The following is a 112,546-nucleotide window of genomic DNA, read 5'->3' on the forward strand; positions in this document are numbered from 1 at the left end:
TAATAGTGGCCCACAAAGCCCCCTAATAACATTTTATAGACAGGACCACACACACACACACATACACTCCTGAACTACACGTGCACAAACACAAACACACAAATTCTCTCCCAGACTCACACACACAAACACAAAGACATTTCAAAGGTTAATAGTGTGTTCAAATACCTTATGTTCCCAGTCATTTGTCAACATTAGCTTCCTAAAAGGGACAGTTCACTGATATGCAAGGGACTGGCATTTACACAGTCAGAGCCATTCATTATTAATAGCTGTCATGGAAATATGGACGGAGGGAGGGAAGGAATAACGAGAGAGGAGGGAGATAAAGAGAGAGCATGACTTGATCAGGAACTCTAATATATATATATATATATATATATATATATATATACATACATACATATATACATACATATAATACTGTCATAGCTGTTCAAAAACATTTTCAGCCATCAGGAGGTGCTGTAGGAGCAAATCAGCAACCTGCTGATTGATACACATTTTCTTGGCATATTCAGACCTATTTTGAGTCAGTATGCCACTCATTTCATTCAGCACTCATGTCAAGGTCTACCGTTTCTTTTTAATGTAATGTATGTGCCCGGGAAATTAGTTATATCTGGTTTAAAGAGCAAAAACATTAAAAAAAAGTGACAAATGATAAGTTCAAGCCAAACCCAAAGAAGCTCTGTTTACTACAAACGTAGGACAAGAAAAAGCAGCATCTTTGCCTTTGAGATGCTGGAACCAATAAAATTTCTTGGCAATTCTGCTTAAAAATTGACTTAGAGTCATTAATCGATTGTCAAAATAGTTGCTAAATTAACTTTCTATCAATCGACTAATCAATTATTCAACTAATTGCTTCAACTCAAACCTACAACTGCATCTGCTGATGATCATGTGCTGTGAACAAAAGCTCCAGAAAACCTACTAAATGGGATTTTTGTCAACTGCCGTTTCAAGAATGAACTCTGAACTTGAGATAGAGGAACGTGAGAAACACAGAGAAATCACCTGAAATGAGGAGGGAGTTAAAGTGGAAAGCGGCAGGAGCAGTGTGAGCAGTGGGAGTATGCAGAATAAATGAGTGTGAACCTGACTACATGGATTGCCTAGCTATGAGATGGACATATAGTTAATGGCTGGACAGTATAAGGAATACGTGACAATAAAACGACTGTCATGCCTGCCTGAACTACCCCAATGCTCCATATCGCTGCAGCACCAGAGCGGGGTGGACGGGTGACGGGTTCAGGACGGAAACCACTGTGTGTGTCGGCTCTGATGTCCTCGTGTTGGTCAATTAGGTTTCTCTCCTCTCTTCTCTAATGGGTCTGTGTGTCCTTCCTGTTGGGTAGCTGATGGAAGACACACCTAGCAGCTGGTCTCACAAGATCAACACACAAACACACACACACACACACACACATTTACAAACATCGACAGGAAACAATTTGGCAGCTCACTGAGCAAACTGGTGGTTATTGCACAATATACTGTAATGGTCATCTAACATCGCCCTCAGCTACCACAAACACCACCCTTTTCCACATCACATCTAATGTATAATTACAACCATTAAGAAACAATACACAGCGGAAACAGCGCTTTCTGATGTCTGGGCTGCCAGGTGTCAAGTTAAATTGTGACACCTGAGCTCCGGTGGAAAGTTTGATCATCATTGTAAATCAGTGCACATGGTATAATAAACTGCAGGCAACCGTACTAGCAACATTACTACAGCTTTGCACGACACCAGGTACAACTGTGTCCGATAAAATGGCTATGCATGAATCGAACAAACTTAACAACATACAGTATGACATCTTGCAGATTGATTTGTTGTATGTGGCTGTGTGGTATAAGCACAGAGGCCAAAATTACACTCGTCTGTAAAACTGTTTTTTTTTTGTTTTCTGTTTTGTTGTTGTATTTTCTCATTTGTTAAGGTGTTTTTTACTGAAATATCGTTGTGCTTTAGGTTTTTTTGTTTGTTGGGGTTTCCAGTAATGATGCGTTTTGTACAATGTTGTTGTGTTTTGCACCTCAGGGCCACCGTACAAAGTAACATAGTAACTCAGAGAAAACAACACTTCACACTTTCGCGCTCCTGAACCTTCACTTCTCTTCTCAGTCTGGACTTTTGGAATTGATCAGTTTTATCTTTGACAGTTATATGGTGCCTTTATAGTCAGATGGGATTTTTTCTTTGTTATTGGTTCTACTATTCGTAAAACTATGTACCTTTCTGTTATGACTGTACACGGTACAGAAATCAATAAAGCGTTGAAATAGATTTTTGTGTATCAGGACACCACAGAGCTTGGTATCAATTAAGGAAAAATCTCTTTCTCATCTCTATTTTAACAAAGCTATATTTAAATAAAATCCATTTTTATTTAATGTTTAATTTTATGGGGACATAAATGAGCCAGTATCACAGCTTGAGCTAGTTTGCAGAACCCTTCTCCTCCATAGGCCTTTATATGGAAATACACACAACTCTAAAGAGCATAAACAATACCATAAAAAAATACTATAAAAACTTAATGAAAAGCAGCTCATAACAACATCTCTGATGTCTCATAGAAGCTCTACATATTAATGCCCTGAGCAGAGAAAAAACTCTGTCCAAACAAGGTTTTACAAAAGAGGCACCATAAAATTCATTACAAGTACCCATAAATGAATCCTGAGTTATGTTTGTTCATGTTTTAACCTTTGAATACAGAGCACAGATATTCATTATTCCCCTGTCTCCTTTTATCCCCAGCCAAATCTTGAACCAGTCTAACACCCTTAATATTTAGAAGGTTTTTTGCAGGTATCATAGATGAGGACAATGACTCAAACAGATGCTGAAAAGAACACCAGAAGCGCATTCTCTCTCAAATACAGGAACCACAAAGACAATAGTTTAAAAATCCCAACCATGCACAAAATACTCTGCTGGGAATAATCACTTTTGGTACTTGTAGTATTTAAGCACATGTCTTAAAGTCAGATTTAAGGTGAGCACAGAGTACTTACCCCTTCAGCAGAGGAAGGTGAAAACAGTTTTCTAGTGTTTTCTCTAGTCTCTACACATACAGTACATCACTCTGCACAGTGAAGGTCAAACACCCAGGTGAAATAACAAAACACATTTCTGGGTAGAGAAGAATTTTAAAGGATAAGGGCAATAAAAACACAAAGATATCCCATGGAAAGAGAAAACACAGTGTGCAGGCACATAGAGGTGTAAATTAAAGAAAAAGTATTCTGTAATATTTCACAGAGCAAAGCCAGAATATATCATCCCAACACTCAAATCTCTCAGACAGTTTGGTTGACATTTAATTCTAAGCACATTCCGACTTCTGAGATTTGAATAAAAATGTAATTTTGTAGACGCTTCCTCTGTGGCTTGGGGAATCAGGCAAACAACATTCAGTAATAGGTGTGATTTCTTTTTGAAGACAGGCCAAGGCCCAAAAAGATCAAATCTGAAGTGCCTGTCATCTTTCACATTGTTCTCCTTACTTTCTCTACCTTATCTTATCCCACATCTCTTGGCAGCTCTCTGTTGTCCACCATCTGTCCTTCCATTTTGGGAAAGGCCAGCCAGTGTATCTCTATGAATAAATTACTGTTGGGACCTAACAATACAGTAGCCCGTAAAATGATGGAGAGAGAAAGATGGTGAGAGACAGGGGCTGAAGGGGGAGGATGAGAGAATAGCATCATCGCTGGGAGTAGAAGTAGGTGAGGGAGAAAGAGGAGAAAGTAAGATGAGGAGGAGAGTGAGACAGAGAGAGCGAGAGAAAGAGATAGAGAGGTAGGGAAGGAGGGAGGGAGGAGGCTCACTTGGTCTCAGTTGTAATGTATTATGTATCAGAATGGGCAGAACAGCAGGAGAAAGCATATGACAAAGTGTATTCTCACATGCTCCTGTGTGTGTGTGTGTGTGTGTGTGTGTGTGTGTGTGTGTGTGTGTGTGTGTGTGTGTGTCTAAAAAAAAAGAAAAGGTTAACAGGACATACATAAAAAAACCTTCAAAGAAATTCAGAACTACCAATAATTAATGAAACAGTAACACATACATCAGAGACATTTCTGTCACTCTATTTTTTGAAGCCTGACTTTTGAATGTGATCATTGTACTGCCAGTTACAGTGATTTGTTGTTTAATTTACAAGCTAACGGGTTGGCTGTTCATAGTAAATTACATTTGATAAATGTGCCAGCTCGGATTTTTGCAAGTGTTTCACAAACCAGACGCCGTGTTTGGCCGAGAAGTCAACAAATTAGGCTGACGTCTTTCTCACAACGAGGGATGCAGTCTGATTGTGCTCCCTATGGCATAATCGTCTGCATACAGAGGAGCGTGAAGTAAGAAATGTACAAAGTGGAACATCTCAAACAGAAAATCAAACAGCTGGAGGTGCACGTGTGGTGTGTTCCCTTTTCGGCTTTGTTTCAGTTAGCGCAGATGTTCTTGAAATGTTTTCAAACAGAGGATAGTATGAGGTTTTACTGAAGCAAATGTCTTGTCAGTTTCTTAATTCTGCTACAGCCAGGAAATCCCAATCCTTTTTGACAGCCAGCCGATCAGTCAGATCAAGCAAGTGGAATGATTAACTGGGTGGTAGAAAAGAAGAAGTCAACACAGCACAAACACATTCAACACACGAGGCGGACCTATGTTTCAAAGAAGGCCGGCTCCAATCAGGACTAAAACCACCTCCTCATTACTGGCTTCAAATTGTTGGTGACATCAAAGTAGCTTCCCAGACTGCCTAGTTAGGGACCAGGCGAGTTCTGCCGCGATGCAATCACACTACAGAGAAAACAGGCGACGGTGCGCCACACAACCTCTTGTCCTTATCAAAAGGTAAAAGACGAGGATGAAAGAGACGGAGAATCGAGAAGAGGGGGATAAACAGGCTCATGTAGATGCAAACAGGGCGGCAAAAAAAAAAAAAAAACAGGTTATGGCACAGACAGTTTTAAGAGACATGGAAAAAGACAAAAGAGATGAAAGCAAGTGTGCCCTCTCTTAGACATCAGTCCACTCCACCAGGAGGAAGCTTCTCAATGTAGACTTTAAAAAGGTGTAATGGGCTCATCAAAGACTTAAACTCTCCATCCTCTCCTAAGAACGGAGGTTAGTGCTATCAAAGATACACAAACTGTCTCCATGTTGACTTTGATGTTGAGAAGGAGGCTGCACCTGGATACACCAACTAAACTATGATACACATGTACACCAGTGTGGATGGAAACAAGGTAGACCGCGAGCAGAAATACACATCTGGAGACAACGCAGCATCCCCAGTAATAACACAGTCTGACTGCACACAGGCGTCTTCCATACAATGTATGGTGTTTTTTTTGTACAGCTGCGTGCACATGGATTTACATTTGCCGTATGTTTGTGCAGACATGCATAAATACACGCATGTACAAACAGCACATACATCCCTGTTAGACCACTTGCTGGCAGCAAAAATTGCTCGAGTGGACGTGAAAGGGACATTTTTTAAAAAGTAAAGAAATAGAAAAAAAAAAGATTTGAGAGGGAACGGGAGACAGAATGAGAGAGACAGAGAGGAGAAGTGCCTCTGGGCAATTACGACTGTCTATGTATGTGTGTGTATGCGTGTGTGTGTGTGTGTGTGTGTGTGTGGGCTAAAGGCATGAAGGGACAAGTGTGAAAGGTGACCAGTTGGGGTCATTGATGACACAGAGAAGAAAATGGGTAGAGACATACTGACAGATGTATGTAGAATGAAAATGAATCTGCCAGACAGACACACACAGACACACACCAAACACACATAGCAGAACTGAGGAAACACACACACACACACACCAAGACTCTTATTTGTCTTGACAGCAGGGCAGCAAAATGAGCATAAACTCTCATTAAGAACTTCAGATTCACGCTGCAGAATAGCGTTTGTATCTGTGTCTATCTCTCTATGTGTGTGTGTGTGTGTGTGTGTGTGTGTGTGTGTGTTTACTGGTGTCAGACAATCAAACTGAGGAAAAAATACAGTCTGAATGCAAATGACTTCCACTAGACTGTTTTTCAGCACTTCTGCAAGACTTGAAAATAATTAGAAGTGTGCATGTGTGTGTGTGTGTGTGTGTGTGTGTGTGTGTGTGTGTGCGTGTAAGCCTGCTTTGTGTGTGTTTGTGGTGTGTAATTAGCAAATACATGTGGCCCAGGGCAGAGTGTGATCCTACTGCAAGACAAGTAAGTATCAAGGACAACATTGTGTGTTTGTCTGGGTGCAGTTTATGGTCTCCTTTGTTACATGCATGTGTACTACAATGTGACATAATAGGTCAAACAAACAAAGGCATTCTCCTACAATTCCTACCGACAGCAAAAAGCCATCTGGATTAAATTTTTCTAAATATGATTTCCAAACTGTGAAGAAGCCCATAATCTGAAGACAGATTGGTCACCCTAAATATTTCAGTTGAAGCTCACTCCAAGACATTCTGGATGTGATGCTCACAAACACATCCTGTCTGACAGCGGTGCTGGTTAACAGGAAGAGCGGCTCTGTGAAGCTGTACCGAGGCAAAGCAGTGCTTTGAGCTAATATTAACGTCAGCATGCTAACATTGACTATGGCAATGGTAACATGTTGATGTTTAGCAGGTATAATGTTTTCCACGTTCACTATCTTAATTTAGTGTGCAAGCAGGTTAACTTTAGCCAATTAGGACCAAACAAAGTACAGAGGTTGATGGGAAAGTTACTACTTTTACATTGGTCAGGGGATGATCGGTGTCATTAGGATTCATTCTCTCGGGACCATGAATGTGTGTTGATGGAAATATATCCAGTAGTTGTTCAGATATATTTCAGTTTGGGCCAAAGTGGTGGACCAACTGACCAACATTGCCATGCATGCTCTGCTAAAATGATGCCATGATTAGTTTTTACTTATTAATTTACTTCATTCAAAGTGCAGTTAACAAAACAAAAAAAAAACCTTTATCAAATCAATATTTGATGTGACCACCCTTTGCTTTTAAAAGACAGTTCTTCAATGGATTTAGGCTGTCTCAGTGTCTTCTCCATGATGCTGGGACCAGGGCTCTGTGAGGGCCATCTACCATCTGTTGGAGGACTCCTTGATCTTGTTGTCACTGAAGATAGTTCTTTACGACGCTGGTTCTATGTTTGGACCCTGGTGGTATTGCGTGACAGATAGGAACCTAAAGTGCCTAGAGTTTTTACACATTGCTGTATGACAAAAAAAAAACATGGTGCACCTTCTTGGTGTTCGTAGTTGCACTGGTTGTCTGAGAAGTTGAAGGAGGTAGGATTGAAATTACAAGGGAAAAAAAAGGAAACAAGTGTTGCATTATTTGGATTACCAGCGAGGCAAAGTAGGCAACTGCCCCAGGGGCTCAAAGGCTCCAGGATTACTATCTCTTATTAGTTTGTTTTTGTACTTTTTTGTTAATTGAAACAACTGAATCCTGCCCTGGTTGTACATTTATTAATAGATCATTAAACATTTAATTCAAATTAAGCTTACATAGTGTCACTTGTTTAAGTTTTGTAGCAGAGATCTGTATTTGATGTTTTGCCTCCATTCAAAAAACTTTATAACTGTCCAGAATGTAACATATTTAGGTCTATTCTTGGTTTATTTTGGTACCTGTGTGTCACAGGAAATATTTTGTCTCCAATTCCTATTAAAATCACAATGTACTGTAAGTGTAAAAGTTTATATTTTCAAAAATTCTCTACTTCAGGTAAACGCATCCGGCCTCTCGCACAGGTCAATTAATGCCACTTGAGTTACACTATTCTAATGTGTAATTTAAAAGCCATAAAGCACTTCACATTTCTGTCCATCCGTCTGAGGACCTTGTTGTGGAAATTACTACACAACTCAAGAGCACTCTGTGACAGTATAGTATACATAGTTGGATAAGAGTTTAATTTCCATCCCGTGTTTTCAGAACCAGCAGTTTCCTCTGAGATTACGTCCTGACATCTCTGGTCTCCCACCGTTTTGTGACTCACTCATGTGCAGACTGTATAATTCCAGCTCTGTGGGTCTGTCTGCAGGACGTCACCTCAGCTCCAGTTATCCATTAAATACTGTGCAAGTTTTCACATGTTGCTCTTCTCTATATTAGCAGCTGCTGTTTTACTGCGTGTAAATGTTTCTTTCCTTTTCTATCATTATTTATCTTGTCAGGGCTCCGCTTTTACTTGTGGTATTCCTCGGGGATCATTAATAGGCCTAATTTTACATTTTTTTCCCCTTGTTTGACAATTATTTTTGATCACATAGCTTTGATACAAATTCCTACATAAGATCTTTGGTTTTCTACAGTTGAAGTGGTCTGTCCTGGTTGTGAGTGTGTCTCGTATCACTGAGTTCTAAAAACTGCAGAATGGCTGCACACTGGTGTTTGGCAGGTACTGCTCTCTGATCAGTAGAACGAGCAATGGGGAGCACAGTCGTCCTGCTGGTTTTCTATTTGAGCGGTGGTTAAGTGCAATCACCTGGTGTCCCAGATGAAAATTTGTATTAAATGGTGAGAATGAAAGCCAGCAGGACTCTGAGAGCTGAGGAAGAGGACTGGGAACCACGGGTCTAGAAGGCTAGTAATGGTAGGAAGGATTTAGGAACTCAAAAATCATCGAAATATTCCCATATTACAATTACTTAATTACAAGAAAAATGTTAAGTGTAACTGTTAATTGAGAGGTCTCAGGGAAATGAAACATGTACCTTAAAGCCAGCACAGCATTACAGTGTGTCAAATCAGGGCGACATTTACTTTAGCTTAATCTTCAGAACTGGGGCTTCAACTAATTTTTATTTTCATCATGATTTAATCTGTCAATCGTTTTCCAGATTAATCAATTTATTGTTTGGTCTATAAAACATAAAATTGTGAAAAACCAGGATGAGCAGCAAGTCCCTGGTTCAAGTCCCGACCAGCTGCGACGTTTGCTGCGTATCATTCCCCCGCTCTCACATGTCCAATGTAGTTATCAAAAAAAGGCAGAAAAAAGGTGAAAAATGTCCGTTACAATATCCTAAAGCATGAGATGAGATCTGCCTAAATGTCTTGTTTTATCCGACCAACAGTCCAAAATCCCAAACTGTTCAGTTTACTCTTATGTAAAACCAATAAAAGCACAAAACTCTTACATTTGAGAACCTGGTACCAAACAACACTCAGCATTTGTGCTTGAAAAATTCAAATATCTGCCAATTAATTAATCGAATAATCAATGAATTGATTTCTCATTGCAATTTATTCAAAACATAAGCATCATAATTTATACTAAAGGTTCTGCAATACTCTTAAAGATCCAGTGAGTATTTTTGCCACATTAAATTCTATTCATAAAATTTGCATTCAATGTGCATTTTTCAATATATTTATGTTTTCCAAACATTACCGATATAAAATACCACAACAGTTTTTACTCTGCTTATTTTGGGGTTGAGTATAACCTTTTTGTTTACATCTGCTTCACAGACTGCGTCTTTACAAATTGTATCTACATTTTTAAAAAGTAATTTAAGTGAAGTATGACATGAGTTTGGATTAATGTGGTTGACAACTAAACACTCAGCTGTCATCGGTTCAATGCGCAGCCACGTCCTCAGGAGAGAAAGAGAAGTAAAAAACCTCCAGCAAAAAATGTGCAGCAGCGTTGTCACATTTGTCACACACTTGTCACAAAGCCTTTGAGATATGCAACTTTATATACACACATACACAGGTTCAGTCACATGAATAACATATTGATTCAATCGTTCAAAAACTGTAAAAAAAGATGTATATACAGTCAGATCAAAAGAGGTAAACACCACATCTAGGACTGATATAATACCCTACATGTAGGGTAACCTGTGACACCATTAGTTGCCAGGCAACCTGGACAACTCTTTGGATGAAGCACCAGGCCCTTCATCTATCATACCATCTCAACAGCCTCTCCCTCTCTCTGTCACACCTGTCTCCCTCCCTCTGTCTCTGACTGGCAGGTGAAGAGAGAGAAGTAAGGAAATAAAAAAGAGGAATAAGCAGGTAGGTGGAGACAATGACACACAAATGAGGTGATGAAGAGAATGGAGAATTGGTCTGTCGGAAATAATAACAAAGTAAAAGTGAGCAAATCACAACACTCAACAGCAGGAGCGGTATATAGACTGTGAGAACAGACAGATACTCAAACAGTCAGTGCTTTATCTGCCCATGTGATCAGAATAATCATCACCATGTTTTCATTTGGCAATCAGCATCAAAACAGCTGCTAAGTGCTAATGGAGTTTATGTCAAAATACTAGATGAATGGTAGCCTGCAGACAGAAAAACAATCAGCTTTTTGTGAAACTATTACAGTCTGTTCATGTGCAAGCAGTATGTGTTCATATGCTGTAGAACAAGTCATTTCATTCAGCCCAACAAGCATCGCAAAACCCCTGAATGTCCCAAATGCGACACTTAAAGCCCGTCAGTGGCTTTATCTCTGTGTGAGTCAATCAATATGGGCCGATCAATAAGAAAAAGCCCTGTAGTCAGGGCAAAGGGAACCGAAGCGCAGGAACGCATTGTGCTCTTCTACTGTACAGACAGAATACAATATACAGACAATAACACACAGATAATAATACACAATAATAACTACTAATTAGCAGATCAACAAACTGCTAAATCTATAGCAGCAAAAACTATGATATCAATAACAGAGAGGGATGCGTGTTCAGAAGAGTGACAAAACGTCTGTAGAAAGAGCAACATAAAACTACTGGTCAAACATTTGCTATATCAGCAGGAACAACAGAAGCAACTGTGGATTTACAACAACAACAACACAAGATGAATATCGGTAACGTCAGCAATAAAAACAATACACACTAATGACGCACACTGCAACCGTCATCAAAATGAAATCAGTTCAGCTAAACAAAGTCATGGGATGCACAGGATTGACCACAGCACCACTTTAGTCCCCTTACCTGCTTAAAATGAACACAAAAAAACATTGTTTGGAATGAAAACCAGGATCTGAGAGAAGTAATCTCTGCTCACTAAACTGAATTTCTGACTTGTGGAGAAGGGGTTTTTATGTCTTTGACTTTGAGATGCATAAATAATTTATAACAGTCATCTTGTATCATTTTAATCTCCCACGTCTTTTCAGCAGCTGCTTCAAATAGTCACTTTTATTCCACATACAGTATGCCACTGGAGGATTTACTCACACTACTACCATGTTTGACAGTGCAAAAAATTTAGAAGAACACCAGATGCTGAGTAATTCTCATACCCATACATAAATTCCATAGTAGCTATAATAGATATTACAGCACATGACAAACTGTAAGATCCTAAAAACCTCTGTTTTTCATAAGTGTAACAATGGCCCTGTGTCTGTGACCCCTGCAACTTCGAACCAGTCTAAAGAAAGACACACACAGGCTGCCTGCAAAAACAAATGAGTAAGCCTACACTTACAAACTAAAATAGATGTAGCTGTTCATGTTGAAATAGCACTGACCTTCAGACTAAAGTCTGTGCATTCAGGCGTTGTAGTACCACACATGAAGAACAAATCTTAAACACAAACTTCACAAAGACTCAAAGTCCTAAAGCCGGATGTCAAACCTAATTAGCTGTATGCTATCTCTTTGGCAGTTTATGACACATTTATTTAAGGTTCTTTGCTCCTCAGGCTATAAGTAAAGTCGACACAAACACACACACACACACACACACACACGCGCACACACCTCTGCTGCCTATCAATGAGGTCTCACCACACACACAAATGGGTACTTGATACTGTTTTCTAATTAAACCAAAGCTCTGTGCCCCAAACACAGCTGCATCACCTCCCACCTTAATCTCTCAAGGGACCACACACACACACACACACACACACACACACACACACACAGCTTCTGACAAAAACTTCTTCAAAAAACACTCACACACAGAGTTGTTGCTGTTCATTGGGTTACTGACAGAAACACAACCGTACCCATACATAAAAAACAGCCTTGTAACTTGTATACAATGACACACATGTAAACACATACACAGCCTTATACACAAACGTCTGCACACACAAACAAGCAAACGCACACACAAACACACACACACACAGAAACACCTGTCTGTGGCAACAGTCCATAGAGATAAGACGGCTGACAGGAGCTGCTGGAGCCAAAGCTGGGAACCATGAGAGCTGTCAGGCTCATTTCCCCGTGACACCTCCAGGCTCTCTCTCACACACACACACACACACACACACACACACACACACACACACACACACACACACACACACAATGACACTGCATTGACTTCAATACATTCCCTGGAGCTGTGTTCTTACCATAGCCGTTTTAAACCATACTTAAGCAAACTTTAATATTGAACCTTCAACATATGAAACCGTAACTTTAACCTAACTGTAATTCTAGCCACAGTCTTTAAAATAACTCTTCCTAATAAGCTACCAAATGCAGTCAGAGCAGGGGCGTCCCTCTCTATCTTGAATCTCTTGAAGATTCATTTTTCTGAGAGTACCTCCTCTCTAACCTGCACCTTTAATACCCTAACTAGCACTTACTCTGCACTTCCGGCTTCTTTACTTCTTGCACTTCTTTACCTGATCTCCTTGCACTTATTGAGTAGATGTATTACTTTGTACTTGCGCCAAGATCCCCTAATGCACTGAAGTTTTAGTGTTGTCTCTCACTTGTGAATCGCTTTGGATCTACCAAACGAGTAAATGTAATGTGATGTGTGAGAATCAGTCGTCACCAGTGAGCAGCTGGCCAGGATTTCTATTCTTGTGAGGAACAAGAAACAACAGAGATGACATGCAAACTTGCTCAGTTTATACGTGAACACTGTAAAAGCACACAATCACCCCTCACATGTATAAAAAAAAAGGACAATGACAAAACAGAATTAGCTTTCAGCTTTGTCCAGTAATGATGCAAAGTTAAGACATTTCCTGCAGAAGCAAGCTAAACTCTTGGTATACAGTATGTATGCACTAAGGTTGCTCATGCCAGAGTTAAATATAATAAACTGCTGCAGGGCAGGTTTACAAGTATGAGTTACATGTTAAATCTAACAGGACTAAAAACTCTGTCAACAATCTGACTGAAACTAAGTGTGTGTGTGCTTGGTCTATGTCTTTGTTTAGATGTGTGTTGAAAAGTTTATTTTCTAATTCATGGTCAAATTTGAGCATCTGAAACCTGTACAGGGCAGATAACACATCAAACGTAAGAACTCTTTCCCGCTACACAGTATGACGCCTTCTGCTCGGCTCAGCCTCTTTGACTCTACATTTGGTCCATTTACAGCTCAGTCAGGGGGCACAGTATTTGCTAGGGACATTCACAGATCCCATTTTTCACGATAAATAGCTATTAGTATGAGGCATCAATTTAGAAGAAACTTACTGGAGACACTGGACAACTACAGTGATTAATGCTGTCTACGGGAAATCACTGGTAAATTACAAGAGAAACCAAGGAGAACCAAACAACACTTAACTTATGCTAAAATGGATTTCCACACTGTTTGTATTACAACCAATTACACAGATTACTCTCTAATGTTAAACAACTTGTTTGCATGGCTGAATTAATGTATCCATCTCCTTCCCTCTGGTTTAAACACACACACACGCAGACCGTGTTATGGCATCTGTTGAGTGGATTTAGTTGAAATCAGTTCGGTCCAGTGATGTAGCTAAAGTCCCCGTACCACTCTGAGCCAGGTAGACATGTTTTAGCGAAAGATCTTTAGCTCTTCTGAATTATTTACACTACTCTCTTGGATTTATGGACTTCCACCAGAAAGCAAACAGAAAACTTAGACATTTTACTATATGTACTGTATCTATGTAACCTGGTCACATGAACATCTTTAAATGTTGGTTTGTAAGTGTGTGTTTAAATAAGATAAGGATGGCACTTTGGGGACAGCAGTTCTATGTATACTGGTTGCACATTTTGTGCAGTGTACACTAAACTCAAGAGGAGTAGAAAAACAAGTGGGGCAGGGTTATGAAGGTCTGAAAAGCTTTGTTTCCCACAGTATTAGTAAGGATTCTAGGTTATCTTTAAATGTTAACCTCAGTGTTACTCAAATCCAGGAGAGTCTCCCGGATAATATGACGATAATATGTTTTTGTCTGATGTTAATAATCTTAGCTTTGTTGCCTAAGTTTACTTCATTAGTTTGGTATAGCTAGAGGCACAAATCACAGCACTAGCAAATTTATAAGACTTCATCTTTGCAATCAGGAACAAAAACTTCACTAGTTATTGAATTCAATCAAGACCCAGACCCACAATCCCAAAGCTAACTGATTAAATCTGCTGAACGTATTAAAGTCCTACAAAACACAATCTCTATCATTATCCCCCCAATAGCTGCTCTGCTAATATAATTTCAAGCTTGGTGCTTGGATATTTGTTTCCTCAAAACTCCTTAGAGGTCATAGTTGACTTCTCTCTTCTCTCAAACTGTTGGCCTTTGACTTTTTATCATAGAGACAGATTTTTTTTTTTTTTTTTTTTTTTACACAGTTGCTCATCTTTTGTACTGATGATTCAGCTGTAAGAGTTTCCCAGCATCCATACTGTGCCAGTCATCTCATGATATCCATGCCAAAAAAATTAAGGGACCAACGAAATATTCATTCAGTTCAGCATTTCAAACATAACTACATATATAATTTACATCTCAACTGTGGGGGACAAGATTTTTATGCACAGTTAATTATCTTGTTTATAAAAATCAAATCAAATATCTACTATCATCTGCTGGCCCCAAAGTAAACATATGCATCATCAGTTTGAGTCCACTGCACATTGCACTTTTCACTGAAGACTCTACATACAGTGCTGGGCTCAGAGACGGGGAATCAAAATGTAGATGAATCATTGGATTGAAAGCTTTTAAGCGGAATGTTTTGCAGAAGCACACACATTCTGCAGGTACACAAACATGTGCAAAAGCATGCAAACACAGCACACAATGGTTTCCCAGCTTCCTCGCTGCTTTCACTTTATCTCCCTCTCCACTCTGTCTTTTTTCTCTCTCTGAATATTTTAGTATTGATGAGCCCATTACTGATAATAACACAGTGCAATGTCAGCATCCTTTTTCTCTCTCACACACACACACACACACACACACTCAAACACACACATGCTCGCTCATCAGGAGTCGGGTTACAACTCTGCTGCAGCTGTGCACTTCTCTCTCTTTCTGTGTGTGTGTGTGTGTGTGTGTGTGTTGTGTGTGTGTGTGTGTGTGTGTGTGTGTGTGTGTTCAGCAGGAGGCTGGGGGATCTGACTTCCAGGCGTCAATCCAGTAAATTGCAATTTTTTTTCAGGTTGAAAACCATTCACATGCTCTCCCTCTGGCACACAAATACACATACCCAAATAAAGATTACATTGGCAATGCCTGTTTGCTGCTAAAAGGATGCAAGATGATAACAGTGGATAAACAGTGCTTCCATTAAAGGCTGTTTATAATACACAAACACATGCAGTAACACAAAGACCACAGTATCAAACATTACAAACGAGGACGTGAATGGAGGTCTATACTTAGACAGAACATGTGCCTGATTCCTCAAAGCTTCAATCCAGAGATCTAAGACTCTAGAAAACTATCACACTGATGAAAACATGAAAGGCTGCGGATGTTCCTCTTGGAGTTTTTCAACCCATATGGTTTTATTTTATCATAATGCTCAATCGAAAAACGGGACATATCCCAATGGATATGAGCATGACATCTGCTGTTGTGTATTTTGTAACAGTATCACACTTCATGACAGAGTCCAGCTAGAACAAAGCAGGTGAGACCAGCTACTGAAACTTATTGTATGTCAGAGATCACAGACGTGCACCTGGAACATTCATTATTCCTCCATAACTCCTCAAAGCTATTTTCTCCTACACTGACCAACAAATGCCCAATATAAGAGGCTTAGTCTTCTCTGACAAGCACTAAGTAAAAGCCATTATTCTTTCAGTGATTTCCCTTATTGAATTTAAACCAATAATGAAGGAGGGGATAAAGAAAGTAAAACACCTTAGAGGAGGATTTTTCAACTTTGAGCCAAAGAGGAGTTGAAACTTGATATCTGGAAAGTGCCCCTAATGTTTTGTGCAATCAGTGCATAATGGCATCACAATGTCGTTATCAAGAAATGATGCAATTCAGCTATGAGAGGGGGGGAGGGAACTAATAGTATTTATTTTATTTATTTATTTTTAATATTTTCAGAGTACAGGCATCAAGGCATGTCCTGTGGGAAGCTCTCACCATATATATATATATATATATATATATATATATATATATATGTTACGTGTATGCCGTTTGATCAGCCATTGTGTTTTGATCACAATCACTCAACTCCATCAGGAGCAGATGTGTCATTCAATTTGAGAGCAGCTATTGTGTGTTTACATGGCAGACTTTAATTTCAAACAGCAGAAACCTGCTTCAACATCAGCTGGGCTCTAACATTTAGCTAAACACCAAGTGGGGCCATGACATTTAAAGGTTCATTTCTTTCCATACAGGTGCCACTGAGAAGACTGCTTGCTGACAGACAGACAGAGACACCATACAACATAAAAAAAATCCAATACAACAACACTACTAACGGCCTCAAAAAAAACCCACAGAGTTTAATGAACACTTCCTCTCTGACACATTCTCACCACATTATAAACACTCTAAGCTTTACAAAGACTGGATAAAAGACTGGGCTCTTTTTATTGCATTGAATTGTTGATTGTATAATCGTGTCAACCAAATGTCAACTATTAATGACCAAGGAAAAATATATTAGGATCAAGAGTGAACTTTCACACTGAGACAAACTCACACAAACAGCCTTGATTTAAGCTTTGAGAGGATGATGTATTTGTGGTGTTTCATAGGATAAAATGCACAAGAGCAGCATTTACCCTCAAGTTTATCTAAAAACTGAAACTAGGGATACCACCTCTAATAAGGGAATCTTTATAAAAGGATTTTTAAGTTGAGGGTGCTTGCTTGGTTAATAAAATATTTATTAATGCTTTGTAGATCTGTTATAAATATTAATAAGGACAAATTTTGGGTTACCAGGTTGTGAAAAATCTCTGGTGGTAGGTGGCTGATGTTTATTCTTCCTTTCTTGGTAACAAAGCAGTTGCAAATGTGGGTAATAAATGAATAAATGTTTAATAAGTTGTTGATAAATGGATTTAGGTCCAGTTCCTGTAGAGCTCTTTTCCAGTCATTGACAGGTTTTTTGACAACCTGGCAGCCAACAGTTGTTATTATAAACCCTCTATAAAGGGTGCCATATTAGTAAGTGGTGTCATACTAGGTTTTTGCTGGGCAGCTCAGGCCATGCAGTATTTCAGGTTAAGGCAGTTTGCTCAAAGTCAGCCCTTTAAAAAACATCTGAACATAAAGATTGTAATGACAGTGACAGAATTCAATTAGGACTATCACAGCAAATGTATCTGTCCCTGCAGGAATATTAGAGGAAGAGTAGCCTCGTCAGACAACTACAATAGACACAAAGGTGCAATAAGGTCACTAAACTCTCTGTAGAGCAGTCTAGACACACTATGAGAACACTGTAGTGGTGTGATGGTGATGGTGAGCTACAGGGCAGTTGTCCACCAGTTTACACTGACAGTTGCCTGCACAGTTTGGGGTCTTCACTGCCGCTGACAGGGGGAATAATGACACCCAGCAAACCACACTCACAGCACATCGACACTCTGTATTTGGCTCTGCGCTCGGCGCCATGTGCCTCTACAGCCGTTCAGTTTGCGTAGTGTACGTAGAAGTAGCATGAAGCTTCGGGACACAAACTGGAGCCTTTATCCGAACACACATAGTTATTAGAGACACACTTACATCTCCGATGACGGCGGCTGGCTACGGCAGAGGAGCGCGTGTCCGCACGCTTGTCCCATCGCGCATCCTGCCTCGCACCTCCCCGGTTATCCCAAACAGCTGCAGTCGGGGAGACCTGGCGGGTGAGGGGAGGAAAAGAGGGGGAGGTGGGGTGGGGTGGGGGGGCTGCCTGTGAGTCTGCCTGGAAGAGGGTGAAGGAGGATAGACGATGGATGGATAGATTGTTGGGTGTGTGCTCCGCTCGCGTTCTCCCCCCTGCTTGTCTGCCTCTCTCCGGTTTGCTCTCCTCTGCCGTCTGACTGCGCAAGGGGATTGGTTGGGACCCGGTAACTGATACTCGAGCTGCGGTGAGCGAGGATATAACGGATGAGCGGAGAGAGCGAGGGAGAGAGAGAGAGCTCAGCTGGTATTTTAGCGTTCAACACCACACGGACTCATCCATGGTCAAAGACGCGTCAGTCAAACCAAAGCTGAGGCACGTCACTCATCCGCGTGCGCTGAAAAACAGTCATCCTCGGGTCACGCCTGCTCCTCCCGCCAATTCATCCGTGGAAATTAAAGTTGAGTTGTGAAAATTCAACTTCCACGGTGCGTCTTCACAAGGCAGTTGCACACTTCTCCCCATGCAGTCCGGTTTCATATAGACTGTATATCTGGGACAGGACGGGACTTGAACTTGTTTTATCTCCCTTCACCAACAGAGGAGATCTTATCAGCTCGTGCTGCCAGCGTTTCATAATAAACCACATGTTGCACTCCGACTCCAGTGTGTCTATCACGGGACACAGGTCTTAAGGTCCAACACAGATCTTCTGCCTTATATGGCCTTTCCAGTACACACAAGGAAGCAGCAGGGATTTACTACAGGAGCCGTGCTTAGTGAAAAAGGAGCCTTTGAAATGTTTGTTGACATCCAAGGGCTTTAAATATCTGACATGTGGATTCAGATGTCAAGTGTTCTACATTTTAAAGACCCAATAAGGATTTTTGGACAATATATTCACTTAAGACTTAAAGGAAATGTATAAATAAATGTCACACAGTATCTAAATAACATTAAACCGCCTGCAGCCTACAGCCATGGTCTACTGACACAGGTGCTTTCAATTATTCTGTCTGATTAGACCTTTACTCATGCCTGCCTAAGCAGGTACAGACTGTGATTGATTGACATCCCACTAGATTTGTTGCATCTGTTCATCATCATCATCTCTGTCATTATTATTAGTTCATGAGTTGGGTGACCTCAGGAAATTTCTGCCATCCTTCCACCCAACTTCAACCTGAGCAGAAGACTAATCAGCCATAACTGCAAACACCTGTGTGAATGAGCAGGGCCTCAGTACAATTACGATTCATCTGTTGTGTGGTGTTAATCCGTGTAGTATCCATGAATTCCTTTTAAGAGTGAAAGCAGGCTATGAGTTGTGTTGGTGGGGTTACACGTGTGTTTACATTTGGATTATAGATTGAACTTTCATATTTTCCTTTACCTTTTGACAGAGTGACAACTTTCTGTGGCTCTGTTCTCTATGATGCCAGTTATTATTTTTCAGGTAAATAGATCACTATTGACCACAATTACACACAATTGACCCAATTGGCTTTAAAACAGACTGAAAAAGACTTTAACTTGAAAACAAAATGTGAAAAATGACAGCTTGATTGACCTGTCTTACACATTAACAATGATTCTGTACCATAAAGTGTCACAGCAAGCCATGTTGGTGAGCCAATATGCAATAGCAGGGCATTTTTATTAAATATTAAATACAGCCATTATTGATGTTATAAATTACACTTGTGCTTATCCTTCTATGACATGCTAAAATGCTTGCCATGCAAACGGGTTATCTACAAGACACTGAACAAATGAGGACATGACCTCAATGTCCTCATTGGTAGTTACAGGCCTGCTTTTGTGTTATTTGAACGCCAACACAAAGTGTGTTTATCTGTAATTTGTGGCATGTGGACAATCTCCATATCACTGTCTAAACAGATCAAATCTGATTTAAGCCAGACTATCTCACTGTAATAGAGGGAGACCAGAAGAGGTCCAAAAATCGGATCTGCTGCATGTGCAAATATACCCCAGTATCTCTGTCCACCCTCACAGTCCTTTATGTGTCTAGAGAGACAGTATGCATGTTTATAGATGCTGATGTAGACTGGACTCAAACATCACACTGGAACTTAGTACAAAAAAGCCTTGAAAAGTAGCCAATTTAGTGCAGCCCTGGGACCCAAGATAATGTTTGTCTTGTTCAGTTGTCACGTAGGGATCCACCAGCTGGAGGCATGTGGCACCTAATTTTATGAAACACTAATTTAGAGGAAACAGAGGGATGTGTCTTAGAAGCCCTGCAAATTTTAATAACAGCATCTAAGGTCACCCAGCAGAGGCTGTCAGTTACAAGTGAGGACAAGGCAGAGGGAGACACAGAAACATGCAGAGGGAGAAGGCAGAGAAGAAGAGAGTGGCAGAGAGGTGGGAGAGGAAGAATAATTCAGAAGTGAGGATCAAGGAAGAGAGTCAGGAGAGGAGAGCTGCAGCAGAATGAGGGAGACTGTGAACCTTATTATTGCTATGTCATATTTGCCACTATGTGTATGTGTGTGCTCGTGGATGTGTGCACACACGTCACATCTGGTGTGTTGGCATATAGATCTATTGTGCTCAGCTGTCTCTCTACATGGAATTGTGTGTGTGTGTGTGTGTGTGTGTGTGTGTGTGTGTGTGTGTGTGTATGTGTGTGTGTTTGTCCAGCAGGGCTCTTGTGCCTGAGGCCCCCGGATTCAGATCAGTCAGTGTGGTGTGTGCACTAACAGACTGTCCACTGGGACTCGGGTCAAAGAATTGTCTGCAATGGACACTCATCACCAGCTAGAAAGTATTTATACTAGTGTTTTATTAAAAGTGCACTCCTCCTGACCTGAAAGGGAAATGACCACAACATTATATAACAATAATGTTTTTAACTTTCTGTAGACCCAGACCAAGACAGTGCAGTGTAAGTGAAATGTTTAGCGGCTGCAGGAGTCAATACTTTACAAACAATTCCAAGAAATCACATGTATAAATGTATCTGCCATCTTAAGGACTCTGGAAAAGAAATCATCCTGGGCTTATATTTAGGTTTTAGTACTGCACACCAATCCCAGCTTTGGAGACACTGATACACTTGTCTCTTTGTAGGACAGTGATTAATATTCTTTTTCAACCATGGTTTTTATTGTGCTTTTGTATGTAATTTATTCTATGTAATGTCTTGTCTTTTATCTGGACCCTGAGACTGTAATAAAATTTGACTGATTGATTGTAGCAAAAATCTAATATTTTTTATCAAAAAGTATTATTATTTAGCAGGTATAATGTTTATCATGTTCACCATCTTAGCTAAGCGTGACTGCATGCAAACATTTTGCCAGTAACACAATACAAAGTCTAGCTGAGGCTGGTGGTAATGTCATTAACTTTGCAGGTATTTGGTCATAAGCAAATCAAAACTGCGACCTGATGATGGCGCTGGAAGAAAAGCCACAGGATGATCAAAATAATTAGGATTCATCCACTGGCTATGAATGTCTGTGGAAAGTGTTATGGCAATCCATCCAATTGTTGTTGAGATATGTCTGTACCAACGCACTAGCATAGCTAAAAACATTGTTGTTATCATTGTCAATGATTCAGGAAGAAGTTTAACTTGCATTTGAATCTCTTCATATATCTTGATATTTTTAACCACCATCTTGAAGTTGATCTCAAGCTGAAAGTGTTACCTTTGTCTTACACCAGCAACAGTAAACAGTGTAGTGAAACTTTTCTTCTCACTAAACAAGGCCAGTGAGCATTCAGCACTCAGAAACCAGCGTATTGTCACATAGAAATAAAAAAAGATTAAAGGCTTTCCACCATAAAGAGGGATAGTAAGAGGCAGCAGCTGTAATGTGACAGCCGTGCATGACCGGTGCTCTGCAATAAAGTGCAGCGAGGCTTGTGTTTATGAGAGGGGAAATTCCTGTTGTTCCAGTTTGTACTTAAACACACTGAGCAGGGCTGCTGCTGTAAAAAAGACGAGAGCCAGCCACAGTTCTGTTCATATTAAAACTTCTTTAATATACGATCTAGACTGAAGTGACCCATTAATGTGACTCTGAACAGCTTTCCCCTCATTAAAAACTGATTTGTTTGTTACATAAGACTAAAATTGAAGACATTTCATCCCCCTGAGCCCGGATCGAGTGCAATGCAGTGAGATATATTATGTTTTAATCTGACAATAAAAGGCCAGACAGAGTGTGAGATGTGCTTCAGGTTATGCCTCAGTGGGATCAATATCACTACCAGACTGTGTTCGACTTGAGTGTCCCATGGCAAGGTCTAATCAAGGTCTGCGAATCAGATGAGGTCAAGAAAACAGCAAGACAAGACAACTCCCCTGACATCTATACAAAAGTTCAGTGACCGTGAAACTAAAAATCCTCTTGTTGTGATTCAACAAAGCTGTGTAGCGAAAAGAAATCGTGTCACGCTTGAGCCGATTGAGTTCCCAAGAGTGTCACTCCTGTATCAGCTTCTTGAGTTGATTACATCAGAACCTGATTAGAGCCTCCGTCTTCAACCTGGAGTGTTACCTGACATTTATAGGCAGCCTGATCTACCAATCATTAATACTTCCTGGAATTTGAAAGTGCCGACTGAAAGGACGCTTAATTATTTATGCTCCTCTCTGTGTCCATGGCCTGATTGGTAAATAGCTCTCTGTTGAGCTATAATATCAGTGATAATGCTATCGGCTTTGTGTTTGAAGACATCACTGTGAGATACGGTGTCTGCAGCAGACATATGGAGTGATAATATGGTTGTAAATTAAGGTATTGAGGTGTAAGGACAAAAAGACAAAAGGATAATTAAAGAGTCTTGAAAGCTGAGCTTGAAATGCAGCCTGTGCATCTCCTGTCCTTACCTGTCCTTCACATGGAAAGATTTATCTGCTCTCTCATTTGGAGCGGGTTCAAATCACACACTGTGGCCTGGACTGGGCAAAGTTGGCAAAGCAGTAGATGTTTTTTTTTCTGTGAGTGTGTTTATTGCTTGTCTTGCTTGACTGTCCACCTCCATTTCTCAACAAATACACATAGGCACCCTTGACAGCGTTAGCACTTGATTTTGGCATGAAAACAATCCAACCTAGCAAGCTGCATTACCTTGTCCAAACAGCACAGCCCTGCACCTTTTCTTTCGCTTCTTCTCTCACTTGTCCTGCAGCAGCAGAATCTGTGGCCCACTTTGTGGAGGGAAAGCGGATTAGGAGGCGGAGTTCAGGACTATGGATACCAACCTCAACTGGCGTATGAACAAAAGCTTAAAATATCCTTGTTTACATTTTGACAAGTGACCCCATGTCACTATCCTCTCTCAGGAGCAGAGCCAAAAAACTGTGCAGTTAAAGAGTAGGTCAGTGGATAGTTGAGCATACAAAGTGTTTGATACTGTAGACTACAGTTTATATTGCCAAACAGTGTTTGAGTATTTTAACCATGAAGGTGATATTTTGCTAACCTTAAACCTGTAATAACTGATTCCTGGCCACAGAGGACAGTGGAAACAACAGACTTTATATCATGACCTTTTAAGTTGACATGGCAAAAACTAGCAAACAGTTGCCTTTTAAGTTATCCAGCAGATACCGAGCAACATAATGTTTAATTTGGAGCCATGTTTTTGGCCACCTGATAAATTTTAGTCTAATATTCACCTAATTCCACCTACTAATGACTAAAATATCTGGCTCTTTAGCTGCTAAATGCTCCACTATGTTCACCACTAACTTCCTGTCTCTGGTGAGCATTGCAACCAAAAAAATAAAAAATTAGCTGACAAATGTTAAAATGTTTCATAGAGGTGAAGGGAACAGCAGAGTTGGGTGATGATTCTCCATTGGTTGATCACTACAAGTAGTCATGTGATTGTTAAAAATAAAAATAAAATGTTGATTATAGCTGCTTTAACTGAGCAGTTACAGTTGCCTAAACCTAAACATATCTTAGCTATATTGTAAAGATGACAGGTCAGAGGAATCTCATATGAGCCATTTTAGGAGGACTCATATGGGTCGTTTTTGAAGGCATGAATGAACCATCTGATTTGTCATTTAGATGTGACGACTTTTTGGAAATAAATCTACTGCTAGCAAAAAAGAAAGAGCTTCTGTGGAGTTCACATGCTTTTCAGACATTTCTCACTCCTCCTTTCTTTCCCTCCTTATCTTAATCCCTTCCTTTCTCCGTCTATGCTACCCTCCCTCTTCTGCTTGGTCCTTCCTCCATCCCAGCTGTGCTTGCTTTAATACCTTTCCTATGGCCCAGAGTCCCTGCTTCTTCTTCCCTTCTCCTTCCTCCTTTACTTCCTTCCTCTCTCTGCTTCTTTCCTCTGCTCTTCCATCTTGCCATTCCCACAACACATAAGCCTCTTCTCACAGCTATCCAAACTCAGCATTAACTTAAAAAACCCTATAGGCGCTGCCATCTTCACATGATCTTTCACGGTTTTATCACAGTGAATTATAGCCCAGTGTTGTCCTCAGGGCGGAGTTTTCCCAAAACCAATTAAAGCCTTTCTCAAGGCGTTCATCCTCCAGTTTTGGATTACCTTGCTCCAGTTCAGGGCCGGCTAACTCAGGGCTAAAAGCACAGTTAGTCCACTTGAACATGCCTGTGTAGCCCACATAGCTGGGCCACACTTATTCTACATTACATATTGATTAGTTTATTTCACCAGTCTCCATAATTACATCCTGTTTTAAGTATGGGTAGAAATACATGTATGTTTATGCTTGCAGTCAGTCATCTAATGATCGCACATGTGTACTGTATGTACAGCATGTGCATACAGTATTCTTGCATATTTCACGATGATCTTTAACCGCACTGACATTACTCTGCCCCCTCTAACCATGCTGCAGAACATCAAGTTAATTACATTAAATCAGGAGACACAAAAAAAATGCACAGAGAAAAATGATGTTCGGCTCATCATTATACAACTCCTTTCTGTGAACTGTTTTCTGTGTGCATATTTTAATAATTTCACCAACCAGGCCGCTTTTGATGCACAACTTATCAGGCCGCCAAAAAGGGATTAAAAGGCTTCATTGCGTATCAAGCCTGAAAACTTGTAAACTATGCTAAATTAAAGCACAAAGCAGGTCACTACTGCAGATTATCACTGAGTGAATGGTTGCTCTTTGTAAAAATGAGTGTCATGTTGTTTCAAATGACTCTCAATGCATCTAAAGTAAACCTTACATCATATGCTAGTTCTTTTACTCATCTATATGATTAAAAATAGTGTCATATATTATCTTTGGATGGTAGGATTAGAGTCAAATATCGCGCAGCAGTGAGGTCACAGATTGATCCAGCAGGGAGACACTGAAGCTCCTACCTGGTCAGGGCCATTAGTCACCCTGGATTAAAAAGTTCCTAAAATGTAAACTGTTGACTGACTGGTTTGTGTTGGAACTGGGGACCGTAGGTAACATAAAACTTTGCAATGTCATACACTACTTCTTTGAAATGGAAACTTTTCTGAGGCTATGCAGTGGAAAAATTGCCAACACTATTCAACAAAACCTACAGTGTTTGAGTTTTCTGTCAGCACAAAGCCAGCTGACCACAGTTAGTCATGCGCTGAGCCCGAACAGCTTCACTATCACTTTTTAGCCCAAGCTAGAGGCACACACAGCACCACATGTTTTGCAGGGCTCTAATATTATCTGTAAATTCTTTACAGAGTTTAAAAACCCAGCTTCACTTTTGGGTTTATTTAATTGTCTCTACAGTGTCTTCACTGGACTGAGCAGGTTTAGTTGACATACAGTACTCTGAAAGCTGCTCACGAGCCTCAGAGGGTTTTACAAATGCCTAGGACATTACTTTGTTCTCCAGGCTTAAAAAAAAGTGACCAGTCATTTCTCATCCACTTGTCAGTGGTGTGTGTGTGTTGTGTCTAAGAGAGAAAGGGCACTATGAGCTGACTGACTGCTCCATCAGCTGGGAGTTATGGTCACTCTGGCCTGTCATAATATCCTCTCTCTGACTGCATGCCCTCAGATTGTTATCCCCACTGAGTTTGTTGTGTGTGTGTGTGTGTGTGTGTGTGTGTGTGTGTGTGTGTGTGTGTTAATATCTGTAAGTGTGAGGGAGCAACAGAGGGACTGTTTGTGTGTGTATGTGTTTCAGGGGGTGCCAGATGGCTACTGTCTGACTTAGAAGCATGAATTAAAGGAAATCATATGAGACAGTTGTGCTTATCTTTCCATTAATATACTTAAAAACGAGTGCCTGATACACACACCAACCCTCTCCATTCAGACACATGTGCACATGCACACAGTGCATGCACGGCAGTGTTTGGAGGGCTTTGCAGGTTTGATAGTCTTTTCCACTAAATATTTTTGATGGTTCTCTGACAGCAGAGTTTGACAACCTTGTTTCTATGCTTTCATATTGCTTTCATTTGCTGTTAATTCTGATGGATGTCATAAAGCGAAATTAATGTGATAAGATTTCCGAAGACGTGTAAACAAATTAAATATGTGCCACTGAACCATGGAACATTTTGACATGTCTTTGACCCTATGAATCCCAGCACAACACCTGCTACCATCTACTGTTAAAGTGAGGCCTACGCATGAACTGGTTGGTGTATGTCCCTGTCAGTCAACATATCACTGCTCCTGTTACTTACAAACAAAATGAGTAGCGAGGCTTGATTGTAACCCCTCTTTATGAACTGTTACAGTCCCAAGAAACATGCACTATAAAGTTTGACTGTTTGTTGCACACTCCTGAAGTGGGGAAGAAGTTCACTATTGCTATGATAAATAAGATAGATATCTGTGTTTTCAATTAATTATGATGCTTTTGTAAATAATTCACGTTGTAGGCATTTATCATATGCTTATGAAGTCACACAGACTAGTGACATGGTTTGACTGGAGCAAGTAGAGTGAAAGTAAGTTTGAATACAGGTTTCCTTTTAAACTTTCCATTTGCACCTGTATATAGTTATCGGTTATGATACTATTGTAAGCACATCTGTTATTTACACCAAAAAAAACTCACAGATTTCATTAATTAGTTTTGTGATGAACTGTTTCATTTAAAATCTTCATATTTACAATAAATGCATTTTGTAATTTTGTATCATATATTTTGAATGCAATTATAGGTTCTGTCACTGCCACAAGGTGAAACTAGGAGAAACCACAACCATCTCAGACCAAAACAAATGCTTCGTCAGCCACCCCCCCACCCCACCCCCCCAACTTCACGTTCTCAGTCAAGGTGTTACGAAGCCCAGTGAAAGCGGCCACTAAGCACACAACAAGAAGCACAACTGAATACAGTTGTGCTTTGTACACCAGAGCCAAAAAAAAACCAAACAATCCAACCTGAACCATTAACCATCACCGTGATATGGCCTTCAGCAGTGCTGACAGTTAGCCAGCTAGATAGCAACATTTGCCGAACACATTCATAATAAGAAAACAGCAAGTTAGCTACAGTCAAAAAACAGACACGTGTAACATTATGTAGCCATCAAGTTACTTACACATCCGGGAGAAGAGGAGCCAGTTCCGAGTCAAGCTGGAGCTCTTGGGCATCTTGTAGGGCTCTCCTCTTGGTGAAACCAGACCAGTGTTGTCTCCACGGTCAGACTGGGAAAGACATTCAGACTTGGGCTTATCTGATGGGTCGGAGCCGGTAAAGACACCGACAGAGCAGGTAAAAACTTTAAAAACTCTTTGGAAGTTTTGACGGTCCACCGGCCGCCTGGGATGTAAGCCAGTAGTCCCCATGACCATCCGCCTGTGCTCAGTCTTATCTTTCTCTGTCGGAGGCCTTGTTAGACAACAAAAAGTGCTTTTTCTTCAGTGGTGGAAATTCTGGAAAGTCACTTTCACCTGAATACTGCAACTCACATGCACTAACAAGCATAGGTACATGCACTAACATGCACGCACCAGCATCTCAGGTATCATATCAATGAACAGGAAAACTGAAATTATGACACAAAAGGGGTGTGACTCCATTACTCTACAATATCTTTACATAGAAAATAGTTATGTGGTGTTATGTCATTGTTTAAAATCTTCCTTACAGAAAGTTAAAAACTAAAAGTACAAATTCATGCTACATCACAACCTACATCACTTAGCATGACTGATATGTGACTGTCCAGAAGTTGTCATCCATAACCGTGCATCTGTCCTGCAGCTACCTCAGTTTGCAGCCTTTCTGGCCTGTCAGTTCTTCTCCACTGAATCCCTGCCAACCTAGCTTGGAAGTTCTCTGTCTTCAGTCAGCATCTCCTTTAGCTCTTTGGCTGCCACCATGACAAGCACCCACCACCCTCTGGCCACAGAGTGATGCAGCTGCTTCCAGGACAGAGGTTTTGAACAGCGTCCACACCGGCTCCATGTCATTAGGTTTGCAGGGAGATGAAAGATGAAATCATTCTGGACAGAGTCCTCTAGGTGCTCACAGCAAACCCTCAATACATTTGGGTCTGCTGGGCTTGTCAGGCAGCTCCCCACAAACCTCATACAACTCAATTCAGTCAGTGGGGCTCTTTCTGATAAAACAAAGTTATTCAATGAGCTTTGACTCAGTCTGTTGTGGTACAATGAACACATATGAGCCATCCTGGTTTTCCAGCATGATTTGCATAATCAATCAATGGTAACACCTCTACTCGAAAGTCATACTGGAAGACCTTACTGCTTTCTATATATTCCAAGCTTAGAGTTGTCCTCTGTGCAGCACAGTCACATTGAAGAAAACCATTTGTCCCTGAGGGAAACTGTAAAACAATATTTTATTTGCTGAGAGGGTCAACACCATTCTTGTGTCTGTGTGTTTAGGTGGAAGCTAGAACCACAAGGTTTTAGCTTATCTTAGCATTGAGACTGAAAGCAGGAGGCTACTGTACATCCTGTAACTATTTCTTGGTGAAAGTCAGCCAGTTACTTGCTGCAATCAAATAATCTCAATGAGATTACCAGCGGAAATGGGGTTGTATCAGTTAACCTCACACACAGCTCAGACATCCTCAAAAATAACACGAAAAAAAGAAAGAAAAAAAAGAAAGAAAAAAAAAGAACCAATTTCTGTTACCATGGGCTAAATCCACTAAATCTTATTTTGTTTGCATTTATGTAAATACTAGAAAACTAAACCATAACAGCAATTTTACACTTCTCTTAATCCTAAGTATCATCTGTATCAAATAATAAAAGTAGGGATAATCCCTTAAGTGCAAAGCAACATCCGTAAGCGTACAACACAGACTCTCAGGCATCAGACTCTCAAACAGATGGTGGCATTTGTTGGAAAAAAAAAAAAGCTGATATGTTGTTGCAGCTTAGCAGCAGCCTGGTGCGTCACACAGCAACGTACAGCACTGCACCGTATGTGCACTCACACGGCCGGGACACACGCACATAGTGAAACGAATAATGAAGCCGGAGGAGAGAAGGATGAGTGTGGTGATTTTGCAGGAGAGAGAGAAATGAGGAGAGAAAAGAGGATTATGCTACAACGTCAAAAGTTCTGCACATTTAAAAAAAAAAAAAAAAAAAAACTGGCAGAGAAGTTTGGAGAATCATAAGGGGAATAGACTGTTGAATAAATGTAGCTGTGTGTGTGTGTGTGTAATTTATGATACAATCTGGGTTATTTTCAGCATTTGGAAAATGTATTTTTGATACACACCCCCCCCCCCCCCCCGCTCTCTCTCTCTCTCTCTTTTACTGTGTGCAGAGTTTAGCCCTTTTCCCAAACAGCTTATGTAACTCGGAGAGCATAACCCAGGACTACACACACACACACACACACACACACACACACACACACACACACACTCGGGAGAAGGCCCTGTGGCTTCATCATCTGCACAGTCTCTATCTTTTTCTCTTGGTCCCTCAACAGCACCCATGCTGCTTTGTGCTCAGAGGGGTGATCCTAACTGCAGACATATGATGCAAGAAGACCTCCCTTGCCTGTGCAGTGACCATCTTTATATCTTACTTCCCAGCACTGGGGCTCAGCCATTGTTGCACTGTTATCACAGGATAATGAAACACACAGGTGTGCGTGAACATACACATTAAAAAAGCTACATCCACACAGGGCTACGGCTTGGTTTACACTCTGTGAGCTGTAGGATTGTGCAGGAGGATTTAAATTCTGTAATTAGTTGTGTTTTGTTTTGTTTTTACTAAATTTGGGATGTGTTGGTGATGACAAATTCCTATGTGTATCTCCAGGCTGTTTTGATGAGAACATTTCCCCACCACTACAAGCATGTAAGAATGGACACAACACTGACACAGAATGTTCTCCGCAAGTCATACTTGCAGCCATTTATCATCATTATCTCACACTATAGTTGTTTATCAGGGTGTTTTATATCTATGCAACCCTCCTCTACAAAGCACATGAGATATTCATATCCAGTAAAATATGTGAATCTTTGAAATTCCACTCAGTCATAAATTTAGATGAAATGCTTTTCCCTTATGCAAAAAAAACATATAATCACTGTCCAGTGAAAACCATGTATCTCCAGTTCTGTTGATTTTTTTCAGATGTTTCAGATGCACTGAAGGATCGGTTGAGAAAATCCTCCTGAGAAACATGCCATGAAAATAAGGCTGTTTTTCTCAGTTCAAGGAAAGCTGGCATTTTAGACTTGCGTGGTTTTCACAGGACAGCCATGATGTGTGAAATTGATGTGTCCAAATGCAAACTATCCAAGAAACCATATGAGCCTAGAGTGAATTTGATGTGCTTTATATGATTTCATAAGGGTTCAAATATGATTTCCTATATGCTTTCTATGACTGCACCGTCACATCAGAGGGAAAATATTCTGGCTAATCATCCTCTTATACACATTCTCCCAAAGATTCACCCTGACAGGGTTAGTATCTGGGAAAACTGTGAGCCCATGACTAAATTTTAAACTAAAGCTCAGAGAGTTTGAGCACAGTTTGTCCACACGACATGAGTTTGTAATGACAGTGGATGTCCTGGAGCAGGGAGGGTCAAAGAGGGGATTAAAACGTCAGTGAAATACGCAAACACAACAATGTAATGTGTCGTCTGTGGTCCCAAGGGAGCAGAAAAAGAGGGAAAATAAGAGGGAGATAAGAAAAAGATGAGGGAGAACGATACAGTCACTGTCAGAATGTTTAAGGAGATAAGTTTTATAAGTTTTATTTATCCCACTTTGTCAGGAGAGAAATGTGTTTGCCAGCATACAGCTGACGCCACCACTGCTACAGCTGCCTTTACAATATAATACAGTGACATCATCTGCCCTGCAGCAGTGTGTATGTGTGTGTGCGTACGTGTGTGTCTGTGTATGTGTGTCTGTATGCACGCTCATCAAGTCAATCAGGTTTAATTAAACTGTACAGTGATTAAGGGGCAAATTCCTCAGTCCGTCGGCTTGCGCACATCCTGTTTCAACCTCACTCATAAATTCACACACACGCACACACATGCACACACGCACACACGCACACACACACATGCCCACAGCATCTTTAGGGTGACTAACTCACTATTAGCTCTCGTCTCCCAGGCCCTCCCTTCCTATTCTTCTTCTCCTCCTCCTCCTCCTCCCTCTATCATTCTCACCACTCCCTTCCTTTTCCTCTGCTCCTTCTTCATTGATTTCAGCTCAGAGGATTTCCTGACTGTCAGGGTGTTTAGCATCTTTGTAAAAATAACAGTAGTAATTATTAAGTGACAAAATCTTAATTGTTTGGCTATATAGCTCTCTGTAGCCTTCTCTGCCTCTTATACCACACCTATTTCTTTCTTCTCCTCCTCCTCCTCTGTCACTTTTACCTCCTCTTTCATGTCTCTCCACATTCATCACCTCTTACTTCCCTATCTTTATTACCTCCTCCACGTTTCTTCTTTATCTCCACCAGTGTCTCCCCCGTTTTTCAATGAGCATTCATTTCACAACTTCAACCCTCACACAGTTTGTCCATACCTACCCCCCCTCCCTCCAGTACCATCTGTTATCCCTTATATATATCTATGCACCTTTCCTTTCCTTTCTGTAATTTCTTCTCTCCATCCTTCCAGCCAGCCTCTTTCCCCACCATCACCTCCTCCTAAATCCCTTCATGGTGATTGTATCTGTGAGATAAGCTGGGTGTCAGACACAAAATGTTCTCCAATTTCTCTGTGTCTGCTGCTGGTGAGAAAGGAAATGTAGACTGAAAGATAAAGTCGAAGGAAGATGACAGGTAGGTGGGAAGTAGGAAAAGATTGAAGAAAATGGAGATCCGAACAGGTAGAGGGGACAGAGGCAGATATTGGACAAGGATGGAGGAAAAAGACAGAAAGTTATTTATATTGTACACCGTTAGCCATCGCTAAGGCAGAGCTACTAAAGCGATAGTTTGACATTTTAGGAAATAGCCTACTCTTTCATATCTGTACAGTGAATATGAAGCCGGAGCCAGCAGCTGGTTCATCTGCCAGGAAACGTTCTTACACAAAACCCCCTTCGTAATATGGATAAATGTCATTTTTATAATTCAGTTTTTGTCCAGATTTGAAAATTGATTTATAACTTGGTGAGCTTTAGAGTTGCTGGTTAGGGGAGTTTTGTGACCTTTGGGCAGAGCCAGGCTAGCTGTTTCCACCTGTTTCCATGTCTTTGTGTGAAGCTAAGCTAACCAGAGGCTGGCTATAGCTTAAAATTTTACTGCACAGACTCAAGAGTGTTCAATCTTCCCATTTAACTCTCTGGAAGAACTATTGCTTCAAATAGTTAATGTTGTGGTATAGCATAAGTGAGGTATCTGAATATTACAGGTCACTGGTAAGACACCTGCCTGCTCTCCAAAATATGTTTTGTCAGTTAGTGGCAACTAAGGAATGAACAGAAAGAAAGCAAACACAGGAAAAAGATGGAGGACAGGCGGAGGCACTGAGGGTGACAATGACCAAAAATAGCTTGTACGCCAAACCTCTGAGTGATATTTGGTCCCTGTGCTGTACTGTACCTCTCCCCTTTAGCCGGGCTGGGGCAGGACAGCTAGACAGTGGTTGTCTGATTGATTGTGCAGAATGGGAGAAGAGGAGAGTGGTTGCCATGGGGATGAGGAGAAGGGCCTTTTTCCCTTTTTTTTTTTTTTTCTTTCTATTTTTTCTCAAGGACCAGTAATTGGTGATAAACTTGGAGGGAGGGGCTGCAGGGTGGTAATCAGACGCAGTGAAGCACAACGGCCTTCGCAGAACTGAAGAAGTGCCGCAGGACTCGAGTAGTATGTGTGTGTGTGTATGTGTGATGAAAGTCAATATGTGTGTGTGTGTGTGTGTGTGTATATAAAAGGGGCAGAGTAAGAGTGGGAGAGGAGATTGAGTGTGTGTGTGTGTGTGTGTGTGTGTGTGTGTGTGTGTGTGTGTGTGTGTGTGTTGTGTGTGTGTGTGTGTTTGTGTGTTTTCCAGTCAGCTGGAGGTGACTGAAGACAAGGTGTTAATGAAATGTGTTAAAGGAAACTGTTCAGATGAACTGTATCCAGCTGAGAGACGCTCCACGTGGCACTGCAGACCATCGAACCCTCTTAGGATCACACAAGTTAACTCCAACTCTGTTTCCATGTGCAGCCGCAGCCTGCAGGAAGGACTACTACACACAAACACACCTGGGAGCTGCAAACAACAGCTGAGGGTGTAGAACTGGATGAGGAGAAAAAGCGTATACTCACTTTAGTTTGGTGTCAGAACGAGGAAATACCACCGCTACATTAATATATATCAATTCATGCCCTATACTGTAGCTGAGGTTTTTTTTTCTCACTTGTTCATTGCCCTCAGAGAAAGCTTGTACTTTTCCCCATAAAGGTCAGAGAGCTGAATTAGCCAGGGAATGTGTGTATGCTTATTTTTCACAGAGATTCTGCTCAAAAACCTGATAATTTGTGGGAATATCAGCTTTTCTGAGAGTTAAGGAACCAGATATCTGCACGTGAATGATGTAATAAAACAAACACATTTTTTGCAGATTGGTCAGTTTGCGGTTCTGATCAGAGTTTTCCTTTTGGAGTCACAGAATCAAAAGGTCATACGTTTTGAAACACTTTTTCTGTTGTTCACAAAACAGTCTCACCACAAGGTCCATTTAGTAGCTGTTCTGGAGATTTTGACCATATCACACAATCTTCCCCCGAAGGGTGGAATTGTACATGTTGAAATTACTCCTCTTCTGAGCACTTTAAAGTCTTCTTGCTCCTGTTGTCTTACTGTAAAAGAGATTAAAATGTCAACCTTTGAAATTGGAAATTGATATTTGTTTATTTGATGACCAGACACAGGCACCACATCCTGGTCTTTGCAGTGTATTGAGCTATAATTGTTATTCAGTTAAGGTCAAGCTGGGGACCCTGGTGGCCTAGCGCTCAATACACATATTGTCCCTGATTCATTTCCATACAGGGACCTTTTGTTGCATATTATCCTGTCCTCATCTCTACTGGAAACTATCTGCCAAGAACCATAAAAAAGTCAACTCAAGATGTGATGATATTGTAAACAGACAGGCACACAGAGAGGCAACAGGTTTATGTGCACCAGTCTCTGTTTCTGTAATGTTACTAGTATGACTGTATTTGACATTTTAAACTACGGTATTTGCACTTCTCCGACAGTTCATCTGTAGTTATGTCTGCCGGCGTTAGGGGTTGGACAGTGAGTGTTTTGGGGCGTAGCATCGGTGGCCCTAGAAAAGCTGGAGCTAGTTCAAATGAGAGTAACTTAAAAAGAAAGCACACGCACAAATCATCATCAATATTTCAATTTCAATTCATTTCTGTTGACATTAGATATTAGTCTCAGCTCTGACAATGTAGATCAGAGTGGCTGTGGGCCTGCTGTATGTTTGATGGGTAAACATGTTAAATTCAAATCAATATTATGCATCTGGCTTCTGACCTGAAGGAGCTGATGAATGCTCTGCCGCATTCATTAATTAAGGTCTTATGTAAACATAATTTGGCTCGTGTTTGCATCAGTATGTTGCTCGCCAGCTACAAAGTCTCTTGGGATGAACTCTCTCTTCGCCCATCTCTCCACCTGCTGTTATCTCTTCACCATCTTGTTAAGACATTCTCTTTGGCACTAAGAGTGATGGTGTTATGAAAGGAGCTCCAGACCTTCGTTTAAAATCTGAAAACACTTTAATTGAGGTGAAAATTATGTTCATCTCAGTCCCATTAACAGGCAATGTAACTCAGCCATTGGAGAAATAGTACAGAGAAGAGTTAAACATGTTTTATACAACAGTCAGTGAGCGTAATTAGGACACAAGCACACGGTACTACCAGAACTGAACATATTTGCTACATTAATACCTTCAGAAGAGATTTTTTGTGACTGAACTACAAGGTCGCTTACTTTTTTGTGCATGAACCACCGAAATAAACTGTGAGTAGATGACAGAGTGGCTCTGACTCTTTAATCTCTCATGTCTCATTATCTGAATCTAAATGACAAGTCATTAGAGGATCCAGTGCATGACAACGAACAAAAAGCTTGGCAGAAGGCGGATGTACTTTCACCTGTACACATCTCTTCACACCCTTCCCTTCAATCTGCCTGACAGCTGCTCGTATCAACGCGCTTCTGAACTCCAGCGCTGACATATCAGAGGCTGGGAAGAAAAGGCCCACGCTGCTTTAATGTGAATCTCCTTATGCGCCTCGACACCATAACTACAGCCTATCGAGGTATAACATTAAATACAATGCAGTATGGCCTCTGACGGTTACGCTTTTTATAGTTTAAAATGCGGCAAGGATCAACACCTTTGATGTGATGGCTGCTTTCTTGGCTGGCTTCCTTGACGAGACGGCAGAAGATCAGGGTTTTCTGAGGCTGATATGATTTTTGTCTCGGACCAAAGAGGAGAAAAACGTGTGATGAATACGATCTGTACAATCAGTTACGTCTGCAGAAGTTGTCAAAACCTCGTCAGTGGTGGATAAGGACGTTTTACAGGGGTGGGGTGGGGTAGCGGGTTCTGGCAGGGCGCGCAGTAATTATCCAAATCTGGACCGATGTCTCATGCAGCTTCACACTGCAGGTGAGTGTAGAGGGTGAAATGAAGGACACAGGGTGTGACAGATGAATATGATTTGCAGGTTAGTATGCTACAGACAGACAGAGTGCAATATTAATGAGCGGTGAAGACAATCCAAACATTCAGGGTGTCGTTTGCTTTTAAAGACCACTGAATGGTACTTTGAACTCAAACTTCATTCATGCAGCCTCCTCTAGTGCAAAAGTAACAGTGTTTCACATTATTGCGGAGCGGCGTAAACAGACCCAGAGACAACAATCATCACGAGGGTAACTGTACAGATGAATTAAATTAGTTCATATTGGTCTGATGTGACTGTGACTGTGTAAATAGGAAGCTGAGAGATATCCCTGCAGGTCTACCTCCAGCAAATAAATCTGTCCATCTGTTTGTCAGATGAGAGGAGAATCAGCTAACACACACACACACAGCAATTTCTCTTCAAAGCTACTTGTGGGTCCATTTTAAAAACCATAAAATTGAACTGATTTGCAATTCAAAACAACCGTTGCTGAAGCACACGGGCTATTTCCAAACAGTGTCTTGAGACAAATTCAAATCAGGCTTCAGTGAATGTGACAAAGATTTTCTCCGTGATTAGATATAAACGCACTAGAGGCCAACAACACCCCCTAATCCCTGACAACTTCCCCCAGATTACAGTTTTAAAGTTTTTTAAATACAGTGAGGAAGGAATGAAGGAAGAAAAGGCCACTTTAACTATGTTGTATTTGATGCTGTTGTGTTTTGTATGAAATCTCATCTTAAATACTTGTGCTTAGTACAGAGAGGAACGTTACAAGTACAACAACACCCAGTAGTACAATGAGTTTTTGCTTAATTGTTTGTGTGATGATTCAGTTATATCATCATTTTCTGTTGTGGAAACATAACAATAACAATCATAACATTGTACAGTTATTTCACCATATTACTGCACATCTTAAATATCTCATTATGAAATATTGCGCAGGGATTCATTCTACAAATTATAATTTACTCGAAAGTGTGACATGAGCTAAATGGGTGGTGGTGAGTCAGGGCTCTGGTGGGCTGCTCTTAGTCAGAGGTCCAGGGCTTAGTAATACACCACAAGAATATATTACTATACTGCCTGAGAAAACAGTGACCGCAGTCTGTCATTATGGACTCACACTGGCTTCCCATCGCTGACTCGGTTAAGGCTGAACTTCCCAAAAAAGAGGCTTCCACGTCTGCTGCTGATGCAGTGCAGCCTGCAGTGAGCGCCAATTTAAGTGTCACTCACTCACGCTGTTCTCTGAGTGGAAAAAAAGAAAACGGGTTCACACAGGTGGAATGTGCAGATTTCTGCGGGAGGCCAGTGGCTGCTGTTGTCCCTCCCATTGTTTGCGTATTTCAGGTCTTGTGGCACACTGTGCTCAGGGAAAATTTGCATCTAATGTTTGGGAGCTGGCAGGTGGGCTTGGCAGGTCCTGGCAGTTGGTGCGCCCTGCCACCCTCCAAGTCCGCCCCTGAAGCTCATTTACTCAGTTTTGACTTTATCTCCGTCTTCCATGTGTGGCCCCTCTCTGAACCACACTCATCCGTCTTCATCCCCCTGCTTTATGCAACTGCTATGACCTATATAGTAAAGGCCATTTTTATGTGTGTGCGCCTATGTTTAAGCATCCTCCTGTGTGTGTGTGTTCCTCCCCTGTGGGTCTCCTGTGCGTGTGTGTTTGAACAGTATAGTGAAGGTCTCCTGTGTGCGAACCCCTCGCGGGGCTCTCCGGTGTGTGTCTCGAGGTACAGAGTGACCCTGATGTGTCAGCTCTGCTTAGAAGAATGAACGTAGAGCTGGTGGACCACCGTGACTCACACACACACACAAACACAGAGAGGAAACCTCCTCGGGGCTCTCCCTGTGATCACTGTAACCCACCCACACACACTCTTGACATTTTTCCTTGAAGCACGTCCTATAGGCTTCTGTAGCGTAGCATGACATTGTCATGGAAGCTGCTGGCCTTGAAAAACTTTCTGTCCTTATGTATTTGTGGTATATCTACATGTGTATGTGTTGTGTACGTGTTTATAGCCCAGCTTGTTTTGTCACAGTTACCCTGTAGGGCAGTTTGACAGTGTATGTGTGTGTGTTTGTACATTCATTTCAATAAAAGCACCAGAGAAAAACAAGTAGATTACCATGAGGTCAAGGCAGAGCTGTGGGGCATCAACCTTTTGGAAAGCCACATTTTTTGAGACTAAAGAGAGAGAGAGACTAGCTAACTAGCTGAATGTGTTTATTAGAGTTTCAGAGATGCAAAATCAGTAAAATGCAGAGTAACAGAATACGAAAAGAGACACACAGAAAGAATATACAACACATATAAAGTATTCACCACCTCCTGTTGAACCCTTATACTTTATTGTTTTAAAACACTAAGAAACACTGTGACGTACTAAGGATGTTTTGACAATGATCAAGTAAACTAAACGTCCCATAAAAACTATGAGGACAAAGGATCTTTCAAAACAAATCACTGAGTTAGATGAACAGTTCCCTCTCATCATTAAGAAAATGAGGTGTTAATTTGTCATCTGACAACAGTTGTAAAAGGGATCCCTCAGATACTGCATCATGGGAGACCAGGTGCGTACAACAACTGCTGCACTGGTGTCTCATTCTGGGGCTGTTAAACCAACTCATGACTAAAAAACATTTGCCAGAAATCACGTGGGTGACCAAGAGACAAAGTAGAACAAGATGGGAGGTTGAGCTTTTTGACTTTTATACGAAATGCTATGATTGTCATAAGCCCTGCACCGCACATCAAAATGAAAGCTGGTGGTGGCATTGTCATGTTATGTGAAGGTTTCTCTGCAGCAGGCCTTCAAAGGCTTCTGAAGGTCAAATAAATGCAGCTATCCAGACAGATCTAACAATCAGGAGCTCGTGGCAGGACATTAAAAGTCTGCAGCTTGAGAGTTTGCTGACTTGAAGGGGGTGAATACTTCTTTTTGGATCAATATGTAGACATTAATTTAACATTTTCTGATGATCAGTGTCAAGTCTCTTTATAATACACCAATGTTATAAAACAATAAAACATTTTTTTTTAAAAGTACATGGCGGGATCATACTTTCTATAGGCACTGTAATCACCTCACCACACGGAGTGCCGAGGTCTGAGCTGGAGGGCACCTAATAACACATACACACTCTCTCATACACACATACGCTGTACTGTATACACACATTTTCACAGGTACTGTGACTAAAGGTGTTTAATACTAACATTTAGCTGAACATCATGATGCCTCACTGGTAGAAGTTGTGCAAACACATTCTGCAGTGCAGCATCCAGCGTCCTCTGCTGTCCAAATAAATAAAAATCTTTACAAGGAAAACCTACAGGCGGCATACAGGCAACAACGCTACAAGATACTAGAGGATGGTAACTGTTGATAGGTTAATCCTTAACCAAAATATATACAAATTTGGACCCAAGTACAAAGAATGATAGAAGATGATAATGCACTTTTTCTTGTGCCGACAGACTTTTCAGTGGAGCCTCTGTGGCATGATGAACTATAAAAATATACTGTTGCAAAGATTCTATGTTGTGGATAACGAACAAAAAAGACACCTGTTTATTCCAATGCAAGTAATTCATAGTCTATACCTTCATAAATACTGCTGGTTAAGACAAAACTGCCCATGTACTGTATATTTCCTCTAAGTGATGCTTTAGAAAAGGACCCAAACAGAGGAGGCAGTGCTGAGGACTGTGTGAGGACAGGAGGAAAGAGAGAGAGCGCACTGGGACAGATAAAACTACTGATCAGGCTCGGGCAAAAACATTGTTTTCAATAAGAAATAATCATTTGAAATGTGACCTACAAAAGGTTTATTTGAATACAGAATAAGGGACAATAATAAATCACGTACCTCTCGCATTTTATCTCATATTCAAACATTTTTTGCCCTCACCTCTGATTTTCTTGTTTTTTTCCAGCACATGCCCATCACTTCCCAAATTTCATACAAGGTAAAACATGTCCCACAAACACATACATAGAATCACACATGGCGTGTGCACACTGGTGCACATTGGTAGACAAACTGACACAAGCACAAATATGCCACTGAGGTTTTGCACAGTGCTGGCAAATGTCCATCACCTGCCATTTCTCAGGTTTCTCTAAGGCCCAGTCTTGGTCCCTGTGGAATAAAGTCCAGTGTGACCAGTCAAAATCAGGTCTCAGTCTCTCAGTCTTATGACATCAGCTTTGCTTACAAAAGCAATTGTTCAGGTTTGAACTGCAGGATTATCCCAACAATGTGTTGAGCAATAGTACAGAAAGAGAGCTAAAACATCACAATATTAGAAATATGATTCAACTACAACTGCAGGTCAATAAACTTCTATTTTTTTTTTTTATTAAAACAAAGCTAGTGCCTAGAATAACCTGACTAAGGTTTTTGCTCAGCATGTCTTTCATGCTTCTGTCCCATAATAGAATAGAGCCAAATGCCACTGACCAATGGAAGCAGTGCAACATTAGATGCAGACTTGGTCCACGATGAGCTGGAAGTGATTTAGGAAAGCTTCAAGGGTGATTGTAGTCCATCAGACCGTCTCTCTTACATCGTAATGCCACACCCCCCAGCTGCTTCTGCTGTACATCAAGTAAAATTATTTTGTCCAGGGAAACCAGTGTAGGTTCTAACTGATATGTGACCCTGTCGTCTGTATAGGTTTTGGTCCAGTTCATATTCAGTGGAGCTGATGGCAGTGTCAGGCCGTAATCCAGATACAGTATGAGAGTTCGTCACTCTGGTCCACACAGTCACAGAATGATGATGTCATTGGAATGCTGTCAGAGATCATCTGATGAGGTCGACCATCCGCCCTTTAAAGAACAAACATCCGGCAGACAGTGATTCAAATCAGTGTTGTCGACTTCTTCAGAAATATTTTTATTTCTTATTTTTTTATCTATTGCCACAGAGTGAAACTAACATGCAGCTTTTATCCTTTTACCCTAAAATCAGTTTCACTGCCTTCACGCTTAAAATTTTCATCCAGACTGCGAATGCCTTGGAGCCATAGCAACCAGATATGAGACTGCTGACATGATGTGGACCCAATAAGCAGCGGTCAAGAGCAGGCAAACGGCAAATACACAGACTGACTAATAAACCAACAGATCAGTGTAAACTGAGTGATAATGCTTCATCTTTCACTTAAACAATGTGTCAATTTCAGTGGATCCTTGTATTATATTACAGTCTTATTTACTATTAGGGCTGCGTCTAATGATTCTTGTCATTACTGATCAACCTTTCTGTTACTTTTTTTCTTTCATTCATTAATTATTTAGTCAGTAAATGTTGGAAGTTATTTAAATTCTGCAGAGGCAAAGGAAACATTTACATTGCTTGTTTTGTCAAACCCACAGTAAAGAACCCTAAGATATGAAATACAGAAATGCAGCACATCCTCACATTTGAGAAGCTGGAGACAGCATTATTTTTGCAATTTTTGTTTGAGAAATAACTTAAACGATTAACAAATTATCAAAAATGACTGAGTATCTGTTTATCAACCTATTCACTAATCGTTTCACCACTATGTAATATTCAGTCTTTAGCTGCAGTCTGAGTGTCTACTCCAGTCATGAGTAAGATTTACAAGACTATCAGCGTGGAAACATCGGCTTTCTGAGGAAATAAATTCGACTTCACAGTCATTTATTTACGTAATTAATCGTGTCATTATTGGATTCATATTCCAAAGATCCAAACGAAAATAATTACGACAGAGTAAGTTCTGATTCACTGCAACATACAAACATTTACAAGCACTTGATTGCTGACATATGAATCAATTTTTTTTTCATTTTAAAACAGTGAAGAATTTGTAGAGTTATCTACCTTAAAACTAATCTGAGTGTGAAAGTGTCTTACCTTACTTACAGCGACCATTATCGAACATCTCTAAAGAGCTGAAAGATAAACAACAGAGAGGTTATCCCAGACAGATGGAGAAACTGGGAGGAGAAGACACTGAGAGTTTGTACATAATACAGGTGGTGAAGACAGTGATGGACTGAAGACAGAAGGGAAATGGAGAGGAGTGTGAAGAAAAAAGTGTGTTTGAGTTTCAGAAAATAGAGAGAAAGGGATGTGTAGATTCAGTGGTATTAACATTCAAAAGTCACAGAAAACATCATTCACTTTGAGAGATTATAAACAGAACCAGTCAACCATCCTTTCTCACACACAACACACACACACACACACACACACACACAATATGCAGTCAATCTCTCTCCACCCCAACATACACAAACATCCTGCGTAAATCCTGCGTCTGCTGCCACCCCATCACCAAAGCAATCACACCTCCTCTCACACTCCCAACAAAAATGTATCAAGTCAATGCACTCAACAGATGAGAATCAATAGAAAATATAAAGAAGGCAACAACACATCAAACCTGGAATCGTGTTTTTGCCAATAAAAGTAACAGCAGACTGAGTTGAATTATTTTGTGCTGCTGCAATCTGCAGCAAACTAATGAGAGGTATGTGATGGCTACAAACAGCAGGACGACACAACCGCATCATCAGATTTTGGACATTTGGTCCCAAAGCACTAAGACTGAGCACAGAGAATTTTTTCGGATGGCTGCACTCAATGTTTCTATAAAAATAAGGAGAACAAATGGAGAGGGTGATACTGATGTTGTTGAACAGGTCGGGTTTAATGTTAGTGTGCTTCAAATATAGTCCAACAAACCAACAGTGATGATGTTTGTCAAATTCTTGCCAAGCATACAATTTTGTGAGCTGATATGGCAGCAGTGCTGCGAAACACAGTGTTAACCATAGTTTGCCTGCAGGCCTGGGTTCATCTACAATGTGTTATGTTTCTGTTTTTCCCTTGGTGTTTTCTAGTCAGCTTTGGTAGATCATCCCCAGAATAACTCTTGCTGAAGTTTTGTTTTGTTAGTTCTCAGTCCAAACCTCCTGCATTATGATGATGCTGCTGTGTACTCCTCACATCGTCTGGATTCTTAAACATTTTTAGACCCCAACACAAATAAGTAATTTATTCTCTTGTCGTGGGATCCAGGCTCTTGAAAACACACACTCGTAGTCTATTTTTGGTCGAAACCCACAGTTTAAGAACCCAGATTTTGTCATGATGATTAAATCATAGATGAATCATGGAACAGAGATTATCCACCCTGCACAGGTACGACCCCCAACTCCAGTCCTCCTTTTGGCAGGAGTGAATAACAAAAAGAAAACACTTGAGAAGACAGATGCAGAGCTACTCATGCACCATCTTATGTCTGAAAAACTGACTCTGAATAGAAATCGAGTGTAAAATACATGGTACACAACTCTCGCTCTTTGGTGAGGATCAAGGTTGAGGGTCTGGACCACCTGTTCAGCATGAATATCTCTTATTAGCCCGCAGCTTCAGACTGAGCTGCCTGGTCTGTCCTAGATTAGTCCCAGTGATTGGTAGGTTGACTCACAGCAAGTGGGTCTTGGCTGAAAGCTGCTACGCTGTTCCGCATCTCATTCTCACTGCCACGCAGAGGTATCAGTGACACGTTACCGTGACGAGTATCCGGCAACACACGGCTCACCCGTGTCTGCTGGAGTCCGTTCTGAGGCCACACGTTGCCATCGTACTTTAATGAGGAGTGGACAAGGACAGTGGGAAAGATGGAGAGAGGGAGCCAGAAGAGATTTTACATTACTGTCAGGAGCATATACTTATAAGTATCAGCAGGTTTAGGAAAAGATTTTAGAGCATTACTGTTACTGTACTTCTCTCCGATGATAAATTACATAATGGCATTAAAACTTTCTGACTGAGGTATATTACATCCAATAGTGCTGCAATTGTCTGGTTTTTAAAAGTCGTAAAGACTTGAAGACAGCAAAATGTCAAGATCCATGAATTTAGAGTTACAGCGTGAATATAAATTATGTGTATTAAAGATCATCAACTCATTGTTTTTATGTGTGTGTGTGTGTGCATTTGTGTGTTTGTGTAAGATCGCACCTGGATACTGAGAAAAGTAGCATACCACTCCCTCATTTCTGACTGGGTGTCACAGCAGAGATACCTGGAAATAAATAGAGGGTGATGAAGTGAGGGAGGCAGTGTGATAAAAATCAGGGATCAGGGATCAGGGATGGTGTGTGTGTGTGTGTGTGTGTGTGTGTGTGTGTGTGTGTGTGTGTGTGTGTGTGGTATTGGGAGATAGGAAGTCGGAGAAAACAAAGGGAAATTTGGAAAAGAGACTCAGAAGAATGAAGTAGTCAAAGACATTAACTAAAATTGGCACACCTTCTCCTATAGCGCCACGAGTAAAAAAACTGATTGTGATTCCTAATTTAAACTCCCAAAAAAGAGAAACATTGATTAGCACCTTCAGCATTCAACCTGTGCCCCTGTCTGTGAAAAGTGTGTTTGTGTCTCTGTAATGTCTGTGTGTGTACGTGCATATTTTATACCACTCAGGTTGCTGTCGCAGAGCCCTGTGAGTCATCAACCATGCTGTGGTGCTGAATAAATAAGTTTTATTTATAATTATTATTGGCACAGACTTAGACTAAAACTATTAATCAAGAGCTCTCCATTGAGATTTAACAACACTGATACAGACCCTGGAACAAAACAGCATACACTATCCAGTATACAATAGATATAAATTTAGCTAGTTGAGAAAGTTGGCCCACATGCTAACAAACCTCACACACACACGCACACACACACACACACACACACACACACACACACACACACACACACAGTGAGAGAGAGAGAGAGCTCCTCCCTCTCCCTAGTTCAATATTATTATATTATATATCATTACAGTCAACAGAGCTCATTAGTGCTTGTTGGGATACAAAAGAGGCCAGTCACTCTATTCTTGCGTGCATACCTCCAGTTCAGTCCATGTTAATCTCCTACAATTCATTTACTTTCTGTGCCATTAACTGCTCCTCTAATCTACACTATCAACTACAGAAGAATTAATGTTGATCATTCATCATAATGGATTTCCATGAAGCTAAAGAATAAAATTTACATAATATTCTGAAAATTTATCAGTGTCCCTGTAAGATTAAGTACAGCGACTGCAAGAGTGTGCTGATAAAATAGTGAAGCAAAAAGGGAAAATTAATAAGTGTTTTGATGGAATAGTGGTAATAACAGGATAAAACTAAGCGCCATTAAAGTGCAGGTGGGAGAGCAAGATCGAGAGAGGCACAGCATCTGTCACACGGCGCCTTCCCATCCATTAATATTTCTTATCTCTAACCACTATTCTCTCACTAAGTTCTCTTTCACTTGCACTAAATGTAAAACATCTGACTCATTATACACTATCTCCCCTTCAGAGTGGAATTTTACCTCTCTACCTTTCACTTTCTCCCCCTTCCTCCTTTATCTTTCTTCCACACTCCCTCCCTCTCTCCATTCTTCCTCTCAGGTGTGTTTTTTTGCTGCGAGGGACATGACAATGTAGAATAACCAAGAGATGATACTGCCTACAGCGTGATGAGAACAGCACTTCCATTACAATGGTGCTGATGTCTACTACTGTTGACAGTGTGGAGCCCACTGTAACATGAACGCATGGTCACACGCTGAGCACGCACGCCGATGTACACACATATTCAATTGATGCACACACATACACAGAGGGATGTAAATGTGAACAGACCTGGATTAGAAGAACAGAGACATAGTTACAGGAATACTTGTGTGTGTTTCTCTCATTGGGGGGAGCCGACCTTTCATATGCCTCTCACGCAGGGATCTGACCTGTTTTTTTCTACCTACAGAGAAGCTGCCAGCTTTCTTTAACATTTGAAATGTTTACATGCACATCAAAAATGTGATCTCATGTCAGAACAACTGAATAAGTTTGCACTGAAGGCTGCACACTGCTGCTGAGAGGTATAAAGCTACAGTAGTGATGTAGAACAACATGATGCAGTACAACATGATGCTTTAACTATAGGAAAAAACTCCATATTCTTCAGTTCTATTCACCGCATTGATCTAATAGATCATTTAAGTGCATTATGGAAAGTTGTCCAAGTATTGAATCACAGCAATGGGACAGATTAATCAAGTTATTACCTGAATCTTTTTTTTTTTTGGACACATGCATATGCAGCCAATGTAGATCCCACCTGCTACAGTTACACAATTTATGGAGGGACAGGAAAAAAACATACACACACGAAGTATGCCTGAGGGCTGTGTCTTTATGTGAGCTGCAAACGAGCCCAAACTAATAAAGTAATTTGAAATGATTTCTAAGAAGTTCAACAATCCTCATTTGAATTTATGCAGCAGTGAAGTTGAGAGAGCAGACTACGGAACCAAAGATGTACCGAGCTGAGGTTTAGTGCAGATAAATGAAAGCAATAAGATTAGAATAAACCATGTGTGCTTGTTAAAACTGACAACATGAGCAGGACTAGCTGGAGCTGTGAGTTCTCTGGGCTGACAGCCATGTATTGTATATAAAAGATATGCATGGACAGCTACTCACCACTGCTGTCTCTCTGGCCGCTCTTGTTTCTTACTCTCATACACCACTGTCAGCCCCCAGCTAGAAACAGACAGAGAAAGAGAAAGAAAGATCAAACTAGTTCAGCAGCAGTACCACCGTAAATGTCCTGTTGGTTGTGATTCTTGAGCTCAGTCTGCCCCCTAGTGGTCACTCTCATTACAAGCCGCCGAGGGCAAATGATTAAATGTCTCCAAAATGAGAGGATTGAAGTTGAGTCATTTATTATTCCCTTAAATTTTTGTAATGAAGAGCATTGCTGTTACAGAATTGACTCAAACCCTGTGTACAGTTTTAAACTAATTTAAAGAAAAAAAAGACAGGTGTATGAAAATGTCACATAATATACATACATAATATTTCTTAAAGTTTGTAAATATATTCTCTTGATAAATGTACTTTTCTCTTGCTAGCATTCATTTACATTATTCAAACCATGCTTGATTTAAGTATATTTGCTCCTACATACAGTACACATGGCGCATCACCACTACCAGTGGTTTTAACCAGTGCATTCACAAACAGAACTAGTCACGCTGCTAAAATCTTAAGAGATGCTGAGATTTTTTAAATCTGGATTTAGAATACAAAGTGTATATTTTCAATATTCACAGACATAAAGATGAGAATACTAGAAAAGTGAGTGACAGATTATTGTCAATTCCAGTGGTGTTTCATTTTTTCTGACTGTCTTCCTTCTAGCATAGCATCAAGGTGTTGCCATTCAGAGCAGCCACCTGTTGCTTTGCCACTCAGTCGTCATGGGGAGGATTGTAAGGGACATCAGTGCATCCCGTATACCTGTGCCTACACGGCATGTACAATACTCACCATGTGGGAGGACGGAGTTTCTTCTTGACACCTAGGTAAACCTTTAGATTTTTCACTGGCCAATCACGTTCTGGACGGTTACTCTGACAGTCAGAGAGAGAGATGAACAGAGTGAATACGTCTTTGACAGACAGCAACGACAAGAGCAGGCGAAAGATTTTGCGTGTCCCTAAATCTTACTCTGACTTCCTTGTACATTCTGAGTGAGCTGGAATTGAGGATGAAATATCGGTCATGGAAACTTCCGGAGGTCAGTCCCAAACCGAGGATGCTTCGCTCCTCTCTGAATTTCATCATGCCATGTTTGGATGCATCCACTCTACTGGCTGGAGGGCAGAATAAGAGTTTAATGAGAATGAAGTTATGTGGAATACTAACAACACTGTAGTTCACAGAGAAACATTTTGATAGCCATTGGTTTGTGTGTTTACTCAGGTAGACGATCATCGCCTCCATGGCGAGGTGTTTCTTAATGAGCAGATGGGAATCAGTGCCAAAGGAGTGAAGGATGGGTAAGACTCGCTCTTGATAGTGCAGCGGACGTTCTGAGGGAAGCACAGAGATGCACAGAGAACTCAGTGTCACAGAATCCGAAGTAACCTTAAATCATCCTTACATGATCTAGAAGAATTTTAGCAATATTAAAAGAAGTGAAAACATGAGTGTCATGCTCACACAAATAAGCTGAGCTCCTGACGCCATGATTGATATTTTTAGTAAACATAACAATGGAACTAAGGTTTGGCTTACAATGACATTGCTTTACTCCCTTCAAGAGACTTCCCATCATTCATACTATTATTTCAATTTCCTTCCTTCTCTCAGTCTCATTCCTCCATTGCCTCCTGTAATCACCAGTCTTACTTTCTGACTAGTGATGGGAAATCTGCCAATTCAGCTGAGTGTTACTGGCATTTGACAAGCCACATACAGGTTTCACAGCAGGGAACCAGATGGCAAACATACCAGGCTCAAAACAAACCACAGCAAACAGTCATAACGCTGAGAATGATCTTTTTGCCTCTGGACATAGTGTGTCACTTTGGTTAGCTCTGGCTGCAGGTTGAATCGAGAGCACTTTAAAGGCTTTGTGTCATTGTTTGTGTTTTGCTATGGGCCTTTTCATATTTCATGTTAATTTGACACAGCTTGTATTTGGTCACATGACCCCAAGTTGCTTTTGAAACTAAAAGAGTTATAAATACAGTACACTGACAAATAAACGGTGATGGAAGGACATAAAAAAAACAATTAAGATATATTTATGGCCAAAAAATCATAATCTGCATCAAAATTAAAAACACAAAGAAACTTGGGTATTTAGCATGTATTGTTTGTTTTCTCTGTCTCACCCATTTCCTCTTTGTCGCTGACCTCCCAACAGCTCCAATACTCTTTGTCTTTAACTGCGATGTTGCGCCGGTCAAGAACCTCACATGTCAGCTCTGCTGCTGTCATAGAACCAGGAATCTGAGGAGAGAAGCACAGGTTGAACGTGTAGCTGCATACTAATGTAAGCACTAAACTTATATTATCTTATTTGATAAAGTCCAGATCACCTTAACATGCTGCTCTGCTGTGTCCTTCTTTTCCTCCAAGTACACTGTGCAGATGAAATGCCCTCCAGGTTCAGTGCTCTGAAGTAATCGGTGCACACAAACAAACAGAGAAACAGTATTAGTATAACAGTATTAGGATTACAAATAACAGCATGTATGGATGCACACCTTCAGCACAGACGTGCATGAACATAAGCATGCACACAACAACACCGAGATACAGCTAATGACAAGCACTGAAGGCCAGCATTAAAACTTGTGTTGATAAAAGTAAGTAAGATCACTAGAGTGATTTGTCTGTCTGTCTGTGTGTGTGCGTGTGCGCGTGTGTGTGTGTGTGTGTGTGTGTGTGTCTCTCTCTCTCACAGGAAACTTTGTGTTGAGTTTCTCTCGCACTTGGATGATAACAGTAATCTCTTCCAGCTGCTTCTTCAGCTGCTGCTCATCCACCTGCAAACATGTATGAACACATTCATTCATACAAACACAAACAATGAATCAATCAACAGCTGACTAACACTTTAATTAAATCATCGTGCCAATCTTTAGAGCTCAATCTGATCTGAAATCCCCCCAGGCACTTCAAACCTCATTGTTGCTGCTACACCAGCAGGAAATCAGCGCTTCATATTGAGCTAATGCTAGTTAAGATAAGATCGTTCGGAGGTTGTCTTTCATGAGAAGTACATTTTGACAATGACTGTACGGATTTCAATCTAAGCTCATGAGAGGAAATCCCATCAGCACAAATTTCCTTCCTCTCTCTCCCTAACTTCCTTCTAATTTTCCCATCTCCCTTTCTGATTAATTTTCTGGAAACAAACAAATAGTACTTAAAGCATAATCTTATTACCACACAATTGAAAAATTGAACTAGATAAGATCAGTTTCTGTTCATAAGATGACAATGATGTACATTTAAATGCTACTGGAAAATAAAATAGGAGTGACTGTGCCTGAAAGTGGCATTATTTGGAGCTTGATGCAGCCAATATAAGATGCTATTTTCTTTGAAATCTCAACCTTTTAAAGCTGCGCTCTCAGCGCTGTGTTTGCCATTTCCTGATGTCACCACTTAAGATAAGTGAATCATCTTACAGAACAAAATGCTGTGGCCTCCTATTATCCCCCTGTCTATGGTGAGCAATGAGTCTGACCTCAAAGATGAGTGTGTAGTGCTGTATGAGGTCCTCTATGGCACGGCCAGCTGTATAGTCCTTCCCATCTGTCTGGAACAGTGTGGGACCGAACACTATGGCCAGGTTATGGAGGTTCATCTGGTTCAACTCAGAAAAACGCTGCACGCTGAAACACATGCGGAAAAACACACAGGGTTATGTGCACACAGTCATAAGTAGAGATACAAGAGGATTTCAATGTTTGTGTGCGCCTCTCACCAATAGAGGTGGTTGATAAGGGCTTGTAGTGTAGCCTTGTTGACGCGAGGCAGTCTGTTAAGAAGCAGCTGGTACTGGGAGATTTTCATACTTTCATCCTGAATGGCTGGAGTACAAGACAGAGAGAGGGAGGAAGGGAGGAGATTTTGAATACAGTGAATATAAAGAGCAACAAGATCAGAGAGAGTCAGGAAGTGCAAGAGGGAAAAATGTAAAGCACAAGATGAGAGTGTTAAAGGACAAAAGAGAAAATGTGATGGAGGAGAAACGAGAAAAGAGAGAGAGACAGAAACAAAAAGCAGAGAGCAACAGAGCGTGAGATTCAAAACTGAGTTAAAAGATCCTGATGCACATTTACTGTCGTGTTCTGACATAAAGGCCATATTTGCTTGTGAACAGCAACAACATGACACCTGATCTGGCAACTGAAAGCATTTGGATTCCATCATATTTTCGGTGTAATTTCAACAGCAATGCATTGACTGAATTTCTCCAAACTTCTCCAAAACACCCATTCCCCAGTTTCCCCCTTTAATTGCCCTTAGAGGTTTTTAGATATCAGCCACTGAGACATCTTCTGCCGTCCAATTACAATTTAGATAGTATATATAAATAGTCCCGAAACAGTTAAAACTCTCCTGAGGTGTATGGATTATACTGAAAAACCAGGACAACTTCCATTTTATTTACCTCTAAAAGAGTCTCAACAGCAAGTATTGTATCTCCAAACTTCATAAAATAATAACAAAACTATTTACATAGCTATATACCACTAGATCCAAGTGTAAAGATGAGTTTCTTGTGGTTCAGGTGATATGAGAAACCATTAAATTATTACTGTAGCAGAGTGCAACAACAATTTTGCAAATCTTACCAGCTGTAGTGAGCCAAGTGCTGGCCTCCTCTGATGTGAACAGTCCTTCTTCTAACTCCCTGAAGAAGCGCTTGAGTGTGTTGGAGACGTCGTCAACCTGGTGCTCTCCTTCCTTCAGACGGAGACTGCGAGCATCACGCCGAAATCTCTCACACAGTGCTGCCACACGCGAGTTCACACCACTCTTACGATAGATCCCCTCAGATGTCAAGCCTTGACGAACACATTCACACACAACATCATTTTACAGACACAGTCAACATACACCACAAGATATCTTGTTCCTCCAACTCAAAAGAAGGACCATACGGTACAGTATAGATTCCAAAATGTGAACTGAACTCATAAGACATTTAAAACTGTAGAGTTTAAAATACATGACACTGTAGCTTAAAAACAATTTTCTACTAAAAGTCCACAAGAAAGGGTTGAACAGGATCAATTCAAAATTACAGCTTGGTTATAAGGACAGAATATCTGGATATCCAATTTTGGGTTCTGAAAAAAAATCTACAGATACACCCTTCTCTAAAGGCTAAAACAGTCAAGCTCTTTGACCAAACATGTTAAAGTGATGTCAAAAATTGTGTTATTCATCAGCCATCAAGTCACTACTAAAAGCAAAATATGGCAAAACAGCAAAATATCGGCTGTGACATCACTGATTGGTGTTGCCAGACAGGGCTACAACATGCCTGAAAGGTTTAACTGAACAGAGAGCAGTGCTGGCAGTTACTACAATTTCTACAAACAGTTTTCTACAATGTGTGATTTATTGTTTTCTATATACTCAGAAAACAAAGCGTCCTTGTGTGAAACACTGTTGAAATGACTCAATGCAAGTTATGTCCACTGGAGGGCTTCTGGTCATTAAAAATGTCTTTGTGCTGTTGGTCAGTTAGCTGCATTTGGTGGCAGTGTGTCATGATTAAAAGCCTGATTCAACCAGAAGCGTGTTAAATTTCTCAAGTGAGGCCTGATTACAATGTAGTCTCATTATGACAGATTTGAACCATTTATCAAGACCAGAAATACCAGGTTATGGGCTTGCAGTTTTTCATATGGCTCCAAACATCAGTTGTCCAGTAGAAGTCACTATAATTTGCAAAAAGTTTAAAAAACCCTGCTCCTGGTCACCAAGTAATAATATAAAGGATAATTACATCAGAAGTTGTGTCACGGTAAACGACCACTGCCAGTAAATGGAGGCGAGAACAAAGACAGTTCTGCCCCGATTTCCTGGAAAGCTGACCAGAGAGATTAACATTCCCAATGGGAAAGTAGAGGATATCATCATAATGAGGACTCCCACACACATGGACACACACACAGCTCCTATACACCCTTGTGCATACATGGCAACACAAGAGCATACAGTAAATGGAGGGGAAGGATCAAAGGGAGAACACAGGGGTTGACAGAAAGGAGAAAGAAAACTAGTCAGAGTGAAAACGGCAGATCAGCTGGTGGAGGGTGGGTGGAAGACGAGGAATGAAGAGTCAGGGATTAAGAGGAGAATACAAAAGCACCACGGAGGGAGCGAGGGGAGAAATGGAGGTGGAACAGAGTTGTTTTGTTGACTTGCAGTCCGTTGGTCTAACTCAGAGCCAGAACTCCTGCTATTATAGTCACATGAGGACACACAGACAGAAAGTGCCAAGTGTGCACACACAGTAATTGGAAGAAAGGCCAGAATTTAATACAGCAATGTAGAGAGTTTAAAGCTACTTCCATGATGTGAGTGCAGGTATGTGTGCAAGCCAGAGATATAGAGCATGACCTCATGACAAATGTGTGTGTGCCTGTGTATGTCGACACAGTGTGAGATGGAGTAAATGCTGTGGCTCTTTGTGTCCCGCTCTGTGTACACCTCTGCATGGCGCTCACCGCACTGAGTGATGTAGCCGATGCAGCTGTGAACGATGACAGGTATGTCTGTCTCTGTGAGCTGCTGCTGGCTCAGTGTGTCTCCCCCACTCCCTGCTGCCGTCTGGATGGCCCCACACCAGCCGGCGAAATCCAGCTTCCTCTCTCCCTCTATGTACAGCGTTCTGAGAAAAGAGAGAGGGAGGCAGAGGGGGAAGAGTTAAAGAGAGACAATAACAGTCAACAAGTGGAGAATAGACACCTGAGACAGAGTTTTACAATTAAGACTAAATGTTATACAATTGGGATTATCATGCTATTTGAAGTAGCTTTAAACTGTAGGAGAGGTTGTGAAGTTAAACACAGAGTGACACATCTATTTTTCCCTTAAACATTAGAAATATAACTAGAAATCTGAAATGATTCTTTCTTCTCACCTGCCTCTCTCCACCAGAACCAGCACCTCATTGTCTTGTTGGATGGCTGTAAAACACAAACACATTGTACTCACATTATTCCAGAGAGCCATGCTTTCAGAAAATGACTGTGGTTCAGATTGCTGTATTTCATATACAGTATGTGTACAGATTACAGGATGCATGCAGTAAAAGTGCTGTTTGTGTTGTATCCATGCATTTGTGTTCACTCACAGAGTTCATTCAGTTTGCGGAGGTGGATCTCCTCCCCCTTGTTGTCCTCCAGGTAGGCGTGAAGTGTGGAGCCCACCAGAGCAAACCAACCAACCTTGGATGTTTGTAGGTTCAAGCCATCTTTACACTTCAGCCGCCCAATCCTTTCAAAACCCAGCCTCAGTAAAGGCTCTGCAGAGGCTGGGATAAAGCTCTGCAAATAAAAGGGGGACACTGTAGCTTTTGTAGTGCATTTCACATTATTAATCGTCTCTTTTGATGATGATTTAACCATTCTCTTGTGTATTAGTGAAACCCTCCTCAATAACCAATACTAATTAAATCCTAAGAAGAAAGGTTCTGCACAAAGCTCATGTACAACAATTCACTGGCAGTCAGTAAATGAAATAAATTCATGTTTGGGTCAGGTCATATATTGTCTTTGTGGCTACACATGCAGGAGCCATGGATGTGCTGTTCATCTACCATCTTGGTCAAAACAGCCAATGCAGACTTCCCAAAGCTTCACTTTGACTTGATTCAGCCAGTCCTGGACAGAGGCTACCCAGCATCATCCATATCGTGGATGATATCTTGTGCAAAACTCCAAAGTTTTTTTTTTTTTTTTTTAACAATAATGACAGAATTTTGAGTAAAAACACTTTACTGCATCTATTTTTAGCATGTTGCATAAACTGCAGATGAACGCAGAAGGTCAAAATAATTCTTGCTTCATTTCACACCATCATGCAGCAGAAAATTATCTTATCGAGTGCTGTTCTGAAGGAAAACAAGTAACGCAGGAAACAGGTCAGCATTAGCTACTCCTGTCCTGACCACAAGACGGCAGTTCCCAGTTGAGCATAGCAGGAACTGCAAAACTTTCTGGTTCTAGACCCCAGTGTGTATTTGGTAGTTACCTTGGCAATAGACTTGACCCATTCTTTGTGGCTGTCTGGATCATCAGTGCCAAACAGATAGAGACGCTCTGACTCAGAGTAGAGTTCAAAGGTATTTTCGTACCTATAGAAAGAGAGATTACAAGGAAGAGGGCAATTTAAAAACAGGAGGGAAAAGGGGCGAAAGGAGTCATTTTGTGATGTTTACACATCCACACATGCGGTATATTTCCCTAGGACAGCCTAGTCTCAAGAATAACATGGATATTTGGTTTTAGCCATGTATTAATTCATTTTTTTAATAGATCCTGTATTTCAGACAGACAGTGGGTGAATCAGTGAATGAGTGTGTGTATGTGTACCCATGTTTTTCAGGTGTGTCGACTGCCAGACAGACGATCTCTGAAGCTTTCAGAGCTCCGTTAGGGTTTGAGTTCTTGTCACTCTCATAGTAGCTGAAAGTGCCATCATTCAGGGTGCACCAGCGACGACTGAACTCTACATGGAAAAACAAAGATTTACCAAGCATAATATTACAGCATTGTCTTTCTAACATTGCAGGACATAAGAAAATTCTTCCTACTAAAGCTGATGAGACTTTTACAGTGTGGTTATTTTAAAGTAATACATAAATTTGTTTAGAACAGCTCAGCTGTGACTGAGTATATGTAAAAGATGTGTTAGTGTTGCACAGTGTCTGTGCATACCCTCTCTGGCCTTGCGCTCAGTGACAGCCCGAGCCATGGATGCAGTTTTGAACAGGAAGCCATTGTGAGACACGCAAGGTGGTGCTGAGTAATGTACCGCCTCCATGGCCCCGCCAATCTCTGATCGTGGCAGCTCTGCAGGAAAACAAACCAAAAAATAAAACACCTTATTTTACAAAACCTATCATATAGGGTTTCATCTACTGGGAGTATGAAATAGTACATCTGGTAAAGTTAAGTGGACAACACCCAAAACATTCCTGGGTATGACAGGAATGTGTGTTTGGTTATGTAACATTTAGAAAAGTCATCATTACTGGAAAGCAAATGTAAATTGCACAATAGCAACACGTCAAAGAAAATGTAAGGAATGTGCATTCAATTGTATTATTGTCACATAGCCAAACAATATACAGTAGACACAATCAGGCATATAGTACATATAAAGTGAATATCATTTGCAAACTATCATTTCAAATGTACATGGGGCTGAGCCATTTTCATCCTTAGTTTGACTTAAACAAATAACTCACAATCTATGATATATGATATAAACTTGTTGCCGTCTGTCACACATCATTGATAAACAATTTCATGAAAACCCTAGTCAACCCTTATGTCAGGGTAATTAAAAACCCAGGTGCTTTCATGCGACTCTGTGCGTGCAATTATACTGTACCTGTGTTGAGATTATGGCTAATTAACTCAGCCTGTAAGAGTTGTGAGTGTGCGTTGGCCAGGGAGAGGGGGGAAGGCCAACTTGCCATACCAGTTGAACAATTCACATCTGCACCGCAGAAGATCAGACTTAATGTCTCCAGCACATCACTGCACTGCACATTTATACACAGAGCCTAGGAAGAAGGGGAGAGGAAGAAAAAATCAAAACATAAAGAAACAAAAGAGTAAATGTGCATGTGCAAAAATAGCGAGACAATGATGTGTTTGTGTGCTGTGGAAATAGACATGTAACTGTGTTCCAGACACAGCAGCAAGCTAAGATGAGAACCAGGTAATTACAGCACATGTAAAACCACATACAGTCTATACCAACATGAACTGAACTGGTCAAACACAATAAACCATACTATTCTGGTAATATAAAATGATCCAAAACTTATGGGACTATTATGTTTATGGCATTTGTAATACTACTGCAATACAATTAGAGTCAGGAAGAAAATGGTGATGAGGAAGTGAGATATGATAAAGTGAGACACTAAAAGAAGACAGAAGGCAGGAAAGAAAGAATGCATCAAGTGGATATAGGACAGAGGACAAAGAGAGTGTGCAAGGCAGGAATCCAGTTACAGTGAGAAAAATAGAAGAGATTACAAAATGTGTTACGATGACACACAACTGATAATGAACTGATGACTTCAGTCCTTCAGCTGCTGATCAGGCTTTAATCATGTCATGAGATTTTGTCAGCTTATTGTTTCGAAGGAAACAGCTGAGGTCCATGTAAAATTGAGTCAAACAAAGTAAAAACAAAGTGAATAACAAGCCAAACAGACATGGCAATGTGTGTATGTGTGGTGTGTCTGTGTAGGCAGGCTTTAAAACATGCAGAAGGTCCTCTCATAATCCAGAACCATTGCTCAACTTGGGCCAGCACTTGTCAACAACACCATGCCATATCCAAGTAGAGACTAATGCAGTGTCTTCTCTATTATAAATTAGAAAAACTCAAGTAGTTATTTGGGAAAATGCAGTTTTAAATTAATTGTTTTCATTCTCTATTTTACTGAAGAGACCATTGCGGAATTTCCAACATTTTATTACATCCCAGTGAATAGTAATCACAACGTTTGAATGTGCAACATGAGGCCATGTGAGCAAAAACAACAGTTAAGATGAAAATTCACACAACTTTGGTGGGAAATTTAAATCTTTGGCAAAACAGAAAGAAAAACAGTCATTTGTTGAGAGTCTAAAACAAACACGCTAATGTCAAAACATCAGAAGAAGACAATCTTCTCACACTCAGAACATAATACTTCTGTTTTTAGTTCATACAACTGGATTATCAAACATCATTTGGAGAGAAGTTTTTCAACAAGATGGAGAATAAAGATACAGATTTTATGAACCAGAAAACAATCCTAAAGGATAAAACTTCAGAGTTGTGATCTTTAGATTATAATTTGACCTTAAAGAAATTACTTTGTCCATGTACTGTAAACCTAAATTAAAAAAAAAAAAAGAGGAAGGGGGTTTGGACAGGAAAGATGTTACATCTGAGAAAAGGAGGATGCAGTGTTTTTACAGCTGAGGAACTCAAAACACACACATAACCACACATAACCACACACACACACACACACACACACACACACACACACACACACACACACACACACAAGTCTGTCTTCTGTTAAAACCAATAAACCCTTTTGGATCTGATTGAGAAATTCCACAGCACTCCGTCACACATACAGACGGAACCCCTCCTCTATTTAATCACTACTGAGCCACTACACACACAAACTGACAAACAAACCAATTAACAAAGATTAAAATTGCACAAGACACATCCCTACACAAAAAAGACACTGAGCCAAAATGCATTTCTCTCTGTCTCACACACTATAGAAGACATCTGAACAAAAACCTGTAGTCAGCCATCTGCAGTGGAAAACATCCACATCCACATGAACAATAGTGAAGACTTCAATAACCTCGTGAAATGGACCATGAGTGCCACAACAGAGCTGGTATATAGGACCTGGTAATCAATATTATTTCGAGCTGCAAGTTGCATTCTAGCTATTTCAGGGGTCTGCTATAGTTTTCGGCAGCTACTTTTTGTTTACATAACGATACAGATGCTATTTTCAGGTACAAATTTACAGATTTCATGGCTAAAACACCAGTCAACTATCAAAAGCGGAGGTATTGTGTTGAAACAAACTGAAGAAGGGATGTAAAGATTTGAAGACAAATACTGAACCCTAACTTGATGTAATCAATTTCATGTCAAATTCACGAGAGACATCAACAATTAAGAAAGAAAGTAAATCATATTTATAGCAACGCAAAACACAATTGCCCTATTTTTAAAGAGCGATTTGATTTCGACTTTCCACTTCATAAATTGCATCACTTAAAAAAGACTTACATCAGATATTGGACAGTGTTTACCAACACAGCTGAAAGAAAATCTGCCTTATCTTAAGAGGCCTGCTGTCTTTTTGTTTCGCTCTCTATACTTGTTTTGTGTTTCATTACATCTGATCACACTAAACAGAAAGCAGCAGAAAGGAAGGAAAATGGGCAGGGGGGTTGTAGTTTTCCCTTTTAAAACCTTGGAAGTTTGGTAGATGCGGTAAATGAGAGACACCTGTGATCAGGGCTCAGAGGGGGAAACAAGTCAAACTAGAGTGAAAGGCAGAAACACAGAGGTGAGAGAGTTCAAAAGATTTCATTCAGAGTCTGAAAAACGAACAACGTGAAAGAACAGTAGGAAAAGCACAGTGTCACTGGATCCATGCAAAACCATGTGCTAGACAGAGTTGGGATCCCTGGAGTGGTTTGATTTACTTTTTTTTTTTTTTTTCTCTTTTTTACCTTTTTCAGCTTGAATTTGATTCTGTACCTTCTCTTCCCCTTTGCCTGGGAAACAATTACCTGCATTGCTAACCTCTCTTCTTGTAGTCTATTGCTTCAGTTCATCTTTAATTCACTCCTCAGTACCTAAACCCAAAGTGTTTCCCAGCTGACCCAATCCCATTGTCAGTTCTGGACCGATTACTCATTTTTTACACATCAGAATAAACTAATGTTTACTGAGCATTTAGTCTGCTGTGACATATGCAACATATTTCTTTTAACCATCACATGAAACTGACCATGTTGAGCTGTAGCTGAAGCTACAAACCAGAGAAGTCAATACTTCAGATCAGCACCTATTGTCCTACATTAGCCACCATGCTCCAAGCCAGGCCATATCATGAAACACTGTAATTTGACAAAAGACACAATGTAGTCCAGATACCTAGCTAGTATGGATCAATACAGTGGGATGTAATGTGATGACTGATAACTGCATATGTGTATGTTCCAGGAAACCGGACAATATTCTATGTGGCCATACATGTGAAAACTATGCTGTATGTAGGCCAATGTAGTGTAATGTATCAACAGGTCTCCATGTTCCCTCTGACCAAGAGAAGTGAACCAATCAGAACAAAGTACAATGAGGAAATAGGTTGTTTGAATGTTTCAAGACCTCACGCCCTCCAACATCTGCTGCCTATGAAACTGGGAGTAATGTAATAACAGAGAGAGAGACAGAGAGAAGAGAAGGGAATTCAAGAATCTTACCCAATTTCCCCAGAGAGAGGGAGAAAGGGAAAGAGACAGAGACAGAAAGATTTTATCTGGGTGTGTCTAAAATCACAGGCCTCCATCTGGCCTCAGCAGTTCCATAGGACGGAATTGGAGGAAAAGAAAGAGATGACAACAGGAGAAAGAAAAATATTGTGATAGTAAGATGAAAGCATTTCAGTGAAGCACATTAATCAGAGACTGATTATACTTGGCTACAAACTCAACATGATACATTCAGACCCCCTATGTACAGACACACAGACATGAACACATGCAGCCAATTCTGCTTTGTCCACTTTTGCATATACTGAACCTCCAAAACTACACCCCCATTTACATGTGCACGTACATATACATATATATATATATATATATATATATACCCAATTCCCCAGAATATATATATATATATATATATATATATATATACACACACACATACACACACACACATATATATATATATATATATATATATAATCCAGATGGTTAAGAGCACTTATCCACATATGTTCCATCATTACATCACCAGGGACAGTTTCCAGAGAGAGGGAGATGGAGAAGGCCGAGGTGAAAATCCAGACACATGAGGGAGGGGAAGAGAGGAGAATAAATAGGACATGGAGGAAAAACTGAAAGACAGACAAAAAGGGGGGAAAAGAAAAGCACTGGGAAATAAACAAGAAAGCAGATCGCATCTCAAGCAGATCTCCCTGTGCAAATGAATCGTACAGTGTGAATTAGGAAATGTTTGGATTTAGCTGGAAAAGGGAAGAAAGATGAGACAAAAGAATCAGCAGCAGCAGGGAATGGACAGAAAGAAAGGGTAAGAGAGATGGATTTTCCTATGGAAAGCACTTTCCAAAACTCTAAAAGCATAAAAACAAGCCCATAAAGAGCTTTTACTACTGCCTGTCAGCTATGTCAATTTGCTATAATAAGAACCAATAACATACTGATTGTGACCAGCAGTCAACACAGACACAACAAACACGCTTAGGAGACTGGTATTGCTTGTCATGCCAAAAAAAAAAAGAGATATATAAGCTAATGTGGGATCATAACAGTGGATGAGCTTTACAATCTTTACATTGTTGAAACACATAGCTTTGTTTTAACAAATGCAACAATGATGTATGGTAACATGAGACATCAACTGGCCCTTGGCACACATACTCTCAAACTTAACCACTTCCCTGTGTCAAATAACTCAGTGCCATTCAGAACATTTCTCTGTCAGACATCTCTTATGCTCCAGCAAGTGCTCTTTGGTTTCTTCACTCTCTCACATCAAACAACAAAACATTTCAAGCATTTTGATATGTCAACCAAAAGGCTCTGAAAAAAAGGTTCACATATCAGTGTAATATGGTAATACACCATAGAGAAAGACAAAAGACAGGCTTATGACTGGCTGTCATCTTCATTCTTAACACACTAGTGACACACATACTACACAGAGTTCAGGTCCTCAAAAGAAGAGTTTGAACATTTTTACACATTTTTAATAAAAATATAAACACTATGTTCGTGCATGGGAACATAAAACCCAGTTAATGAATGAAAGGGAAAAGAGAGACAGCAAAAGGCAAAGAGAGGAGGGGAACAAAGCACGAGGGGATAGAGTGAGAGAGGGAGAGAGACAATGATGTCCATTGACAGAGGTGAGCCTATCATCTACTTAGTGCAGAGAACACACACACACACACACACACACACACACACACACACACACACACACAAACATGCCTACTCACACATTAATATGTATCTTAACATATCTCAGCCCACTCCAGTGAAAAACATACATACAGACACAATAACTCTAATGTGCACTCACTAACACAGAGTTACAGTACAGCAGTCATCATAGTCTCAAGACAAAACTGTGCCAAACACACACATCTAAATATGGGTTTTTTCAACTACACTGAAATCACACACTGTCAGAGAGCCAAAGTCCACTGACACACATTCCTGTGCTTGCACTAAACAACACCAGTTAAGCACACACTGAGACTCACCTTCTTTACAGAGCTAATCCACAAGAACATACATTTGCACACACATCATACTTTCAGTACCCTGTCCTATAGCTTGGTTCATACCCAACCTTACCTGATAGTTTTCAGTTCCTTTCAATCATTCCTCTGTTTGAATGTCATTTGACTCAGACACACACACAAACACATAAGTTGCAAATGCAAAAAAGTCCTAGTTTGTGATGCGCTGACAGAAAGTAAAAGGAATACTAGCCACTTACAAATAAAAGAAAGAGCCAGGAGTGAAGAGATCAACTTTCTTCGGCAGTCCCAGCCAAACAATGAGGAGGACAGGAGGAGGAGGAGAGGCGGAGTTACAGCACATTCCTGCTAAAGCAGTGAGTAATGATGTCACGTTTAGAAAAAAAGGGAAAAACAAAGAAGAAAGGAAACAGAGAAGTGGGGATAAAAAGCCAGGACTAGATCAACAAACCTGAATGTAGCCCACAGGTGCTCTTATGCTCATATGGCACACAATCTACTGTTTTCCTCTCCATTCATACTCTCACACACACTGCCTTACTTTCAATGCCTTGTCACGTTGTATAATTGACACAACAGCATAACTGACACAGTGCAAAGTATATTTTTTCTAAAGACACACCCAAGAGGAAATAAGAGAAATGCAGAGCTGAAGAATTTCAAGTGTTTTGACCAGGAAAAGAGAAAAACAGCTGGAGCAGCTATCAGGGTAATTATCATTATCATTAACATTATTATTACTATTATTATTATTATTGTCTTAAATAAAATCCTGCAGTCAAAAGAAAAGCCGAACAGATGGTATCCCCAAGAGATACCATGAAAGAGCAACATGGAGGAAAAGTAGTAAAAGGAAAAAGAGATATCTGCTATCACTGAGGGAGGCTGAATGAAGACCAGTTTTAACCAAAACAAGCAATGGTCGGTGTGAATTAGTGTGTGTGTGTGTCCCACATACAGTGACTCACAAACACACATACACACACACTGAAATGCTTTAAGGAGGAAAAATAGAACCCACAGTCAGGTGCTAAATGTGACTCAATCACACACTCAGTGTGTCTGTGAACAGTCCACTTTGTTTGTGGTAAGTGGGTTAAGCAGCTAATGAGTGACCCAGCTGGGTCTGAACACTAAGACATTTACCGCACACAGTGGAGCACAGCAAGGGAACAATATAAAACCCCCCAAACTTAAGTTTTAGCCAGGAATTCACAGGAGTTTATTTGAAACCGGCATTAATATCATTCTGTCTGTGTTTAGTTTACTTTGACTTTGGATGTCAGTTATTAAGCTTACTGCATTGGCAGACTGTTACATACTGGACTTACTCAGGGATTCAGCCAGCTTTTGTAATCTAGGACCCTGCCTTTCAAGCTCATATTAGGCTCTAAAAAGTGTATTTACACCAAGAGACTAACTTATGTATTATGTTCTTTTTAACTGGTTTCACAGCCTAAAGCTGCTTTGTTTCTCTGTCTGTCTGTCAGTCAATCTATCTAACAGGTCTGTACATGAGTGAACGCTGAAAGGACTAAAATACACAGAATGTATAGTCACCTATTTATTCTTGGAATCTTAGTCACAGTCTGAGGAGTGAAGCTGTTAGATATACAGAGTATGGTGTATATATACATGTCTACATAAAATCCAGTCACAACTAAACCTATGACCCTTTATGAGACATACGCACACAGCTCTTAAGGGAGGCACTGCGTTGTTGGGCAATGGGAAACGTCACTAATACATTCAGCTGCAATGGGTGTCAGAAAAGTGAGTAAATGAATGAAGATGAGTTAAAAATACAATTTAGTCATAATGGATTGCTAAACCAACCATCTCAAATGCCTTTAAATCCTCCCTGTGTACTAAAGCCTTTCTTTCCCAAGATATGTTGACTAACTCTTACCTCTGACGGAATATCCCATATGATCTTATTCAATTTCTGTGGCCACAGAAATTCAGATGTGTAGATTCAAATCTCAACACAAGGGTAACACAGATGATGAAAACTAATTTCTACTTACATTGTTGAGCTCTCTCTGGTTTCCGTACAGAGGGTGGTACTTTCTGTATTTTCCCTGGCGGTATTTGTTGGTGATGAAGCGCCGTCTCTCTTCACTGCAGCTAGAGGGTGTCAAAGCCTCACTTGGCGGGATGTTAGCTGCCCAGAAACTGTTTACCCGCTCATTGCCTAGCAACAGGAACACCTGCATCACAGAGGGTTTAGGATAAGTATTTCCGCATGGTCTGCATGATGTGTTCTGACATTATACACTGTGCACTTTATTAGCTATGCCTTTACAATTTCAGTATTATTATTTACATTACATAATATTGGACCAAGGTGTAAATATTCTCTACACTAATGTGTCTAACTACTGCCTCAGATAATAACACAGAGTTTAATCATCACCCCTGACACAGAATCAATAAAAGCTTGGCATTGCAGGATAACTGCATTAAACTGCATTATATTATACAACTGTACCTCATAAACTGGTGCCTAGGTACAAATGAACCTGTAGCTCTGTCAGGTATTAAGCAGCTAAATGCATTGGTAACAAATAAGTAGCACATATCCCTGTAGGGCAACAGATTTGATTGAAACATGTTGTAATTTTTTGCAGGTCTCAAAACTTTAGATATATTTTGTGTGTGTGTACATGTACCTGTATAAGCTCTTCTGTCCAGACTTTCCTGTCCATCTTTAGACTACGAACCTTTGAAATGCTAGGACCCAGTCCTCTGTGCTCTCCTGAAAACACACACACACACACTTTGACAAATTACATCCTTACCATGTAACACTAATGTGAAATTCTACAACAAGTTGTCCACAACTATTCTAATGAGAGTTAAATGACATTTGGCTTACATCCCTATCCCTACATACCTACTGTCACTGCAACACAAAGCAGAGGATAAATAAATACACATAAACAAACATGCTGATTACAATGTCAAAGAAAACAGAAAACATTCATATCTAAAAATGTATAAACATAGATGCGCACACCGACCTGCACATCGCTTGCAGACCACCACGCACAAGTTGATGGCTGCCCATTCCGGCTTGGGAGCCCCACAGTCGGCACAGTTACTGTTGCTAGGCTCCGCCCAGATCCGGTCCGCCACCTCGCTATTGGACAATGCCTCACCTATGGCATTCCTCATGGCGTCCACCCACTGCTCTCTTAGCTGCTCTGACTCAGCTATAAAACTGCGGACAGAGACAAACACACGGCCGAGAGTTAATGCCGACATGACAGTGTCACAGCCAGATACCAAGTGACAGAGATGAGAAAGCCTGTGCTGGTCCTGTATATGTGTGTATCCCTCTGCTAATGGGCCCTCTGAGAAGTGACCCTTCCTCTGCTAAATATTCTTGAGTCTAAGACTGGAAACTACACAATCATATACACACATAGACAGATTTGTGGCTTGACGCAGACTCTCGTGTCTGAATCCTTCCTCTTTTCTTCTGCTAAACAACATGTTGCTTCTCTCTGTCCTTAAAATACACATACACACACTCTTCAAATGACTCGAGTCATAAAACTGTCTACATAAAAACACGTGCCAAAAACACACAATCTTTGTCTCCCTCCAGAAACATTTCATGTTGATTCACCACACACAAAAATGTACATGCAGAGAGACACATATATAGTCAAAGCACACTTAGACCAAGACACACACTGACACACAGTCCAACTCTATACAAATACACAACGCCTTTTCAGATTTCCCCATCCTGTCAAGCTGAGCCCTTGCACTGCAGGCTGTGCACTGTCAGCCAAAAGACCACACACACCACACCAACACATACACTTGTGCACACACATAGCCCTCACTCTTCTTCACACACAAACACACAACCTTGTACAAAGGGCTTTTCACATTCTCAAAAGATGTCCAGCTGAGGACTCCGAGGATAGATGGCCGGTGGGAGTTCTCAGTATAAACAACATGATCTCATTTCCCGCAAGTATCCTAGCACCAAGACCAACTCAGACGTCAACTTGCAATGAAGAATGGCTATCTTTGCACTTAAAATCCTTTTGAGAAAACATAAACTCATTTCTGAGATGAGAAAAAAAATAATCAGTGTTTGTGTAAACAACATACATCCAGGCTTAGAGTTTGAGTTTACTGTATACACATGACAGTGAGTATAGTGAGTAAGTGTGTAAGTGTGTGTTTTGCATTTGTGTGTACATACAGTACCTGAATATGCGATAGGGTGTGGTGAGATCAAAGCTACGACGATCCATTTCTTTAATATTTCCTACATTCATCTCAATGGATGTGATACCAACTCCAATACGATAGTCCTGGAAGAAAAAAGGAGAATGGTACATCATTTTACATAGTTTTTTCTTCCATTATGGATCAACAGATGCATTTTAATCACTAAGTATAATATTATTGTATATTATTATTTGTACAATAAAAAAAAAAGTACATTATACTTTCATCATTACTGCTCATATTTTTTCTGTATAGTATTTTGCAAAATAAAGACAAAAAAAATTAGCATTACACTAAAATAAGATTTATTTGAAGTCTGTGATTTGTACACAAGGCTAATTTCCTTACATCAATGTTTTTGTAGAGGAAGACCTTATCTGAGACGACAACAGTATAAAGTTTGGAGCGTAACCCTTTGAGCTCCAGATAGCCCTGATAGTCCGGGGTCAAAGGTGAAGCAGGGTTCATGGTGCTGCGCCGATGGCGCCCCTTGGTGCAATCCTGCAGTACAGTCACCCAGTCGTTCCTCTCAGCTGGATAGATGTTCAATCAAATGTATGAATAAATGTGGTTTGTAAAAATACATGCACAAATTTATATAAACCTTGATAGATGTATATTTGCACATAAATAAGACATATGCATATGACATATTACAATGTAATCACAAACACAGATGACCAAAGAAAAAGGACAGACCTTCATTTTCAGCCCTGAAGATAAATGTTCGATTGTTTGTGGCGACGTCAAACTTGAGCTCTCCCACACTGGTCACATTAGTGATGAAGGCTGTTGATATGATTCCTTTGGAATATATCTCCTACAAAACACCACACACACATCAACAGCTACTCTGTTAAACAGATCCATATCTACCATGCAGCATTCAGATTGTGTGTGTGTGTGGTTGATAGTGTATGTGCACGGGACTGCATGTAGTTAAGGTGTGTGTGTGTGTGGGTTGCTGTTTGAGAGGGAAAGCATGTCTAAAATCATCAGTGGATGTAGGAGTGACCGATATTATAATGTGATGAATTCTTCTGCATGTGTGTGGTCATACCTTTTCATTGTCAAAGTATCTCAGGTAGTCAACATCCAGCTTCACCCACCGTCTCTGGTAATAAAGAGCCCTATGTAAGAGGACACACACACAAGCAATAATTATTTTATTCATTTGCACATATTTATATACACATAATCCTTATTTATGTCTTGTTTCCATCTCTTTGTAAAGCACTAAACAATTGTTGCTTTTAAATGTGCTCTATAAATAAACTGACTTGCCTACTACTGGAATAGCTATTAGTCAACTAGTAAGTACTTGAATGTGTCAGCATATTTTTTTTTCCATTGTTCTTATTAATTGAAGGCTTTATGCTCTGCGCAAAATGTATTTAGCACTTGATCCCCCTTTTAGCAGAACCTCAGTTTGTGTGTTTATGTGTTGCCATTCATACCCCTGAGGTGGATTCTTATCCAGCCAGCCCATTTTGATGACTGCAGCGAGCTGAGAGCCGTCCTCTTTAGTGGCTGAAGCCAGTCTGCCAGTGTTTGGCAGGTAGACACTGCCTTGCAAGTTGCTGAGGCCCACATCCTGCCATAGGGTCGGACTTTGGATACATAGAAATAAGCACATATATCATCACACACACACACACACACACACAGATTAATAGTGCTCAACCAAAATGAAAGTAGTGCTTTTTTTTTTTTTTTTTTTTAAACAAATGATTCACAGTCTATATGGGTAAAAACAGATGTTATCTCAATTCTGTCGTATCAGTCCTATACTGTGACTTGATTCTTCAAAATAAAAACCAAAAATAGCCATAAAGTCTCGTCGGTATTAAAGTTCCAGTCAGTGCAAAATCAGTTTTCCAAACCTCTCACACTTGTAATCAAAGGCTATTAATCACTTACTACGAGCAAGGAACTTAAAAAAACCCCCGTCAACCGCTGATCATGGCAGCTAATGCCCATTAATGCAAATCATGAGTGAGTAGTATCATGTCAATGAAGATTTAATCATTTTCTGATGAGATAGATGGTATATGGGCTTTCCAGAAGAGTCAGTATAATCATTGTAACTACTGCATTGTGTTATGTGATCGAACCTGTCTCAATTCAATTTTGACATAATTTCAAGCTCTGCCACTCCCTCACCATCGCACATAACAGTTTGACAACACTGATGAAAAGTCCAAGATGGTTTACATTGTAGGTCAGAACACTAAACTACACTACACAGATAATCACATTTACAGATAGCTTTACAGCACTGACTAGTAAAGAAGAAGATATTGAGATGAAGGCAAGTGAATGAATTGAGGAATTTACAAACACAGCAAATACAATGGCCTGTTGTTAATTACACAATGAAACCCCGAAATATTCAATGAACAAAAATAGCGGGAAGGAAATCTGAGTGAATAGAGTGAGTAGAGTGGGTGAGCAAGATATCTAAATCCTGGTAAACACTCAAAAACCCAGCTAAATGCTGATTACCAAGCTCAGTGATGTACTGACAACAGAAGTCAAATCTGTCTCTGTGTTTCTGTGTATGTGTAAATGTTTTCTGTGTGTGCTTCATGCATGACTCACTCATCATCATCCAACAGTTCATCGTCACTGCACAAAGAACTGTACCGCCCCTTTGCCTGACCGGGCACTTGCAGGGACATATCCTGTTGGAGGAGGTAGATGTCATTCACATTGTGCAGGAGGACAAAAGGAGGAAAAGTATAAAAGAAGGACTCTTACCCTGTCTGGTGTATTCATGCGATGAACACTGGGAGTAAACAAGTCTGGATCTTCGTATTCATCAGAACTATGATCAAGTGAATCGGCTGAACTGAGCCCTGAAGGAAGAAGTAGAGGATGAGAACACAGTTGTGAAGTTTAAGTTTGGTTTGCAAGAAAAACTTGCAGAATTGCTCCCAGATGTGAGTTGAAAAGTATGCTACTGAATCATAATTCTCTTTTGGATTTAGACTTCACTGAGGAGCACAGACACATTTCTTTACTGGTGTTAGCCTCAATTAACCATAATGCAACACAGCAATACAGTAAAAGACATATTGTCCTCTGTGTAAGGGACTGCCTTTTTTTATTTGAAACAACAGCAACATTATTGCTCTGCTACCTGTATGTATTACTCACAGTAGCATTTGATTTTTGAGGTTTTATGGATTCACATTTTTTCCATTATGAATTCAGAAACAATCAAAATTACTCTAATCAATAAATGTGGCAGGACAGATGTACAGAGATGATGAACATCCATTTTGAAGCTAACTTTACTTGGGTCACACATAAGCCACAGATAAACTCAACACATTTACATTATTTCTCTCTGGGTTACTAGAAGGCATTCTGGGAAATGCAGTGAAATACTCAGTTGACAAGAAGCCAACAAGAGTAAGAATGGGGAAATTGAGTACAATTAAAAACAATAACAGCACTGATTATACCAATCACTTCAGTTATCTTGGACAAGTGTTAGCTGTGTTAATCTAGTGTGTTTGTGAACTCAACCGAGAGTGTTACTGGGCAAATCCAAAGTATCGGTTTCCCAGTGTGGTAAGCCTGAGTTTCTTAAGAACTAGTTTTTCAGGTTAAGCGGCTATAGTAAATAACAAATATTAAGCAATCATATTTCCCTCAGGTATGTGAGCGATGTTAAACAACATCAAGTTCAAACAGTCATTGTTTGAGGAGAAAAGTACTGTGCAATGCTGCAATGTGTGAAGAAAAAAGGAGACGACTAGACGGGTACTAGATAAATGTTTATGCATAATAGCTTATTATGACAAACCAGTCTCAGGTAAGCCTAAAAACTGTACCACCTGTTCCATAATGCCAACTCAGACCTAACTCAATCAGACTCATTTAAACCTGCTTTACTGAATCCACATTCATTACCTTAAAACACAGGCCTGAGACATTAAGCACAGATCACTTAGTTTGTCAAGGAATATAATAACCTTCTTATGGTGGAAATACTTTTTAAATACCTTGGCAATGTTCGTCTGTCCCTCTTCTATATTCTTCTGTGCCTGTCTCATTTTGTTAATTTAATCTATATGGCATTCAAAAGTCACTCTTTTAATTACAAATACTGATACTCAAGCAAAAGTGGCCTAAGCTAAACCCTCAAGCCTAAAAACATATTCATAAGCACATATATTTACTCTGCAACTGCAGCCCAAATGTCACATGTATCGGACTGTTTGTTCACAGGAGTCAAGGAGAAACGTTAAAGATAGCATGGTATTTGATCTGGTTGGCAGACTCAACTATTCAGCCATAAGTGGAGCTAAGATAGAAAATAAGCCTAACTGGAAACAGTCTCATCTAAAATGATGGTAACTTAAGTCCTGTATAAACTGCTTTACAGAAGTCAATTTTGTGATATGAAACCTGCATTTACTAGTAATCTCACTTTATGAAACACCCCCCAGTAGCAGATATTAACAATACAAATTCGAAAAGATCTGATTGGCTGTACACACACTATGTCTTACTGAATACACTGCAGGTTGTAAACAGCATCTGTCTAGTTATGTCTTGTGATGGTTTAAGCTCTTTTTTAACATGTCAGCTGGGATTGGCTCCAGGCCCCCAGAACCTTCAAAGGATGAGCAGTAGAGCTAATGGATGGATGGATATTTTTTGTACAATTCACAGCTGCTTATATAAATTATATAAATATATATAAATATAAATATATTATATAAATAACTTATTTCAACTCAAAGTCCACATAAACAAGAGATAGGTTACAGAACGAGTATATGCAGGGGCACCCCTGTGGCTTAAGGGTTGAGACACTAACCGTGACCTGAAGTGTCTCCAGTTCAAATCCAACCGCAGAACTTTGTCATGTGTTGTCAACCATTTCTAACCCACATGCGTACTCTTTCTACTATCACTATCTAATGAAATAATATTAAAAAAGGATTATAGGCAGATTATACTACTTACTGAACTCAGAGGGAGGTTGGGAGACCCTCCTGGAAGGCAGAGCCAGCTGAGTATCAGGTTGAGTCGACTGTTGTGCGTTTTCTTGAGTTTTGGGTATCCTGATGCGGGGTGGGACCTGTGGAGTTTGGTCTTTTTGCAACTCATCAGCAAATGTCTTGCTGGAAGAGGGGCTGAGGGATAAAGAGGTACAAGACAGGTCAACAGAGGTTTGGAGATCAGGAGATGAGTCCTCGCACACCATGTTCATCTGAGATCGGGTGGAAAATCCCACATAGCCGGGTGATTCTGTACATCCTCTGTTGAGAAAATAGTCCTAATCACACCCCCTCCTGTCTTCTCTTTTCTCACTCCATAGTAAAAGCTACAAAGATAACTTCATTCATTTTACTCCAGGCACCTATTACAAAAACATCCACTTACACTTGCAGGCAAGTTTATGAGAAGTTGTAACTCTCTCAGAAAGGCATGAAGAAAAAGAAAAAAGTCAAATCACTCTGGTAACATTTCTGGTAACCAGATTGAGTCCACATTATTGAGTGCTGCTCCAAAGCCTGAGTGTTCTTCAGTGGTATGAGAATTGATCCCAGAACTGTGGAAAACTGGCATCTCTCTGCTCTCCACTTGCTCGATTAGTTTTCTCTCTCTACTTCTGGTTTCAGAAGCAAGTCTGAACCTGTGGTACCTTGAAGATACCATCTCCATGTAAACACAGCATACCTCTGGAACCCCCTTAAACACACATACACACAGTATGTGTGCACTACAGATGTGCCATGAGCTCGTATGGGAGTACATTTAATGTAAGTGTGTACATGCTTGTGTGTCCATTAGGGGTGTGTCAGTATTAAATTTTAATTCTATGATTATTCTGGCCAATAAGTATCACAATAAATAGTATTAACACAATATTGATCAGACTTTCCTGAAATACCACTGTTAGTGCTAAAATACACCATGCAGTAACACCTTGCTCACCTGTAGGTCTGATCAATATTGTGATAACACCATGTATATACTGGGCACAATAATCATAGAATGAAAATGTAACACCAACACACACCTAATGGATACACAGTCATGCACACACACACACACACACACACACACACACACACACACACACACACACACACACACACACATTAAAAGCACTCCCATAAGTTTACATAGTGACACTTACATACATACATTGCATTCAGAAAGTATTCAGCCCCCTTCACTTCTTTCACATTTTGTTATTTTGCAGCCTTGTGCTAAAACTGTTTAAATTCCCCTTTTCCACACATCAATCTACACTCAATACCCCACAATAACAAAACAAAATGTTGGAAAGACACCCCTTTTGACTTCCCTCTGACAGAGCTTGAGAGGATCTGCAGAGAATACTGGCAGAAAATCCCCAAATCCAAGTGTGCAAAGCTTGTCGCGTCATACCCAAGAACACTCAAGGGTGTTGCATTGGATGTTTAATCCATTCAGGGAATTCAGGATTGATCTCACACACCATGTTACGCTCACAACACATCGAGAAACTCCTCCACTTGGGACAATTTGTACCAACCGTATATATAGTGCAATTGTGATATTAGCTCAAATAATAACAGTATGGTTGCGTTTCAACCCAATGCGATAATACACATAGGGTCAACACACCTAAAATTACATATTGATTCAGCAAACATTACCCTCTACTCATTTCCTCCTCTGTCCATGCAAACCAAATAAGCACCCTAATTAATGCTGTGTGTAGACAGTGCATATAAGCTAAGTGTTAAACAGCTTATAAACTGTACACTATTTCCTTGCTGACGGGAAAGTCAAGAATGAGCACAGAATCCATCCAGAATTGTGAAAGTTCCTCTTTATTCCTTCGTGCTTTGTGAATTTCCCTCGCATAACAGCCATTTATGCTTGCAACAGCATAAAACGATATTAGTGACACAACACAGCTAAATGACATTTTTAGCTTGAGAAAATATCACACTGTGTCCAAACAAATCCTTACTTAAAAATGTACAAATAATTACCTAGTAGTTAAAAAACACTTCTTTTAGCTTGGATCAACCAAAGTGGGACGGAGCTAGGACAATAAGTTATCGGAAAGCTCTAACAATGATAGAACAGTACTATCAGTTTAAGGTACTTTACTTTTTCGCTTTGACAACCTACTTGTTGTTACAGACAGCAGGCTGTGCATCGCTCAACTTTAACATGTTGGCCGTTAGGCAGCATTCAACAAGCCCAAAGATTTCAACTGGCCTTGCCCAATGGTCTGCAGTCTGAGTACAACACAGAAATACTGCTCTGTTTGCATGCACTGCTCTAATTTAAGAGGCATATCGAGGTGCTTATGTCATGTCCATTTCTGTCAAGACCGCATATAACTTAACTTTTACCATTTACACAGTTTAAATTAGCAGAACATGGTCCACATTCGTTCTGTTAAATAATAAAAGCAGAAAATGATATGAAGACCCACAATGACGGGAAACTGACCTGTTGACACAGTTCCTCCTTCTCAGAGGAAGAGTGTTAGCTAGATGCTATATTTAACCTGCTCTCCGCTAGCTAACAGATGACAGTACGCTGAAGAAACAATGACCATTCCTTTCTCCTCTGACACTGCTTGTATGTGAACTCTAAATTCTGGGAAAATATTTTATATTTCAACCAAAGATCCCTTGACAATAGATACGGGACCCTTTAACTCTGGTGTTGACAAATGAGAGGCATATGTGTTTCTTACACCAGCTTTCCTGTCTTTTTTGGTCTTAGATATAAGCAAAAAGTAGCAATTTTGTTCACAGCAGAACAGCACCTATCTAGTCCACACTTCCACATATAGCCTATGTGCATGATTCATAACTTTTATCTACAAACACACTCAGTCACTGCTGATAGGGAATGCTAATGGTAAAGCTGAGAGCACAGCTTTTCTCTTAGAAAACACCTGATTTCCATGACAACTAAACACACCGGGGACGTCTTTACAAAATCTCATCTACATGCAGGTAACACACCAACACCAATGTCAATCCTCTAAGCTTGTACAGCCCCAGGGCAGAATATCTGATCTCACCAAATATCATTAAAACATTACACTCTGGTTAAGATAAAACAAACTCATGTAACCACAATAAAAGTCTCACTAACAGCATCTAATTTTCAATTCACCAAAATTACTCTGCAACTACACAGCACAAAACATGAACACAGCAAGAAAGCAAGGCTTCCTTGTTTGAAACACTGACATGGAACAGAGAGAGGGAAGAGAGAACACATGCTAAAAACAAGCAGAGACAGAGCACAGACATGTAAAGATATGATTGTATCAATGTTACCCGTCTCAACATGTTCAAAAAGAGTCCTCTTCAATGATGATACAAGAATTTTAAACACACTCACACATCGGAGAAGATGGGGGAAAAAAATAAAAGAGTAGGAGGAAATGACCAGCTAACCAGAAGATGGGAGGAGGCAACGAGAGACAACAAAGCACACTGACAAGGAAACGAGAGAGCAACAAGATAGAGTGAATGTGTGCTGGTAGAGGCAACAAAAAGTCTGAGCATAGTTCCTCCTAACAAATCCCTTTTTCTTTCTCTTTATTTCTCGCTCTCTCCTTTTCTCTGTCACTCACAGGGGCAAATGAGGAGGAGTTTTAATCGCTCTATGTTCTTCTCCATTGTAACTTCCTCTCTCACTCTACAGCTAGTTTCCCTTCAAAACATAGACAGAGAACGTACACATATGTTATTCATAATAGAAGTACTCTGCAGCCTGAGGCAAGGCTTAAGGTTCTTTTCCTTTAACTGACGATGAAACACACAAAAAACACTACACTGAGAACTAGATATATGTTAAAGGGCTACTACAGTCTCATCAATGAAACTAGTGAGGTCTGTTGTCTGTTAAAAGTGAAAACGTGAGGCCTCTTAAATGTGCAGAAATGACACAATAATGGCACAACAATACTACCCGTGCAAGATATTCAAACCTTGCAAAAAACAGGATGTTAAATACAATGTAGACACATACTAGTACAAGAAAAGGTCGCCGCAGAGCCTTTGAAAAAAACAAAAAAAAGCAAAGCATGCACACATGCACACACAACACTCAAGTGGTCAGATATAAGCGCCCACAACACAAATGCAGACAAGCTCAATTCACTCATGGATGTACACTCAACTGGCCTTGTTAACATAGGTCTGTATTCAACAGTTCAGTTTCAGGAGGCGTCTAATTTCAATTTCCAGAAGTGTTTCAAAGTCACCAATAAGATTTTTTGTGTCTACACTGTTTAAGTTGATAAGACATGCATTTCACCATCTTATCCAATAGATGGCAGCACTATCCTGTAAGACATATGTGTCAAACTCAAGGCCCGCGAGCCAGATGTGGCCCACCATGTCATTTTATGTGGCCCGCGAGAGCTTAAAAGGTCTGATTATCTTATAATAAATAAATCAAAAGGGTGCATTGACCATAAACTACATTTCCCATAATGCATGCCGATCATGTTACCCATGAAGTGACGGCATCCCGCAACTAGATTGCAGTGTTTCCACATCACTGCCATTTTCCGAATTAAGAAATACAATGATCTCAAAATGTCCAGAAAGAGAAAAATTGATGCAGATGGAAGGCTGTTGCAAGAAAGATGGGAAGGAAAATATATGTTTGTGCTTCAAGGAGAAAAACCGGTATGTCTTTTGTGTTATGAGGCAGTGGCGGTTGTCAAAGAGTACAAATGGTGCAAGAATTAAAAGGCAAATTGCGATCGCAGCAGGATGTGCTCAAGAGAACAATGCGGCAGCGAAAGCTAGCTTTATTGTGGCTGAAGAAATTGCCCGCGCTGCAAAGTCTTTTTCAGAGGGTGCATTTTTGAAGCAGATCATGCTGAAGGTCTGTGAGCAGGTGTGCATTCATACTGCTTCAAAGTTACATCTGGCCCTTTGAGGGCAACCATTATGCTGATGTGGCCCTCGGTGAAAATGAGTTTGACACCCCTGCTCTAAGAGCTACAAAAAGGTGAGGTTCTTGACTATATCACAATTAAATTTCTCTCTCAAGACACAGAAACACACACACCTGACAATCATTTACATTATTTGTCATTTTGCCTCAATATAGTATCCTTACACACTCAGAAAAACTGTATATTATTAAAATTCACCCTTTAAATACTCTTCCACTCAAAGTTCATACACAAACAGCACACAGTGGAGGTAAACACCTAAAATCCTAACCCTTGTCCTGTAGGAGCACAGAGGCACATGGATGGGCCCTTTAAAAAAATGGTATAATCTAATAAATGATAGATAAAATCAATGTCAGAGGAAAGGAAGGCTAGTTAGGATCCAGAAAAAACAGGAAAGGGGCTGTCACTCTGCTCACATACATGTCATAAGATCCATGAGTGAAACGTTGTACATATAATAAACTGACCGTGTGCAGGAATTTAACCTATTTCTTAGACACAAGATTTCTAAAAGACAACAAAACATCAAATTGCAAACACTTAATCATTAATTTAAAGCTGCATTAATATGCATTTAAGAAAATAGTCTTACCTGTGAGTTCCTGGAGACTGTGCAGGAAAACGCTGTGGGATTGGTGGAGGGCCTTTAGGTCCTCCCCCAACTTTTGGAGGGAGAGGTGGAGCATTTCTGTCGTCACTGAGGGAAGCAATAGGAGAGATGGGGGAAGTCTTTCTTCCTCCATCACTAACCACATGTTGGGCATATGGCTGAATGGCTAATGTCTGTGGCCGAGTTTGTGTGGAGGTATGGGTAGGGGTGCTGGTGGTGGTTGAACTCTGGGATTCACTCTGTACAGCTGGGGCTTTAACCTCACGTCTGTCTAGTTTAGGGGAGCCATGGGTTCGAGCAGGAGGTGTGGGGCTCAAGTTAGAGGTAAAGCGCTGTGGAGGGCAGTTGGGAGTGCTTCGTGGGGGGACAGGGGGTAAAGAGGTGTCAGAAGCTGGAGAGACAATGGGGTCGGAGGGACAGTCCACTGGAGCATTAGGACGAAATTTAGTCCTCTCTCTAGGCACAGGTCTCTCCCTCTCTCCATCTATTCCTCTATCCCTCTCTTCCTGTTTTCTTCGTCTAGGCGCTGTTTGTCTCTGTTCAGGAATTGGCTTCTTCTCTTCTCCTTCTCCGTTTTCCTCTTTCATTCTGGATACTTGTCTGTCCTTAGGGACTGGTTTCTCTCTTTCTCTGGGTGTCGGTCTCGATGTCTCTCCATCTCTTTTTTCCCTTTGCATAAGGACAGGTTTTTCTTCCACTGGGACAGGCACAGGTCTCTCTCTCAGCAACACTTTAGTGTGTCCTGTTTCCTCTGATCTCTGATCCCTCTCAGACTGTAGAGGGTGAGTGTGTGTATTAGACTGTGTGTCACGATTACCATGTGTTTTGTTCAGGCTAGCCAAGATGCGTCTCTGGTGACCCGGCAGGGTGATGCCCATCTGCTCCAGCTGATCTTGTGTGAGATTGCGACACTGCCGTAACGTTGTTATCCCAGCGCTCTGAAATGCCTCCGAATACTGCTCCAGACGAAGTACACATAACCAGTCCCACACATTTGTACAAGATTCAGATTGAGACATGACTGATGTGTGTGAGTGCAGCATGTGTGAAGTCAACGGCTCAGATCATGGCCCACACAACCTGTGGAAGAGAAAAAAATATTTACAGTTAACAAAAAGCAACGCATACATTCACAGAAATAACTGGCATATTCTGGGGTTTTCAAAGGTAACAAGTAGGAAATTACATAAGCTCCAAAAGAGATTTTTTTTTCCCTTATTTAAACTTTTTTTTGGTCCTAAAAAGGGATCATTGTGTGTCACATTTGTGTGATTACAGACCAGATGACGAAAAACACTTCCCACACATTACACTCTGAGGGGGTCACCCAATTATTCAGGCTGATCTTTGGCATTTTGAGATTAATCAGCATCTGTCTATGACTGAGCTCATGAGGCCAATTATCAAAAAATGTCTGCAGACACATGCAGAGGCAGCCCAGTCAGTGTGGCTGCTGCAGAACGATGTTAGCTCCCCCTTGTGTCAATTTTGCCATTCTACAATCAAGAATGGGAAGTCAGTGGTTGCTGTGGCATAGATATAGTATGAAACATGCCAATACTGGTTGTAATGTTACCTCAAAGAAAATGGTAAAACCTAAATTCCTAGTGTTCAAAGCTCAATGTATTTAATAGGTCCCTCTTAGTAACATATGCAATGTATACTGTCAATTAATTTGATTGATTCCGGTCTTTTAGTGAAATAATGCAAAAAAGGTAAGTTGGGAATTGTAACAGTAGTAAGGCTTCAACCAGCTAAACTAACTTAGCCAATACTTCTTCTCCTGATGAGCTGAGGTTGTAAAACATTTATCAGATTTGTCATTTGGAACGCTTGTGGAACGCTTGTGGAACGCTTGTGGGACGGTGTGCAAGTGTAACAGTGAAGCCTTTTATTGTTGGTGAGCCTGTGGTCTGCCGTTGTTAAGTATTTTACATAACAAACATATTTTCTTCATCAATGGCCCTCATACACATGACCATGCCAGTGCAAGATTTGCCAGCAGTAGAGGAACATTAATAGCCAGCTAAGAGAATTATTCTGAAGCGGGCAAAGTCTGCAGCACCTGCTGTCAGCTGGGAGAGGATGAAGGTGGGATTGATTAACCTCTCCTCTCGTCTCAAGTTAACAACCAGCTATTGTGAGCGATTGATTTGATAGTTAACATACCCAACATTAGTTACAGTTGGTTGCATTTGCTAATGGGCTAGAGATAGCCTTGATTCAACAAGTGGGCTTACGTTACCAGGAGTCCAAAAAGTTTACATTATCACCTTGCCGGCAAGATTTTGGGGAATAAATATTATGGACTAACATAACATTTGTGTGTGTGCATGTCTCCCTCCCTCTGCATGTGTGCACAAATGTGTGTACGGACATGTGTATGTGTGTATATATGTGTGACTATAACACTTGGGCATACTGTTAGAAATGTTTGAGCATAATCAATCAATCAATCAATCACCATAATTTTTTCTAAATGTTTCTCCCTCTTATGTTATAATGTATAGATTAAAACAACATACTGTGATTATATATCTACCATCGGCCATTGAAAAACACATATTGGTCAACCACTGCCACACTCTTTAGTTTGCCAGAGAGGATCATTTTCATCCGTAGTCCCTGGGCAAGCAATAGTTAGAATTTACAAATAATTATGATTAATAAGAATGCAACGGTAGTAATCCAAGACGTTTTTATACAGTGTAAACAGAGATGTCAAAGTTCTGTATGATAAACTGTTGTCAGGGTAGATTATTCTCACCTCAGTAAAAGAGGAAGTTGTTTGGATATCTTGACGCTAAGGTACTCTAGCAGTTTAGTCATTTTGATAAGCACCATCATTTTCAACAGAACTTCAGCTCACATTAGTGTCAGCTTTAACACATACAGTACATACAAACTGTGGATTGTGTATTCAGAAACTGCTCAGGTCAGATGAACATGTTTGATTTTAGCAAGACTTAGAGAGAAATTGCAGCTACACCTGTATTCATTTTCTATAATGTGTTACACATAAGAGGCCTTCTGGTTATCAAACATATCTTACCTCTATCTCAGGGCTGGATATACAAACATAGTATGTTTTTAATTACCTAACTTAAAGAGTACTGCTTTTGAGAAGCCGACTTAAAGTTAGTTCTGTAGTACTACCACACCAACTATCGGAGGAAGTGTTGACACAGCAAGCGTTGGCACACAGTATTTTCACACAGACTCACTAATGTCTCTCTACGTCTCTCTCACGCACACTTGAATGCTGCATGAGTGGATTTAAGATAATCATCCCACAAAGCATCCCTTCCCTTTCCATTAGCACTCTCTTAACACACCATCCAGTCTTGTTACTCTTATGCAGTACGTCTTATGAGATGAATTATGTACACCATGACAGCCCTTGACTAACAAACAGCAGGTATTACCAACTCCCAGCATTCACATCATGCAAACCTGCCCGACAGTAAGCAATACCTCAGCAGAGACTGTTGTGATACATAAACTCTTGCTATCAAAAAACATCAGCAAAAATTAATTTTGACAGTGCAATAACTTTAGACCTATACTTCCAAAGGCTATTATGTTGCTGTCAAAACCAATCAAACACCTACTGCATTCACTGTGTTTTATCTCTCTGCCTCGCACCTCTGACCACAAGGGAAGCTGCTGGTTTCCCAGACAGAGCCAAAAGTAAAGTCTTTCCTTAACACATACACAAAGCATAATGTGGAACCATCTATACTGAATATCACTTGTATCAAAACATCTGATATGTGCCTGAGTGAAAATTGTAAAAAAATAAAAAATATATTAGGTGGATTTGCAATTTCTTTTCAGTTCCACTCAATGCAAGGTCCACTAGTTTGCTTCACCTCCCTACAGGAGGACTGCACCAGTTTTTTTTTTCAGTCCATGAGAACTGCTGATACAGTTAACACTTGCATTCAAGTACAACACTGTGGGTAGCTGGTGTATAAAAGATAATTCAAATGTACAATTTACTTCGTAAATAGGACATCTTAACCTATCTTGGTATATTTTTTTAGCATAAAATGTTTTATTATTGTGAGTGTTAAATTTAAATTCAACAAAAAACAGAAGATGACAGGCTGATGTTTCATTTCATATACACACATACACATTAGCTGCCTGGTTAGCAGCAGATTACACAAAACAGAAAATACTGAAAATGACTACATTAAACTTGATGTCATTGGCTGGAAGTGAGTGTAGTGAATGGTGAGTGAGCACACAGTAACCCACATTATTCAGTCCAAGCAACATCAGTGTTCTAACATGTTGAAATGAGTGCATTTCATTTCCTGTCAAGCATTTCCTCTGACAGGGGGCATGAGGACAGTGTGAATCTTGCTCTAGTCTTTCAGATCAAACACAGTTCCTATTTTTTGAATTGAGGAACTAAGAAACACGATGAATTACAGTGTGGCTGGTTTCAGCTGTCACTGGGGTGTTAGTCATAAACTAAACACACACACAGAGTCTAAAAATTACATTTGAACACACACACAGATTTAAGTAGCTGGTCTCAGCGTCTTTGACCAGACACAATTTTTCACCTCAGCACTTAGGAACCGAGAAGCCCTTAATCAGCCGTGTGTGTGTGTGTGTGTTTGTGTGTGTGTACGCATGTGTGACATCAAGAAACACAAGTGCTAAATACTTGTATACAGGGTGAGAAAAACAAAAGGAAAACAGCAGCTTAAAAGCCTATCAGCAGAACTGTGCACAGTCTGTAGCTGTTGCAAAAATCCAACGATGTCAAGACAAAAACACGTCAGATAATCTGTGTCTCTACAATTTAAAGCAGATATGAATTATTGCAAGAGTGAAAAATAGTGTTGAGATTTTGTTGCTACAATCTCAGCAGTCTTAACTAGAAGGTACAACAGTGTGACATCAGCAGAACAGTTATGAGGAGATACCATGATAATGGACAATGTGACACAGGAGATACAGTTGTCAAAACAGACAGGACATCATATGTGGCAGGTATGAGGAAAACCAATTTAAGACACATGGCAGGTTAATGGGGGAACAATGGCTCAAAGTAGCAAGTTACAGTACAGAGATATAGTTATAGATAGTTTATTGTCCTCTAATTTAATTTTTTTCCACAGTTGCAGCAGCACCGTAAAAACCAGTAAGAACCCCAGTTGTCCAGTGGTATTTACACTCTGTTCATTTTCAAACTTTATGACCAAACAGCCAACAAACACACCTTTAGTTTTGGTCTCCGAAGCTAGACCATTTCATTTCGAAATCATCCTGGCAAGGACCCAGTTTCATTGTCCACATCCATTGATCCAGCATCTTCTGCATCTCACAATTACCAGATTTGCATTGCAAACTAATGATTAGTTTGCTTCCTACCATGTAGAGATAACATTTTTGGAGTTGTTGCATGGATTATTTCTTCATTTTTGATACAGGCTACCTGCCTCCTGTGTTCCTCTCTGGCTAAACATGACATGGACCTACCTCTGTATTAAATGCAGAGAGAAAACTGACCTTTTCTTCTGACAACAAAGAGTTTCCAGCTGAATGCACATAATATTACAGAAAACTGTAGGTGCCTCATAAATTCTGTAGTCAATCTAAGTGGATATCAACTAGTGACTTCCTTTTTCCCTGGCTCTTATTTCATTTTCTGCATTTCCAAACCAGGATTTTTCTCTTCAATTCATTTATCTATCCCTCTCTCCTTCTCTGTTCATCTGTCCCTCCCTACATCCTTCTCTCTGCTCCCTCCCTCCCACTCAGAAAGCTGCCAATAACAGAGTCTCTGTGCGGCCTTCACAATGGGGCATTCTGTTGCCCAGGCAAGAACACACACACACACAACACACACACACACAAACACACACACACAAACACACACACAAACACACACACAAACACACACACAAACACACACACACGAGAAGGAAGGAAACGCAGGGTGGGGGGAGCCAGTGGTGGAGTCTGGTCACACAATCTAAAACAAGTGCTCACCTAATAGTATTGCGTGTTGGTGTGGGTGCGTGTAGTGAGGTGGGGGTGTCTCAGATATTGTGTTTATGGCGTCGTATCCCCTTTTATTTAGCCGGGATGTTCCATTTTCTCTGTTTGCAGTTTGATCAGTACTGACTGACATCAGTTTCAACGTACACTGTTGTCAGCTTTGAAATACATTATGTATCACTAGTTTCCAAGTGATTTCTAAGACAATGTAACAAAATGTAAAAGGACATGTCCAACAAACCTGACACTTGAGAGTTACTTGACTGACTGAAAAAACAAAACAAATTGTGGCATTAACTAATGTTTGGAAACACTTGCAGTAACAATAAACAGCCATGCTCCTCTATGCAACTGATTGAGGATGTGAAAATGAAACTTACTGATGCCTGTAAAGTAAGGGAGGCTATAAAAAAGACATTAAATCACTTCCAGCTCGACTTTTCCACTGTCTGAAATGTCATTTAAAAAAATGATACTTTAGGGCAATTGTGGAAGTCAAAACAAGATCTGCAAGACCAAGAAAACTTCCAGATAAATCTGCACAGCTGATTGACTGAAAGGTAAATCAAAAATGCCCATGTGACGGCAAAGGAGCTGCAGGGAGGTTTAACTGACACAGGGGTGGTGTTGCACTGTTTCATTGTGCAGCACTGATGCACAAACATGGAAGAGTCATCAGAGGGAAACCTTGCCTGCAACCTCATCACAAAAGTCAACATCTGGATAAGCCAGAGTCGTTTGGAAACAAGTACTGTGGACAGAGCTCTTTGGCCACAATCATCAAAGGTATGTTTTGGAGAGAAAAAAAGCAACATTTGATGAGAAGAACCTGCTGAGCACGGGGGTGGAAACATTTAGTTTTGGAGTTGTGTGGCAGCCGGTGGCACAGGAACCATTGCATGATTTGAGGGAAGAATTCTGGATCCAAATGTCCTGCAGTCAAACAAAAAAGTGAAACTAAAGAGAGGCTTACTTCTAGAACACGTGAATGATCCAAAGAAGATTTCAAAACCACAAACTACTTCAAGAAACACCAGCTGATGCTTTTAACGGGCCCTCACAGTTCCCTGACCTGAACATCACTGAAAGTCTGTGGGTAGATCGCCTGCAAGACACACTAAATACATCCTAGTACCTGAAGTCATCTACAAGGTAAAGTGGGTAAAAAAAAACTTACTCGAAAAAAACTAAAATCAAGAGTAAAGAACAAAAAGGGGGGGTAGCAGCAACAGAACTAAAGATGTGCGCAGGGGTGGCTATACTTTTGCATAAAACTGCACATATGATGAAAACTGCAATGACTGCAATGTGCCTAAATTAAAAAAAAAAAAAAACTGTCATAGTCACACTCACAACATGTGTGACAGATACACTAACCACACTACACTAGAGTCATGGTGTTAATTCTAAACCGCTTTTGTGTACTGAGACACATGATCATAACTGATCATGACATGTTTTTTTTCTCACATTATTGCAGATGTCAAATGCCTGGCTTATTGTGACATGTAATTTATTATTATACTTCATGCTGATATTCTTCATAATTTATCTAATTAATGCTAAACTCTGCTTTAATTTACAAGGGCTGCTGATGATATGTAATACACATACACCATCCCGCTAATATGTTGTCTTAGGAAATGCTCCAAATCTACTTACAATTTCCTTTACCCAAGTTCTCATGAGAGTCAAGTGAAAATAAATGTGTCTTGATTATCTGCCACTAGAATAAATACCAACAGTCTAGGAATGTAGAGAATTCAAAACCTCCAAGTAACTTCAGCTAACATACCATTGCAAAACAAGGACAGAGAGACTGCTTCTCTGTGACAGTCTCACAGATATGTGTTGTTAGTGTAATTTCAACAATGAACTATCAATTTCTCTAGATAAATATTATAGAGGAGTAAAAAGCTTATTGTGTGAGTGTGAAACATTTCTGACTGGAGCCCAATGCATCTTTTCATATGGGCCAAAACCACATGTAGGGGTAGGACAAACAATCAATAAAGCAATATTTTGTGATTGATACACTGGCACCAATATTGTGATGGGTTAGAAAGGCACAGGAGTATCTTTCTGTGAGTATATCGACATTAAATCAGGAACTAGTGGTGTGCTCTATGTAGGTGGTGTGCTTTCTTTGCCAGGGGATGTATTCTATGAATCTATATATGTGTATGTTGCTGTGTGTCCAGTAAATTAAATGACAAAGGAAAACTTCACAAAAAACATGACATACTATCTAATAGTCAAAACATTCAGCAACATCTGTTCCAAGTTGCTATGGCAACTGTTCAACCTATTTAACCTGTAGACTGTCTGGGCCGCTAAGGTCGATATTCACATATCATGTACCCGAGTATTTGTTGGCTGATAAATGGCAATAGATATGTTTGAGACATTTAGAAACTTTTCGTTGGCTTCACTATGCTTCCTTGAGACAAGTAGTTTGGGAGCGACAATACGGAAGTTTCCTCAGACCCTCAGATTTTTATCAAGGTGCTGTCATTAAAAAAAACACATGCACACAAACACACACACACACACACACACACACACACACACACAGGGTATGACTCATACACACGTTGCCAGACACACTACTGCTTTCAGCCCACTTTCAATTAGAACTGAATAGTGACTCAGTCCTGCCAGTAACCAAACGCATCCACACAATGTACTCTAGTGAACAAGCCAGTATGTGTGTACAAATACTCGCCTCTAATGCTCTGGGGTGCAACATTTCACTGGAGGATATTTCCCATGGCAAGAAATCACCGACTACAGACCACATAACCTAAGAGTCAACTCATGCGACCAAAGTCATCAGCTTGTAATAACAAACAATGTTTTGACTTTATTGAGTATGAAGTTTTGGGGGTTGTGATATTTTCCTCCTATGGCAGATGTCAGCTGGTATTAAAACAAGCACAAACTAGCCATACCCCAAACTTAAAAACAGAATAGGTTTGGATTATCCATGTTCTCTACTGTCCTCTCTCCAGGTTTTATCTCACTGACTTAGTTTTAACATAGTTTACACACCTTTAAAAACATGACACCAGAAAATCCTAAAGAAAAAAATGTCAGTGAATTTCACTGAGATAAACCGATGGGTGCTTAAAATATTTCGTTTTGCTTCATTGATATAAACTGGATGCACAACATATTAGAAATGCCTCTCAGTATAACGCAATGCAATTTAATAGCACCACAAACTACATCTTCCAAAACGACCATAAAGTTGAACCAACTCCTCTCTAAAGGAGATTCAACAAAAACTGAACATTACCCTTCATGAAGGGAGGATTTATCGCAGGACTTCTGTATTAGACTGCAGTACCTCCAGCTAGGCATACCTTATAAACTGCCAACTGAGTGCATGTCCCACAACAATAATGCACACATGCACTTACAATTGGTTGGAAAATGTTGACGAAACACAATTTTCCGTCTTTAATGTTCTACTTTCAGAAACAATTTTGCTCTGTGTCACGCTAATCTCATTTCACAAAATTTAAAATCTCATTACCAAATGGCGTGTTCTCTTTTTATAACATCATCTAAACGTCAATTTAGTCACAGCCTCCGATTACTGTATCACTTCTTGCCCAACAGGGCTCTTCATCTAGCCTGTGTAATATTACAGTCGGGCTGCTCCATGTTTCCTCTGTGAAATACTGTTGCCCTCATCTCACCTCATTACAGAGTGATTCAGTAGCGAGTAATCATGTGAGTGTATGAGACAGGCTGAGAGGTTGACAAAAACACAGAGAAGATGGAAGAGGGGTAAAGAAAGAAGAGACAGGGACAGACAAAGCTCTCAGATACAACTTGATGTCAATGACCATGAAAGAAAATTCTGTTCTTGCATCTTCAGTAGAAGTACAACCCTTTTAAAGCAAGATTACAAATGTATATTGGCTTGATGTTGCATAGTATGCCTTCAGGCTGACAAAATAAATAAATAAATCACAGGTTAAGGGGTAGAGAGATCCTTACATCTGTTCCTTTTTAAATCCTGTAACATTACATTGTGTGGCTCTCAGTGTACTCCCGAAAGCCAAAAACAGACAGTCAGTCACCTGCTTCCTCATTATCAGATACCACTCCAGGACAAAGAAAGGTCAGTAAGACCTCGAAGTTTGCTTGATTATTTTTACAGTCCACCAAAATAAGATTAAATGGGCCATTTATTGTGTTGCCATCTTGGAATGGTGAATTTGTGGCTTTTTTACACGGCACATAAGTTGTTTGATCCATGTTTTAAATGAATTTATGGCCATGGCAAGCCGTATTAGTTGCCCCGATGAAGTTCTCTAATACAGTAGTGATAAAACCACAGAGTTTCATTAACCATACTGCACAGTGCACAGTTCTATTTGCTTAACCACAACAGCCATCGATGTAATTTTCATGGTTCAAGAGTTCTGTTCACAAACTGTTCACCAACTCTTGTAGTCACACACTTTAAGGGTCTGCTGAGCAAGCAGGTCATGCAAAGTGTATTCTATTTTAATCCACAGGCAAAGGGTCTTCCTTTTAGACTGTACATCACTCAGAACACATTTGTATATCAAAGGAAATACTAACAGGAAAAACAGGGTGATAGTTTCCACTGATGTCACCAAAATAACTCATCAGATAGCATTTTGACAGTTTTACCACGGATCACATCTTATCACCTCTATGTAGGACCTCAAGATGTAGCACATGTACACAGAAACGCCCTGTCATGGTGTACAAAAAAGCAGAAATAAGAAGCAGACAGTCTATAACAGTTGGTTTGTGTAATCTACCAGAGCTACAGGCTGCAACAGTGTGGAGGAAATAATGTAAAAATACCTGCACTGGGTCTAAAACTGCTAGGCCTGGACCACCACCTGTCACAAGTCCACCTGCTAAACAGATAGTTCTGAAATAATGCTATGGGACAACATCTGCATCTGCATTACTCTGTGGTAGATTTAATAGTCAAATCATCAGGGGAAACAGGTTAGAGATAATGAATTCCACTGGGGATAAACATCGCCCTCATAGAACAGAGCTGCCTGGGGCAGCTGTGAAAAACATCAAACAATTTAACATTAACCAAGTGAAGGACGAGAATTGTTTCCTCCTCTTTATTAATTGACATGTGAACGCAGAGCTGAACTCAGCAGCTGAAGAGTATTCACAAAAACATTTTCTGTTTAATTTTCGTGTATCTTATAGCTAAAGTTAACTGCCGTTATTTTCACTGCGACAGGTCAAGCTTACGGTCAGTGCGTGATTGTAACCGAGACAAAACATTTTCTGTTTGAACCACACCAGATTTGAGCTGTTTGAGTTAGTGGCACTTTCTCCAAAAAATAAAGTTTTAAATTCTTGTCATTCGCTTACCTTTTCCAGTCTTTACAAACGCCCAGCTCGCTGAACTATACTCTCGTTTTGCTTGTGGAGTGGAATTAGTGGCCACAACCGCGACGCAGAGCAGCGGATAACATTTTTCACACGGGTAAAAAGCAGCAGCAACAACTCACTAAGTGGCCCACCATTAAGCTCAAGTAAATGAGGTATACCATTTCCGGCTAGACCTTTCAAAATAAATACAGTCATCGATTATCAATCCTATAGCATTACATTTAGGGTCCCTGTTTTCCGGTGTTTCTCTGCCTAATTATGGCTAACTTGGTGCACCAAAATTGCAAAAGCTTCCGTACGGTCGTCATGTGACCTCAGAAAAAGACTGTGCAACCCTGTCTGTTTTCATGAAAATACCCTTTAACCAGATATTATCCCAGTTACCTCTTCCTCTAACTCATTAACAGCTCACATAAGGCTACTGTTTTAAAGAATATGTACATGTTGCGAGTTTCCTCTTATATTACAAACTTTTAAAGGATTGTCATAGACGACAATAATAAGGAAAATGTCAGTGATCATTAAAATCAAATTTGTATATTTATATATTTTGTCACATATTTTTTCAGGCTCTATATAATTATAATTTGGGGTAGTAATTAATCAATCAATGTAAGCTGGATTCAGCAGAGAACTGATGAATGGATTAACCAGTTAAAACATAATTAAATGATTAAAATTGCTTTTAAAGTTTTTGTTAAAATTAACACTTGCCCATGAGTTGTTGAGCTTCCTGCCCACTGTGGCTAGCAGTAGCAACAGTGTTTGCTACTAGTCGGATGGCACAGATTGAAACCTGTTGTTTATAGATGTATAACATTTCCCAATGTTACTGTTTATGGCAGGCAAGGAAAATATTCAAAACCTTGTTAAATGAAATTCAAAAATTTGAACACCTTCTGAGGCCTTTTGTTTTGGGAAGTGACTTAACTGTGTTTTTTAAGACTTTTCAAGACCCACCGATACCATGACAAATGCTGTAAATACTAAACACACATGTATACATATTTTCCAATTGAGAATCAGTAGTATTAACTTATATTATAAAAATATAGATTTAAAAGTTAATTGGGTAATTTAATCTGTCACTTGTTACATTTAATCACAGAATCAATGATTAATAGGTGTCTCACTCAGAAATGTTATCTTATTGCTCCGAACTCTAGTTGCTGTAGTATATAAGCCAAACAGATATTTTTGAACTCATACTAGTTTATGGAGGTGGCGGTGATGTGGCATTCAGATCAGCATTGAATCAGACAGGCAGAGGATTTGTTAGCTGTAAGGTCCCATAGGAGCCAGAAGAGGGCAATCATTCACCATCAAGATGCCGAGCCATGTAGATGGATTTCAAACAGCATCAAGTTAAAAAGAACAAAATAATGAAGAGAAATCCCCATTTATAGTAGAAAGAGAATGTTGCATCTAAATAGACCTTCAATTATTAAAGAGTATGCCTTTGATTGCATTTCAGCCACAGTGAAGAAAGTCTGCAAGATGAAAGCAACTGAGACAGAGGGAGGCTGGCATGCAATAAAAGTCATAAGATAGATCAATTTGGGACCCATAACTTCACAGTCACAATGTAGATCATGATGTACCAGGCAACTCTGAACATAAAGCATTTATGAGCTAAGATATCCCACTTGGGATTTTACATGAATAAAAAAAATCACATCTGTCACTGTGCTGTATCAAACCTTTAATTTTCCTTGTGTCTTTTTTTAGAGAAGGGGAAATATGCCTACTGTGTACTTTGTTACCATTTTACTCATTAGGTCTTCAGGGATATAGGCCTCTTGACTGCAACATGAGGGAACACCGCACATTGAATCACATGTGTGACACATACACACAATTTGGCTTTAGGAGCCTGGATGAACAATACACTGTCTCTGTGACAAGTCAGTGACTTCGCTGTGGTGTTAGTCATTTCACATCTGACCCGTTGTAAGGATAAGGGGGATGGTCAGCTTGTGGAAAGGAGACGGAAGAAGGAAGAAGGAAAAAGGAAGAAGGAAGAGGGAGAAGAAGAGATGAAAGGAAATAGAGGGAGGAAAAGGTAGGTGAAGAAGGGTGAGGAGTGTTCGCAAGTAATCAAGGAGTAAAGGTTTCAAGACAGGAATTAGAGATAGGTGAAACACCTTGAAAAAGGAAAGCAAAAAGATGAGTAAATGAACAAGCTGGAGACGGTACAGGAGAAAAATAGGACAGGAAGGGAATAAATGAGGGAGAACAAATAATTTCGATTAAGAGAAGGGAAAAGGAGGAGAGGAAAAGACGAGTGGCAGAAGAAGAGAAGAGATGGAGAAGGTGGGAAAGGCACAAGGGAGGGGGATCAAAGAAGGAGAGAGGCCTGGATCAGAAGTGGATGAAAGGATGGATGAGAGGGTGGAAAGATGGGAAGAAGAAGAAGAAAAGAAAGAGGACAGAGGGGAAGAGAAATCGAGGAAAGGATGAAGAGCGGATGATAAAGGGGCAGAAATAGAGTAGGGGGAGAATACAAGAGATGAAGGGAGAGGGAAAGGAGGAGGAGGTGGGGTGGTGATGAGTCATCAGCTATCAGCCTTGGTGGGCCGGGTTGCTGTGGGGGTGGCAGTGTGACACATATGCAGAAACACACAGAGGGATGCTGGCCGTCATGCTGCTTATATAGCTCCTCCTGCTGTGGAGGCGGGTGGAATACAATACTGGGATGCCACTGGGACACTCAGTTCACACACTAGCACACATGTAGCCCTGTCCTCTGCTCTGACACTGACACACACACACACACACACACACTTGCAAATAATGATGATGGCTGAGTGAGAAGCCTCATTAAGTCTCTGAGGATGGATGGATTGTTATACCCAAAGGCAGAGAGACTAACAGTCAATACAGCTGTAGGAAAGAAGACCAGAGCTGTATGCACCTCATGGCTTTTTGCATCTCTCACATACACTTCCCTTCATCATTCATACTTTATTAGGTGGTGCATATGCAGAGGCAGATGCTGTAAAAAGGGAACAGGCAAGAGCAGATGACATGCAAAAATCATTTTAAGCCATGATGTGACATGTAGAGCACAACATGTTCCTCTTACTGAGGCAGACAAAGCTTGATGGGCTTTAAAATAATTTTCTCAGCATTCTGTTCAGCCTGTTTAATGTATTTTTGTAGCCATACGTAGGCCACCTTGCTGTTTCTGTTGTGTGTGTATGTGTGTGTCATGCTAGACGGGTGTCTTCCATCCAATTAAGTCAACACGGGAAAACAGAAATTGCTGTGGACATTAAATGTGCTCTTAGTCCGATTCTATATAGGGAAGGACGGGCAGACACCCTGATATATATCACTTCCTCTGTGAAATGCAAGCTCTCATCTCCCTGTGTGTCTCTTTGGTGCTGAGTCGATCTCAGCGTTGCCATGCCAACAGATTGGGGAATTCCTAATTCTGATCTAGGCAACTGCGCACACATACGCAACACACATGCATAAGTGCATGGGCACATGCAATCCATCAAACACACATGCACACTTTCCAGTGAGTGAAAATAGGTTGTCATAGTGTTCAAACAGTTTATCAGGTCAATGATCCTTTATACATATTTTAGCATTGTTACAACCATGCAAATCTGCAGGGAGCATCAAACATCAACACAAGCAAAAGGTAGTGACACATGTGAAGCACTCACACACAGAAAAAATTACTCAGACTACCAGTGAAATTTGAAAACCTTTGTAGGAATATGCATTTAATTTTTAAATTCTACATACATTCAAACATCTCTCAAATAGAGGAGCAGACAGTACGTGAGTGTAAAATCTGTATGTGTGTCTATATGTGTGTGTGTGTGTGTGTGTGTGTGTGTGTGTCTGTGTGTGAGTGTGAGAGAGAGTGAGAGAGAGGGTTGCAGGTTGGGTTTGGATTTCCAGCTGCCTTCTGCACACCTGCATATTTATTATGTGCTTACAAAATGTGAGGGAAACACATAATGAGTGACAGAGAGACAACACAGGCAAAAAGATACAAATCTAATGTGTATACATGTCTGGGTGCATAAATGTAGTGTGAAAGAATGGTGTGTGTCCATTTGTCTACACAGGTATGTTCCTACTGTATACATGACCACCAGGGGTTTCACCAGTGTTTTCCCAGCAGGAAAGCATTTTCAAATCCATTGTTCATATTTTGAATGACAACAAGATGTTTAAACAGTGAATCTTAATGAAAATATATTTTGCTATGATAATCTGCATAGGCCATGATTAGAAAACTTTGATATTCCTTGAACAAGCATGAAAAATCACATTTGACTATATTAAATATTAGTTTACTGACTTGTAAAAATAAGTAGTCTTGCAGCCCCTCGTGAGTAGGTACATCTATGATGCATGTTTGTATATGTATTTGGTCATACATTATGTATGTAAGTGTGGAATCAAGTTGGTGAAGTATGAGTTGGTCTGTGTGCATGAATGCTTACATACATGTGACTGTTAGCATGCCTGCATATGCCAATGCAGTATGGAATCAAGAATGTATGTCCATGTGTCCACACACACACACACACACACACACACACACACAGAATCACATTGACATGTGTGGTTGTAGATGTGTATCAAGCATACATATATCTCTGCATTTCTGTTTGTGTGTGTGCGTGTGTATGAATACATGGGTGTGTTTGTGTGCATGTGTTTCTTAGTCGCTGTCTTCTCTCTCCTGGGCCTCAGCCAGAGAGCTCTCATCAATATTCTCCAGGCTGTCTGCATGCTGAATGCTGAGCTCAGAGAGTGGGATGCTGGGTAATGTAGTCTGTTCGGGGTAGATCCAGGGCTTGAAGCCAGGGTTGTGTCTCTGCTTCCACTCTGAATACTTCAAACAGGCTTTGTTGATCTTCTTCATTGCCTATAAGGAATGAAAAAAGATGACACATCTGTTTAACTCGTGACAGAGTTACACTGATCCTGAAACACTTCAGCCAATAGAAAAGGAACAATGACAGTCATAGCTAGAAATGATTTGTACTTGAAAGTGTTTTTCATTATTGGTCAACACAGACACGAAGTTGACTAAACTCAGAAACAGCACTACAGGAAAAAAAAGCAATGAAGATGGATGAGTGACAGGATCAGACAGGATCAGACAGAGATGAAAAAAAGGTAGAGACGTCAAGAGGGAACTATTAGGAGGAGATCTTGTGTGGACCTACATGAAGATAGGAATTTAAGTATTGAGCAAAATCATCAGGGACTTTTACACATTTCACATGGTGAAAATGGTGGAAAAGCAATTGTGCAAATTTGCATGATTAAAAATAAAACTTACACAAAACGACTTGGTTTAAAAATATGAATCAAATGGTAACCCTGTTTATATTTTGAATTCTGAATGACAAAAAAGACCCAGAGAGAAATTTCCTTCAATATTTATCATATTGAAGTCATCAGCATAGTTATTTTCAATGGGATTTGAAAGTCTCACTGAGCTTCTATTTTTTGACTATCATCAAGGGATACCTGCATCCCAGGGTGCTCTCCATCCCAGAGAGAGAGAGAGAGAGAGAGAGAGAGAGAGAGAGAGAGAGAGAGAGAGAGAGAGAGAGAGAGAGAGAGAGAGAGAGAGAGAGAGAGAGATGAAGTGTGAGAATGAAAGTGAGACAGAAATAGAGTGAAGAGACTTTGCCCCATTTCAACAAATAAGCACACACTCTCAAACACACAAACAAATACAGTTAACTCGTGTTTCTGTGTAGAAGAGACTGCCCATTTTACATGCATATAAGGTCTGCATATTTCTCATCTTGACTGACATGCACTGTCTGCAGATTAACACATCAACAAACATACAAGACATGAACATAATCTGTGTTAATCTGCAAATTACTTACACGAGGAGCAAGGAAGTGGGAAGACTTGTTGACAACCCACTTGGGTAATGAACCTGCAAAACGAGACAGAGTGAGCAGAAGATGGAGGATAAAGAGAGAGAGAGAGAGAGAGAGAGAGAGAGAGAGAGAGAGAGAGAGAGAGAGAGAGAGAGAGAGAGAGAGAGAGAGAGAGATGAAGTGTGAGAATGAAAGTGAGACAGAAATAGAGTGAAATAGGAAGAGGAGGATTTAAAGGTTGCTTCATTACATGTCATGTCATCCAGGATCAAAGTGAGGCTTTGGACGCACTTCTCACACACACACACACACACACACACACACACACACACACACACACTACAAACGGGTGATTAAAGAGCTTTACACAATCAGCACTTGCATGCAAGAGATTGACAGTAAAGAAGTGAATTAAAGGGAGAATAAGAGGAGAGGATAAATGAATAGAAAAAGACCAAAAAGGAAGAAGGGAGAGAGAAATGGACAAGAGAGAGAGAGCAAGAGAGATGGGAGAAACAGACTGTGTCCTTCATAAGGTTACTATGACGACTCATTTTGACATAAAGGCAGGGGAATGAATCATTCATTAGAGGTTTGAGCATGCGTTCAGCACCTGTGTGTGTGTGCTTGTGCGTGTGTGTGAGAGAGAGAGAGAGAGAGAGAGAGAGAGAGAGTGTGTTTCAGTCTTTTTTTTGTGTGCCGAGTTTGTCCTTGTGTGCTGATTACCTCTAATTATGTGTGCATGTGCATGTGCGTGTGTGTGTGTGTGTGTGTGTGTGTGTGTGTGTGTGTGTGTGTGTGTGTGTGTGTGTGTGTCTGTGTGTGTCTGTGTGTGTGTGTGTGTGAGTGCATATTAGTTACCTCGTGGGTCAACCTGGGCCATGTATGTGAGGGTGCAGTGGTTGGGTCCCTGGCTTTGGATCATGTAGCCAGTCTGAATGGACACGGCTCGCACCATGTCCTTTTTAGGAGGGTATTTCTGTAGAGACAAAGACACACTTTGATATTATCATCGTCATTATCCAATTCATGTACAGTCTTGTTTTCTGTCAAAAAAGGACAAAGAACACAGTAATATCTTGATTTTCGGTTCCTTCAAATTAAGCTGCTAGCTAAATATACTTCACTTTAATTCAATTTATTTATTGACTTGTAGACACTACAACTCACAACAACTAAAGTAATAATCCATCCAAATACTCAGAAATCATTGCATAACAGCAGCATTATTTTAGTATCTGTTTTATGTACAAACTATTTGCCTTTAGTTTCTTGTGAGCATCTATCAAATAACATATTCAGGGTCTGCAGGGTGTGTGTTGCATTTTGAAGCTGCCAGTCAATCAGATTTTCTGCTTCACAGTCATATTTCTGATGCAAATCCAGTCCACACTACCCTGTGAATGCCACAGCAGTAAAGGCCAGCTTTAGCCCACTATTCCACTGCTGGCTCCCTTGACTATGTATCTAAGATTATTATTCATGATGATACAAGTACAGCACTGGTTAGCCTGTGTTAATTGGGACAGACACACTGCGGCGAACTTAAGAAGCACACAGAGCAGCAGCCAGCTGAAGAACTGTTATCAGAGAGGAACTTCAGATAACTGCTTTATCTTTTCCCTCTCACATTTTTGGTACCTGCACTTCTCTACAAATAGGTTACACTGTAGGAATATCTCCTGCCAGTACAATGACAGCTTTTGTGAATCATCCTCAAGTTTCTGGGAAATCAGGGACAGCATTATAATTTTCTGAGGTAATGTACAGGATTTTTTATATGACAGAAAACAGGAAATTTGAAGCATTAATCACCAGTGATGTGTCTCACAGTCTTGTAACATTCAGCTGTTGGCCATACAAAACCAATAAGACAACACTTTGCGGTCTGTTTCTTGCAATGGGCTTTTGTTATTTTTGACATGTTATATATACACAACACAATTAGAACATACAGCCATGCTAGCAGCTCTGTGAGGCTGTACTTCAGCACAGTGGTGCTTTGATCTAAATGTGAATGTCAGCATGCTAACATGCTCACACTGACAAACCTAGCATGATGATGTTTTAGCAGGTATACAGTACATGTAATGTTTACCATGTCCACCATAGTTTAGCATGTTTGTATGCAAACATTTACAAATTAGCACTAAATACAAAGTGCTGCTGAGGTTGATGGGAATGTCATTAGTTTTGCAGGTACAAGTATTGGACAATTTAAAAGTTTGACCTGATGGTGGCGCAAGTAATTTTTAATTCATTTTGAGGGAGACCAAATTTAATGGTTATCCTTCAGTTGTGGAGATATGTCACGAACAGAAATGTCAACATCAGGTTGGCACTAGAGAAGAAGTCAGGGGACCACCAAAGTCAGTAGGCCTCATCCGCTGTGGACAATTAATATCTGCACAAAATATAACCCAATAGAAATACTTTAGTCTGAACCAAAGTGGTGGACCGCCCGACAGGCCAACAGATCAGCATTGCCATCCCAGGAGTCATCCTGTCATTAAGGCTAAAAAAAAAAAAAAAATAGTACTCAATAGGTCAGCTGATAGAGCCGTCATTAACAGTCGTTAGTTTTAGCACTTATATAAGCCTCTCGTGCAGGTATAAATTAGGCTAAAACAATGTGCCCCGAATGCAATGGCAGCTGGATCCCAAAGGCTGATTGGTGAAACAGTTTGTAAATGTATGACTGAAAAAGCTGTTGCTTTTAATCCCGGACAAGGGCGCAGATGAATGCAGTGTCAAATACAGTAGAAACGGACTGACTCCTGGTCGTGGACGCATGAACTCAGCACTGATCTGAGTATCCCCTTAAGCTGCACTCCACAAGTCAAGCTCTCAAATACTACTGCTTATCAAGAGAGACCTCGGCTAACCACACACACAGAGTCACACAACACACACACACTGTCTATTATGTTCGTAACCACTTATTGATGCAGGAATGCGGAAGGCGAGGCGGAAGTCAACAGCTAACAGTCACATGAGGGGTCTTATCCTTTTGTAAACACGACATCAGTGAGGGAAACCGGGAATGAGAAACAGAAAGGGAAAAAAGACAGAGAGGAAAGGATACTGTGGGACAGACAGAATTGCAAGAAAGCCAGAAAAGAAAAAGAGAAGGAGACATGAAAAGAGAGGAGGGACAGAGAAAGAAAGACAGACAGGAAGACGGAGCAAGAGAGGTAGAGCTGAAACAGACACTTGGTTAATTGATTAGTTGTTGAAAATTAATCTGCAGCTATTTGATAATCAATTTTCTTACTAAATGTCGGAAATAATCAGCTGTTGTAGCCCCAGAGAGGTAGGTGATGAGTGCAAGCTTTTACAATGGAAAATGCCAGTCCTCACATACCGATTGGACAAGCAACACAGAAATAGAGCCAAAACTAAAAGCTGAGATTTTCAGCCTGATTCCAAACTGAAAGTTACTCACATGGTCACAGCGTTCTCTAATCAGTCTGTTTGTTTCACTGGTCTTTGGCACTCAAATTACTAAAGTTCTTAAAAAGCATGACTGGAAGCTGAGCTAAAAACACAAATACACCGAAGTGAATCACATCAACTATCTTACACTTAAAGTGAAGCAGTGCCAGCACACAGTACATCTATCAATCCCCCCAGTAAGAGTGTAGGGCAGTGGTGTACGTGAGTGCTCTCTCTTAGGAAAGGTGCCAAATTGTCTTATCTTCCTGGATGCGATGGTTCCATATGAGCTGTCTTTTAAATGACTAACAAACACAGCCTTGTATCATCGCCTTCCCGCAGATATTTAGGGATTTCATTTCATGCAGCACAACGCCCTTAAGCTTACTAAAATGGATAAAGGTTCATGTCTGCTCAGCCAATGTGTGCTCAGTTCAAAATTATTTCACAATTCACCTTTGATGCACAGTGAGTAATTGAGGGGTGAATGAGCAGGGCTCCAGCTGAGCTTGTGTAAGCCCTGCGTGTGTGTGTGTGTGTGTGTGTGTGTCTGTTTGTGTGTACTCACGGCATGTTTGACAGAGTAGTTCATGATGATGTAATCTTTCCCCATTGGCAGCCAGGAGCGAAGCGTGATGACATCGCGGTTCCGAAGAGGCTTTGGACACTTCCCTGTTAACAAACAAGATCAATCTGGTGAATCGTAGGTCAATACGCACCTCTGTGTGTATCTGCTCTCCTTTACAGCCCGACATCATATTAGTGACAAATGAGCGCAGGCACTTGTTGTAAACAGCATATGTTTACACGTGTAACATACATGAGTAATAGCCAACATCCGCGTTGACCGTGAGTCTCCCGATATCGAAAGTCTCGATGACATTTGTGTCCCATTTCCTCCTGTATTCAATGTCATGGAGAACGTCGTACATGATCTCAGCTGACACGTCCTTACACACCATCCGACACTGAGACACAGGTACAGAAAGACAGGCAGGTTTTAGTCAGGCAATAGAGAAAAACTACACAGAGCTAATCCTGCTCAATTACAGAAAAAACTATTTTATTTTATTTTAAACCATCTCATTGAACACTTTATTTTTACCATATATCCAATGCAGAGTATGCAGCAGGAAAATGCATGAAATTTTAATGAAGCTGCATCCCATAAATTCTCGGTAAAGTACTGTGCTATGGTGGAGGGGAGCTACAGAGTTCACTGGTATTCATGCTGACAAAGGCAGAAACAAAAACCAACCCTGGTGCACACATCAGAGACGAGCACAAAATTCAACACCCATACTTAATCTGGGATACAAACAGAATAAATGAATGAAGAGGATGAATGTAAATATAAGTGTTTGGGGGACGCACACACACAGACACACACAGGCAAATATGGCAACTGACGTGTAAATGATTAGATATCAGATGGCTGGAGAGTATCAGTGTCAGAGAGCAAAGAAAGAGACAGTGTGTGTGTGTATGTGTGTGAGTGAGAGAGAGACAGAGAGAAAGAGAGAGAGACAGAGAGAGAGAGAAAATTAGCAGAGAATCAGGAGATGGGCCACGGACCACAGATGAGTCATTACTAGACCTGAGCTCTTAAATGGAAAACAACACATTCAGAACAGGACAGAGAGAGATAGACAGTAACAACCACACAGTCTGTCAAATGGTTGTGAAAGTGAAGGGGTAGCAGGGGGGGTCTGACTGCTTGATTTTGAGAGGCTATACACGTCCAAAGGTCCCCTGCTGTTTGGAGAAAAGCATGAAGGATATGTACAGTTTTAAACCAGAAATGAGATTGAATTGTTTCATGCTGGAAACCACATTCAATGGAACAAACTCAAAGGCCAAAACAGGCTAGCATCCATTTCGAACTCTAAAGTCTACTTAAGGAAACCTTAAGATAAAGCATAGTGATACATTTTAAAGCATTTTAAAGTAGTTGTTTACACATCGATACTTGTTGATTTGGAACCAGTCTCGTGTAAGTGTGTCCAAGCTTATTAATGAAACCATGGGGACTCGTGCCTTTGTCAGATTTGGAGTAGATGGTAGTATACATACACCCCATGTAAAGAGAGGTCTGCAGAGTAAAGCTGTTACTACAGTTACAATTGTCAGGGGGAATTAGTCTTTATAATAACAACAAGGAGAAAGAGAAGGGAGAGTCGAAAAAACAAAACAGCTGAGATAAAGACAGAGGAACAAAACAATGGAGGATGTGTGACACAAAGAAACACTAAGAGCAGACTGAGCGTAAACAGATCAAGAGGAGACGAGTAAATGAGAAAGAAATGGACCGAGCGTGGTTGAGTGTCCCTGATGATTTTAACTCCCTTTACAAATAGTCCAGAAGATTTCAAGCTCAGTCTGTAATATCTTCTTTCCTGTGTTCCCTCTGGGCTTAATTTGAGAAAATTATCACTTCAGACTTCACTCTACATTTGGCTTTACAGCTGTTTAAACAGGAGGTCTCCTCCCCAGTCTATAATAACAATAGCTAGTGAAATACCAAGTGCTCACCTTTGTTGTAACAGGACAAAATATGAACCGGCAATTTAAAAACATGTCATCTAAAGTGCTTGTTCAGATATGGATTAGCAAAATTGATCACTGTACCCTCCGTAGACAGTTTCCCTTTGTTCATTCAATGCTTATTCTGATTCATATGCATCTTTATCAAATACTCATTTTGGGCAAAAGGATCATGAAGAGCATTTCCATTATCTCTTTGGAGTTGGAAGTTCCAGCAAAGAGGAAATGACAGATGATGCTGGGGAATAATGACATGCAAAAAGGAAGGAAAGTGGGAGGGTAAAAGTGAGGATTGAGAGCTCACAGAAAATAAAAAAAAATAAAAAAAATATCACAATTTCAGAAAACTTTTCTAGGCAAAGACCCAAATTAAGCAGTTAATTGTCTTGGGACCAGATATCATTATATCTCTGGATTGTCCCATTTTGATGCCTCGATCCACTTGTTCAAGAAATGTTATTTTACTACTTCTGAATCCAAAGTGAACATGTACAACAATGTCACGTTGTGCACTATAGCTATGCTCACTTGTTGCTGAGCCACTGCTGTTTAAATCAACTTTATTTATAGAGCCATTAGACACAGGCACAGGCTCACACGGCCTCAAAACAGCCACGCTGTGAAACAAGAAGAAGTTGAAAACATTCAATTGAAATGACATACCCAAACACAGTAAACAAGTTAATGCAGGAAAAATTTTTACATGAAACAGACAGAATAAGAACATGTACAGTAAATGACTGACTGTGGCGCAGGGCATCATTATTATGTGGTCTGACCTCATCATTTATCCTAAAATAGGACATCACTGAGGCTAATTTATGGTTCTGTTCAAGAGGTAGAGTGAGTCATGATTTTGGGGTCAGACGCTGACACATAATACTGAGAGAAATGTGAAAATGTCTGTTTGACTCCAGTTATTATACTCAAAGCTCAGATGGCTAAATAACTTGAGCAGCAATCAGGCAGAGTGCAAGTAAAGTTCAAAAGATTTGAGGACAGGCAGACAGTAGGTTCATGTTGGCCAAACAAAGCCCTCCTTAACTGGTTGCAACACCGTCACAGAGCTAAAACATATACACAAACACTTTCATGCCCACCGTCACAGCGATGGACAATTTAGAGATTTTCAATTAACCTAGTCTTTGGACTGTAAAAGCATAGTCCTCAAATAAATCAAAGATGCATAACTGATATATAGCTAAAATTATATGTGATCAACTTAAATGCATTGTTATAGATTAAATGTATGCAACCATTGGCCACTTTATTAAGCACACCTGTACAGTCTAATGCAACCCAATATTACTGTTCTGTCATCAAGTCTGTATAATGTTAATTCAATTGCATGTTTTAGCATTCAGGTCGTAGTTAGTGCTGCTGTTGTGCTGGGCCGAATGACATTCAGAGGTGTTTCTAATATTCTTTCCCATTACGTATTAAAAGCGACCTTATGACCTTAGTAATTAACATATAATTGAATTCACACATTTCTGACAATGTCAACAAAATCTGAACATTATCTTTATAAGTGTAATTATTGTAGTGGGCAGTTGTACTGGATTGCATAACGTTGTACAGGTGTATCCATTAAAGTGGCCACTGTTGTATAAAGTCATTAAAACTAGCTGAATCTTGACCAGCCACAACATGAAAATGCTACTTAGACTTTATTTTACACTATTTATGAACTATTTAATACTATTTACTATTTAATCATTTCTAATGAAATAAAGAATACAAGTAAAGTTTCAAGCACTGTGAGTAAGCAAGGGGAGTCCAAAATCAGTCTGTTAGATTACAGAGACAAGCTCATTAACTGTTGAAAATTGATTAGTGATTATAGAGTTATCTGATAAAGTGCTGCCTAAACTAATGTGATAACACTCTATTAAAGACAATAGTTTAAACCTTAGCCAGAAATTATTTTGTGAGTGCAAGGAGAAATTTTGCAAGGTACAGAACTGGGGTATTGCTTGTTGACCACTAAAGGCTCCCACAAGAGAATAATAACCCAGAACACAAGTGTCAGTAAGGTCTCACATTTGATATCTGTGTGTGTGTGTGTGTGTGTGTGTGTGTGTGTGTGTGTGTGTGTGTGTGTGTGTGTGTGTGTGGACAGATTCACAGAAGACTTGCAGTTCAGAAAAGACCATGGAGAATAAAGGATGTGTTGTATCCACAGGCAACTGAAACAGGAGTAGGAGGAAGAAGGAAAAGCAAATGAAAAGGTGAAAGAAGAGAACTGTAGGGAAGAAAAGACGTCCAGCACAGGATGAGGACATACAGGCAGCTAAGTACACGTGTGCATAATTCCATTATGTACTAATTCAGTAAACTCAACAGATGAAGCAAGGAGAGAGGCAGGTGAAAGAGAGTTCAGAAAGATAAAACAGAGACGGAGGGAGACAAACAGGCGGACAAGTAGGTACGCAAACAATAGGTGCGTGTGCTTTTTGTGAAGTCTTTTCTTCCAGCCTGTCCACACTGCGCCCACTGCCCACTCAGAATACCCAATGACCTGTGACCTCTGCACGTCCAATCCACACCACCCACCTTTCATTCTCTCCCTTATTCCATGTCTCAACCACTTTTGTTCTCTCCCTGCCACTCTCATTCCATCCCTACCTTCCTCAAACCTGTCAGCTCTCATCATTTGCTCCTCTGGGTGCTGATGTGTGATTGCTGAAGACAATTATGAAAAAAAAAAAAAAATAGATGGTTGAGTGTGTGATTCAGAGCCAGGACTCCCTCTGTGTCAACATGGGAGAAGGCAGACCCCAGCAGTCTCCACTATGTGTGTGTGTGTGTGTGTGTGTGTGTGTGTGTGTGTGTGTGTGTATGTATGTATGTGGCAGAGAGGCAAAACGAGCTGGCAGCTATCTGACAGCTTGTCCCAACTATTAAAGTAAACAAACCCACCTACACACAAACACGCACATATACGCAAACACACACACATTGTGCATTGTGTGTGGAGTCGTGCTGACAAATGATATCATGATGATGATGATGATGGTTCATGTGAGTGATTACAGCTATGATTACACACCATTATTGGTGAATATGGCAGTGGCAATGATTACAATGATAATGAAGCTGATAATAATTACACGGCTAATGATAATGGAGATTGCCAGTCTGTTGTCTCCCTGGATACACACTATGTTTTCCCCTTTACTGCTGTTAATGCTACAGGGAAGCGAGAAAACTGATACAAGAGGAGAGTTTGGGAAAGCAAGTCTCAACTCACATCAATCATTTGACATGCATCAGCAAAGAAGAGCTGTATTTATGGCATCGCTGAATGCCCCAGCCCTTACCCACATATATACACAAACACACACACACACACACACACACACAAACACATAAAATTGTGTCTACATTTGCAGAGCGGAGGATTGAGCGTCGAGACTGAAAGAAAACGAGAAATGCAAAATCTAGCTCCTGTAACCGTCATATTTGCATAAAGATAGAGTGCCAGTTACTGTATAGATAGAAGCCCCACCCCATCTCCGAACGTGTGTGTGTGTGTATATATGTTTGCGTGTGTGTACTTTCTACTTCTCTGTTTGCGGAGCTGCCATGAGGAAAAACACCTGTCGTGTATAAAAAAGCATGAATAAGGAGAACCTTACCCTCTGCACACACACACACACACACACACACACTACCCTGCTGATGCAGACATGATACACCTCTCCTTGTGCACACACAGGACATACCCTGAGGAATAACACAGGCAAATTAGGCTAATTTACACAAACCTGAACCCCCCCCCCCCACACACACACACACACACACACACACACACACACACACACACACACACACACACAAACAAACACACGAAGAACCTGCCTCACAGGTACAAAGACAGATAGCAGGGGGCTGAGAAAAGACCCTCTGCTGTTGTGCCCCCTGCACATGAAGATAACACCCCTATGCACACAGACACACACCCATGCACGAACGCACGCACACACAACTTTATTTAACAATGTAAACACCTGGTGGCTTGCTCACGCTCCTCAGACCCGGATACGCCAGCAGGACAGCACACACACATTTACAGAGAGGAGAAGGTGTTCAATTTCCATATCTCTATACGAGAGGGAAATGTTTCCCAGAGTAACTGACAGTAATCACATTTTTTCGTCAGCTGTGGTCAGATCAGTAAGTAGTGTGAAGGTTGGAAGCGTGGAGGGAACCTTCCTTAAATTGTCCGCTGTGAAGCCAAATCAGTCTTCAAGTGAAATGGACAACACTGCGAGAGGTTTTGAGCCAGTTAAGCACTAAACTGTCAGTCAGACAGGTTCCCAGTCGACACCGGAGGCTAAGTGGAGACTGTAATGCGTACGGGCAAGGTGAACTGCAACTACAGCTGTGATATAACAATATCTTTTTTTTCTCAATTTTCAGAATTTCTGTGGCAAGATGTGGCGAGATGTAGAGGTCTGGATGAAAATCTTTAACCATTTATTCAAGTACATATTTTTGACTTAAAGATGAGTGAATGTCCTCTATGCAGGCATTTATACATTTTGCATATTAACAGACAACTTCAGCCAGGCAAGGGTGAGTAAGATCACCTGAGACAAGAAACTGCAACATGGCTTACAGCATTTAATCATCTTCAAATAATGGATAATCTTAATGACGCTATATAATTAAAAAAGGGAGCTGAAAGTTGTATTAAAGTTTCCCTTTGTATCTGAGCATGTGTGCAAATTCAAACCACTTGTATAATCATCTATTCCTATTAAAGAAATAATAGCATGCTTTCCCACTGGTGTGCTGTGACGAGAGCTTTTTCCTCTGGGCCTCTGTCTCAGAACACTAACAAAGCAATATTAATGACTGTGGTCAAATATAATGTGTTAGATGTTACGCAGCAGTTTTTCCACATCTTAAAGTGGGATCACTGTTCTGATGGAGCATCCACATCACCTCCCAAGACAAACATTCACACTTACGGCCAACTGCCATGACAGCTATTAACAAAATTTGCTCATCAAGTAGTTTCACTTGGCTGTCACATTATTATCTTACCTAAACTACGATCAGGAACTACTGCATTCCCCCCACCCCACCCAGCGCACCTATTGTTCTTGAAGTGAACGACTTTCTAATCTAGTACAACTAGATTAGAATCCTTGGCTTGGAGATCATTTTGTCAGTGTTCACAAGCAAACACAAATGGCCAGCACTATAAAAACGGGCCCTAAAAGGTCTTTAAACTGCATATTCAGTCATTAAAGCCAAAGATAGTCAATTTAGAATAAGTTGAAACCGAGTATAGCAGAGCATCCTCCCTGTAATCACTGAATAAAAGACAGATTCATAACTCAATCCATCAATTATTTTTATGGACTTCTGAGCCCTGATCAGTTCTATTGTATATTGTAGTAGCTCCTGTCTCAGGCTGTGCTTTTGAACACCTCTGTGTTAAATGGATGACAAACTGTATGCACATCTAATTCCACAGAAGTTGACATATTTAGCTAAAAACTAGCTAAGGTAAATATGCTTATGGGTGGAGACTTAAATAGTTTCACTGGCAGAGGATGATGTGTCTGTAGATAATTAAACCTGCCTCCTGAGGCTGATTCTTGCTCTCACTTCTCTTTAGCGTGGGGGGGATTTCTTATTGTGTGTATCAGGCCTAAATTCACAACCCTACCACTACACACATTTATAAATAGTTGCGTTAATCTAACACAGGATGTGTGCACTAAACAGGGAATAAAAATAGAAAGTTTCCTCCTGCACTGTTACCATCATATTTACATTTTTTTTCAACCCATTTGTTTATATGCTTACTCAGTGACAACATACAGTATGCTTTGTCATTTGAAATCTGCTGTTAGTGGTTTGGAGAAGCCTCTGCAGCTACAATGGGACCATGCAGCAAAAAGCAGCATGTCAGCAGTTTGAATCATATGGGAATTTAGAAAGAGCACTTAGAGCAGGGTTTTTATTTCTCTCCATTCCCTTTGTGTTTGTGCTGCCCTCACTACTTTCTATTATTCTTATAAATGTTTGTTATAAAACTCCATACAAATGAATGGAATTTCTTCTCTCTTGTAATTTAATATATTCTAAGAACTCCCACTATATTTTTGCCTTGACATATTTCATACCTGTAGTGTTAAGAAGTCTCACCTTAATTTTGTGGACGGACTTCCCTTCCTCCAGACCTTGGGTCCACACCGTGATGCCTGCCTTGGTGTGGGTCAGACTCCAGCTGTCCTCGCTCAGGCACTCGGCCTTGAAGCTGGCGAACGCCTGGTCGTCCGGGACGGTCACAGTCTGTCCAGACATAGCTCGTTATCGGGAGAAGGTAGGAGGAGAGAGGGGAGGGTTTAGGAAACTCCTGGTGGGCCCGGAGTAGACACGGTGAGCCGGGAAAGCAAAGGAAAGCCGAGAGCCAGCCCCTCTTGTGCTCCTCTTCAGTAGGAATAACTTCTAACGTCTAATTCAATTTCCTCCTTGCAAGAAGCTTTTGTGGGCTGCACCGCGTCTTGTGATGATCTGTGTGCGTGTGTGCGCGCGCGCGTTCAGGGAGGTACAACAACCGCAATCCACCCTGCACAAACTAATCAAACAGATGTGTAAGCACAGCCCCACACAGGTGTGAGCACGCGAAAATAAGGCAGAGAAGTGTCGGAAAAAATGAAAAGAACGAGTGAAATGAGCCTTGTAGTTGATCTCGGTTGGTTGAATAAGTTTCAGCAGGTTCAGCAGTCCTCAGAAACAGCCGCTCACCACACACACCATATGTTTCTGTTTTCGCTTGTCACTCTCTCTCTCTTTCTCCCTCGTTCTTTCTCTCTGTCTGTCTGTCTCTCTCTCTCTTTCTTTCCTACCTATCTTTTCCTCTGTGTCTTTGCCTTTCTCCCTCGGTGGTGGTCTTCTATGAGATTACAATAATTTGCAGCAGCTCTCCATCGCTGCGTCGCAGCTGTGGCAGGTGGCAGAGGAGATGCGGTGAGAAATAAAAGGAAGAGGAGGAGGAGGAGGTGGAGGGGGAGAGGAGGACAAATCAGGCTGAACAGGCAGGAGACGCAGCGATGGAAACGCCTCCCTTTGCTGCCTTTAGGTGCTCCTCGTAAAGCTCAGAGGTCTGCCTCGGGCACATTTTGTTCGTTTAACTTCCTTTGATTGGAAATCAGATAAGGAGACTTTTAAGGAGTGTTTTTTTTTTGTTTGTTTGTTTGTTTTTTTGCTGCTTCTGCTCTATTGTAGAAATCCCACTCAAGCTCTAGCTAAATGAAAACTTAAATAAACAGTATCAACACTACTATCCATTCCTATTATAACCTATTTGATATTTCCAAATTAATCTTAGTCAATAAAAAACACTAGAGCTTAATTATATAATTAGAGCATACTATAGCACCTATTAATAGAGCTTTAATACATCATTATTGCAACCTGCACATTAAACCCAAGATACCAGATACAGATAGTAGCTTTAGCATAGTCTATTACAGACTCTTAATATTTTATTTATCAAGTTAATTTGTGTGTGTAAATGTAAATCAAACTTAAAGCTAACTGGCTAACTATAGCCTACTGTATATCACTTAGCCTACTAAAACCAAAATATATGGTTGGTAATTTATGCAGGTTTTTTTTTTTTTTTTTTTGGATAGTAAATTCTGTTTAGACAAAGAGGTTTCCCCCCCTTCAGAACACTCACTTACTTGCTTTTGACTACATTTTGGGACCCTTAGCTCATGATAAAGAATATAAACCAAGCCTTCCAAGCCTATTTTCAGCCATTGAAGCACAACTTTGGAATTAAAAATCCAGCAACATGCTTATGCCCACATTTGGAACATTTTTGAATATCAAAAATGGCCCACCAGCAATCCAGGAATTGCAGATGAGCTGTAACAGGAAAAGGGGCCAACATTTTCCTTAAGAGTCATTCGTGTAAAACTACTAGTAGTGTGGACATCACAGCAGTGGTGACTTCTATAGTCTCCATGGCCACTTTACACCTTTATGAATGATGGCAAGGTTGTATTCTACAGCTTATGCGGGCTCCTGTATGGATATTACACCGTTTCTTTTACCATTTACATTTCCTACACTACTTGAATGCAACCCACACCACCACACCATACAGGAAAACCTTTTAGTTAAGTAGTTAGTTCATGCAGCAGCGGGAGCGCGCCTGGCTCCGGTTGGCTGACGTGTGTAAAGTACTTGGGAGTGTTCTCCTGTCTTTCTGTTATGCTTCCTCATGAACTCTTCACTGCTGAAAAAGTCAGCTAAAACAAGGTATAAGCTCATTACTACTGAGAACAATGAACATTTACATTTCCTATAATGCAATACGTGGCGCTGTGCATCTAATATTCTCTGGCACTGGCTGCCTGTCTCCATATTTTTCACTCAGTCTGTCGTGTCATTTTTTCTTTCATCAGTCTCTTCCTTCATCTTGGAGTGTGTAAGCCCATTACCAGCATCTTTCACTTAATTTGATCTGTGGGTGTTCTCACGACATCCAGAGGCCCAAATCATCTTACATTTTCTTCTTAGAATCACGTATGTATACATATTTCTGTAAAGATATAAAACAAGGATAGGCCATTCAAAGTTTTTTCTGTGCTGCAATCTTTCATTTTGTGGTGGCTGACAGGTACAAAGAGCTGACAGGTACAAAAAGCTGTGAACTACCACCTTTATCACCCACTTACTGGTGTAATCTATACCTGGTCTGTGGTTGTTAGCATACACACAACAACCACTACATCACTGTGCATCCATTAAAGAATAACTGTCATTTGGGTATACATCTTTTCTGCAAGCACAGGCTTTAGTCACTTGCTTTGCACAGGACAAATTCAGCCTTTTGGTCATTGAAACTGTCTTTTCAACCATCACTCTAGCCACTGTGGTGCAATGCAACAACTTTGCTTAACAACAACCCCTACAGCAACATGTTTTCTATTACGGATCTTGACCTTTGACCTTTGGCAAGTGAGAGCAGGAATTTCTTCACTAGAATGAACTTAGCATCACTTTGTCATACTGAAAACATAAAATACCCTCAACGACAGCTGCTCAGTATAGAGCAGTGGTTCTGCGGGGCCACTGCAGGACAGTCACACATGACCAGGAAGAAAGTGAAACTTATGTTGAATGTGACCTCTCTTGCAGCAGACATAGTTGTTTTTTTTTTGTTCTTTTTTTCAAACTGTATGGTGATCATGTCAAACATGAACTTCAAATTCATATCAATTCATAATTATTTTTACACAATTTTACACAACACAGTAGATTATGGGCAAAAAAGGTCCGACATGACATTGCCTGCAGACCACTTCCTGTTGAAACGTGCAGGGGCATACAGAAAAAAGGGCCGTGTGATGAAAACAGATATAGGTAAATGGAAAGGTTTACTATCACCTAGGCTAAAATCAAAGCAAAAGCAACACTATTTAACCTCGACTTTATGTTAGGCAGACATAAAATCTGGGCTTTGTTTGGCAAAGTGGGAAACTGGGAGGCTCACTGTGTCTCTGTTGGTTTGTAACCCCAATTTAACCCTAATTTCTGTTCAGGAATATATTCCCCAAAAGCAACTGCAAAGCTAATGACTTTAAGGTGAGACCTACCTTAAATCCAACTTCTAAGACACTTAGTCTGTTAAGAGATAACTGATTTCATTTCTTTACTTTTGAGTTTATTGTAATCATTCAGTCAATTTGCTGTTTACAGCATATTGGTATTTTCTGCGTGTCGGCTATAATCAGTTGGCCATTATCTTCATTAGTCCTGTACAGTCACTGCAACAGCCAACTGGTGGTAATAGTAAGAACTGTGTCATAATGCACAATATATACTAAATAAGTGAAAGTTTACAAGGTTCATTTATTTATCATTTGACACAGGGCTGTATAACAAGATTCATTAGTCAGGCTACTGAAGTTAAAAAGCTGAAATGACTTTGAGCCACTTGGGGAAAAGGGTTACCTGACTGACCCCATAATCTACAGTAGCTGTGTAGTATACCCCCCAACAGGTCTCATCCATCATGTAAACCTGAAAATGAAAATGTAATTCCGTGACAGCAATGCAATTTTTCACGCATGTATGTGTGCTAGGATTATACTGGACTTTGAATATGAGCAAAGCAGGAGAAGCAGTCAGCAGGTTCCATTTGAAAGTAATCTTTTGCTCGCAGTTAGTCGCAGTAGGTGTGGGTGGTTACAGCCGAGTGCTTATACTTCTACACATGAAAAACAGCATACACACAGGTCAAATTCTATCATATTATCTTGAATAAAGCAAAAACAAAAACAATTCTAAATAAAAAAATCAGTACATCAATACATTCTCACTCTAAATATATAATCATGTGAGAAGAAACCAAGGAGATTATATGTACTACTTAACAACAAATTAAATATGAATTGAGGAAATATAATGAAATGAACTCACTCAACGCAATCAGGAACAAAAGTGAAATGACAGAGGGAAGCAGCTGAACTGAAGTACAAACAGAGAATGAGCTCAGGACACAGAACAAAGAACACTCAAGGCACCTGTGTGAGCTGCCCAGTTAGCACACCTGTTCTCTTGCTGCTCTTCATCCCAGCAAAGTAAAGACAATTAAAATGCAACATATGCAACATAACTAAAAATCATGAGCAGACCCTTTTCATTGTAGATATATTGTCTGGCATGGCAGGAGAAACAGGTGTAATTAATAACATTAACTGCCTCTGCAGTCTGTTTAAGTGAGCCGGTTGCAGGGCTCTGCTGCTGTGCATACTGTATCACCGGAACAGCATACAGGGAGACTTACTAGAACTCAGCCATCGTTAGAGAGAAATTAGTTTCAGCTATGTTTGCCAGTCCATTTTGGTCTCTGAATTGTGCAGCTGACTGTCTCAGGACACAAATACCAGCTGTCATTTAATCGCATTGTTGTTGTGATCAATTGTAATAGTGTGTTTTAAAAATGCTTTGGAAACAGATATGGACCTAAACATATATTGACATGTTTGTGTGGGTACCTTTAGCTGAATGAATGTATTGTCAGGTGTCTGCAATATTAAACCCACTCCAACACCCCATGAGATGGCTGGTAAAGGTGCCACTGGATTTATGATGGCAGAGCATGTTCGTCCTCTATGATTCATGTCTGGTGAGGCACAGTAAACCTGCTGCCAGCACACAACACACCCACTTAATAAATTACAGCTCTATTCCACTGTGGGAGGCCCACTCTTCTATATGTTCTGCTTAGATTGTATTTCAGTCACAACAAAATGACATTTTCAACAGCACTGTGTTTCCTTTATTACACTGTGTCTTTAGTAACCTCATCATATGCAAGTAGGAAGTGTATATGAAAATACCAACCAGTAAAACCATCAGAGAGACTTCTGAACAATCCATCCCCACCATTTATCCCACTAAATGATAGGACATTTCTCCCCCTAACTGATATACCATTGCTTTGAAATATGAATGATTTCTTTCTCCATAATTGTCTGCTGCAGCATAACATTTCAACAGTAAAAGGACCAGCTGATATATTATCATTAGACATATCAAGCTATGTTTCTTGTGCAGGAAGTAATACATTCATGCAACTTTTCCCCACCCACTTTGAGCTACAGTCACAACCCCGCTTTTGTAGGTATGCGTGTGTTTGTGGACAAGTTTTGTTCCTCCTGATACTAAAACTGTGTAAATCATTTCTAGTTCAATGGGCTTTCCACTGTGACTAATCTTTCTATCCTGCTTTTTCCTTCCTCATGTAGTCACAATAAAGCAGATCAAGCACAAACAAAAACCACATTAATGGATAAGTGCTCACATTGGGGAGTAGGCAACAAGTGAATGTCAAGGGTGCACAGCTGAGAAGTGGGGCAGAGGTACATGGCTTGTATGGATACAGATGTATGGTTATATATTTTGCATGTGTTATTTTTTCTGGTGAGAAAAAAAAACAACCAATATTGTATTTTACTATTTTGTGTCCCAGTGAGAAACAGAATCTGGGAATGTGAGACAGTCTATTCCAGTTTGATTACAGTATACTGTCTTTATTTACAGCTGTTCCGTCCGTTTCCTGATTAAAAATAAATAAACTCTCTTCAGCCGTTCTCTAAATTATCTCTACAACAGATGACTGGAACTAGTGTCCTCAAATGATGACATTTGCCTGCAATGTCCCTGTCTGATGCAGCCGAGACAGCACCATGCTTTGACGCCATCTGGCGGCCATGGTGGCGCTACCCAAGGCCAAGTGCTTTGACAAAACAACAGCTTGTCTCATCACATTTTTGTCACAGAGATTGCCCTTTAGAGAATAACAGCACTTGTACAAAAGGAGATGTAAACGAAAGCACCAGAAAACTAAAACAACTGTGTCCCGTTATTCAGACACGTTAAATGACGGTTGAGACGGGAAACCAAAGGCCACAGATTAACTGTAAAGAGACACCCCTTGTTATTTCCCCTAGGGGATAAATAAAGTATCTCATATTTCAACAGCCCAGTAATTGTTTGAATGGGACAGTAACAATACAAATGTTTTATATTAATCAAATTAG

At 40.4% G+C, this 112,546-nt stretch overlaps 3 protein-coding genes across 7 annotated transcripts in view; all 3 read right to left on the reverse strand.

Annotated features, from left to right (window-relative positions):
- The window catches only part of LOC130167472 (cGMP-dependent 3',5'-cyclic phosphodiesterase), a 140,611-nt gene extending 121,956 nt beyond the window's left edge, over window positions 1–18,655 (reverse strand). The window contains exon 1 of the mRNA XM_056373699.1: window positions 17,968–18,655. Within this exon, the coding sequence (XP_056229674.1) occupies window positions 17,968–18,026 (59 nt within the window). The 5' untranslated portion in view covers window positions 18,027–18,655. The remainder of the gene's footprint in view (window positions 1–17,967) is intronic.
- A 19,737-nt stretch (window positions 18,656–38,392) lies between these two features.
- On the reverse strand, window positions 38,393–88,234 carry LOC130167471 (arf-GAP with Rho-GAP domain, ANK repeat and PH domain-containing protein 1-like). Of its 4 annotated transcripts, none has more exons than XM_056373695.1 (34): window positions 88,084–88,234; window positions 76,657–77,754; window positions 71,084–71,253; window positions 68,861–68,958; window positions 68,702–68,784; window positions 67,558–67,710; window positions 67,161–67,230; window positions 66,800–66,920; window positions 66,449–66,633; window positions 66,077–66,183; window positions 64,870–65,069; window positions 64,519–64,604; window positions 63,874–64,056; window positions 56,170–56,344; window positions 55,491–55,625; window positions 55,146–55,281; window positions 54,805–54,907; window positions 53,906–54,098; window positions 53,693–53,738; window positions 53,277–53,440; window positions 51,390–51,602; window positions 50,516–50,621; window positions 50,276–50,423; window positions 49,485–49,568; window positions 49,119–49,196; window positions 48,912–49,029; window positions 47,991–48,104; window positions 47,740–47,885; window positions 47,560–47,642; window positions 46,711–46,770; window positions 44,199–44,262; window positions 43,746–43,821; window positions 42,081–42,118; window positions 38,393–41,023 (listed from the first exon to the last, which is right to left on the reverse strand). In XM_056373695.1, exons 2-33 carry the CDS (start codon window positions 77,715–77,717, stop codon window positions 42,111–42,113), a joined length of 4,767 nt encoding a protein of 1,588 aa, XP_056229670.1. In that variant the 5' UTR covers window positions 77,718–77,754; window positions 88,084–88,234; the 3' UTR covers window positions 38,393–41,023; window positions 42,081–42,110. The 4 variants fall into 4 exon arrangements, with proteins under 4 accessions (XP_056229670.1, XP_056229669.1, XP_056229671.1 ...); XM_056373694.1 differs by having other exon boundaries at window positions 43,663–43,821; XM_056373696.1 differs by lacking the exons at window positions 76,657–77,754; window positions 88,084–88,234 and adding an exon at window positions 74,425–74,619 and having other exon boundaries at window positions 43,663–43,821.
- A 3,575-nt stretch (window positions 88,235–91,809) lies between these two features.
- Window positions 91,810–106,966, reverse strand: stard10 (StAR-related lipid transfer (START) domain containing 10). 2 transcript variants are annotated; one of them, XM_056375083.1, is made up of 6 exons: window positions 106,128–106,964; window positions 98,236–98,383; window positions 97,984–98,087; window positions 94,842–94,959; window positions 93,984–94,036; window positions 91,810–93,001 (listed from the first exon to the last, which is right to left on the reverse strand). In XM_056375083.1, the coding sequence occupies exons 1-6, from the start codon at window positions 106,284–106,286 to the stop codon at window positions 92,795–92,797; spliced, it is 789 nt and encodes a 262-aa protein (XP_056231058.1). In that variant the 5' UTR covers window positions 106,287–106,964; the 3' UTR covers window positions 91,810–92,794. The 2 variants fall into 2 exon arrangements, with proteins under 2 accessions (XP_056231058.1, XP_056231059.1); XM_056375084.1 differs by lacking the exon at window positions 93,984–94,036 and having other exon boundaries at window positions 106,128–106,966.
- Between the last annotated feature and the right edge of the window lie 5,580 nt (window positions 106,967–112,546).

Source organism: Seriola aureovittata, chromosome 4 (assembly GCF_021018895.1).
Source record: "Seriola aureovittata isolate HTS-2021-v1 ecotype China chromosome 4, ASM2101889v1, whole genome shotgun sequence".
NCBI classification, from domain to species: domain Eukaryota; kingdom Metazoa; phylum Chordata; class Actinopteri; order Carangiformes; family Carangidae; genus Seriola; species Seriola aureovittata.

What these genes read in the sequence shown, in the direction of transcription:
- LOC130167471 (XM_056373694.1), bottom strand. Translation starts at nt 77,717, where the DNA reads ATGCTGCACTCACACACATCAGTCATGTCTCAATCTGAATCTTGTACA. An exon ending in GCATGAATACACCAGACAGG is followed by an intron (nt 68,785 to 68,860) that starts GTAAGAGTCCTT and finishes CTCCTCCAACAG; the next exon opens with GATATGTCCCTGCAAGTGCC. An exon ending in ACTACACACTCATCTTTGAG is followed by an intron (nt 49,569 to 50,275) that starts GTCAGACTCATT and finishes ACATGTTTGCAG; the next exon opens with GTGGATGAGCAGCAGCTGAA.
- stard10 (XM_056375083.1), bottom strand. Translation starts at nt 106,286, where the DNA reads ATGTCTGGACAGACTGTGACCGTCCCGGACGACCAGGCGTTCGCCAGC. An exon ending in AGTCCGTCCACAAAATTAAG is followed by an intron (nt 98,384 to 106,127) that starts GTGAGACTTCTT and finishes CCTGTGTCTCAG; the next exon opens with TGTCGGATGGTGTGTAAGGA. An exon ending in CCCACTTCCTTGCTCCTCGT is followed by an intron (nt 93,002 to 93,983) that starts GTAAGTAATTTG and finishes CATTCCTTATAG; the next exon opens with GCAATGAAGAAGATCAACAA.